Source organism: Rousettus aegyptiacus, unplaced genomic scaffold, assembly GCF_014176215.1.
Source record: "Rousettus aegyptiacus isolate mRouAeg1 unplaced genomic scaffold, mRouAeg1.p scaffold_m13_p_1, whole genome shotgun sequence".
NCBI lineage: Eukaryota > Metazoa > Chordata > Mammalia > Chiroptera > Pteropodidae > Rousettus > Rousettus aegyptiacus.
The window spans coordinates 173,819,794-173,956,444 of NW_023416284.1; the positions used below are offsets into that span (position 1 = coordinate 173,819,794).

General features: G+C 46.2%; 6 protein-coding genes across 6 annotated transcripts; 5 read left to right on the top strand and 1 right to left on the bottom strand.

Moving 5' to 3' along the window:
• Positions 1-1,809: 1,809 nt before the first annotated feature.
• LRP11 (LDL receptor related protein 11) lies at positions 1,810-31,188 on the bottom strand. The gene is made up of 8 exons (XM_036239532.1): positions 31,108-31,188; positions 30,076-31,015; positions 25,704-25,861; positions 20,961-21,102; positions 17,865-17,990; positions 16,998-17,204; positions 8,053-8,148; positions 1,810-3,739 (listed from the first exon to the last, which is right to left on the bottom strand). Exons 1-8 carry the CDS (start codon positions 31,186-31,188, stop codon positions 3,585-3,587), a joined length of 1,905 nt encoding a protein of 634 aa, XP_036095425.1. The 3' UTR covers positions 1,810-3,584.
• Positions 31,189-33,770: 2,582 nt separating this feature from the next.
• LOC107508806 (UL16-binding protein 3-like) lies at positions 33,771-39,931 on the top strand. Its single transcript, XM_016140806.2, has 6 exons — positions 33,771-34,005; positions 35,547-35,783; positions 36,044-36,319; positions 36,927-37,176; positions 37,672-37,771; positions 38,359-39,931. The coding sequence occupies exons 1-6, from the start codon at positions 33,939-33,941 to the stop codon at positions 38,416-38,418; spliced, it is 990 nt and encodes a 329-aa protein (XP_015996292.2). The 5' UTR covers positions 33,771-33,938; the 3' UTR covers positions 38,419-39,931.
• Positions 39,932-46,672: 6,741 nt separating this feature from the next.
• On the top strand, positions 46,673-53,304 carry LOC107513011 (UL16-binding protein 1-like). Its single transcript, XM_016149124.2, has 5 exons — positions 46,673-46,882; positions 50,109-50,342; positions 50,599-50,874; positions 51,524-51,689; positions 52,800-53,304. The coding sequence occupies exons 1-4, from the start codon at positions 46,816-46,818 to the stop codon at positions 51,679-51,681; spliced, it is 735 nt and encodes a 244-aa protein (XP_016004610.2). The 5' UTR covers positions 46,673-46,815; the 3' UTR covers positions 51,682-51,689; positions 52,800-53,304.
• A 3,163-nt stretch (positions 53,305-56,467) lies between these two features.
• Positions 56,468-60,809, top strand: LOC107513009 (UL16-binding protein 1-like). The gene is made up of 5 exons (XM_036222609.1): positions 56,468-56,872; positions 57,501-57,737; positions 57,997-58,272; positions 58,916-59,147; positions 60,330-60,809. Exons 1-4 carry the CDS (start codon positions 56,482-56,484, stop codon positions 59,137-59,139), a joined length of 1,128 nt encoding a protein of 375 aa, XP_036078502.1. The 5' UTR covers positions 56,468-56,481; the 3' UTR covers positions 59,140-59,147; positions 60,330-60,809.
• A 7,844-nt stretch (positions 60,810-68,653) lies between these two features.
• On the top strand, positions 68,654-75,445 carry LOC107513014 (UL16-binding protein 3). Its single transcript, XM_016149126.2, has 5 exons — positions 68,654-68,912; positions 72,267-72,521; positions 72,726-73,019; positions 73,562-73,694; positions 74,885-75,445. The coding sequence occupies exons 1-4, from the start codon at positions 68,846-68,848 to the stop codon at positions 73,675-73,677; spliced, it is 732 nt and encodes a 243-aa protein (XP_016004612.2). The 5' UTR covers positions 68,654-68,845; the 3' UTR covers positions 73,678-73,694; positions 74,885-75,445.
• A 2,002-nt stretch (positions 75,446-77,447) lies between these two features.
• Positions 77,448-84,692, top strand: LOC107513015 (UL16-binding protein 1-like). Its single transcript, XM_016149127.2, has 6 exons — positions 77,448-77,623; positions 81,458-81,691; positions 81,948-82,223; positions 82,874-83,036; positions 83,531-83,718; positions 84,219-84,692. The coding sequence occupies exons 1-6, from the start codon at positions 77,539-77,541 to the stop codon at positions 84,275-84,277; spliced, it is 1,005 nt and encodes a 334-aa protein (XP_016004613.2). The 5' UTR covers positions 77,448-77,538; the 3' UTR covers positions 84,278-84,692.
• Positions 84,693-136,651: the final 51,959 nt, after the last annotated feature.

Consider the following 136,651-nt stretch of genomic DNA (forward strand, 5'->3'; position numbering starts at 1 on the left):
TTGAAGAATTTCCATGTTAACACTATTATATCAGTTTTAAATTAAATGTACAAAGTGTGTTTTCTGGCTAAAAAGACCTGTCCTTTGGGATCTTGGCTTCATGGAGTGATTAGGTTGTGGGTGACAGAGTTGGATGAAGCAGGCCAGAAAGTTACAGGCGGGGGTGTCGAGGACTTGCACAAGTATGGAATGCATGGTCACATAGTTCATGGTTCTGATTTCTTTATTCTCCACACAGATCTTTGGATAATACATTTAGAAGTTTATCTAAATCTGTGCCTCGTTTAAATATTAACATTGCCTTTTGATTTATTTGAACTCTTGAGTCTTCAGTCATATGAAATGATAGAACATTTTTTTAAAAGTCCATATACTCAACACAATTTTTTCTTAAGCATTTTGGTAAAAGTTAAAATAATTTTTGTATTCAAATTTGTTTCGAGAAGTTTCCTAACTTTAATGATATTGTAAGTTGATCTCTTTCCAGTGTGGTATACAAGATGAAAAAACCAATGTGATCTAAGGATTTAAGGAGGAAGGAAGACGTAGATCTAAAAAGCAATGTAGGAGAAGGCTCAGTTACAACCTTATTCAGTTGATTCCTGAATACATTCAGCTTTGGGGCGTCTAGTATTTTATATTTGATGGTTTCATATTTAGCCAAAGAATCTGTGTCTGCCATTAAAGCAGCTATGTACTTTAGAATACTAGAATCAAGTGGGGCAAAAGTGGGGAAAATAGGGCCAGAAAAAAGTCAGCAACACAGTTGCTGAAAAAGCCAGGGCGAGGAGAACATTCGTGAGCAGTAAACTGCAAACTAAGCTGCTGCCTCTTTGTATTCAGGTTGAGCAGGGGTTTTTTGTTAGAAATTCTTATTCAATTTTAATGTCAACAGTTGTAGAAAACCTGGGGTCCAGAAAACAACAGTAGTTAAGTCCTGTTGATACTTAAACGTGACATTTTTACAAAGGGAGCAAAAAACAAAATGTGAAATTGTTCTGGGATGATATATATTTTAATAGTGACCCTAAATCACAGAATCTCAGGCTCAGGTGCTTCTGTGACATGGCATCATCAACGTGATGTCGATGGAACACGTGTCGGTAAGGACAGGGCCTGTGGTCTGAGGCACATCACACTGTAGTACGTAGGTTTATATAGATGAAATGCAGTTAATTCAGTCGTGAACAGAAAAACTGAGGCACAAGTAGAAATGTATAATCTCTGTGTTCGGGTCATGGGGAAATGCAGTGATGCGGAACATGACGGCCATCAGTGCCTGACAGGTGTTGGTAAGTGTGACAAGAAATGGTGCAGCCAGACCACAGGTTTTGAAAAGTCAGCGGGAGATGAAAACACGCTGTTATTTCCTATGGAGGAGAACAGATTTGATACTCAGGTGACCTGAAGCATTAAAAGTGTGGCAGGATGGAGGAGTAGCTATAGTCCACTTACTGAGGATGAAAGGAAAAATTTTTCAGAAGGATGGTTTAGGTGGGCCTTTTCTCAGGAAATGAAATGTGAAACCCAAGAACATGTTTGAGAGGTAAACTGCACCACTTTCTCTTTAGAATTATTTTTAAATTGTCTTAGATGAACTCCTTCAATCAGATAATCAACACGCAAGGTGACTAAAAAGTCCAATTCGGTCCATCTGACAACATAAATTTTTTGTAGACCTTGATTCTCCTTCCCTAATCCTTAATTTCCGTCTTTGTAAAATAGGGCTGGGATGATTAAATACAGGTAAGACAGCAACAGCTCAGTACATACTAACAACTTAGGATTATATCAAAATTTTAGAAAGGCTTAAGAATAAAATACAATTTATTAAAGGAATATACACACGGATATGGGACATCTTTTCTCAAGTATTTCAACACCATAGCAATGCTAAGTGGGGTATAATTTCTTCATGTGCTAAAAGACAGGCCTTGACAGGTTTTATTTTATTGCGTATGGCTATGGGTGGCATCCTTCGATGGAAAAACAGTGTACAGCATCACATGTAGAGTACAACGCACCTTAAGTTCACTCAATCATTTCTCTAAACTGCCCTCGAGAAATTTAAATCTTTGCTTAATTCCAAACATTTAACAAAATACTTGAATCTTTCAGGAAATTAACCAATTTCTTCATTTTTCTAGAACTAACTTTTCATTCGTCAATGTATTCTGTTATATCTCCATCCCAAATTAAGCTCTTTGCTAAAGGAACAACCTGTTTCAGGTTCATCTGAAAGTAATGCTCTAGAGTTTTTCAAGAATTTTAAAAGATTTGCCACTTACACTGTAAAACAAAACCAAACATGTAAATAGGAACATAATGTGCGTGTAGACAGGAACCACACTATACATTCCAGAATAATTCTGGAAAATGTATAATCCTGGCATTAAGTGATGATGGGAATAACCTTTGAAACCCTACAAATTAAAAGAGATGCTAAACTGGACACCAGTTTTAATGCAAATGATTCTGCAAAATTGCTTTATGCTCTGGGAATACATAAGCCTGGCATTAGCTGACCGACTGCACATTATGCCATTTTATAGCATTCAATAAATAATAGGAGAAACTGCTCATTTCATTGGATGAAAGAACCTGCTGATACTTAAATGTGACACTTTTACAAAAGCAGCACCCAGAAATCCACCAGTATTGTGCATTTCAATTTAAGTGCATTTTTCTCTTCCACCAACAGAGACCAATGTTGAAAACTGGTAACTCTAAAAAGGAACTGTGTTCTGGACCATCAAGCTGTGTTGAGCAAATATAAGAAAGTACTAATTGTCGTCCTTGCTCATTTTGTCCTCAGCTAAAAATGTTGACCTGCCAGGTTCTCTGCTTCCACCTTGATCCCCCTTATCTCTTCATGACCATGTTAGAGCTATTTGTAATCCAGTTCAAGTCTTTTTCTCCCAAAGGTCAGCCTAATGAGGCAGCCACGACATGACAAGATGTCAGAGGCGCTGGAAAGAACACACGTTCCCCTTCCCTGAGACATCACTGACTGGTTCATGCGGTTTATCATCATTTAGATATTCCTGCCATAGGTAGCAGCTCGTTGAAGGTATAAACTCACTTGAGAGCTATTCTTGGAAATAGGTTTATGAGGGAGACAAAAAAAAAAAAAAAAGCACTAGAAGCTTCAAGTGAAGAATGGGGCCCAGAACAAGGGAAAGCTGTGTATAAAGTGGTACGGGGTTGCCGGGGCCAATGGTTGGCTTCTAAAAAGTGAAAGGTTATTAACATTGCTATTCTAAGGCCACCTCTAGAGATACTAAATTTTCTGCCTTGGGCAACTGCAAATTTCTATTTTCAGGGACAGCTTAACGTAAATCAAATTTATGAAAGTCTTTAACCATATGCGTTCTTCTCTAAAATTTCAAATATTTCACATACCTCCTAAGGAAAGTCTTTCTACAATAAATAAGAACAAAAGATTTAAGGACTGTAGAATCTTCTAGGTTTTTAGTAGTTTTCTTAGCCCAGTTAAAAACAAAAGTTATAAGTAGCCAGAACCCAAAATATGTCTAAATTATAAATGACACGCATCCTTGCCCCAGCTCTTTAAGTTACACTTGTTATAGATACATCCCATTGATGAGGTAGTCAGATTCCTCAGATGTGATGGGACGAGCTTTTTTCAGTTTCTGTTTCACCAGGCGTAGTCGGCAAGCAACCATGAGAAGCAGCGACGCAGTGATGGCCACGCCCAGGGCCAGGGGCAGCACTGCACCTGCGAACAGGGGAGACGTGAAGAGGGTGGGCCGGTGGTTAATAGCAGCAGCAGCTTCGATTGGTCGTGAGCACCTTGCATCCACTATTTCATTTAATCTGAAGGACTCAATTAAGTAGAGACCTGTAATACCACCATTTTACAGATCAACCGAGGTGCAGAGAGATTTAAGTAATTGGCCTAAACGCACAAAGCTTGTAAATGGCAGGTCGAGGTCTCAAACCCAGAATTCTTTAAAGCCAAATCCTCTACCGGGTTCCTACAAAATTTACATAGCATCAGTGAGTACAAAGGTTGCAGTCAGACCACCCTTAGAACCACAATAACACACACTAGACAACGGAAAGATGCTGTAGCCACAGGAAATGTTTTCATTGTCATAGATTATGTTTATGGATTCATGCATGAGCATTCTCCGTTAAAATAAGCATGGACTAATTTTGGATTTCTTGTTCTAGTTAGGGCTTTAAGAAATTTATTTCCTTTTCTAAATCCAGGAAACCTGTTTCCAGCCAGAAGACTCACTGTTGAAAGCTAACTACAAAATATGCCGGTGTAATTTTGGCTAAAAGCAGTTGAGAGAAAAAAAATCTCTTAATTCCCCTTCAGAGGGTTTCACCCGTGGGGTTAGCCTCAGCCAGCCATGCCAGAAGTGGCCTTGAGAGGCTGCAGGGGCCTGGAAGGGACAGGGCTGGCCCCAGGTTGTTTTTTTTCCTCCCTTTATTTGATAAATTTCATATGTTACATTTCATAAATTTAAAGAGTACAGCATGTTACTTTGATACATGTATATATTATGATTGCCATTGAAGCAATGTTTATTACATCATTATAGTACAATATTATTGTCTATATTCATTATGTTGTGCATTAGATCTCTATGGGGCTTGCTGAGATAAGTCAGACAGAGAAAGACAATTATTGTACGACATTTATTTGTGGAATCTAAAAACATCAAACCTGTAAAAAAAAATAGATCACTCTCTTAACAAGCTCAACAGTCTCTTAGCAAGCTCGGTTTTTTGTCCAACCCACTCTGTAGTCAGCCAGTCTTGCAGGTGACATGATGGAAATATTTTTAGTTGCAAGAGTCTTGCCAATCGGTGGAACTAGAGGAGCAAAAATCTCCATTGCATAAGTCGATTTTATAACATTTTCTTTCATTCATTTATTCCCTCCTTCTGCACTGATTAACAGCCAGCTCTGGACTCAGGGCTCTATAGCTTCAATTATTTAATTATCATGACCACCTGGTAGAATTAGTATCCCCATTTCATTAATGAGGGAACGAAGGCATCGGGAATTGAGCGACATGTCTAAATTTGCACAGTAAGCGGTGGCCTAGGACACGGCCCCGGACAACGCACTCAGAACGCTGTGGTACTGCACTTTTGTCTGCTCTCTTAAATGTAAAGGGAGAAAAGGTAAAGGGAGTAGGTTTTTAGTGATGTCAAGTCTGGGTCGATAGACATTTAAATTAAAAACAAACCAAACAATAAAGCATTATAGTTACTGTGATAGAATTTCATGTGAAGTGCAGGTATAAGCAGAGTGGTCCATGCAGCTGGTTCGCTGGATTTTTTTTGCTTGAATGATTTGGATGAATGATGGAGCTTGTCTGGGTGGGTGTAGGAGATAAGTTTTTTTTTTTTTTTTTTTTTGATATTTTTGGATTGAGATTCCTAGAGGTGATCCGGATGGAATTTTCTGTTAGGCTCATGGATTATTTGAGCCTACCTATGTGGGAGCCCACTTTAGCATCAAGGTGGTTGCTGTCGCCATGGAAGTGGGCGAGACTGCCAGAGAGAAAGAGAGAAGAAAGGGAGGCCAGGAACGAGGCCCCAAGAAACACCAACATTTAAGAGAGCAGACAAAAGACGAGAACCAGAAGAACAAAAAGACATGTCAGGAAAATGGTAGGGCAACCAAGAGAGAAGGGCGTCTTGGAAGTAGAAGGAAGAGACTATTTCAAGAGAAAAGTGCTCTGCTGAATCAGATGCTAAGGAGACTCAGTCCAGTAAGGTGAAGCTGGGGGAGGCCCCTGGACTCAGCGATCGGGAATCTATTTACAGAGAGACGGAAGACTGAGGGACACCGCTGTGTTTCTTATGCCTTGGGAGAGATCTGAATGTGTCTGCAGCTGTGGTGGGAATGAGCCCGTACAGAAACAGACCAGAAACACAGGAGAGGTAGTAAATGGTGGAGAAATGTACCTCAGGAGATAAGGGGCTGTGTCAAGCTCAGGGGGAGAGACTGACCTTGGAAAGGGGACACCTTTCCTTTTGTACTGGAGGAAAGGAAAAGAGGGTGGGTGCAAACAGACGAGGGTTTACGTTTGGGGGGCAGGTAGCTTTGATGTTCTGGGCTTGACGCTGGTTCCAGGCATGGCTGGCTGCGTCCTCAAGACAAGAGGACCTGGAGCCGAGTCTATACTAATAGCATTTCAACTACAGGTGTATTAGTTGAATCCCACGCAAAACTGCGGAAGAAGATTCTCAAGAACAGCCTGGAAGTGTCTCGGCGCAGGAGGAGGGGATGCGGAAGCTGAATTAGTGACTGTTGGGTACCAAACCAAGTTTTGGGTGAAGCTGGTATTCCCATAGAGAATTGTGAAAGATCAAAATCTGTGATAAACGGGAAGTCAAGAATTTGATTCTAGAGCTGGCCCATACATTCCTCACACACCAGCCCCTCTGGAGGGGGCAAGAATCACAGCCGAATTCCTGACAGTTTGGGCCTGAGCTACTACAGCTTCCTTGTGGCCACCCGGGGAAGGTGGTTTTGAAAGCTCTAAGGGCCACAAAGGTGTCAGTCCGTTCCCCTTCCGTCCCCCACCTTCCTGTACTAGCCATGCCGGTTGGATATGTTACAAAGGAATAAGACATAGAGAGACTTCGGTCGACCTTTGCTCGTTCAGGGCAGGAAGATGAACAGGAGCTGGCCCTTCTAAATGTGGGTGACTGGCTTAAAGATGGGCACCAGTGCTTAGGCTACAGGGTCACGATGAAACAGACAAACTCTAGGGGAATTTCCTATTTGCCAGAGTCAGATGTGAGGCTGGGGCGCTGTCAAACCTGGTTGCTGTTTAACGCTTTGATGACAAGGAAAATGAAACCTCCCATAGAGTACTCTCTAGAATACTGAAAATTGTTCTCGACTTCCTAGTCCTTAGCAGCCGCGGTTTCCTCAATGTTTTTCAGTAGGAGTGTTTTGAGATTTAAATTTTTCTAACCCCTTCTATGACACAGCACGGTCGTTTTCTCAGAAATCAGTGAAGGGGTGAACCGGGCATTCTGTTCGTACGACTGGGATCGGCCCTTTTTGTTTCAATGTCATGGAACGGGGTAAGCTTGGCAGGCCAGCTGCCTGGGCAGCATCCAGGCATTTGATATCTGGAATATTTTAGCCATCTGCTGTTTCAAAAGTACACTTTAATATTGTCCAGCTATTATAAAGAATACTCTAAAGTAAAAAAAAAGAAAAAGGTTTTGTCAATGTTTAGATCTATAACTTAAGAATCATACTTTGCTCTCCTAAATTTTCTTTTCCACTCATTTAGGACTAAAATCCGCCTTTTTACAGGACTATGTTGAAAGTGTTTTCTTTCTAGGTAGAAAGAACCAAAGTTATGGAATCGTGGTATTCTTCCACTTGCTAAATATTCCCTCTACCCCCTACACCCTTCCCCTGTTCCTATTTATTTTATTTTCTGTCTTTGTCGCTAGAACACTCGGAGAGAGAACTGGGTACTCTAAGACCCTTAGTTTTGTATCATAAATAACTCAGTCAAAATAGCCACCATTTCTGTGGCTCATGTGTGAGCCAAGCAGTGTGCTAAATGCTTTCTATTAACTGGCCTGTTTATTCTCCCTAACAACTCTGTGAGGCAGGTATAGTTATTATCTCCATCTTACTAAAAAAAAATTGAGACCTGGAGAGATTAGATAACCTGCTCGAGGTCATAGATCTCAGTGGTAAAGCAAGGATTTGACCCTTGGGACGTGACAGTGTTCTCGACCACTGTGCCATGAGGATGACTCTTTTCACAGAATGCTACACTTGGAGGGGACTATAATCATCACCTCGCCCAATCAACTTATAAAAGAGGAGGCTGAGGTCCAAAGAAGTGAGGTGACTGGCTCGAGAGCTCAGAAGTGAAGCATGATATAAGACAAGAAAATACAGCTCTTCCGACCCACAGCTCGCTGCTCTTGTCATGAACTGCTGAAGCTCCGTCTAATATCCTCAGCTGGAGAGTACGTGGCTCCGTAAATGTTTATATTCTGCAATGGATGTCCAAGGTATGCAGTTACCTGTTTCTGGGGCTAGGTGTTCCCCTTCTCCTCTATCGCTCTTCGACTCAAAAACATAATTTTCCTCTTTTCTGTTCTTCCCCAAGGAAGCACTATCTGTGGAAAATAAGTGTAGCATATATTGAGGGTACAGCGGACACTTTAGGAAACAGGCGTGAAAATACGACCTTATTTATTTATTTTTTATAATGGATATAAAGGACTTACAGGATCTATTTCTCTAACAAACACAGGCCTCTGTTTGATATTAACACACTGGGTAATGAACACGACCAACTGAGAGCGCGTGGCGAGCACAAAACCACTGGGCACCACACCCCTGATGGGGAAGGAAACTCAGCTGGAAAAGTCAAGGGTCGTCTCTGGACTCCATACAATGGAAAAGCAGAAACGGTCCAGAAAGGGTTTTCTTCAACTAAAAAATGAACAAAGAGCTTCCCTAAGGCAGACCGACTGGTGACTTCGCCTTCTCACCTTGACCCTGGCCCCCTTTTCTGGTCAGACTCAGAGGTTCAGCACCTGCCCAGGTTCTTTCAGGCATGAGTGTGCCTCAAGGCTGGAATTAAACTCAGGCGTCTAACTGCACGTTGGCGGAAACCAGCGCTTCTAATTTAATGACACGCCGTTAATGGTTTAACCGGTCTATTCCGTCTTAACATACGATCGAGAGCAAACGTTAACAAAGATCGAATCTTTGGCTCTGAGGAGCTGTGGCTGTGCCACTCTGTCACTTCCTGTCTAGTGGTCTGTGGCATTTGTGTGCTTAATACATTGGCAATGAAATGAGATAGAGGAGTTACCCTCATGCCATGTGATTTCAAGTGAGATTTTAGGAAAATATAATGCTTAATGGCCGTGAATCAGAAATGACATGAGGAATTTTATGAAGAAACAAACAAACAAACAAAAAATTTAAAGCTTCTTTGTTCACAGGGCATCAACAGAAATGTTCATAACACCTGCAATGGAAATAAGATTATTTGAAGACCACATATAAAATTCTTTGGTAATTTCTGCTAAGAAATATCCATGAATTTACTAAAGACCACAAATCAACTGGATGATGGAAAATTGTAAACTTATTCCAGATACCGACTCGAGCCAGAAAGCAATGATTTAAAAAGATCATTGCAGCCACACGTCAATGGTGTTCAGCGGAAGGGCCTGCAAACGCGTTTATTTCCTGAAGGCATCCTTAACCGTCCCATCTGCCATCCTACCACGCAGACACCCTCCTCCGTCCTCACTGTCACGGCCCTAGGCCTCCATCGCCCCTGGCTCGGGCACTGCGAGAGCCTCCTCCCCGGCCTCTCTGCCTGTTGGAGTGTGTCTGCAGAGGTTACCCCACTCATTCAGCGAATCAGTGCAGTGAGCCGAGCCCACGTTTGCTTCTCTCGGCCAAGGCCACGGCGGGCTCACCGCATTCTATTGTGCCTTGTCGCGTTACTTTAAAAGGACCTGAGCATGCCAGCCTATACAAGCCAATAATCTGGGCTTTTCCTCCATGAACTCTGACACCAGGGAGAATGAGAGAGATGGGCAAGGCCTCTCCAGGTCTTACAGGCTGCAGAATCAGATTTACCTTTCGAATTCATTTCTATTATTGTCCTCCACCCTGGAGTGGCGGAAGGCCCACTCCCTTCCAGAACAGGGAGGGCAGGGAAAGGAAGAAGAGTGGCCAGGGTGAGACTGTATGAGAAGACAGAGACCGTCACGGAACCGAAAGGGGTAAGAGACAGCCAGGTAATGGCTATTCCTGAGACCGGGCTGCCGGGTGTCGGGGCCGCTTAGCCACGGAGGAGCGGGATCGCTGCCTGGAGTCTGGAGACCTGTGTCCTAGCAGATGCAGACAGGGAGTGCTGGACCTAACGACGGGGCTATGGTGGCACCGGGGCCCTTGAGAACTTGGGCTCTGGGCCGCGTGGCAAGGGGATTTCAACACCTTTGAATCTGTGTGAACCAGTAAAAATTCAAAATAATTTTGGGGGCTAATTCAGGGTTGTTGGGTTTTATTTTTCTTCTAATTTTGCCAAGTAAAGACATGAAAAGAAACAGCCATGTTCTAAGGCCATCACTTTCACTTCATTATAAAGTAAGAATATGTCATGAAGGATTTATTACATAAAAAGGACAGTTCTTCAAACAGAATGAATTTAGCCTTCTAAAAAACTCACCATATTGCCCTTAGTTATCTCATTTTGCCAGTGGATGAAAGCCTTATGATGGGTGGGTACTGACCCTTCTCCACCCGGCGTTGAGCACTGAAGTCTCTAACTCTGTCGTCCTCCTTTTCGGCTCGGCCTGCCCAGCTGCAGCCCTCTACTCCCAAGAAGCACCCTTCGCTTTGGGCAGCGGGGGGGCCCGCAGAAGTATTTTCATTCCCAATCCCATTTCTTCATGCAAGTATTTAACGTTCTTGTTTTCTACTTATACAAATTCTTCCCACTTGTTCTTCAAAGCACAGCTGATGTCCATACCTATCACAAAACCCAAGGTGACATGTCCACTAGCTATAACAAGCACAGAGCTTAGGGTCTACAATACCTTTAGGGGCCAGCAAAAATATTTTTTGTTTAATTTCTTTTAAAATCACAAGAAAACAGTGACTATGATAACAACAAATATGTAATAGTGATTCTAGCCTTGTATTATATGCATCTATATACCAAGTCATAAAATATAATACTGAATTTTTTTTTTTAATGGAGGAAGAGGCCCATGAAGTAGCTAGAGCCCGTGAAAGTCATAGTGCTGCAGCCAGGCAAGTAGCTAACACTGATGACTCCAATGCTCACGGATGTCTTCCTTTTGAACTTCCAATGCCCTACCGGGAAGCGCCATATAAGCAGGTCTCAGGGGGAGCTGTAGCTGCTTCCTGTTTCTATAGCTAAGAAAGAAGTTCCTTGAGTGCACAGTAAGACTTGTTGCATCATCCGGCTGGGGCTGGTCTCAGACTGCTAAATTAAATCCTGGTTTCTTCACCTACTAGTCGTGTGACCCTATGCAAGTCTCAACTTCTCTGTGCCTCAGTGTCTTCACTGATAAAATGTCATAACAAAACAAGACATTATATAAATCACTTTTACAAATAATTCATTTCGATAATATTCCTTTTAAAAGAGATAGTGTCCTAGGAAATAACTTTTTCCTCTTCTGAATGACCTATTGTGTTATATTTACAATGCATAGCTACCCATTCACAGAAGAAGTCGGAAGCTAGACAGAAGTTATTTTCATTTCATTTTCAGTTGCCAGAGAACATGCAGGCATGTTCTAGAAGGAAATTGGTTGGAAAACCAGCTGGGAGTGGCTACCAAATGGGCCTGCCTTCCAAAATGCTCTAGAGCTTGCTGTGACCACTTACCAACAGAAAACAGAATGGTACTTTCTCACTATTCATTGCAAGTCTGCTAAGTAAGTTAAGAGGGAGCTCTCTTCAGGTCACGTTCTGGGTTGTATTAGGACAAGACCACAATGAGCCAGGGACACTTGGCCTTCATTTCTCCTTATACTAGACATGGTTTAGGCCTCATTATAGCCATAAAACTCCTTGTTGACGTTTTCTTTGCTCATTTGTCTGTACAATCCAGGTTTGAGAAAGCCTCTGTGACCGGTCTAAGATTAGTGAAAAGAAGTTCTAAGTTTATTGGTAAAGGCAGACTAAAGAAATACCACTGTTTATGAATAACTTGTATTTGGTGTAGGGTAATGTTTTAATCTTGTCAGAATGCTGGAGGTATTCAACTAACTTCTAGATAAAATGAATCATGTCATTTTCTTTAAAACCAAGTAATAAATCATCAGATTTGTATGGAAACACAGAAGACCCTGAATTGCCAAAGCCATTCTGAGAAAAAGAACGAAGCTGGAGGCATCACTCTGCCCAACTTCAAATTATACTACAAAGCAACAGTAATCAAAACAGCATGGCATTGGCAGAAAAACAGACACACAGACCAGTGGAACAGAATCGAGAGTCCAGAATTAAACTCATGTTTATATGGGCAAATAATTTTTGACGACATACAGTGGAGAAAGGAAAGCCTCTTCAATAAATGGTTCTAGGAAAACTGGAAGGCCACCTGCAAAAGAATGAAACTAGACTGTTGTCTATCACCACACACCAAAATTAACTCCAAATGGATTGAGGACCTGAATATAAGATCTGAAATAATAAAATGCATAGAAGAAAACATAGGAACTAAACTCAAGGACCTTGGACTTAAAGAAGATTTATGAATTTGACCTCAAAGGCGAGGGACGTAAAAGTAAAAAATAAATAAATGGGACTACTTCAAACTAAAGAGCTTCTGCATAGCAAAAGAAACCATCAACAAGGTAAAGAGACAACCATCTGAATGGGAAAATATATTTGCAAGCAATGCCTCTGATAAGGGCCTAATGTCCAAAATATATAAAGAACTCATATGACTCAATAACAACAACAACAAAAAAGATCCAATCAAAAAATGGGCAGAGGGCCTGAATAGACACTTCTCCCTAGAGAACATACAAATGGCTGACAAATATATGAAAAGATGCTCTTCGTTGCTAGCTATTAGGGAAATGCAAATCAAAACCACAATACGATACCATCTCATACCTGTTAGAATAGCTATAATCAACAGGACAAGTAATAACAAATGTTGGAGAGGATGTGAAGAAAAAGGAACCCTCATATACTGCTGGTGGGACTGCAAATTGGTGCAGCCACTATGGAAAACAGTATGGAGGTTCCTCAAAAAACTAAGAATTGATCTACTATATGATCCAGCAATCTCTCTACTGGGTATTTACCCCCAAAGACTTGAAAACTCATATCTGAAAAGATATTTGCACACTGATGTTCATAGCAGCATTACTCACAGTGGCCACAGAAGCAAACAAAGTGTCCTACGATAGATGATTGGCTGAGAAGCTGTGATGCATATATATAATGAAATATCACTCAGCCATAAGAAGAGATGAAATACTGCTATTTGTGACAACCTTAATGGACCTCGAGATAATCATGCTAAGCGAAATAAGCCAGACGAAAAAGTCGTAAATCACATGATATCACTTATATGTATGATATAAACCTAAAAGCAACAAATGAACAGAACAAGCATAGGCTCATGGACATGGACAATGGACTAGTGGTTACCAGAAGGGAGGGGGAGGGGGAGGGGAGATAGATGGGGTACAAGGGGTCAAATATGTGGTGACAGAAAGAAATCTAACTATGCGAGGTGAACACACAGTGTAAATATATATATGCTTTATTGTTAAAGTATACAGCTGAAACTTATTGGATTTTGTTAACCAATGTCACCATAAAAAATAATTAATTAAAAAATAAACTAAAAAATAAATAAAGCCAAGTGGTTCCCTTGAGCCCAACCCAAGTGGGTCAGATGTCATAAAATAAAATTGACTGTATAAGGCATCTGTAGATTTCAAATAATACAAATTCCGTAATCCCTAATACAGTGACCAAAACTTTAGACTGAAATCTTGTGGGAGGTAGAAGGTGCCCTGTCTAAAATCAGCGTTTCTTTAAGTGGCCCAGGATAGCAAGTGTGTTTAAAGGCATCTGCCGATTATGGCTGATTTAGAGACATTTTCCAAACAAGTCAGTGGGTCAGTGAAAGAGGACCTACTCCCCTCAAAATAAGCTCGTGGAAATAGCTGTCTGATTATCTCCATTTGTGCTGAGTGCATTTCCTTTAACTGGATCCCCCACTGTTTGAGAAGCCAGGTGATCCCTGTCACCACATCGGAGCCCCATGAGGCCTTCGGCTGTGCTGCTTATTAGGCATCAACGGAGTCACAGTAATTTCCAGAAACACTGTTTTATAGTTTCAGTGGTTTCTCGGTAAGAAGTGCAACATAATGAAAAAGTAATATACCCATGAAAAATACAGGGCATGTGTATTTTTAAATGTCCTTTATAAGGATGTCCTTTCTGAATAAAATACTTTCCACAATAATATGAAGGTCAGGCTTCCTCACTCTAGTCACCTCCAAAGAAAAGCTAAACCGTGAGTCTTGGCCTGTGAGACAGAACCCCACGCCTCCTCACAGAAATCACCATTCTCCTAAGTCCATGTTTCAGTCTGGATCCTTAAAGAATTTGGCTGACCTGCCAGACTGGACATGAATTTGGAAGATTTCAAAAACTGGATTCAATGTGAATGTGGGTAGAATGACATTTTTCTACACTCTGTAGTGCTGGAAACCAGATTTGTTTCATCCGGCTGGGTCAGATATAAGAGGACAGCTCTGCTGATGGATAACCTGGACCACAGAGAGAACAGGTCCTACAGATGCAACCACGTCCAACAACACCTCGGCCACTGTGCCACCGTGTGCTGCACAAACAAGGCCACATGGTGGCTTTGTGCAGTCCCCACCGATGGCTCTAGGTGGACGGAGCATGCATTCACTTCACTAACCCAGTATGTATTACCCTCAGTGACATGCCTGTAGTCAATCTGCAAAGCAGGACACCTGGGGAAAGGCACACACAGTTTTAAGGCTTCAGAAACTGCCCTCTGGAAGGCTGTACTAATTTTAATTCCACCAGAAGTATGTGAGACTTGCTTCTTTACTCTTATAAGCATGAATTACTATATTTTTCACCCTTGCCAATGTTATAGATGAAAAACTGCCTCTCCTTACTTTCTGTACTACATCATTAATATTAATCTTAATATCTCTTCAGCATGTCTTCAATGGGTTAGGTTTTTTTTTTTTTTTTCATCCTTACAACATGTCTGTGGGGGAAGGAGGGAGGAGAAATTTTAACTTGTCCTTATTTATTATACTAGCTAATGATCCTTGTTAAAACTCAGGCATAGGTCACAAACAATAATGTATTTTTAAATGTATGTTATGCCGAGTATAAAGTCATTTCAACTCACAAAAAACTAGAAGCTGGGATGGCAGTGTGGTGGCCTTAGGGATGTCGAAATAGAAACCACACACCGCGAGGGCCCTTCATAACATTTTCCAAGTTCTATTTTTCTCATCCCACTTCTTTCACCCCAGATTTTTGAAAATTGTGTTTTTGATGGACCTTTAATAACACATAAAAATGCTCATGAGAAAAATAAGTTTTGTAAAAATAGTATTACCTTAATTTTGTTAAGGTACGTGTATGTATACAAATACAAGTAACCAGCAGAAAATGCAACAAAATGTTAATGGCGTGTTTTGCTAAATGATCCAAATTTTCTTCTTTATATTTTTCTGTATTTTCCAAATTTTCTACAGTAAATACATATTGCTTTAATAATTAGGAAAAAACAATACTCATTATACATAATAATTGGATATCTAATCTCTCTGCATCTCGGAAACCCCAGTCGCTACGTCTTCAAAGGCTTATTATAAAAAGAACAAAAAAGAGATTATGAATACGTTTCAGATTGGGTGCCAGCTCCCATCAACTGGTGGTGGCAGCCCAGAGCATTATTTTCTGGATCTGGATGCTGTGTCCGCACTCGCCAGGAGACAAAGCCGGGATCACTGGGCAAAGTCTAGCAGGGACAAGGGCCGTGGGAGGGCTGCACATACGTCAGGTTAGTGACCACTCCCGAAACAGACTCTCCATGCTAGATGGGGCCATGGCGGTCCTCTGGTAGCAATCTCGTATTCACTTATGGTGAAACTGAAGTCCAGAGATTTGCAGCAATTTACTCAAGGTCTGAAAGGCAGAGCCAAGCCTAGAAGCTGTTAAGGAGACCTGGACTTTGGTCTCCACTCTGCCTTCAGTGGATCTGTTCATGCCCACGTGTGCCTCTCCCCCAGGGACGTGGCAGTTCACCCATCCTGGCCTCCGGGAACTCAGTTCTGTCCGTCAGCTCTTCATCTCACCTGCCCAAAACACCTGGTCTCCCTGCCTCTGTTTCTTAGATGGTAGCTGTCTCCTCAGTACAAGCCTTCCATACAGAGAAAATGGACTAAAACAAATCCTAAGGCAGGGCTGGAGCGACTGATTTGCCCATTAGGTAGCAGTATCAACAAGGAGTTGACTATCTGAAGTGTCAACCTAAATCCACAAAAGAAAAGCCCTTTATGGCATATTTTGAAAACACAGTTGCACGGAAGCAATTAAAAGCTACAAAGTAGATAAATGAAAGATGAAAAGGAACCATACCAAAACATTAAAAGCCATTTACAATAAAGAGTGGTATATTTAGTCACTTCTTTTTTTTATTATTGTCTTCTGTATCTTCTGCAGTGAACATAAAATTTTCATAAATAAGTTATTAAACTAGTGATAGATTATTTCAGTTTAATGTATGTAGAGTTTGAGTACTGAAAAGACAGCCACAAAAGCACATAGAAATGTGATCATCTGTATTTCTGTCTCGTATGCCATATAATCATGCAAATATAAATGTATAAAAAAAAATTTTTAAATGACACGATCCTATAACGCTTCAGCGGTGTGAATGTATTTAAAAATCTTATTAGCCTTATTAAAAAATTAAAAATTACAGATTTAGTTAAATTGGAGATGCACACTGAATTACTAGCACATGCAACCATTTCAACATATATATTTTCATTATATTCACTTCCTTGTGAGAAGAGAATTTACATGGATACATAGGGTTTATGCTGCTCCCTCTAAAAATAATTTAAAATTGAACACTTATGGCATTAGTTTCCTTAACATACATGTTAAAACTTTCTAGCTCTAATTTATTTACAAACAAATGTATTGATACTCTAGAGTGTATTTATGTATGAATGTACGAAACACCTTTAGTAGGTGTTTCTTACTGTGAATAATCAATTGCAAATGTCAGGTTTTTTTTTTTTTTGGTCAAATTCTTCATTTTAACTCTCTTCTTTAAGATATCTCCTTAACATTCTGTAAATATAATCTTAATTTTGAGCCAAGTGTCATAGAAAATGAGGCTCTCTGCGGAGAACCTGTCTAAAGTCCTTACCTGGCATCACAGGATCGACTTGACTCTTTGGTCCCCAAAAGGCAGAGTGATTCCTCTTCTCCGTGTTTGATAATGCAGGTGGCCAGTTTTGGGCAGTGGCTTCCTGAGACTTGTCCAACAAAGAGCCCTCCCCTGCGCCTTTGCTCAATCTTGTGGTTCCAGGCTGGGCGGTTGCTGTGTGAGTCACCATCTCCCGGCTAAGGCTCACTGAAGTATGAAAAGCCACTGTTGGTTGTTAGTTTCTTTTTTGGAACTTTAACTAAAGCCAATATTATTGCAGTAGAATTGAAATCATGAATGTTTGGGAATGATAACCTAAGACATGTCAGAGCACTATGAAAACACTTCTCTCTGTTTTCAAATGGTTCATCTCTCTTCTCCCAATAACCAACTTTCTAAATGTCACATATAAATTGACAAAGGTAAAACTTATACCCAAGGTTGTGAAACTCTTCATCCTTCCTCAAACCAATACGTCATTAAACTTTCTGCAGCTTTGCTTCTTTCCTGTGGTACATGTTAATGTTTATGACATTATAAGACTGCTTTCTGGATCTGACTTAGCTACAGCCTAGCATGTCATAATTTTTTTAAAAAATTTTGGTTTTTTAAAAAGCATGCTCTAGAGTATTTTTTCGGATGGGAAAGAATCTTTTGGAAAATTGAGAATGATTTCCTAAAAATGTAAACAATATAGAATATTTGACCTTTGTAGCTAGCATTGTAGACTCATAATAAATGCTCTTTAAGCTCGTTCACATAAAGTGATACCTGAAACCAGGCAGAAAAAAAGCAATATGGAGTTTGCATTTTATTATGAGAATATAGACCTCCCTCCTACCCCAAAGGGCCAGGCAGCCAACTCACGATTTTGACAGAAAGCTTCGTCAGACCCATCGGGACACTGCTCCACTCCATTGCAAGCCAGCGTGATGTCAATGCAACAGCCGTCGTCGCAAAAGAAGTGGTAGCGTGAGCACACTTTCGAGCATCCTGTTCGTGAACGAGACCCAAGTCACAGGAGTGCAGGAAATGTAAGACTTGCACCGTGCCGAGACTGAGACTGAATAAATGTATGATGAAATGCACGTGGGTAAAGAGACGCCGATAAGGAGGAAACACCTAACAGTCTGAGCTGGAGCAACAGATCCTGGAAAAGTTAGGGGGTCTCCTTGACCTCCCCTGACTTAATTCTCAGGACTCACCGTGAGCCGTTCTCCGAGCTTCATCGCCTAAGAGGTGGAAGGGAGAAGCAGCAGGTCTGGTCTGCTCCATCCACGCCTGAGTTTCCTCCCCCAGGTCTCACTCTGCGTTGATGTCTTCATCCCATCAACGCCTTGGTGGGCCACCTAACGCCATTATACCTCCTGCATAGCACTTGGGTGGCCGATCGTGTTACATCGGAGACACCATTCTATACATGCCGTGTCTTGCATTCTTGTTTCCTAAGTAACATTTTTTACCGATATTAACTGTCTACTATCGAACCCTATTTGTTGTGATTAGAGAAAAACTCTGAGATGGGCTAACCAAAATCACAGCGGGTCTGAGAATGGGGGAGAGAGACAGGGGAGGTTAAGACTGCTTACATCCTGAAGAATGCTGAAACTTTGAATCAAATTTCAGGTGGCTATTTCAGCTTTTTTCTAGATAAAACAGCCGAACGCCACACGCCACCATACCTTGCTTCCGCATAAACTTTCCAGGTCGTTGCCCACTGCCAATCCCCAGAGCTATCTCTGCTTCACTATCTCATGCCTTCTTTATCCATAGCCTATGTAAAGTCTTTCAAAATAATTTAGATTCCCCCCCCCCAAAACTCATTGTATTAAAATCCCATTAGCTCCAGGATGGTGAACGTGTCTGTCTTCTCCATCTAGCCCTGCGGCTGGTGGGTCAGACATCAGACCCAGGACCTGGTCCTTTCTGGCTAGCACATAGCTCAATAAACCCCTTGTTTCAGAAAGTGCCACCCTTGGTAACCATTACAGTTGGGTCATTAATTACAAGATCGATATTTATAACAGAGGGGAGAGAAACACCTCTTGATCCCCGCCTGTGGTTTTCAGTGTCTCTAGGTGGTGATTTATTAACTTCGGCTCATAGTATGTTATTCCGATCTAACCAATGCGTGACTCCAGACAGCAGAGAGTACTAACTATAGCCACTCTTTTTTATTTTTCCATAAAGTTACATTAGACCTATACCCAAGTGGCCTTTCGGTACAAAAATTCACTTAACTGTCTGCCACTTCAAATACATTTTATTGCCATCTTAAAGAAAGGCCAGAAATATACAACTGGAAATTTTGGAGCCTTGGGAAATTGGCCTGAGTACATAAACCAGGACAAACAAGGGGCCGGTAAGCTGCTCGTTATCTGCTTATGTCAGCACAGGCCCTTCCTCCCACCCAGGCCGTAAATAGCGATCCTTTTCTAATTTCTGTAGGGGATGACAGGGTATCTCTGTCTTCTCATGAGCACTTTCCTCCCAGAATCAGCACTTGACTCAGGCCCTGCCCAGGCCAGCACTTGATCCCAGGAGAAGAGCCTCTGGGCCTGGCAGTCCTATGCTGGGGAATGACTGGCTGGAGCCAATGCCATGTGTCCAATGGCCCTGGTGCACAGCCAGCACACGAAGGCTCTCTAAAGTAACAGTCTGGCTCTCATGCACCTGGCTCTCATGCACCTGCAATAAATCAACAGGGTCTGCTCAAATCAGGCTGGGCTGTATGGGTCCATTGACACCATCACTGACTCTCAGTGCTGACGTGGGCAGGAGTTTGGTGACTGCCTTACCACAGGAAGTCAGTCACCCCTTTCCTCACAGCGGGCCTAATCTCTGCTAGACAGTGGGTCAACCCATCAACCTTCAAATGCTGCTTATGCTGATTCCCTGTGGAAGGCAAATTTTCAAGGCTGCCAAGTCCTTAATATTCTAAAAACTCCTTCCTTCATTTCTAATATGCGTACCGACCTACATCTTTGACACGAGACAAGATCAGCAATAGTACAAGTGAACCTGTCACATTCCAGTTTTTACGTCCTTATTCTCCCGACTGCTGGCTTAAAAACCATCCAAGCACTGAGTAATCGAGGATGTCAGAGGCATGCTGCAAGTTCACTAGAGCCATGGCTAGTGGCAGTGAATGGCCCACTCTGGGGCCAGGGGCCAGGTCTGTGGAGTGCACCACTCAGCGCCCAGTGCCGAGCACGGCTTCTGCGTGCTGCAGACACTAAGGGCATGTCCGCTGACCGAACGACGGGACCCTCCAATACACAGTAGGTCAGTACCTCACCACACGTTTACCGTGGGAGACTTCACTCTGCAGAACCCCTATACGTTAGTGCCGCTGAGTTCCATGTTTTTTTTTTTTTTTTTTTTTTTAAATTTGATGGGCTAATCTTAGAAATGCGGATGCTTGGGAAAGAAAGACACACAGATAAATGAGATAAATGAATTAAAAATGTGCAACAGGATGTGAGCGCGGGAATAGATCCATAAAGCTACATCATAACTGGATCCGTGCATCTGTGTAAAATACCCATGAAAACTTTTAAATACTCCTTTTAAATGGACACATGCACTTTGCATACATTTGGCTTAAATGTACTCCTTGCTGCACTCTTCGACCATACATATCAAATAGGCCACACACCTTTAAACGATATCCTCTCCTGGCAAAGTTATCTTTTATGAAATCGAGTCTAGGAGAGACGGAGCATCTACAGGTTCCCATAGCCCTCGGCCTACTCTCATGCCCATCTCAGCTCAGCAGTGTCACTCAGCCCCAAGTACAATAAAGCCTATTTTTGTCATCATTTGACAACAACCAAAAATAAAACGGGAAGAGCCCGTGGAATGCGCAGTCAGAACACCACAGGACAGTCCAGTCCCACCCTTCTGCTAACGGTCTGGATTCTGTCGGCCGCCGTGAATGCCGGGGAAGGACTTTCTTCTCACCTCCCGCGGAGAAGGCCATGGGCAGCACCGTCACCGAAACGTTGTCGGAGCTTCTCTGCCCGGCGGTGTCCATCACGGTGAGCTGAACGGTGTATGTCCCTTCCCGTAAGTGGGACAGCTTCAGGGTTCCTGACTGGGGCACCTGACACCCAAATGGAAACACCGCAGTCAGTGAGGAGACACGAGGCACAGAATCCCACAGCATCCCGAACCTGGCACCGGTGCCGTCCGCGCGGCAGCCCCGGTACGCGCCTCTCCGCTCCTGGGCCGAGGCTGCAGAATGCTCCTTCGTACACTACTGTGACAGGTGGGCCCTGCTTTGGATTCGCTATTTCTAATTTTATCTGGGATGACAATGGCCTCGACTGACAATCCTTCCCTTGTCCTCAGCAGCCGCTATTCCAAACTTGTTCCTCCTCCCAGCTTCATACACAATATCTAGTCCTTCCTTCTCAACAGGTGCCATCTACTTCAAGAAAAAAAAAACTGGGACCATCATTAGGGTCCTAATTACGGCTCCACCATTCGCCTCATCCTGGGAATGCACCTGTATCTATGCCATTGTCACTTCCTCTCCTGCAGTCACTACATCAGCTGTCCCTCTTGCACTCCAGGCCAACCTCTCCATCTAGTCCTCGACCCCTCTCCCTCTGTGACCTCCAGAACACTGATCCACCGACTAATTTCTCTTTCAAATGGCTCTGCTATTAGTAGGCTCAAGTGTCTCCTGCCGTAAAAAGCAAACAAAACAACAAGTAAGAAACGCCCTAAACCTTCTCTAGTCTCAGTCTTATTTCCCTTCTATTTCAATTCAGCTTTTATTTTTTTGAGGTTATATGTTTATTAAACAAAATGATTATGTGCCAGGCGTTGTGATACACAATGGGGGAACAGAGGTGACCCAGTCACACTCAACTTCTTGAGAGGACTTTCATTTGCTCATTTCCATTTGCTCACTTTCCATTTATTGTTTATCCCACCCATCTGACTTCTTTCCCCATCTTCCCCCAGAAACTGTGCTGGTAAACCTCACTGACTGACTTAGCGAAGGTGGCCTAGTCATCAAGGTCAACAATACTTATCAGCCGTGGGCTTTTGTTGTTTTTTGTAAGCAGGCCCTCCTGCCATATTTGACAATGTTGGCCACGCCGGTCTCTGAACTCCCTGCTTCCCTAGTCTCTGTTTCTGTGCCCCAGTCTCCCCAACTATTCCTTGCCGATCACCTCTTGGGCTCATTCCCTAAACCCAGGACTCCACCTTGATCCTCTTTCCCCTTCATGGCACTTTGCTGGACAGATTCCTGATCACGGAGAGAGCAAGAGCTTCTGAGGCCCAGTTCTGCGGTGCAATTTTGGGAGTCATTTTCAGATGCTTTCAGACAGTTTTTTCCACCCTCTCAATGATAATATTAACTGTTTAATATCTTACCTTTTTTTTTTTTTTTTTTTTTTTAAAAAAAGACCTCTTTCTGCTTAAAGGAACCAGTCTGGATATTATTCTCTACAAACAAAGTCTGACCATTATACATTTTATGACACTTATACATTAATGAACTTGAAAATACAGAGAGTCTGCCCTGTTATAATTCACCTGCTGGTTTTTATTGATGGAATTCTAGAATTTGGACTCCTGCACATCGCCTTGGCTTAGAGAACTTGTCAGTACTACATACACACACAATCGGAATGCTTTACAACCATTTAGCAGCAACAGGATGAGATACAGTGGCTGAGAAACCTTAGGCTGCTCCGTAATCACTCAGAGCTCCCGTGAGGGCACAGATTTCCAGGCCCCAGCCTCAGACTTGAGTCAGTGGGTCTGGAGAGAGGAATCTGGGAATCTACAATAACAAGCCCACCCAGGTGATCCACTGATCACACTGGAAGAAATGCAGCAAAGTAGTAATTTAACTTATCAGTCGAAGAGAGAGCCAATAAGGTATTCCCCTGATCAAAGGAGAATGTGAAGACCAGACAGATACAAGCAGTCATGAATGCTAAAATGCAGTTGCTAGTAGATGCGAAACTGAAACAAGCTGGATATTAGTACCTATTAGCTACTGAAGTGCGTGTATTAATAGATTAACATCTATGAGTGCTAAAATACCATGTTTGAAATCCACTTTTCTATAGGAAATTAATTGCACCTCTATATGAAAAAAATTATTTGCATTTCTATGGACAAGAACTATTTGCATCACTATTCATTTTCTATAATTTATAAATGCTAACCTTAAACGATCTGCTCCACAACCCCCAGCATTCCACTGAAAGGTACTCAGTAATCTCTCGCCATTTCAGTCTTCACAGCTTTTTATGGCAATCTTAATCCACAAAATGGGGCTGCACCTACTTATAAAGTTGCTCTAAAGATTACAGATACGTCTAAATTACCTGGTACCAAGAACCAATCAATGACCTTTTTTATAATGATCAAGTCGTAGTAGGATGAGTTTCCTTTGGGGGCATTCGTGAATGTACAGCATTTATAAGACAGTCACAGTTTGGTAGCCAATGTCTCTCCTATCACAAGCTCTGTCATTTAAATGATGGTTTTATAACTTTATGTCTATCTGCCATCACCGTTACACTCTTGGCTGGGGAACTGGTCCAGATTCTCCTCTTGATGGCACAGCAATCAGCCCTAAAAAGCCTATAAGAAATGTGTAATTTTGTTGCTCCTTTATAAATAGCTTCAGTAAATTAAATATTGAATCATCGGCATTATTTTTACTTAACTCTCATATATGCAATTCATTATTCACAGAATACAGCTTTTAGTAGCATGTCTGGAAAGCCAGAGCAGGTTTGTAGCTACTCCCAGAAGTGCCAGTTAATAGTCAGTGTCCCCTTTGGGGAGCTCTCCGAGCAGATGATCACGGACTTGTCCATGCACCTTTCCTGATCAATCTTAGTTTCGCAGCTGACACAACGCATAGAAGAATAATAAATACGATGGACGACACTCAAAGTTCAAAATTATTTGTTGTAATTGTAGATGATGACCGAAAGCTGAGATGTAAAAAGAATAAATATCAGGTCCTGCACTCAGGTTCAATAGAGCAAATACACAACCAGAATGGGGAGGCTCTCGGGACAGCAGTTGAGGTAGAAAGGTGAAGCAGGTTTTAGGTAATCCTGCTAACGGAAAACTCAGCATGAATCTATCGTGTGATGAGGCTACTAAAATGGTTTATGTTAATTAACCTTATAACTTCAGGTCTATCTTCCATCACCGCTATTGATAGAAGTAGAGGCAATGAATCGATTACAGGAGGTGACACCTGTGACAGGAAGATACATACACAACCTTCAGTTGACACATGGGGTTCAATTAGGGGTTTCGGATTTTAAGGGCATGGATGAATCTGAGAAAATCCAGAAGAGGCTGCATGGCGGATGGTCCGAAAATCAGTTCCTGCGAAGAGCATCTGCAAGGAGTGGGAGTGCTGAGTTCTCAGAAGAGCATTCCAAGTGGTGACGTTCATGTGTTTCAAAGATTCAAGGGACATGGAATAAAAAAAGGTATATTCGGTGCTTTGCCAGAGAACACCCAGCACCCACGCACAGAAGGAACGGAGAGGCCTATCTCGTCTGCCTACTAATTACAGCTGATTACAGATGTCCTGGGGCGTGATGGGCAACGGAGAGCTCTCGTCTCTGGAAATATCTTAGCAGAGTGGAAGACCCTTGGAAGGGAGGTAACACAGGGGGCTCTTGTATGGATGGGAGGCTGGGTAAGATGCTGAACAAGGGTCCAGACCACTTCTAAGACTACGAAATCATTGAGTAAATCGGTGTGTTTCAATCATCAGCCTCGAGGGACTAGGTGATGATCGCTTTTGTTTTGTTCCAACAGAATATAAATTGGCGCCTCCCCACAGAGGGAAGACCACAAGAAGACACAGGAAGGAAAACACAGCCAACGACAGGCCAAGGAGAGAGGCCTCAGAAGAAACCGACACTGCTGGAACCTTGCCCTTGAACTTCTACCCTCCAGAACTGTGAGAAAATAAAATCCTGTCGTTTAAGCCACCCGGTCTGTGGTTCTTTGAAGTGGTTTGGCTGAAGTTTACCTAGCCGGCAAATACTAACTAGAAAGGGTTCTGGCAGGCGTAATAAAAAGCCGCTTGCGTCACGATTCAAGACTCCCTGTGTGCCGGCAGCTGCTGCTAAATTGCTCCTTCTCATCCGCACACATGCCGTGGGCCCGGAGATGCCTGATGAAAACCGGTGTGGAGCCGGGGACTGGGAGCCCCTCGGGCTGCCCCTCCCACACTTGTTCAGTGATCTCAAGCAGGCCTGACTGCTCGGTAAGATGGTTGCTTTCTGGGTCATGCGATGAATAAGTTCATTCTGTTGTTGTTTTCCTTGTTATACTCTTGTAATTTTCAAACTTTCTACCTGGATCTTGGACTCAGAAAAGAAATAAAAATGTTTAAAAATACTCTGAGCCTTTTTCCTTGAAGCATTTTTGTATTTTGGAGAAGTCAACAAAAAAGCAAGAACGAGAGTAAGCTTTAACGTAAATATCAGGACCACTGTTTACTCAGTAGAAAACCAAATTTATAGAATAAACCATTTTTGGTTTTGTTTTTTTTTTTTTGACAATCACTTTTATACTTCCTCCGTTTCATTCCTCTTCTGCTGTCTTACAGACATTTTGGGAACATAAGTGGAAGGACAACACCAAAGACCACGTTAGTGAAACCTTAGTTTCTGTTAAAACGGCAAAATGAATTACCTTCATGTCCACCGATGGGTCCCCCCGCAGCAGCACCCACTCATACTGGACGATGCCATGGTCGTCTGTGCTTTCACGGCCATCCAAAGTCACCGTGTCGGTGGGCAGGCGCAAAACCACATCCTGCCCGGCCTTGCTGACTGGAGGCTCGTCCTTTTCTGTGAGAAAAGATAATTCACAGGAGAGATGATTCCCTATTTTTTTCCCAGTTAATTAAGAGAGCTATCTTGTTTGCCAGCATATAGTCCAGCAAAGAACTGCTAAGGATAGATACTGAAAGTTATCTTCTTATTTTCATTGTATTCTCTTTACATAAAAAATAAAATTGTAATAAATTATGAATGTAGACTTTCGCTGTAATGCGTGCTGAGGCGGAGTGTGGCGTGTCAGCTGGGAACAGTGCTGCGGATAAAGTCGTGGGTCTGTGAGGGCGAACTAGGTCCTCCGACGTATAAATCTGGAGTAGTTTTACTCTCTAGAGTGAATTTTGCACTTAATTTATAAATGGCTTATTAAATTATCAATAAGTCTTGAAATAAACCTTAAAAAATTCACCTCTGTTATAGATTTTTTTTCTTATTCTCAAGTTTTTAAAATAGTGACAGAAAGTGTTCCATGAATGGGAAATAAATTAAATTTGGAAAGTTAAGGCAAGTTCTTGGACTCATACAAAATAAAGCCCACATAGAAATTCCCTGTAACCCAATTTTTCATCTAGGAAAATGGAAGAGTCACAGCTTCTAATAATTTTTGTAATAGACACTAGCACACTGAGTTTCTGAGATGTCCTAGGATAACAAAACAAATGTGTCTACCTTGGGTCTAGAATGGTCCATTATTTGAGGCTAATTTTGTTCATTTAAATATTAATACTTAACTAACAGCTACTTTGGTGTCTGAGGGGAAATGCTGCATTTCTCAGAGCAGAGTCGTGAATATCTTAATTACCTTAAGCTTCTTACTAAACTTACTCAAATACACATCTATTTATTAATGTAACTGGAAAACCAAACTACAGGATGTCATGCATCCTTTTTGGCATCCATTCTGGTCCAAATGTGCTGTCCTGAACTTGTCCCTCCTTAACTCCCTCCGAATGATGCCTCTTCCTCCACAGCTGAAGCTGTCTCTTACGCTGACTTCTGAGGGCACCAGGCGTCCCAGTGCCTGAGGTTTGGGGCTAGCTGCGGTCCTATTAGCTTCTCATGAGGCAGCAAAGGGTCGTCACTCTTGATACACTGCAGCTAGAATGACTCTTCTGGAATGCTAATCTGAGTGGGTCATGGCCCTCATTGCTTAAGAAAAACGCTTCAACAAGCTACCATTATCTTTGGGGTGTTCAGACACCTACCTGTTGAGCCCTATCTTCTCACCTAGTGATCCTCTCTAGACCCAGAAACAGCAGATTTATGAGGGGCTTGTGGCTCTTCAGAGTTGTGACTTTTCTGAATGAGAATGGCACTGCCGGCCTCAATTAGAGGTAACTTTTTTAATTGCCAAAGGGCACATACATCTACTGAGAACATGATGAGTCCCACTTTTACAGTCATTTAAAACAATGAGGACTCATAACTCAGATATAAATGAGCCACTTAAGCAACCCTTGGCTGACACTTATTCAGCCTTTTCTGCCTCTGAACAAATATCCAGTGCCCGATGTTTCTATTCTCTTCCCCAAATAAAGAGATGTGACAACTGCATGACTAATAGGCTCTTTTCAAGAGATTTACGGAGAATTTTCCTTTAGTTCTAGAAGGTTCACTGTTTTCCACACAACCATTTAGCACTTTATAATTTTATAAAGCACCATATAATTCAGTAGTAACACATTATAGTTAGCAGCTATTTGCATTATTATACTTTCCATCCAAGTGCTAACCAGGCCCAATCGTGCTTAGCTTTAGGTGAGAGTGGGCACATTCTGGGGGGCATGAACATAGACTGGGGATCATAGTCTCTAGCTCCAGCTTCCACTTCTCCACTCCCTCCCTCCTGCTGCTCTTCACTTTTTTTTTGGGGGGGGGGGGTTTGGTCACCCAGTCCCCAAACCCTCCCTCCTATCAGCTGCATGACACAACCAGGGTCCTATAACATGTTACATGTGTGCCACCTTTTAATTCACAGCATGTCCACTTTTGACCTGCATGATCACCAGGGCTGGAAGGCAAGGCAAGCACTCAAGTCCCAAGACATTGGCAGGAACCCCCATGTGGCTCTCACACCCAGGTGTCAGGTCTGTAAGCCTCCTCTTCTGCTCCTGACACACTACTGTGGGCTGACTCAGTCATTTCAACACATCTCTCTCTAGCATCCTCCCAACCACTCGCGACAGCCACCTAATCAGTCTGCTTCTCTGCTTCCAGACTGCCTGGTGCTGCTGGAGAATGGATTTGACTTGCTCTGTGCACAGCTCCACAGCTCCTAGGCTGTGAGACACTCAGGCAAGGGACACTCTCGCTAAGCCTTCCAGCACACTGGTTTATAAAAGAACCTAGATCTTTGGGTGTTGGGAAGACAAAGAAAATTCATGTGTCTAAAGAGCTTATAACAGTAAACTTAATAAACATTGGCAGCAAACAGGGTGATGGGTTCCCCTGTAAATCTGTGCTATCCCATCCCACCTGGCCCCTCACCAATTATAATCTTTCTACTCACTCTAACGAATTCTCTGTAAGAGCTTTTCTAGATCATTTTGTGGTCCTTTAGCTTCCAACTCCACATGCTCCCAAGAGTTAGGAAAAAAAAAAAAATTCAAGAAGGAAAAACTAAGTAGTCTCAGAATGAGAAAGAACTTCAACAGGTTAAGCATCTGAGCAGGGAACACCGGGTGTTTAGATAGAGTAACCTTTGCTCTACCTCCTGGCTGCAGAGGGGAGTGAGGGCATCTCCCAGCCTGAGCTCTACCCTTCCACGTTTCAGTGTTGCTAGGGACCCGAACAAGTGTGAGTATGGCAGTGTTTTTCCAGAATGAGTGCCAACCCCACGAGTCACCTATTTTCACCTCTGAACATCTACAAAACTGAATTCCTAGGCAAATTCTCCCTAGGGAAGGACAAAGAAATAGAGGAAAAAATGACAAAATATAAAATAAAAAAAACTTGTTTGTTAGTAAACTAAACTTAAAAAAAAAATTCCCTGGGCATGCTCTTTATTTTCCTTTTGGTTTCCCCTGACTTTCAGGAAAGTTCCCTTTGGCAATGTCAGTTTCTTCCAGATGTGCACTGAGAACAAGGGAGAGACATTTTATTTTTATTTTATCTTTTGCTGTTGGGACTCTTGGATCTGTCAGTGTTGGGACAGAGATGAAGAATGCATGCGTAACAGCCATGGAGCAGGATGCTGGGGTGGGGGCTCCAAGTAAAAGTGCCTCCTGCTCCCCCTTAAGGAAGGAAACTTTGGAGTCCTTCCTAGTGTCTGCCTCCAGGCTGAGGCAGTCACTGGGTGACCTTCGATGTCTGCTCCCCTGTCAAGGGTTCTGAGCCTCCTCTTGGATGGAGCTGGGTCAGGAGACGGGGCGCCTTGCACACAGATTTCCAGACCCTTCTCATTGGAGGTCATGGAGGCTCCAGATTCCCACACTGGCTGAGGCTAACTCTCCCCCACCCCCTACTTTTGCTCTGACGTCATTCTTGTGTTCTTGTAAGTCAAACAATAGGGTGAGCTCAAACACGCTGAGCTGACCACAAGTGGGCCCAATCAAGGTTTTCTCCCCTCAGAGACCTTAATGTCCAATTGCTACATTTTTTTTGTGCCACCTCTTATGCGTCTTGATTTCCATTCTGAAGTTCCTTCCTTTCGCACCATGAGAGCCAACAAGCATTTCACGAAAATGGGTTAGACCCACTTCAAAAATGCCTGACACACGTTCTTTCCCCATTTTTGTCTGACGAAATCATCCGCAGTTGCAAGGGAAAGCCAAGCTAAAAAAACGGATGTTATGAGTAACCTGGGATCTAATTAGGTTTCGCTCTTGCAATTACTCAGCACAAACCATGCCTTACAAAAACATGAGAGTAAGACGAACCTTTTTATTTTGGTTTGAGTTTTTCTCCTTTAAATAGAATTTCCGTGGATTTCCTCAGATTAGCCTCTATCCCCAAGCCTGGAAAACCTGCAGAAGCAGCTCACCATGCCCGTTTCCGCCCCACGCACGGGGATTTTTCAGAAACCATCCCTAAGACGGAGAAATCCGAACCCTCTTCTGAAGGCACGCAACTGAGATAACTTGGAACAAAGGTGTTTCGTTTCTGACTTGGCTGGGGAGGGCCCAGCCGTCCTGCCCGGGCAAGGTGTTGCAGACGAAGCCACCCAACAGCGGCAGGGACCGCGGGACCCGGCGGCGTGTCCCAGCCCCCGTCGGTGGCACGCTTACCCAGCCGCGGCGAGGCCCAGGCGGTGGACGGTGAGCCGGCTTCCGGGCCCGGCCGCCCGCCCTCCCGGGCGCGGCTGAGGCTGTAGCTCTGGTAGCCGCGGCGCACCGCGAACTTGCACACGCCGCGGCCGCGTGCGGTGCAGTTGAAGAGGTAGCAGCCGAGCGCGGCGTCGGCGGCCGCGGGCCGCCGGGGCAGCTCCACCACAGCCACGGAGCAGCGCGGCTCGGCGCAGCAGGCCGCCACGCACTCGCGCGAGTCCCGCACGGCCGGCGGCGCCCTCAGGAAGCTGGCGCCCGCCGCCGCGGAGTCCTTGATGCGGATGACGGCGTCCGGCATGGCGCTGTAGTCGCCGCCGCCGGGGCCGGGACAGCTCTGCGGGGCGCCGCCGCCGGCGCGCAGCTGCAGCAGCTGCTCCACGCCCGACCGCGGCGCGGCGGCGCCGGCGCCCGGCAGGCACAGGCAGAGCAGCAGCAGCTCCCACCGCGCGCCGTCCCGGGCGGCGAAGGCCATGGCGGCCGAGGAAGCAGGCCGAGGCGGGGCCGCGGGGCGCGGGGACGGCGGCAGAGCCGCGGCAGCGGGCCGCGGCCGGCGGGGGCCCCGGAGCCTCAGAACGCGGCCTCGCCGGGGCCTGGCCGTGACCCCGAGGCCGCGGGCGCGCGGGCGCCGGCGGGAACCGCAGCGGCGGGCGGCATCGCCGGCTGCGCGTGGCACCGCTGCTCGTCCTCTGCGGAGACGCGCCCCCCGCGCCCGCGCCCGCGCCGCTCTGCCGCGGAAGCGCGCGGCGCCCGAAGGCGGGTCCCGAAGGATCAGCACCAGGACGGAGAACAGCGACCGAAACGCCGCGGAGCCTTCTAAGTCCCGCCCCCGCGGCCCGCCCTCCGCGCCTGCGCGGCCTGGCGGCTCCTTCCACTTGCGCCCTCCGCCCCGCAGTTGCGTGAGCTTTCAGTCATCCTAAACGCAGCGGGGTTCTTCGCGTGCGACTCTTCGAGGCAGGACAGGGTTTCCATCAAAGCCAACCTTTCTTTACTAACCAGCCAGACCTGCTCAGGGTGTCGGTGCAGAGGGGAACGAGCTGTGGGGGAGAAGAACGAGGCTCTCACGAACACTTGCATCTTCAGGGACTGCTCCAGACAGGCTGGCTAGCTCAACCGGGGAACCAGCAGACGCCACCTTCGGTCCTTCGGTCCTTCGCCGCCAAGGTCCTGATTGTTTCCACCTTACGTTCCGGGGATGTCGTATTTGGGTAGTACAGGGCAGGCAGTGGGTTTGAAAAATATAAAAATCAATAGTCACATTCACTCAGATTTTCACAAACAAAACTAGAAACCTGCACGCAGCCAATTATGGGGCCCTCATGAGTTATGTCTACAGTGTGACGAGGGGCCTTCTGCTTACATCATATAAGAAAGGAGTTGTTTTTGTTTTTTTTATTTTTAACAGCTACAGCACCTGGTATTCCTAGGTGGAATCCCACTCAAGTACTAAGCAGGCCCGACCCTGCTTAGTTTCAGAGAACAGATGAGATCACGCCCAATCGGGCACGTTCAGGGTGGCATGACTGTAGTGAGGAGTTGTGTTTAAATGACATAAGAAGTCTATGCAAATGTCCAAACCTTTGGCAACTTCTGCCTCTTCTTTACTTTTGAATCGGTTTCTGTTGCCTAGCTTTTCTCCTGATTAGAGATCACATTTTCTTGCTTTTTATCATGTCCAGAAATTTTTTGATAGGATGCTTGAACATTGTGAATTGTACATTCTTAAATGTCTATTTTTTTTAGGCAGGCAAAAATAAATAACTAGATAGGTAAATAGCAGTCTCTAAATCTTCATTTTCAGAGGTGACATAGTTTTCAGATCCAGAGCAGGGGGTGGAACTAGAAGGTGAAAATTGAAAAAAGGAAGGAAAAAAATTAGCCCAATATTTCTTCCTATTCCACGAAAAGAAGTTGTGAATTTTTTGAGGTGTGTGTATGAGAGACTTTGAGGCTGTGTCTGCAGTGTACCACTGGGGCTGCAGATCCTTCCACCTAGGAGACAGTTACCCCGCACAACTGTAGTCACTTTAATATGACCCTTGAAGCAATGTAAGGATTCCTTTTGCCTCAGACCCCTGACAGCTTGAGTAGGCTTGTTATTAGGAGAAACTTGCACTTGTGATAAGAATGGCCCATGGAGGTATCATCAAACCTTTTCAATACTAGTTATTATAACTATTAATATTAAAAATAAGCATGTTTGATAATAAAATGTTAACTAACAATGGTATATGATTTCGAAGTGGTCTGAACACTTTCCTATTGGCTATTTTGGTGTGTCAGGGCTCAGCATCATTTCTATGTAGACATGGTTCAGGGGACAGAAGCTTGGGGGAGACATGGCTCACCTCTCCCAAGTTGTGGGGTTGCCTCCTGCTTGAGAGCCAGAGGCCAGCCGGCTTCTCATTTTACATGGAGCTGAACCCGCTAAAGACTACAATGAGGATGCCAATTAGGGTTGAGGAGATAAAGATGAAGGACATAATCCATACAATTAACTGAACAGGTGAGAGTGGATAGGTATCTGAAGACTTCAGTGGTGGTACTAAAACAAAGAAACAAGCAAAAGCTCAGTCAAATCTGAGAATACCCATCCTCAATATGTGCTGAACCCCAGGAGGCACACGTTGCCCACATATCCGTTGACTCATTAGGTGACAGCCACTCTATCGGGTTCTGGGTATAAAGATGAACAGGGCTTGTGCCCTGTCCTCAAGGAGTGTATTTCTCTTGTGCGAGACAGCAAATGTCCGTCTGATTAGCATGCAGTTGGACATGTTTACTGTGGGTAGACCTCTTGAGGTGTGAGTGTGGCCGGACCTGCCAGCAGGGTCCTATGACTCTGCAGAATCTATGATGCTAGAGGTACCCGTGGTAGGAGAAGGTGCAATGGGGGCTCAAGGCATCCTAGTGGATCAGTGAGTGATGAGGGTAAGTAGGGGTCATGTGAGCACCTAGGGTGGGTGTGACACCCAGCACCCAGCTTGTAGGCAGGCTTAGAGGCAGAATGAGTCAGAGGTGAGGCTTGGCGGTCTGGGCAGAGGTGTGGTGGTGGGCGCAGGGTACGGTAATGTAGGGAGAAGGCAAAGAATCTAAAATCTTAAGTCAAGCTACATTTAGAGACTGCAACATGCTGGTCAGCCCTAAAGCCACACCAGAAAACCTGCACAATAAGAAAAGATTTCTGCTGGGATTGCTAACAACCCACTTCCCTACACTGTGAAGGGAAAACAGAAAGAACCTTCTTGAAGCAGCTCCTTTCCCTAAATAAAATCATTCATTTCCTATGGTTAAAACCATGGGGAACCTATGGATCAGAGGCTGGAAATTGCCTGCAGGCCATTCAGGCTACATACTCTTGTCCTTCCTCATTGGGTGTCTGTATCAAAGGAAAATGGGTAAACAAAGTCTTTAAACTGTAACTCACAGGAGGGAAAGAATGATGTACAACCCGAAGTCCCAAAACAACCTCGGCTGGTGAGTGCGATCCTTGGGCTACGACGTCCTCACTTCCCCCGCCCCGTCCCGCCCCGCCCCTGCGCGTCCCGGCCCCGCCCCAGCCCTCTCCCTTCCCCCCTGCCCCTCCCCCCGCCCCGCCCCGCCCGCCGTCAGCTCCGCCCTCCTCAGGATTTGCGGGCAAATCAAACGCTGCGCCTCCAGCTCTGAGCTCGGTCCTGAATTCCAGCGCCGGCTGGATCTCCGCGCGCTCGCGCTCCGCTCGCTCTCAACTCTCCTAGCGCCAGCGTTGGGCCCCGGTCTCAGCTCTGCGTTCAGATTAAACTCCGTGCTGCAGGGTCACTCCGTCACTCTCCGGGCTGCTCGTCGCGATGGCCCCAAAGTTGATTCTTATCCTCCTCCTGCCTCTGCTGCGGGACTGTTCCTCGGCGCGCCACGGTGAGTTGGGATGTAACAGGCAGCGGGGCCGGGCTTGGGGGGACGGGAATGTGGACGCAGGCGGGGGGGGGCATTAAGATGGGGACGGGGAAGGAGTGCCCCGGGGTTCGCGAACCTTCCCGCGGAGTGGCACCGTCTCCTCCGCCTCAATGCTCTCTTCCCGTTTTCTGCCTCGGAGGCCTCGGCGACAGGTTTCGCCTTCCAGGCTTGAAGAGGGCCGAGAAGAAAAGGCTTGGGTTAAAAAGTTATGCCGGGCGGTGGGGCAGGCGAGTGGCGGGGGACATTTTCGTCGAGAAATTCTTCTGATGCAAACTCCCCGCCCGCCCCCCAACCCGGCCCTGCCGCACAGACGTCTTCTCGGGAAGTGCGAGCCTCGGGTATCCGGGACGTCGTCAATACAGGGGTGTCCCCGCGGAGTCGCGACCCACAGCCCTCGGGCCCAGTCTCTGCTCGCACTGAACTCGCCGCTAAAACCGCCCCTCCCCCACCCTGTTCTGCACCCTTGAACTTCGCGGCCTTCTTCCTGCGGATCTGGGAACCTGCTTTTGTAGAACCGAGAATGCCGCTGCCTCCACGCCTTTCATTCTGTGAGAGACCACTAGGTGGCAGGCACTCGTTTCTATCCAAAAACTGTTGCCTGTGACCCACAGGCCTTAGAGCAGAGAAGGCCCAGGGCACTCTTCCCCAGCGCTCTCCTCTACCCTTGTGCCCAAACCCACGTTTTCCACCTCCTGAGGCGGCAGCAGCACACAGTGGTCATTCTGGACACCGCGGCAAAGGGCATGTAGTGGATATTGTGATCTTCGTAGGCCACTTTTATCTGTCTCTGATGCAGCACGCACCTCCAGCTTCTAGTGCCAAAGTGGCCAAGGACAACATGCACCTGAATGGGGGAACAGATGTGGCTACTGTCCTGGTTTCCTGGCCCCACATTTAGAGTGGATAGGGTGTCCCAGATACGGGTTTCCCTGGCCTGGGGAATCATCTCCCAGGGGGCCTGCTGGGTGTCTTCAAGAGCCAGAAATAGGCCCTTTCTACCTGTGGTTTCTGGGTGAAGAGCACCATCTCCCAAGTCTATGCTAAATCCTGAGACACGTACTGTTTACTGTCTTTTCTCAAGTGTTGGGCTGTGTCTCACCCCACCCCACCGTCGCCCATTTCTCGGGAGCAGCGGTGCACTCTCTACCAGCTCCCTGCAGTGCTCCAGACGTCGTTTGACACTCCCCCGGCACCTAGACCGTCTCTTCCCTCAGCCAGCCTGGTGCATCCCTGCCTTGGTTATGGACCGACCGATGCTGCATAGTGGCCTGGTGGACAGAGGGGACATATGTGTGGTTTCTTGCCAGGCAGAGGCCTCCTGGTCCTCCTCAAGCAAGGGAGGGGCGCTAGCCTTCCGCAGGGGTATGGAGGGGCCGGGCAGGGTCAGTCCTCGCTCTGCCAGCTCAGCCATCAGAGGGAATCTCTCGCCATCATGGAGATGGGGACAGGTGCCTGTGTGTCATGTCTTCCAACCCCAATTGTCACCCGCATTTCCTTCACAGATGCTCCCTCTATTGGCTGTAACTTCACCATTACTCCCAATCGGTCCCCATGGTGTGTATTTCAAGGCCAGGTCAATGGAAAAACATTTCTCTGGTATAACTGTACTCATAAACGCATATGCGAATGTAACATTCTGTCGATGCCGAGCCGAGCCAGGGAGACCTGTAACAGAGAGGAGGAAAAAACTCCGAAAGAGTTGACGGAAGAATTTAAAAAGATGCTGTTTGACACGACAGGTAAGTGTTCTACAACCAGCAGTAAGTGTGAGCGGCCCAGGGCAGATGCAGAAAGGGTGTTGCACGGATGGGGAGCGATGAGCTTATGAAAATATTGGAAGTTGGTCCCAGTGAGAGTCCCGCAGCCAGGCCGAACACAGAGGATGGGGAAAGGTTAGGTAAAAAGGAGGGTACAGAGGGCTGGCCACCAGTTGGGGACAAAGCATCTGTAAAGATCTAAGGCTCATCTGTTTCCTGTATGTGTCGTGGGGGGGGGGCAGGTCTTCACACCCTGCGGATTAAGATGACCTGTCAGCGGGAAGACAATCGACGCTTCTATGGATCCTGGTACTTCTACGTCAATGAAACTAAAGCTCTCCGCTTTGACTCAAAGAACGGAAAAAGGACACCGTTAAATTCTAACGCCAGACTCATAAACGACACATTGAACCGACACGAAGATGTGATTGGTTTACTTCTTAGGAAGCCAACTGAAATATGTACGAGTTGGAATGTGAAAGAGCCGAATCACCAAGACAATGCACTGAACACATCAGGTAACTGAGCAGTAGGTCTCTTGAAATGACGGTGACCTACCCCACTCTGTGGTGTGTGCGTGTGCGTGTGTGTGTGCTTATGGATCCTCCGCAGTGAGTTCTTCTGGGGAGAATCACGGCCACAGGCATGTTCTACCATCCTGCCTCTCCCCTCCTCACCTCCTACATCTCGTCCCCACTGCACAGGCCTTTGGAGCACTCCTCGTGGATTTCTTGCTGAGGGCAGCATTCTCCTTTGCAGACCTTTCCCTCTTCTTAACATCACTTTTCTTTTTCGTCTCACCTCGCCTCGTCTATTTCTAGAATCCTCCATAGCACGTGAAAGGACAACTACCGAGAGGACTTTTCTACCCCCTCCTCTTCTGTCACTGCAGGAGTGACTGGATGTATTGTAACCCTTCTTTTCTTCATGAGCTGTATGAGCCCCAAGGGGACAGGGGCCACCTCCTTTCTCGGTTCCATCCCCAGCATGTGTCCCAGCAGCTGCCACAATAGAGGGACAGAAACCGTCCGTGTTTTAGGATTTGCGGGGGCAGCAGGAGCTGAGGAGGCACCTCCTGGGATATGGGGTCTGGACGAGGCCGTCACTCTCGTGTTTCCATTGCAGCCCCCGTAACCTCAGAACCAACCAGAGAGCCACCAACCAGGGCTTCAGGACCAACCACAGAGCCACCAACCAGTGCTTCAGGACCAACCACAGAGCGACCAACCAGTGCTTCTGCTACGGACCAATCCAAGAGCGTGAACATCAACTGGATCATCGGGATCGGGATCATCGGGATCATCGGGATCATCGGGATCATCGGGATCATCAGCTCGTTAATTATCTACAGAGACCGTGTTGTTTACATATGCAGGTACTGAGGGCAGAATGGAGTGGGAAGGGAGGGGCAGATGGCCTGGAGTGAGGACAGGGAACAGTGAGTTCCCATCCCAACACCTGCCCCTGGCTGAACCTTCTCATTGTGCAAATGAGACCAGACCAGACCTCAATCCCCGCGGAGAGCATCAGTTGGAGAAGCCCAGCCCTGAGTTCTGATCTCCTCACTGTGGGAAGGGGGAGGGGCCCCACCAAGGCTCAAGGCGTTTAACCATTTCATCCCGACTCAGACTCTGTGTCTGGAGAGTCAGTTTGGGACCCGAGTGTGTGGTGTGGGGACAGCGGGCACACACGGCATGGGCGGTGTTCAAATTCGGCTGAGAGCAGCATGTGGCTCCGTGTGGTGTGTCCAGGGGAAGGGGCCTCATCCAGGGAGCTGAGAGGACAGAGGCCTGGGTCTGATCCCAGGAAGTGGGCGGAAGGCCTTGCAGACCCAACTCAAAAGCCCGGCGTCTCGGTTGTGCTCTCACAGAAGGTGGTGTTGCCAACAACCAGCGAGGCAGGAGGCACCCAGTGGGAGCCGTGGAGGACAAGATGAAGAGGCCAGTTTTCTCAAGATGCCTGAGATTCCGGTGAGCTCTCATGCAGCCAATCATGTGACAGCCAGCCTCCAGCAGACTGGAGAGAGAGAGATCCACTGAGGGGCTCTGCCTTGAGCAGAGTTGAGTAGGGAGACAGGTGTGGCTGAGCTGCTGCTGATGCTCACAGCTGAGCTGGACCAGGAATGGGTGGGGCAGGGTGGGAACGGCATACTGAGAGCTACGTGTGCCGCCAGCTAAGAGGCCGGGTGAGAAGAAACACCCCAGGCTAGAGGTGTCAGGATGCAGGGCCCCTTCCCCATCAGAGCTCCCACCTCGTCCCTTAGGCCCTCCCCTCACAGGGAGAATCAACACCCCAGTGAATGGAGCAGATCGGCTTACTACTGGCTTTAGTCCTGAGCCAAAAAGGTCTGTAGCAGGGCCTGGGGCTGACTCTTTAGGTGCCTAAGCAGGGAGGAGGAGTATTGGCTGCTGGTCCCAGGGCAGAGGTAGGAGATGCAGGGAAATTCGTCACCTTTGTGAAGGCAGAGCCCAAGGTGGGAGTGACCGGGTGCGGTATCCCCAGGGAACTGACCCAGGATTTCCTCAGCCACTGGACCAACGCTCGTTCTTTCCTGCAGGCGAGCGAGGCAGACAGGAAGATGATCTCATGTGTCTCTCTCAGCGACTGTGATATTTGATAGGCGGCCTTCGCGGACCCGCCGTTCTTTATAGGCCACCGTCAGATCGTGATGACACAGTAGGTGCAACATCTCATGTCCTGTGTTGCATTTGCTGATTGTCTTATGTAGTGTTTTTTCTTTTTCTTTTATTTATTTATTTATTTATTTCTTTTTTTTTTTAACATATGTATTCGGTTCCTCTTTGCACTTAAGTATCAAATTATTGTGAGAAATTTTAATTGGTTGAATAAGTCATCGTAGAGAACTTTTTCTAATCTTTGATTCTGGAAATTGATACATTTCTGTATCATGGTTTGTATGTACAAATCACATTGCCAAAAAAATATAAAACCTCAATAATTCTTGTATCCTCAAAAACAAACTCATTATATTTATACAGAACAAAATTATAATTTTAAAGCTTTTTAAATAACTTAATACCCTACAATGTTTCAATAAACACCTGCATAGACTAAAAACTTAATGACTGGAGCTTTGTTTTATAACAGTAGGAATTTATGGCCTTTCACTATTTCTCCATGTTGTAGAGTCAATAGTACCAGTGATTCTACAATGTTTCCTGTGGAGAATGAGAATTTGCAGATCACTCTTAAGTTAACAAGCATCCTGTGTTGGTCTCAAACATGATCCTGATGATACTCGGATGCAAACCTGTCTTCTGGCCCTTAGGCAATGAGAATGTTTGTGGACTTGCCCTGTTCCCCAACCCCCAGCAGCAGCTTGCTGGGATCCCCCGTCAGGCCCACCTGCTGCATTTAGAATGTGGTCTTCACAGCAGACACATCACTACTTCTAAAAGCTGTTTTAATGCCCAGTGGGCCAAGCATCACTATCAAAATATATAATGAACTCCCACGAACAAGTAAGAATAAGTCTAATTCTCCTGCATCTGGGCAAATGCTTTGAGCTATCCAAACATGGTGAGTAAGCCTGAGAAAAGATTGGAAGTGTCCCAAATCATCAAGATAAAGCAACAGAGCAAGGGGACCTGCGGACACACCTGTGAGCTTGAGAGACTGTCAGTATCTCTGTCAGAAGCAGGCGAGAAGTTCAGCATCAGGAGGTCTCTTCATTGTCAGCAGGAGGACGAATGGAGTCAATGCTCTCACATCTGGTTCACCTCGTCCCGACAGTGGGCGAGGGTTGGTCCTACCACGTGGAAGTGCCAGTGTTCGTCCCAGGCTGACAAACATGGACTGGAGAGCATGTAGGCATTTGGATGTTTATTCCAGTGTTGTGGTGGTTTATTCCAAAATGTGAACAATAAGATATTCTACTAAAACAGAATGTACATTTCACAGTCGTTAGCAGCTTTGCATTTCTCCTACTTCAGGCAAAATACTAAACTATCAAAAATGAAACCTCCAAAATTCCAGATGAAAATGTTTAAACCTTACCTACATACATATGATTGATTTATCATGTAATCAGATATTGTTTTGCCGGTTTTATTTTTTTATTGAGGCAAAATATACATAGAGGAAAGGTGCATAAAGAACAATAATCTTAAGTCTCCAGCTTGATAAATGTTTTCTTATGTCTTAGCCGTACATTTTCCAATTCAAAGCTTTAAATATTCTTGCAAATGTTACAGCAAAAATCGAATACAGTACTGCTTTCCAAAGCGTGACGTGGGGTACGTGCGAGGTCTCTGAATGACTAAGATTCCCTATGCAGCCTAAATGTTGTCAAAACATGCTTTATATTCCTTCCCTTTGAATTCTATGTTACTGCTATTTGAATTGTACATCAAGAAATATGTTTTTGATAAGTCCTAGAGCCAGCATCTCGCCAGAGTAAGCCGTCTCCCGAAACACCCCAGGATTCTCGGCATGAGTCCATAGGCTTCCTGCATGAGAACGGCCCACGAATAGGTCAAACATGTTAATTTTGTCACCCCCAGAGTGTCTTTGGTAGGTTTGGAGCTGGACTCAGAACTGATCCCTGAGGAGAGTCTCCCAGGAGAGGCTCTCAGAAACGCTCTCAACCCCAGCCTGTGGGAGGGAGCGGAGGAGGCGAAGTGGGGACTAACCTCATCTGGTCTGGGCCCGGGCTCGGTGTTGAGGGAACTGTAATTGCTTCGGATTTCTGAGCAAAGTCTCCGAGTCGAGTCGCAAGACCAGCGCAGCCCCGTTGGGCGTGGATGGACCCAGTGGCACCACTGGCAGCGGCCACGCCTCTGTGATCAAGGCCTGGACGAGTCCCCACCCACACCTCCCTGTCCACATTCCCCACCTGCAGCTCCTCCATGGTGTCCCCACTTCTCATGATGGAACCTCCGCAGTCACAGACGCACAGTCCTCCCCAGCACACCTGTAGCCCTCACCTCACACTGTCACCCACACTGACTCTCCGTCTGCACACACTCTGCCCCAGCCGTAAGGAAGCTTCCCGTTTGCCCACATCCTCCCTGACTTGGGAACTTTGTCTTTTAGCTGCTCTGTATCCTAGCGTTGTGAGATGGTATCTCTTTGTGGTTTGAGCTACACCTCTCTGATGGCCAATGATATGAGCACCCTTTCTTGGGCACAATGGCCATTTGTATTGTTCTTTGAAAAAAGGTCGATTTTTAAATTGGGTAATTTTTCACGAAGTTATTGAGTGTCAGACTTGTGTATATATTCCGGATATCAGCCCCTTATCAGAGATATGACTGGAAAATATTTTCTCTCATTCTGTAGGGTGTCTTATCCCTTTCTTAACGATTTCTTTTGAAGTAGAAACATTTTACACTTTAAAGAAGGCAAATTAATTTCTTATTAACTGTGTCGTTTGTGCTCTTGGTGTATTTAAGCACGTTCTGCCAAAGAGGTCCGACAAGATTTAGTCCTATGTTGTTTTTCATTCTTTCACCATTTTATTTCATAGACATTGTGTGTGTATGATCCATTCTGAGTTCATTTGTGTGTGTGGTGTGAAGTGTACTGGAATGTGCCACCCCCCAAACATTCGGCTTTGACATTCCGGTTCTTCTGAGCTGTAAGATCGAGAAAATCAACCAAAGCGGGAGAGACGCCCTCTGAACTCCCCGTGTCTGGCTGAAGACAGACCCTCCCAAAGGAAGGCGGTCGGCCTCAGTCCCCTCCATGGGAGTTCCTTCAACGCTAGAAGAAACAACCAAACACCTACGCGCTGTCTGGTTCGTGTTTGTCATCCTGGAACTAACACTGGTACCTGCGTGTAGCAGGACGAACCCTCAGCCACTGTCAACCAGGGGGGCCCGATCATGTCCCGGGAGAGATGAGAAGCGGACACCAGGCCCAGACAGACCCTGTCTCAAACTGTCACTCCTCTCATCTATTATCCTAAGGACACATTTATCGTTCCTAAAAATCATTTATCTCCTCTAAGAGAACTGCACCACCCGTACACCCCCACACCCCACACCTGGCCTCACCTTTCCCTGTTAAAATCGTATTTAAATCTGGGTTCTAAGCTACCTCACAAGTTACTCATTTTTCCCTTGGTGCACTGGGTATTCATGTCAGTAAACTTCTGTTTCTTTTTTGGTTCGTTATTCTGTCTTATATCCGAAGAGCTTCAGCCAAAAACTCTAAAAGAGAGAAAAATTATTTTCCCTCCCTTATAGGTGTGAAGAGGTCTAATTTCCTTCTTTTGCATGTGCTCTGGTTTGCTTGAGTCAGTATCTATTTGATTCCTTTTCCTCCTGATTATTGATCACATTTTCTTGCTTTTTAGGGGATCCAGAAATTGTTTGACTGGATGCTTGAACATTAGGCTCTTGCACATTGTTAAATGTCTGTGGCCCTTCAGCAGTAGGCTCAGGTAGCCAGGAGGAAGCTGGCCGTCTCCCCACCCACAGCTGTCTGGAGGCCCAGCCTCCTCTAATCTTTGCCCTTGGCGCTGAGCTTCTGAACCCTGCCTTTCGCCTTTCTGGTGCTCCTCAATCCCAGTTGCCACCAGGAGTGCAATACCGCCTCACCTCAGCCTGCTCGGTGGGGGCACTTAAGTTCTTCCCAGTCACCTTCCACCAGGGGTCAATGTCAGAGCCCTGTGCCTGCAGCTCTGTGGATGGGAGCCCCTCCATGTGACGATCTTCTGCACCCAACACGCCGCTGCACTCCCTGGACGTCCAGGTCTACACATTCCCTGTGTTATTGCTGCCACCACACCAGCTACAGCACAGGTCCTTTCTAGACCATGGACCAGGCCTGTGTCAGTCACCTTTAGCAAACAATCTGGGACACCATTGTTTGGTGTTTGAGTTTTCACCAAAGTAGAAACAGACACGGGAGAACTTTTTAAGCAACTGAAAGGTTGCAAACGCTTCTTAATCAGTACATTGCTGCTCATTGAATCATAGATGGAGTAATTATTCTCCTTATCAAAAGCAATCTTAATTTTGGGTTCACTGAGAGCCCCAGTTTCATCAGCTTTTTGGTAAATCCACTTCTGAGATGAACATAACGTATTAGATTGGCAACGAGACTGTCATCGAGGGTCAGTTTTTGCCACCGGGGTTGGTTTGACGTAGTCGCCTTCTCATGGTCCAGAGAAGAAACATCAGATGATAGAGCGGATTTATGAGAATAGGAAACTTGTAGAGCAAATCGTTTTATCCTCAGAAACAAAAGTGTTTTGCTCAACGTTCTCGGTCAACCCTGGGTCGGATCACCAGGAGACGCTCCTCACCCAGGCCTTGTAGATCTTCGCGGGACCCCTCCCCTCACGACACCACAGTGCCGCCTGTGCCAGCCTCCTCCCCCCAACCTCAGGCGACCGCCACTAAGAAAGTGCATCAATCCCATGTAGACGTGGATTAGGGGACAAGGGCTTGGGTGAGCCATGGCTCACATCCCCCACGTCCTTGCCAGACAGTGTCATGCTCACTGGCCAGAGCCAGCCTGCTTCTCACCTTCCACGGTGCCTGATCCTCCCAAGCATTCTGACCTGATGGGACCGAGCAGATGAAGATTGCTGAGAAGATCCGTGCAGTCGACTAGACCGACTAGACCGATGCAGTCTGGTCAGCGTCTGGCTCTTTAACAATCCAGCGTGACGGGATCAGTGGTTCATGGGGGAAGGGCACTCCCGCGCTGAGGGAGGTGCTGTGGGAACAGAGCATGGTGGGAGATCCTGTGGCCATCATGGACATTTCAGACAGGAACCCGTCAATAAGTCAACTACTCTATCCATCTATCAAACTTTAAATTTCACACACAGACTCGCGTCACACAGAGAAGGCACAAGAGCTCTAAAGAGAGCCCCACGTCCTCCACACCCGGCCTCTTCCCAGCCGGCCCCAGCACTTTCTCCCAGCGCCCTGAGAAGCCCCTAAGCCAGTGCCCGCATCTCCCGTTGAAGTCTTCCTGACGTGCTCTGCCAGTTCCTTGTTGTTCTCTTAGGCTTCCTTGATCCTTCTGGCTCCAGGAGCAATGACCGTCCAGTTCATGTTCAGCGTGTCAAAGCGCAGATGGGTCTGTTTCTTAATGCTGAACTTCCTGGACCCCCCGGTGCCATGTTCCTCCACACGCTGACAGGACAACTTGGCCTGCAGCACGGGAGGACCAGCCACCGCACACACTGACAGTGTCGTGACTCTTGAGAGCTCCACCACCTACCAGTCGGGAGACTGTGTCTCCACACATTCAGGGCCTGTGACCTCTGCATGACTTTCCCTTTCTTGCCGCTAGATCCACTGTGTCTCTGAGGAGGGGCCAGGGTCAGTTCTTGCCACAGAGACCCCCGCCCCCCGTCTGTGCCTGCTCCATCCTCTCTCCCGCTGGCCGTCCCCACTGCCCACCCCCGTCCCTCACTTCTTTCTGGTCCTGTTCTCCCCCAGGGTGATGACAAGCACGATCAAGGTCCTGATTGTTTCCACCTTACGTTCCGGGGATGTTGTATTTGGGTAGTACAGGGCAGGCAGTGGGTTTGAAAAATATAAAAATCAATAGTCACATTCACTCAGATTTTCACAAAGAAAACTAGAAACCTGCACACAGCCAATTATGGGGCCCTCATGAGTTATGTCTACAGTGTGACGAGGGGCCTTCTGCTTACATCATATAAGAAAGGAGTTGCTTTTGTCTTTTTTATTTTTAACAGCTACAGCACCTGGTATTCCTAGGTGGAATCCCACTCAAGTACTAAGCAGGCCCGACCCTGCTTAGTTTCAGAGAACAGACGAGATCGCGCCCAATCGGGCACGTTCAGGGTGCCATGACTGTAGTGAGGAGTTGCGTTTTAAATGACATAAGAAGTCTGTGCAAATGTCCAAACCTTTGGCAACTTCTGCCTCTTCTTTACTTTTGAATCGGTTTCTGTTGCCTAGCTTTTCTCCTGATTAGAGATCACATTTTCTTGCTTTTTAGCATCTCCAAAATTTTTTGATAGGATGCTTGAACATTGTGAATTGTACATTCTTAAATGTCTATTTTTTTTAGGCAGGCAAAAATAAATAACTAGATGGGTAAATAGCAGTCTCTAAATCTTCATTTTCAGAGGTGACATAGTTTTCAGATCCAGAGCAGGGGATGGAACTAGAAGGTGAAAATTGAAAAAAGGAAGGAAAAAAATTAGCCCAATATTTCGTGCTATTCCACGAAAAGAAGTTGTGAATTTTTTGAGGGTGTGTGTATGAGAGACTTTGAGGCTGTGTCTGCAGTGTACCACTGGGGCTGCAGATCCTTCCACCTAGGACACAGTTACCCCGCACAACCGTACTCACTTTAATATGACCCTTGAAGCAATGTAAGGATTCCTTTTGCCTCAGTCCCCTGACAGCTTGAGTAGGCTTGTTATTAGGAGAAACTTGCACTTGTGATAAGAATGGCCCATGGAGGTATCATCAAACCTTTTCAATACTAGTTATTATAACTATTAATATTAAAAATAAGCATGTTTGATAATAAAATGTCAAGTAACAATGGTATATGATTTCGAAGTGGTCTGAACACTTTCCTATTGGCTATTTCGGTGTGTCAGGGCTCAGCACCTGGGAAGGGCATCATTTCTATGTAGACATGGTTCAGGGGACAGAAGCTTGGGGGAGACATGGCTCACCTCTCCCAAGTCGTGGGGTTGCCTCCTGCTTGAGAGCCAGAGGCCAGCCGGCTTCTCATTTTACATGGAGCTGAACCCGCTAAAGACTGCAATGAGGATGCCAATTAGGGTTGAGGAGATAAAGATCAAGGACATAATCCATACAATTAACTGAACAGGTGAGGGTGGATAGGTATCTGAAGACTTCAGTGGTGGTACTAAAACAAAGAAACAAGCAAAAGCTCAGTCACATCTGAGAATACCCATCCTCAATATTTGCTGAACCCCAGGAGGTACCCGTTGCCCGCATATTCGTTGACTCATTAGGTGACAGCCACTCTATCGGGTTCTGGGTATAAAGATGAACAGGGCTTGTGCCCTGTCCTCAAGGAGTGTATTTCTCTTGTGCGAGACAGCAAATGTCCGTCTGATTAGCATGCAGTTGGACATGTTTACTGTGGGTAGACCTCTTGAGGTGTGAGTGTGGCCGGACCTGCCAGCAGGGTCCTATGACTCTGCAGAATCTATGATGCTAGAGGTACCCGTGGTAGGAGAAGGTGCAATGGGGCCCAAGGCATCCTAGTGGATCAGCGAGTGATGAGGGTAAGTAGGGGTCATGTGAGCACCTAGGGTGGGTGTGACACCCAGCACCCAGCTTGTAGGCAGGCTTAGAGGTAGAATGAGTCAGAGGTGAGGCTTGGCGGTCTGGGCAGAGGTGTGGTGGTGGGCGCGGGGTATGGTAATGTAGGGAGAAGGCAAAGAATCTAAAATCTTAAGTCAAGCTACATTTAGAGACTGCAACATGCTGGTCAGCCCTAAAGCCACACCAGAAAACCTGCACAATAAGAAAAGATTTCTGCTGGGATTGCTAACAACCCACTTCCCTACACTGTGAAGGGAAAACAGAAAGAACCTTCTTGAAGCAGCTCCTTTCCCTAAATAAAATCATTCCTTTCCTATGGTTAAAACCATGGGGAACCTATGGATCAGAGGCTGGAAATTGCCAGCAGGCCATTCAGGCTACATACTCTTGTCCTTCCTCATTGGGTGTCTGTATCAAAGGAAAATGAGTAAACAAAGTCTTTAAACTGTAACTCACAGGAAGGAATGAATGATATGTAAACTGAAGTCCCAAAACAGCCTCGGTGGGTGAGGGCCATGCCCCATGCCTGGGCTGTGCCGCCTCGGCCGCGCGCTGTCCCTCCAAGCCCCGCCCTGTCCGGAGTTCTCAGCTCCATGATTAGTCACACCGCGGATTGTAAATTTCCAGCGCCCAGCGCTCAGCTCCCTCTTCACACTCCGAGCGCCAGGATTCGGCCCCAGTCTCAACTCGGCACAGATAAAACTCCGTGCTGCAGGGTCACTCCGTCACTCTCCGGGCTGCTTGTCGCGATGGCCCCAAAGTTGATTCTTATCCTCCTCCTGCCTCTGCTGCGGGACTGTTCCTCGGCGCAACAAGGTGAGTTGGGATGTAACAGGCAGCGGGGTGGGGGGTGGGGGTGGGGGGGACGGAGGGAATGTGGACGCAGGCGGGTGGGGGGCATTAAGATGGGGACGGGGAAGGAGTGCCCCGGGGTTCGCGAACCTTCCCGCGGAGTGGCACCGTCTCCTCCGCCTCGATGCGCTCTTCCCTTTTTCTGCCTCGGAGGCCTCGGCGACAGGTACCGCCTTCCAGGCTTGAAGAGGGACGAGAAGAAAAGGCTTGGGTTAAAAAGTTATGCCGGGCGCTGGGGCAGGCGAGTGGCGGGGGACATTTTCGTCGAGAAATTCTTCTGATGCAAACTCCCCGCCCGACCCCCACTCGGCCCTGCCGCACAGACGTCTTCTCGGGAAGTGCGAGCCTCGGGTATCCGGGACGTCGTCAATACGGGGGTGTCCCCGCGGAGTCGCGACCCGCAGCCCTCGGGCCCAGTCTCTGCTCGCACTGAACTCGCCGCTAAAACCTCCCCCAACCCCGTCTGCACTCTTGAACTTTGCGGGGCATCTTCCTGCGGATCTGGGAACCTGCTCCTATAGCCGCTACCTCCCGCACCTTTCATTCTGTGAGAGACCGCTAGGTGGCACCTGCTTCTGTATGTGTTTTGCTCCTTGTGTCCCTGCTCATTTCAGTGCCCGAAGAATCCCTTCTCTCTCATGACCACTGGGCCTGTCTGACCTAATGACACTGATGATGGGCCCTGGGATAGCCCATGACCAGAGGCCGCAATCCACAGGCTCCAATGCTTTACCAGGAGCCTCTTTAAGTGGCGTGGATGTCCCTGGTACAAGTGGCAGGGCCCTGCCTCTAGCACTAGGGGTCTGTGATGTGATTCTCCAGTGGAAATGCCACGAAGTCCCCACAGCACCTTGTCCCACTACAGGTACCTCTCGTACCCCAGGGCTGCTGGGTCTTGTGGCCCAAGAACAAGGTCCAGCGTCCTTTGTGCATACACGTATGGTCTCTACGGCTTTGGTGCCACAGCAGCAGGGCTGAGTCATCGCAACAGAGACCCATGGCCCACCAAGCCTGAAATATTTAAGATATACCCGTTTATAGCAAGTATTTGGACATGGCTGGCAATTCAATCGAGGTAGGACAGTGATCGCACATCTTAAAACGTCTTCAGAGACATTTTAAGTTTGAGACTCATCTGGGCCATTTCGTCCAGGATAAAGTCCCATTTTAATGATCAATTTAGAGAAAAGAAATGACAGTTTGAGAAGATCGTAATTAAATTTCTCTACTCTGGCAGGACTCAGACTGCAAGTAATTCAATAATTACAAAGATTGTGTGTTTCTGTTACAAATCCGGGGAATGTGAAGTGTCCACAGTGTGGGGTCCAGATCCAAATGACACTGCTGTGAGCAGGACCTGGGGCAGGTGTCTGCTTATTAGGCATCACTTCAGTAACAGGGGCCCTCGATGATGCTTCCAGTCTCTGGGTATGATGCCTTCTCACACGCCAGGTTCCGAGTGAACGTCTGGGTGGTTTCTGCGCCCTGTGCGCACTTACTGCATTGGTGACACGTGGCTCTCTGGGGAAGGCCGGAAGGAATCATTGAATCCGCGTCAACTTAAACGGTGCCTCCTCATTGGAACCTGGCCTCTCTTTCTCGTAATGGGTTCCAGGTCTGAGAAGTGGCTCAGTTCTGGAAAAGGAGCAAAGGGTCCGGTCTAGTTGGGAGGCTGCTTTTAGCCTTTTAGTCATCCATCTTTGTGTTTTATCTTCGTTTTTAATATTTCTATCTAGCATCGGTTGTCCATCTACTTTGCTTTAGGATCACTGTGTTCTATGAGCCAAAGGGACAGCTCTCTGTGGGCCAGTGCCTAGGCTGCCATTGCCATTTCTAATCTTTTCAATAATTTCAGCGTTCTTATTGATGACACTTGAGCGCCTGTATCTCAAATGTATTATTTCAGGATTTTTCATCCCCTTCAGTACTGGGAGCCCCTTTCTGGAACACCACCTCCTCCTGCCAAGCCGGGCTGTCAGAGACAGCCACCACCGAGCTTCCTGACAATGATCTTGGGAAGGAACATTATTTCCTTACCCCTTGTAGATTCTTTTTGACGGGTCTAAGAATGAACATGAGACGGATTAACAGGAGAAAGGACATTTCAACTTGATACACTCATAGCAATATGAGCCTCTCTGAAGACAGAAAAGGAAGCAGATCTTTACCTTTTAGACAAACAATAAATTTGTGAAGAGTTGACAAGAATAAGGTTTTGGGCTCAAGGTGCTAAATTAGTAAGGAGTGGCCAGGCTTGTTCCTACAGCCTTCTGGGCCCGGATTCCCAGCTCTGGTGTGAGGATGCCTCTGTACCTCCTGGTGCAGGGAGGGCACCCTTCACATGGGAGACTTATTTCCTGCTTTCGGGGGGACAGAGGTATATCGGAGAGCACTTCTTCCACTGCTGTTTGTACAGTGACTTCAATTGGAAATAATATACCAAAGGAGCATGCTCTGGGGTGGGCTGACTTGAAGCCCGTCAGCACTGCGCGTTCTTCATAAGTGTGATGAGCACAGAGTCCTGCGGGCCTTCCCACGCGGCTCAGTTGGTGGACGTTTCCTGTTTGCTCTGACGTTTGTATTTTGCGGAGCCTTTTAACCTCTCCCTGTGTGTCTGCCTTGGAAGTGACTGATTTTTCTCTCGCAGGCGATGCAGCCATTGCTTTTCCCAGCTTCCCAAAACCCATTCTAGTAGTGGGTGAGCACCATCTCCCAGGGCTGTGCTAAATCCCGAGGCTCGTACTGTTTACTGTCTTTTCTCAAGTGTTGGGCTGTGTCTCACCCCACCCCACCGTCGCCCATTTCTCGGGAGCAGCCGGTGCACTCTCTACCAGCTCCCTGCAGTGCTCCAGACGTCGTTTGACACTCCCCCGGCACCTAGACCGTCTCTCCCTCAGCCAGCCTGGTGCATCCCTGCCTTGGTTATGGACTGACCGATGCTGCATAGTGGCCTGGTGGACAGAGGGGACATATGTGTGGTTTCTTGCCAGGCAGAGGCCTCCTGGTCCTCCTCAAGCAAGGGAGGGGCGCTAGCCTTCCGCGGGGGTATGGAGGGGCCGGGCAGGGTCAGTCCTCGCTCTGCCAGCTCAGCCATCAGAGGGAATCTCTCGCCATCACAGAGACGGGGACAGGTGCCTGTGTGTCATGTCATGTCTTCCAACCCCAATTGTCGCCGGCATTTCCTTCACAGATCCTCCCTCTATTGGCTGTAACTTCACCATTACTCCTAATAGGTCCCCATGGTGTGAATTTGAAGGCCAGGTCAACGGAAACACATTTCTTTGGTATAACTGTACTCAGAAAGGCATATGCGAATGTAACATTCTGTCCATGCTGAGTGGAGCCTCAGAGACCTGTAATAGAGAGGAAGAAACTCCGAAAGATGTGACGGATACATTAAAAATTATACCGCTTAACACAACAGGTAAGTATTCTACAAACAGCAGCAAGTGTGCTCGGCCCAGGGCAGATGTAGAAAGGGTGTTGCAGGGATGGGGAGCGATGAGCTTATGAAAATATTGGCAGTTGGTCCCAGCGAGAGTCCCGCAGCCAGGCCGAGCACAGAGGACGGGGAAAGGTTAGGTAAAAAGGAGGGTACAGAGGGCTGGCCACCAGCTGGGCACAAAGCATCTGTGAAAACCCCAGGCTGACCTGTTTCCTGTGTGTGTGGGGGGGGACAGGTCTTCACACCCTGCGGGGTGAGATGATGTGTCAGTGGGAAGACACTCGACGCTTCTATGGATCCTGGTACTTCTATGTCAATAAAACTAAAGCTCTCTGCTTTGACTCAAAGAACGGAAAAAGGACACCGTTAAATTCTAACGCCGGACTCATCAACGACACATTGAACCGACACGAAGATTTGATTGGTTTACTTCTTAAGAAGCCAACTGAAAGATGTACGCGTTGGTATGAGAAAGTGTGGACTCACCAAGACAATGCACTGAACGCAGCAGGTAACTGAGCAGTAGGTCTTCTTGAAATGACGGTGACCTGCCCCACTCTGTGGTGTGTGTGTATGTGTGTGTGTGTGTGTGCGTGTGTGTGTGGCACGCGCATGTGTGTGCTTATGGATCCTCCGCAGTGAGTTCTTCTGGGGAGAATCTCGGCCACAGGCGTGTTCTACCATCCTGCCTCTCCCCTCCTCGCCTCCTACATCTCGTCCCCACTGCACAGGCCTTTGGACCACTCCTCGTGGATTTCTTGCTGAGGGCAGCACTCTCCTTCCAGAGCTTTCCTTTCCAGACCTTTTCCTCACTTAACATTGCTTTTCTTTTTCTTCTCACCTCGTCCATTTCTAGAATCCTCCATAGCACGTGAAAGGAAAACTACTGAGAGGACTTTTCTACCACCTCCTCTTCTGTCACTGCAGGAGTGACTGGTTGTATTGTAACCCTTCTTTTCTTCATGAGCTGTATGAGCCCCAAGGGGACAGGGGCCACCTCCTTTCTCTGTTCCATCCCCAGCTTGTGTCCCAGCAGCTGCCACAATAGAGGGACAGAAACCGTCCGTGTTTTAGGATTTGCGGAGGCAGCAGGAGCTGAGGAGGCACCTCCTGGGATATGGGGTCTGGACGAGGCCGTCACTCTCGTGTTTCCATTGCAGCCCCAGTAACCTCAGGACCAACCACAAAGCGACCAACCAGTGCTTCAGGACCAACCACAGGGCCATCAACCAGTGCTTCTGCTACCGACCAATCCAAGAACGTGAATATCACCTTGATCCTCGGGATCACCTTTATTGTAATTGTCTTCATATGCTGACGAGACAGGTACTGAGGGCAGAATTGAGTGGGAAGGGAGGGGCAGATGGCCTGGAGTGAGGACAGGGAGCAGTGAGTTCCCAGCCTAACACCTGTGCAAGGGGCCTTCCCTGTGCAAATAAGACCAGGCCTAAAGACTTCATATCACCTGAGGGCATCACTTAGACAAGCTCAGCCCTGAGTTCTGATATTTCCTCACCACGGGGAGGGACAGGGGCCCCATCATGGCTCCAGGCCGTTAGCCATTTCATCCCGACTCAGACTCTGTGTCTGGAGAGTCTGTTTGGGCCCCGAGTGTGTGGTGTGGGGACAGCGGGCACACACGGCATGGGCGGTGTTCACATTCGGCGGAGAGCAGCATGTGGCTCCGTGTGGTGTGTCCAGGGGAAGGGGCCTCATCCAGGGAGCTGAGAGGAGAGAGGCCTGGGTCTGATCCCAGGGAGTGGGCGGAAGGCCTTGCAGACCCAACTCAAAAAGCTGGACTTTATGGCCGTGTTCCCACAGAAAGCGGCGTCATGGACACGGTATAAGATAGAAGGCAAGCAGTAGGGACCGTGCACGACGAGTTAGAGAGAGGCCAGTTCTCAGTGAACACTTGATATTCCTGGCTGAGCCCAGGTTCAAATCAGCTGACAGCCAGCTCCCAGCCGACTCGAGATCGAGCCACTGAGAGGCTCTGCCTTGAGCAGAGATGAGTAGGGAGACAGGTGTGGCTGAGCTGCTGTTGATGCTCACAGCTGAGCTGGACCAGGAATGGGTGGGGCAGGGCGGGACCAGCATACTGAGAGCTACAGGTGCTGCCAGCTAAGAGGCCGGGTGAGAAGAAACACCCCAGGCTAGAGGTGTCAGGATGCAGGCCCCCTTCCCCATCAGAGCTCCCACCTCGTCCCTTAGGCCCTCCCCTCACAGGAGAATCAACACCCCAGGGAAGGGAGCAGATTGATTCACTACTAGCTTTAGTCCTGAGCTAAACAGTTTTGTGGCAGGGCCTGGGAAAATACGTGACCTTCGTGAGGGCAGAGCACAAGGTGGACTGGGAGTGACGAGGTCCAGTAGCTTCAGGGAAACTGACCCAGGATTTCCTCAGCCACCGTGACCAACGCTTGTTCTTTCCTACAGGCCAGCGACGCAGACAGGAAGCGCAGTCTCCTGTGTCTGCCTCAGGTATTCTGGCTTTTGATCGGCGGCCTTGGATGACCTGCTGTTCATTTATAGGCCACCGTCAGATCAGCATGATACAGTAGATGCAACATCTCATGTCTTTTGTTGCATTTGCTGATTGTTTTATGTGGTGCTTTTTTGTTTGTTTGTTTGTTTGTTGTTTTTCGTTAGCATATTAAGGCGCTTTCTCTCGGTGCTGAGGAATGATATTCCTACAGTGAAATTCTAATTGTTTGAATAAGAAAACTTATGAAGAAAACATTTTCCATCTTCTCTTTTTTATTCTGGAAAATCAGATACATTTCTGATCATGATTGGTTTTATAAATTATATTGCCAAAAATTACGAAAACTCAGGTATTCTTCTTGTGTCCTCAGAAAGAAACTCATTACATTTTACAAAACAAAATTATATTTTTCAATGTTTTCTTTTAGTAACTTTTACCCTATCATATTTAAATAAATATCTGTATAGTCTAAAAACGTAATGATTTTGGAGTTTTGTTTTATAATCTAGTAGAGAATTTATGGCGTTTCACTATTTCTCCATGTCGTAGAGTAAATAGTACCAGTGATTCTACAATGGTTCCTGTGGAGAAAGAGAATTTGTGGATCACCTTCATCCCCAGAGAACCAAAGAGTTTGACCTTGGTGCTACCAAAGTGATCATGATGAAATGTGTTTCCATTGACTTAGCCTTGAATGTCACACCATGGTTGCCTAGCACTGAGCTTAGGAGTGATGGTGAAGTTATAGCAGGGAGAAGGAGCCTTTGTAAAACATAAGTGCATATGGGGATTCGGGTTGGCAGGAGAGGACCCAAAGCGCCCTATTTCCCCTATCTTGACAGCAGACAATCCTCCTGATGGCTGGGCTGACAGAGCAAGGACCGACCCGACCTGGTCCCTATTTTCACCAGGGAAGGTTAGAGCCCCTCCTTTGTTGGAGGAAAACTAGGAGGCCTTTGCCTGGTAAGAGCCCACATATCCCTGGGTAGATCCCCTCTGCCCACCAGGCCAATACCTGACATCAGTCAGCCCATCACCCGTGTAGGACATGCCAAATGTCTATGGAGGAAGAGATCTAGAAGGCAGAGGATGTCAGAAATAAGCCTGGTGTCCTGTGGGGAGATGGTAGACTGTGTAGGGGGCAGCTCCTGAGGAAGCTGAGTCACAGTGCTGTGTGTGTGTGTGGGGGGGGGGGATGTGACTAGATCCCAAAGCTGGAGAAGGCCTAGATGACAATTAAGGGTGACAGATTTCACATGGCCCTGGGAGATGCTGCTAACCTGCCACTAGGATAGAACTTACAAGCTTGCGAAAAAGGCAAGGCTGCACCGCATAAAACAGAAAAGGCAGGACTTCTGAGGCACATAGGGGAGGGAGGGATCAGATGGCTCAGAGAAGGGAATACCCCAGGGTAGGTACACTGAAAATGCAGAAAAGCATCCAGTCCACCGTGCTCCGTGGGAAAGCATGAAGATCAACTTCTGTTTTCAAGCCTATGAGGAGAGCATGTATGAGCAGAGCACCAGAATTCTCAGAAAGCCCAGTGATGACTTGCTGCAGGTCAGGAAGAGTGGGAGGGGTTCGTGATTCCTAAATGGGCTTCCTGTACTAACGGGGCTGGACAATGTCAAAATCCTGGAGGCCAGGAGCAGAGCAGGCACGATGGTCAACATGATGAGGAAGGTCAGAGATCCAGCAGGACCTCCCCAGAGAGCTGTGACTCCCACTCACAAGCCCACAGTGATCCTACAGGCAAATGGGATGGGCAGCCAACCTGGATGCTTACTGTTGAACTTGAGTCATAAAAAGAAGCAAGGACAAAACACAAAAATGGATGATCAACAGGCTGAGAGCGGCCTCCCAACAACAGACTGGATTCTTTGTCCAGTTTCCAGAACTGAGAACTGAGACACTTTTCAGACTCGGAACAAGTGCTAGGAGAGGCCAGGTTTTGATGAGGAGGGATCTTCTAACAAAAGGGCAGGTGCAAAAGTCCTTCTGGCCTTCTCCATAGAGCCATGTGGCCTTTCCTTCCAGTGAGTGCGCATGGGCAAGCAGAAACGACCCAGACATTCAGATGGACCTAGTGAGTGAGTTTACATCTATGCAGTGATCGGAAGCGGAAGCATCGTCGCGGGCCCCTGTTCTCGAAGTGGTGCCTGGGGGTGGGGCCAGGCAATAAACAGACACCTGTCCCAGGTCCCGCCCAAAGGTGGTGTGGGTCCACAGATCCACTCTGCAGTCATTCCACATTCCCTGGATCTGTAACAGGAGTAAAAAGTCTTTGTAGTTATCGAATGACTTGCGGGCCGAGGCCTACCATAGTCGGGAAATTCTCCTCAAACTGTCTCCCCATTTCTCTCAATAGAATGTTAAAACGGTGTTTAATCCCGGAGAAAGGGAAGGAGACGAGTGCCGACCTTAAGACCAATAAGGAGGCCAGGCGTGATCCCTGTCCTATAGTCATTGAATAACAGTCTGGTCTGAAGACTTTCTGTAAATGACTAGCTACTCCGTATTTTAGGCTATGCAGACCATACGTTGTTTTGCAACTACTCGATTCTGCTGTTGTAGCTGGAAAGAAATTACAGGTGCTACATGAGTGAATGAATCTTGCTGGACCTGCCTGCCACCAGGGTCCTATGACCCCTCAGAATCTAGGATCTTAGAGGTACCTGTGGTAGGACGAGGTGCAATGGAGACTCAAGGCATCTCAGGGGAGCAGTGAGCCCGGAGGGGAGGTGGGGGTTCAGTGAGAGCCTAGGGTGAACATTGAGCCCAGCATGGTGGCAGGCTCGGAGCAGGCCTGAGTGAGGGGCGGGGTCTGGGGGATCCGAGGTGCCACAGGTTGTCCAGGCAGTGGTGTGGGGCGGTGTGGGGGTAATGTAGGAACAAGGCAAGAACACTAAAATGTTGGTTCAGCCAAGGTATGTTCGGAGACTGCAGTAAGCTGATCAGGCCCTACAGCCAGACCAGGAGAGAATCTGCTAAACAAGGAAAGATTTCTGCTGTCATTGCTAACGACGCATTTCCCCACCCAGAGAAGGGAAAACAGGAAAAGGGAGTCTTTAAGTGGCTCCCTACGCAAAATAAAATCATTCTCTGTGCCTAAAACCATGCGGACCTCTGGGTCAGAGGCTGGAAATTGCCAGCCGGTCTTTCAGGCTATACACACTCATCCTTCTTCACACTTTGTCCAAAGCAAAGGAAAACGGGCAAACGAAGTCTTCGAACTCTAACTCACAGGAATGACCTATAAACTGAACACCCTGGCGCTCCTCTCAGTGCCTTACTCTGTCTCTGCCACTGTCCCCATCTGTCTCCATTGTCTCTTCCCTCCGAGTCTCTCTGACTGCTCTCTCTTTGCCTCTGAGTGGAGAACACCCTCTGTCTATGGAGTGTTACCCTCTTCAATGAAACTTTCCTTTCCACTCTAACTTTGTCGTGTATTCGAATTCCTTGCGGCCAAGGACCCTCTCCTCTCTCAACACAGGGCCCCACGTCTGCTGGTCCCACCTGCGCCTCAGAAGCACAACTGCCCCCTCTTCCAATCACAGGCCCAGCTCCTCCCGGCCCCGCCCTTATGACTCGCATAAAGGGTGCCTCTCTTCGCCTGGCCTAATATCTGGTCTAATGCTGCTGGAATCCCCAGGAGGCGCGGGCGTGATCACCAGCAGGGGCAGCGCTAGGACCCCGCCTACTACCTTGCATCGGCTTCGCCCCTGTTGCCCCTGCTTCGGCACCGACGGTCTGGACTTGTCAGGCGCTGACATTCAGCCTCTGCCACGCACTCTTCCCTCTGGCCGGCGGCCACGAGCCCAAGAACACTTTTCACCGAAGTCGCTTTTGCCAGAAGAGGGAGGAAGTTGGAAACACCCCGGCCGCTTTCCCGGCGCTCCGCGCCGATCAAACTCCCTGCCGAAGCGGTCACCCTCCCGGCTGCTCGTCGCCATGGCGCAGAAGTTGAGTCTTCTCCTGCTCCTGCTCCTGTTTCGGCTGCGGGACTGTTCCTGGGCGCGCCCCGGTGAGTCGGGATGCAACAGGGAGTGGGGCGGTAGGAGGCGGGGGCAGGAAGGAAGCAGGGGAGGGGTCGGGGCATTAAGGCAGGGGGCCGGGATTGATTGCCCACGGGGTTCGCGACCCTTTCCATCGGGTGGCGCGGCCGCCCCCTCCTCAATCTTCTCTGGGGGCTCTTTTCCGCTTTGGCGACCTTCGGGACTGGTTGTCGCCCTTCGGGCAAAAAGTCTGATTGATAAGGAGAAAAAGTGCATTTGGGCAAATCGGGAAGTGGGGAGGGGAAAAGGGAAGGAGAGAAGGGGCGGCACGTAATTCTCCCGAGGCACCCCCACCCTGCACGTGAGCTTCCGGGGCGGCGGGAGCCCCGGCCCAGCGCGGCGACCCCTGGCGTCAGGACACGAGAGCTTTTGCCGGATCGCGACCCAAGAACAGCCATATGCCCCTGCCCTCATCACAGCGCTTTCCGCGCTCGAACCCTCCACCCTTGACCTTCTGAGCGAGCTCTGCCCGCAGACCACCCATCAGGGCTCTGCCAGCTCAGCCGTCAGAGGGAATCTCTCGCCATCACGGAGATGGGGACAGGTGCCTGTGTGTCATGTCTTCCAACCCCAATTGCCACCTGCATTTCTTCACAGATGCTCCCTCTATTGGCTGTAACTTCACCATTACTCCTAATCAGTCCTCATGGTGTGAATTTGAAGGCCAGGTCAACGGAAACACATTTCTTTGGTATAACTGTACTCAGAAAGGCAAATGTGAATGTAACATTCTGTCGATGCCGAGACGAGCCAGGGAGACCTGTAACAGAGAGGAGGAAGAAACTCCGAAACTGTTGACGGAAGAATTTAAAAAGATGCTGTTTGACACGACAGGTAAGTATTCTACAACCAGCAGCAAGTGTGCTCGGCCCAGGGCAGATGTAGAAAGGGTTTTGCAGCGATGGGGAGCGATGAGCTTATGTAAATATTGGCAGTTGGTCCCAGCGAGAGTCCCGCAGCCAGGCCGAGCACAGAGGACGGGGAAAGGTTAGGTAAAAAGGAGGGTACGGAGGGCTGGCCACCAGCTGGGGACAAAGCATCTGTAAAGATCCAAGGCTGACCTGTTTCCTGTGTGTGTCGTGGGGGGGGACAGGTCTTCACACCCTGCGGATTGAGATGACGTGTCAGCGGGAAGACAATGGACGCTTCTATGGATCCTGGTACTTCTACGACAATGAAACTAGAGCTCTCCGCTTTGACTCAAAGAACGGAAAAAGGACACGGTTAAATTCTAACGCCGGACTCATCAACAACACATTGAACCGACACGAAGATGTGATTGGTTACCTTCTTAGGAAGCCAAGTGAAATATGTAAGAGTTGGTATGAGAAAGTGTGGACTCACCAAGACAATGCACTAAACACAGCAGGTAACTGAGCAGTAGGTCTCTTGAAATGACAGTGACCTACCCCACTCTGTGGTGTGTGTGTGTGTGCGTGTGTGTGTGTGTGTGTGCGCACGCGCATGTGTGTGCTTATTGATCCTCCGCAGTGAGTTCTTCTGGGGAGAATCACGGCCACAGGCGTGTTCTACCTTCCTGCCTCTCCCCTCCTCGCCTCCTACATCTCGTCCCCACTGCACAGGCCTTTGGACCACTCCTCGTGGATTTCTTGCTGAGGGCAGCATTCTCCTTCCAGAGCTTTCCTTTCCAGACCTTTTCCTCACTTAGCATTGCTTTTCTTTTTCTTCTCACCTCGTCCATTTCTAGAATCCTCCATAGCACGTGAAAGGACAACTACCGAGAGGACTTTTCTACCACCTCCTCTTCTGTCACTGCAGGAGTGACTGGATGTATTGTAACCCTTCTTTTCTTCATGAGCTGTATGAGCCCCAAGGGGACAGGGGCCACCTCCTTTCTCGGTTCCATCCCCAGCATGTGTCCCAGCAGCTGCCACAATAGAGGGACAGAAACCGTCCGTGTTTTAGGATTTGCGGGGGCAGCAGGAGCTGAGGAGGCACCTCCTGTGATTTGGGGTCTGGACGAGGCCGTCACTCTCGTGTTTCCATTGCAGCCCCAGTAACCTCAGGACCAACCACAGAGCCACCAACCAGGGCTTCAGGACCAACGACAGAGCCACCAACCAGTGCTTCAGGACCAACCACAGAGCCACCAACCATTGCTTCAGGACCAACCACAGAGCCACCAACCAGTGCTTCTGCTACGGACCAATCCAAGAACGTGAATATCACCTTGATCCTCGGGATCACCTTTATTGTAATTGTCTTCATGTGCTGAAGAGACAGGTACTGAGGGCAGAATTGAGTAGGAAGGGAGGGGCAGATGGCCTGGAGTGAGGACAGGGAGCAGTGAGTTCCCAGCCTAACACCTGTGCAAGGGGCCTTCCCTGTGCAAATAAGACCAGGCCTAAAGACTTCATATCACCTGAGGGCATCACTTGGACAAGCTCAGCCCTGAGTTCTGATATCTCCTCACCACGGGGAGGGACAGGGGCCCCATCATGGCTCCAGGCCGTTAGCCATTTCATCCCGACTCAGACTCTGTGTCTGGAGAGTCTGTTTGGGCCCCGAGTGTGTGGTGTGGGGACAGCGGGCACACACGGCATGGGCGGTGTTCACATTCGGCGGAGAGCAGCATGTGGCTCCGTGTGGTGTGTCCAGGGGAAGGGGCCTCATCCAGGGAGCTGAGAGGAGAGAGGCCTGGGTCTGATCCCAGGAAGTGGGCGGAGGCCTTACAGACCCAACTCAAAAAGCTGGACTTTATGGCCGTGTTCCCACAGAAAGCGGCGTCATGGACACGGTGTAAGATAGAAGGCAAGCAGTAGGGACCGTGCACGACGAGTTAGAGAGAGGCCAGTTCTCAGTGAACGCAGTATTCCTGGCTGAGCCCAGGGACAAATCACCTGACAGCCAGCTCCCAGCACACTGGAGAGAGAGATCCCTGAGGGGCTCTGCCTTGAGCAGAGGTGAGTAGGGAGACAGGTGTGGCTGAGCTGCTGCTGATGCTCACAGCTGAGCTGTGACCAGGAATGGGTGGGGCAGGGTGAGACCGGCATACTGAGAGCTATGGGTGTTGCCAGCTAAGAGGCCGGGTGAGAAGAAACACCCCAGGCTAGAGGTGTCAGGATGCAGGGCCCCTTCCCCATCAGAGCTCCCACCTCGTCCCTTAGGCCCTCCCCTCACAGGGAGAATCCAGGCCTTAGTGAAGGGAGCAGATTGATTCACTACTGGCTTTTGCCCTGAGCCCAAAAAGTCTGTAGCAGGGCCTGGGGCTGACTCTTTAGGTGCCTAAGCGGGGAGGAGGTGGGTATTGGCTGCTGGTCCCAGGGCAGAGGTGGTAGGTGCAGGGAAATTCATGACCTCTGTGAGGGCAGAGCCCAAGGGGGCAAGTGACTGGGTGCGGCATCCCCAGGGAACTGACCCAGGATTTCCTCAGCCACTGGGACCAACGCTCGTTCTTTCCTGCAGGCGAGCGACGCAGACAGGAAGCCCAGTCGTGTATCCCTCTCGGCGACTCTGACTTTGATTGGCGGCCTTGGATGACCAGCTGTCTGTTTATAAGGCACTTTACATCATGATGAGCAGTAGATGCAACAACTCATGTGCTTTGTTGCATTTGCTGATTTTCTTATGTAGTGGTTTTTTTTGAAACCTATTAAACCTGTTTCTCTTAGCGCTCAGGGATGAAATTCTTGAATGAATTTTTAATTGCCTGAGTAGGAAAATCAGCGCAGAGGACATTTTCTATCCTTTCATTCTGGAAAATCAGATATTTTCTGTATCATGATTTGTTTGTGTAAACAAACAAATTCTTTTTGTCTTCTCAAAATCAAACCCACTATATTCATACGGAACAAAATTGCATTTTTAAATGTTTTTTTTAAAGTAACTTATTACTCTATAGTGTTTAAATAAACACTTGTATCATCTAAAAACTTAGTGACTCTGGAGTTTTGTTTTATAACGCAGTAGAGAATTTATGGCCTTTCACTATTTCTCCATGTTGTAGAGTCAATAGTACCAGTGATTCTACAATGTTTCCTGTGGAGAATGAGAATTTGCAGATCACTCTTAAGTTAACAAGCATCCTGTGTTGGTCTCAAACATGATCCTGATGATACTCGGATGCAAACCTGTCTTCTGGCCCTTAGGCAATGAGAATGTTTGTGGACTTGCCCTGTTCCCCAACCCCCAGCAGCAGCTTGCTGGGATCCCCCGCCAGACCCACCTGCTGCATTTACAATGTGGTCTTCACAGCAGACACATCACTACTTCTAAAAGCTGTTTTAATGCCCAGTGGGCCAAGCATCACTATCAAAATATATAATGAACTCCCACAAACAAGTAAGAATAAGTCTAATTCTCCTGCATCTGAGCAAATGCTTTGAGCTATCCAAACATGGTGAGTAAGCCTGAGAAAAGATTGGAAGTGTCCCATCATCAAGATAAAGCAACAGAGCAAGGGGACCTGCGGACACACCTGTGAGCCTGAGAGACTGTCAGTATGTCTGTAAGAAGCAGGCGAGAAGTTCAGCGTCAGGAGGTCTCTTCATTGTCAACAGGAGGACGAATGGAGTCACTGCTCTCACCTCTGGTTCACCTCGTCCCGACAGTGGGCGAGGGTTGGTCCTACCGCATGGAAGTGCCAGTGTTCGTCCCAGGCTGACAAACAAGGACCGGAGAGCATGTAGGCATTTGGGTGTTTATTCCAGTGTTGTGGGTGGTTGTTCCAAAATGCGAACAATAAGATATTCTACTAAAACAGAATGTACATTTCACAGTCGTTAGTAGCTTTACATTTCTCCTACTTCAGGCAAAATACTAAACTATCAAAAATGAAACCTCCAAAATTCCAGATGAAAAATGTTTAAACCTTACCTGCATACATATGATTGATTTATCAACAACATAATTTACATGTAATCAGATATTGTTTTGCCGGTTTTATGTTTTTATCGAGGCAAAATATACATAGAGGAAAGGTGCATAAAGAACAATAGTCTTAAGTCTCCAGCTTGATAAATGTTTTCTTATGTCTTAGCCGTACATTTTCCAATTCAAAGCTTTAAATATTCTTGCAAATGTTACAGCAAAAATCGAATACAGTACTGCTTTCCAAAGCGTGACGTGGGGTACGTGTGAGGTCTCTGAATGACTAAGATTCCCTGTGCAGCCTAAATGACGTCAAAACATGCTTTATATTCCTTCCCTTTGAATTCTATGTTACTGCTATTTGAATTGTACATCAAGAAATATGTTTTTGATAAGTCCTAGAGCCAGCATCTCGCCAGAGTAAGCCGTCTCCCGAAACACCCCAGGATTCTCGGCATGAGTCCATAGACTTCCTGCATGAGAACGGCCCACGAATAGGTCAAACATGTTCATTTTGTCACCCCCAGAGTGTCTTTGGTAGGTTTGGAGCTGGACTCAGAACTGATCCCTGAGGAGAGTCTCCCAGGAGAGGCTCTCAGGAAACGCTCTCAACCCCAGCCTGTGGGAGGGAGCGGAGGAGGCGAAGTGGGGACTAACCTCGTCTGGTCTGGGCCCGGGCTCGGTGTTGAGGGAACTGTAATTGCTTCGGATTTCTGAGCAAAGTCTCCGAGTCGAGTCGCAAGACCAGCGCAGCCCCGTTGGGCGTGGATGGACCCAGTGGCACCACTGGCAGCGGCCACGCCTCTGTGATCAAGGCCTGGACGAGTCCCCACCCACACCTCCCTGTCCACATTCCCCGCCTGCAGCTCCTCCATGGTGTCCCCACTTCTCATGATGGAACCTCCGCAGTCACAGACGCACAGTCCTCCCCAGCACACCTGTAGCCCTCACCTCACACTGTCACCCACACTGACTCTCCGTCTGCACACTCTCTGCCTCAGCCATTAGGAGGCTTCCCGTTTGCCCACATCCTCCCTGACTTGGGAACTTTGTCTTTTAGGTGCTCTGTATCCTAGCGTTGTGAGATGGTATCTCTTCGTGGTTTGAGCTACACCTCTCTGATGGCCAATGATATGAGCACCCTTTCATGGGCACAATGGCCATTTGTATTGTTCTTTGAAAAAAGGTCGATTTTTAAATTGGGTAATTTTTCACGAAGTTATTGAGTGTCAGACTTGTGTATATATTCCGGATATCAGCCCCTTATCAGAGATATGACTGGAAAATATTTTCTCTCATTCTGTAGGGTGTCTTATCCCTTTCTTAACGATTTCTTTTGAAGTAGAAACATTTTACACTTTAAAGAAGGCAAATTAATTTCTTATTAACTGTGTCGTTTGTGCTCTTGGTGTATTTAAGCACGTTCTGCCAAAGAGGTCCGACAAGATTTAGTCCTATGTTGTTTTTCATTCTTTCACCATTTTATTTCATAGACATTGTGTGTGTATGATCCATTCTGAGTTCATTTGTGTGTGTGGTGTGAAGTGTACCGGAATGTGCCACCCCCCAAACATTCGGCTTTGACATACCGGTTCTTCTGAGCTGTAAGATCGAGAAAATCAACCAAAGCGGGAGAGACGCCCTCTGAACTCCCCGTGTCTGGCTGAAGACAGACCCTCCCAAAGGAAGGCGGTCGGCCTCAGTCCCCTCCGTGGGAGTTCCTTCAACGCTAGAAGAAACAACCAAACACCTACGCGCTGTCTGGTTCGTGTTTGTCATCCTGGAACTAACACTGGTACCTGCGTGTAGCAGGACGAACCCTCAGCCACTGTCAACCAGGGGGGCCCGATCATGTCCCGGGAGAGATGAGAAGCGGACACCAGGCCCAGACAGACACTGTCTCAAACTGTCACTCCTCTCATCTATTATCCTAAGGACACATTTATCGTTCCTAAAAATCATTTATCTCCTCTAAGAGAACTGCACCCCCCCACACCCCACACCTGGCCTCACCTTTCCCTGTTAAATCATATTTAAATCTGGGTTCTAAGCTACCTCACAAGTTACTCATTTTTCCCTTGGTGCACGGGGTATTCATGTCAGTAAACTTCTGTTTCTTTTTTGGTTCGTTATTCTGTCTTGTATCAGAAGAGCTTCAGCCAAAAACTCTAAAAGAGAGAAAAATTATTTTCCCTCCCTTATAGGTGTGAAGAGGTCTAATTTCCTTCTTTTGCATGTGCTCTGGTTTGCTTGAGTCAGTCTCTATTGATTCCTTTTCCTCCTGATTATCGATCACATTTTCTTGCTTTTTAGGGGGTCCAGAAATTGTTTGACTGGACGCTTGAACATTAGGCTATTGCACATTGTTAAATGTCTGTGGCCCTTCAGCAGTAGGCTCAGGTAGCCAGGAGGAAGCTGGCCGTCTCCCCACGCACAGGTGTCTGGAGGCCCAGCCTCCTCGAATCTTTGCCCTTGACGCTGAGCTTCTGAACCCTGCCTTTCGCCTTTCTGGTGCTCCTCAATCCCAGTTGCCACCAGGAGTGCAATACCGCCTCACCTCAGCCTGCTCGGTGGGGGCACTTAAGTTCTTCCCAGTCACCTTCCACCAGGGGTCAATGTCAGAGCCCTGTGCCTGCAGCTCTGTGGATGGGAGCCCCTCCATGTGACGATCTTCTGCACCCAACACGCTGCTGCACTCCCTGGACGTCCAGGTCTACACATTCCCTGTGTTATTGCTGCCACCACATCGGCTACAGCACAGGTCCTTTCTAGACCATGGACCAGGCCTGTGTCAGTCACCTTTAGCAAACAATCTGGGACACCATTGTTTGGTGTTTGAGTTTTCACCAAAATAGAAACAGACACGGGGGAACTTTTTAAGCAACTGAAAGGTTGCAAACGCTTCTTAATCAGTACATTGCTGCTCATTGAATCATAGATGGAGTAATTATTCTCCTTATCAAAAGCAATCTTAACTTTGGGTTCACTGAGAGCCCCAGTTTCATCAGCTTTTTGGTAAATCCACTTCTGAGATGAACATAACGTATTAGATTGGCAACGAGACTGTCATCGAGGGTCAGTTTTTGCCACCGGGGTTGGTTTGACGTAGTCGCCTTCTCATGGTCCAGAGAAGAAACATCAGATGATAGAGCCGATGTTATGAGAATAGGAAACTTGTAGAGCAAATCGTTTTATCTCAGAAACAAAAGTGTTTTCCTTAACGTTCTCGGGCAACCCTGGGTCGGATCACCAGGAGACGCTCCTCACCCAGGCCTTGTAGATCTTCGCGGGACCCCTCACGGGAGCAGGAGCCTGGTCTGCCCCTCCCCTCACGACACCACAGTGCCGCCTGTGCCAGCCTCCTCCCCCCAACCTCAGGCGACCGCCACTAAGAAAGTGCATCAATCCCATGTAGACGTGGATTAGGGGACAAGGGCTTGGGTGAGCCATGGCTCACATCCCCCACGTCCTTGCCAGACAGTGTCCTGCTCACTGGCCAGAGCCAGCCTGCTTCTCACCTTCCACGGTGCCTGATCCTCCCAAGCATTCTGACCTGATGGGACCGAGCAGATGAAGATTGCTGAGAAGATCCGTGCAGTCGACTAGACCGACTAGACCGATGCAGTCTGGTAAGCGTCTGGGTCTTTAACAATCCAGCGTGACGGGATCAGTGGTTCATGGGGGAAGGGCACTCCCGCGCTGAGGGAGGTGCTGTGGGAACAGAGCATGGTGGGAGATCCTGTGGCCATCATGGACATTTCAGACAGGAATCCGTCAATAAGTCAACTACTCTATCCATCTATCAAACTTTAAATTTCACACACAGACTCGCGTCACACAGAGAAGGCACAAGAGCCCTAAAGAGAGCCCCACGTCCTCCACACCCGGCCTCTTCCCAGCCGGCTCCAGCACTTTCTCCCAGCGTCCTGAGAAGCCCCTAAGCCAGTGCCCGCATCTCCCGTTGAAGTCTTCCTGACGTGCTCTGCCAGTTCCTTGTTGTTCTCTTAGGCTTCCTTGATCCTTCTGGCTCCAGGAGCAATGACCGTCCAGTTCATGTTCAGCGTGTCAAAGAGCCGGTGGGTCTGTTTCTTAATGCTGAACTTCCTGGACCCCCGGTGCCATGTTCCTCCACACGCTGACAGGACAACTTGGCCTGCAGCGCGGGAGGACCAGCCACCGCACACACTGACAGTGTCCTGACGCTTGAGAGCTCCACCACCTACCAGTAGGGAGACACTGTCTCCACACATTCAGGGGCCTGTGACCTCTGCATGACTTTCCCTTTCTTGCCGCTAGATCCACTGTGTCTCTGAGGAGGGGCCAAGGTCAGTTCTTGCCACAGAGACCCCCGCCCCCCGTCTGTGCCTGCTCCATCCTCTCTCCCGCTGGCCGTCCCCACTGCCCACCCCCGTCCCTCACTTCTTTCTGGTCCTGTTCTCCCCCAGGGTGATGACAAGCACGATCAAGGTCCTGATTGTTTCCACCTTACGTTCCGGGGATGTCGTATTTGGGTAGTACAGGGCAGGCAGTGGGTTTGAAAAATATAAAAATCAATAGTCACATTCACTCAGATTTTCACAAACAAAACTAGAAACCTGCACACAGCCAATTATGGGGCCCTCATGAGTTATGTCTACAGTGTGACGAGGGGCCTTCTGCTTACATCATGTAAGAAAGGAGTTGTTTTTGTTTTTTTATTTTTAACAGCTACAGCACCTGGTATTCCTAGGTGGAATCCCACTCAAGTACTAAGCAGGCCCGACCCTGCTTAGTTTCAGAGATCTTACGAGATCGCGCCCAATCGGGCATGTTCAGGGTGGCAAGACTGTAGTGAGGAGTTGCGTTTTAAATGACATAAGAAGTCTATGCAAATGTCCAAACCTTTGGCAACTTCTGCCTCTTCTTTACTTTTGAATCGGTTTCTATTTCTAGGTTTTCTCCTGATTATGGATCACATTTTCTTACTTTTTATCATGTCCAGAAATTTTTTGATAGGATGCTTGAACATTGTGAATTGTACATTCTTAAATGTCTATTTTTTTTTTTTTTTTAGGCAGGCAAAAATAAATAACTAGATAGGTCAATAGCAGTCTCTAAATCTTCATTTTCAGCGGTGGCATAGTTTTCGGATCCAGAGCAGGGGGTGGAACTAGAAGGTGAAAATTGAAAAAAGGAAGGAAAAAAATTAGCCCAATATTTCGTGCTATTCCACAAAAAGAAGTTGTGAATTTTTTGAGGTGTGTGTATGAGAGACTTTGAGGCTGTGTCTGCAGTGTACCACTGGGGCTGCAGATCCTTCCACCTAGGAGACAGTTACCCCGCACAACCGTAGTCACTTTAATATGACCCTAGAAGCAATGTAAGGATTCCTTTTGCCTCAGACCCCTGACAGCTTGAGTAGGCTTGTTATTAGGAGAAACTTGCACTTGTGATAAGAATGGCCCATGGAGGTATCATCAAATCTTTTCAATACTAGTATTATAACTATTAATATTAGAAATAAGCATGTTTGATAATAGAATGTTAACTAACAATGGTATGTGATTTCAAAGTAGTCTGAACACTTTGCTATTGGCTATTGTGGAGTGTGAGGGTTCAGCACCTGGGAAGGGCATCATTTCTATGTAGGCATGGTTCAGGGGACAGAAGCTCGGGGGAGACATGGCTCGCCTCTCCCAAGTTGTGGGGTTGCCTCCTGCTTGAGAGCCAGAGGCCAGCCGGCTTCTCATTTTACATGGCGCTGGACCCGCTAATGGCTACAATGAGGATGCCAATTAAGTTCGAGGACATAAAGATCAATAAGATAATCCATGCCATTAACTGAACAGGTGAGGGTAGACAGGTATCTGAAGACTTCAATGGTGGTACTAAAACAAAGAAACAAGCAAAAGCTCAGTCACATCTGAGAATACACTTCTTCCATGTCTGCTTACCCCAGGAGGCGCATGTTGCCCGCATATTTGTTGACTCATTAGGTGACAGCCACTCTATCGGGTTCTGGGTATAAAGATGAACAGGGCTTGTGCCCTGTCCTCAAGGAGTATACTTCTCTTGTGGGAGACAGCAAATGTCCATCTGATTAGCATGCAGTTGGACATGTTTACTGTGGGTAGACCTCTTGAGGTGTGAGTGTGGCCGGACCTGCTAGTAGGGTCCTATGACTCTGCAGAATCTATGATCCTAGAGGTACCCGTGGTAGGAGAAGGTGCAATGGGGGCTCAAGGCATCCTAGTGGATCAGTGAGTCATGAGGGTAAGTAGGGGTCATGTGAGCACCTAGGGTGGGTGTGGCACCTAGCACCCAGCTCATAGGCAGTCTTAGAGGCAGAATGAGTCAGAGGTGAGGGTTGGCAGTATGTACAGAGGTGTGGTGGTGGGCGCGGGGTACGGTAATGTAGGGAGGAGGCAAAGAATCTAAAATCTTAAGTCAAGCTACATTTAGAGACTGCAACATGCTGGTCAGCCCTACAGCCACACCAGAAAACCTGCACAATAAGATTTCTGCTGGAAATGCTAACAACCCACTTCCCTACACTGTGAAGAGAGAACAGAAAAACCAGTCTTTAGGCAGCTTCTTACCCTAAATAAAGCCATTCATTTCCTATGGCTAAAACCATGAGGAACCTATGGATCAGAGGCTGGAAATTGCCAGCAGGCCATTCAGGCTACATACTCTTATCCTTCCTCATTGGGTGTCTGTATCAAAGGAAAATGGGTAAACAAAGTCTTTAAACTGTAATTCACAGGAAGAAAAGAATGATGTACAATCCAAAGTCCCAAAACAACCTCAGCTGGTGAGTGCGATCCTTGGGCTGTGACTTCCCCACTTCCCCCGCCCCGCCCCGCCCCGCCGCGTCCTGGCCCCGCCCCGCCCCAGCCTTCCCCCTTCCCGCCTCCCCCCTCCCGCGTGGGTCAGCTCCGCCGGTGAGTCCAGCCTGCGGAGGGGCTCTGCGCTCGGTCCTGATTTGCAGCGCCGGCTGGCTCTCCGCGCGCTCGCGCTTCGCTCGCTCTCAACTCTCCTAGCGCCAGCGTTGGGCCCCGGTCTCAGCTCTGCGTTCAGATTAAACTCCGTGCTGCAGGGTCACTCCGTCACTCTCCGGGCTGCTCGTCGCGATGGCCCCTAAGTTGAGTCTTATCCTCCTCCTGCCTCTGCTGCGGGACTGTTCCTCGGCGCGCCATGGTGAGTTGGGATGTAACAGGCTGCGGAGCGCGGGGTGGGGGTGGGGTTGTGGGGGAGGGGGTCGTGGGGGAGGGGATGTGCACCCAGGCAGGGGTGGGGGCATTAAGATGGGGAACGGAAATTGATTGCCCACGCGGTTCGCGACCCTTTCCATCGGGTGGCGCGGCCGCCCCCTCCTCAGTCCTCTCTGGGGGCTCCTTTCCACTTTGGCCACCTCCGGGAGTCGTTGTCGCCCTTCAGGGAAGAAGTCGGGCGGGGAGAGCGACTGCTATGGAGAAAAAGTGCATTTGGGGAAGTTGGGGAGCAGGGAGGCATGTAATTTTCCTGAAGTAATTAAACCTTTCGGTTCACGTGCGCTTCCGGCGAGGCGGAAGCCCCAGCCCAGCGACCCGGGCATCAGGACACGGTCGTAGCCACAGGGTGGAGGTGGTCTTGGGGCCAGCCAGTGAGCTGTAGAGGGCGCTAAGGCCCCTCTTAGCGTGCGGGGAGCGGCGCAGAGTGGCGAGCCAGTGAGCAGTGGAGGACGGCGGTGGCCAGCCAGCCGGCCACCGGGGCGAGCGGCCTGGGGTCGGGGGCGTGGTGCCAGCCAGCCCGGGGCCGAGGGCGGGGGTGGGGCATCCAGCCGGCCGGACGAGCGGCGGGCGAGCGTGTGCCCGAGCCAGCGCGCCGGGAGGACTGGGGTGTCCGCCCGAGAGCGGCAGAGTACGGGGGCGGGCGCGAGCCTGCGAGCGGTAAGGGCGGGGGACGGGGAGGCGGAGAGGCGAGGCAGTGTGCGGGACGGGCGGCGGGGGCGGCGTCGTCCTTCAGGCCAGAAGTCGGGCGGAGAGACTGACTGAAACGGAGAAAAGGTGCATTTGGGCAAATGGGGACGCGGGGAGGAGAACAGGGGAGGACAGGAGGAGCGGCATTTAATTGTCCTGAAGTAATCCACCCTTTCCGTTCACGTGCGCTTCAGGGGAGGCGGGAGCCCCAGCGTCAGGACATGGTCCTATCCGCAGGATCGCGACCCAAGAATAACCATATGCCCCTACTCTCATCACAGGTCTTTCCCCACACTAACTCTCCACCACCCCCATTCTCCTCCGCCCTTGAACTTCTCAGCCGGCAGACCACAAGTCACAGACATCCATGCGCTCACTTCCTTAACAAGGCAGGTCCGGTCTAACTTTCCCCAACTCCACCCCCCACCCGGCCATATCTCTTGCCTGTCCTATTGCACAGTTCTTTGTGGAACCAGAAGTCCAGTGATGTCAATTACTTACTCATCTAGCGGCACCTTGTTGTTCCCCTTGGCTGAGGATGCACCTGGCCCACAGAACCTAGAGTCTGAGGACAGGAAGCAGTTTCCCATTAGGACCTAGGAACCATGGGGAGGGAGGGCACCCTCCTCTACCGTTTGGTCCAAACCCAGTTTTCCACCTGCTGAGGAGGCAGCAGCACACAGTGGTCATTCAGGCCACAGCAGCAAAGGGCATGTAGTGGATGTTTTGATCTTCGAAGGCACTTATATCTGTGATGCACCACGCACCTCCAGCTTCTAGTGCAAAAGCAGCCAAGGACAACGTGCAAATGAATGGGGGACCAGATCTGGTCACTGTCCCGGTTTCCTGGCCCCACATTGGGTCCTGTAGGGTGTCCCAGATATGAGTGTCCCTTGCCCTAGGGAATCATTGCCCAGGGAGCCTGCTACGTGTGTTCAGGAAGCAGAACTGTGCCCCATTCTTCCTGTGGCTTCTGGGCGAAATGATTGTGAAAGGATCTGGGTCCCACAGGTATGAGCCACTGCCCCCATCTTTCTGTAGGCTGGATTTCTTAGTCCAAGGGGGCCCTGAGAGACACCCCATGAAGCCATAGTAGGAGCTGATTTTTGTGGCAATGTGACATTTTCATTGAAGTTCTTCCTAAATCTGCTTCTTATTTGTTCCCTGTGCCACTGCTCATTTCAGTGACAGAAAGTAACTTCCCTTTTGGAACCGCTGGGCCTGTCTGACCTAATGACCCTGATGATGGGCACTGGGGTAGCCCATAACCAGAGGCCGCAATCTACAGGCCCCAGTGCTTTACCAGGAGTACTTTCAACGGTGTGGATGTCCCTGTTGCAAGTGTCACGGCCTTGACTGTGACCTGAGTTGTTGGTGATGTGATTCTCCAATAGGGTTGCCACGAAGTCCCCATAGCACTTTATCATACCACAGGTACCTCTAGTATCCTCGATTCTGCAGGGTCATAGGGCCCTAGGGGCAGGTCCAGCCTCATTCATTCTCTCATGTATCACCTATAGCTTCTTCCCGGCTACAACAGCAGAGTTGAGCAGTTGCCAAAAGACATGACCTGTGTAGTCAAAAATATTGAGTGGCTAGCCATTTACAGGAAGTCTTTTGAGTAATCACTCTGAGTCTGGGAGTCCCCTCTTGCTTTTCTGACCGTCCTACTATTTTGATCACCAAACCTACTTTGCTCCTGACAGAGAAAACTTCCACCTGGCCTCTATTTTATCAACATTTTCCAGCCATACTGTTACTGGGAGCCCATTCGGGGGTCGCTGACTCCCGCTCCTGACCTTTAGCAAAAGTCACCAGTGAGCTTTTTGAGAATTCTGGTGGTCTTCTCTCATGCTTTCCTCATAGCCTTGAGAAACAAGAGTTAATCTTCAGGCTTTCCCAGGGACCATGGTCGACTAGAGACTTTTCTGCCTTTTCTTATTACATCTACACTAGGATGTTCACTTCTCCGAGCCATTTGATCCCTCCTTCTATTTCCTGCCTCAGCAATTCTGCCTTTTGCTTTATGTTATGCAGTGGAGCCAATGCCTGGTTCCAAGCTTGCAAGATCCATCTGATAGCAGGTTAACACGAGTTCCCAGGCCCGTGCTAAATCCTGTGAACTGTAATTGTCGACTGTGCCTTCTCCAACTTTGGGATCTATCCATCCCCCCACTGCCATCCCAACCTGCATTATCCAGATTCCTCAGCAGGAGCTCCTACCTGCTCTTTAACTCCTTGCAGGATATGGCTCATTCCTGACATCCTCTTGTATCTAGGCCTGTCCTTAATAGCTACCTGGCACAACCTTTTATTAGTTATCAGCTGACTGATGATGTGTATGGGCCTGGTGGACAGAAGGGACCTATCTGGGAATGTCTGGTTTCTTCACGGGCAGAGGACTCTTTGTTCTCCTCAACCAAGAGAGGAGCACTACTAGCATTCCGCTGATGAAAGGAGGGGCCGGACACGGTCAGCTCTTGCTCTGCCAGCTCAGCCATCAGGAAGATTCTCTTGCTGTCATGAAGGGATAGAGGGTACCTCGGGCCCTTTTCACCTACTCCTAACCATCACCCGTGTTTTTCCTTCACAGATGCTCACACTCTTCACTATGATTTCAGTATCAGCTGTAACAGACAAGCATGGTGTAAGGTTCAGGGGCAGCTGGATGAAAATGATTTTCTTTACTTCGACTGTGGCAGCAATAAGGTTACATCTGTGCATCACCTGAAGGCGGAGGTCACTGCCACAGAATTCTGGAGAGAACAGATTGCCACGCTGAAGGACGTGGGGGACTTGCTCAAAAAGCAACTGCCCGACATTAAACCGGAGCAAAACACAGACAGCGGTAAGCGAGAAAGGCCAAGCGCAGGGGGGAGCGGACTGTGGGCGTTTGTTGTATTCATGCGAAAGAGGAAAGTAATGTTCGTGCTTCCCAGTTAGCCCCGCAGAGGAGTCAGGAGAACAAGGCCAGATTAGCGGAGTGCAGGGGGGGGGGCACCAAGCGGGGCGGAGGGTTTGTCAAGATCACAAATAGACCTCTTTCCAACAGGGTGCAGGGTAGTTCCTCCCACCCCGCAGGCCCTGGAGGTCCGGATGACGTGTCAGCGGGACGCCGGTGGACACACCAATGGGTCCTGGGAATTCGGATTCACTGGACAGAGATTGCTTGTCTTTGACTCTGAGAACATGGAGTACACAGTGGTTCATTGCGGAGGTGAACGGATTAAAAAAAAGTGGGAGCCCAACCAGGACTTGAGCAAGGCCTTCCAATTGACCTCCATGGGAGACTGCAGCAAGTGGCTTAAGGACTTGCCATCCTGGATGAAACTGGTAGAGACAAGAGGTACCTGCTACGATAGCGACAAAGTGGGAGTCCTTTCGAGGCGACGTTAACGTACGCTTGTGGGAGTGCGCGCGCGCATGTGTGTGTGTTTTGAGAACGTGCTCCATCCGCGGTGAGCTCCTGAGACCATGATGGCCACAAGTGTGCTCTCTCGCCCTTCCCCTCTCTCCTCACTCTCCGCCTCCGGGTCGCGGTCCCGGCCTTGGCGCCTCTCCCCGTGCATGTCATGATCCCAAACGTGATGGCAGCATTCTGTTTCCAGAAGTGTTTCTCGTGATGTTCCTTCTTCCGAGCATCGCTTTTCTTTTCCGCCTCACCTGGTCTGCTTCTGGAAGTTCCTCAGTGCCACTCCAAATGTCAGCTCCTGAGAGGACTTCTCCGCCTCCTTTGTCACGTGTCACCTGCTCTTCGGTCACAGCAGCTGCCATTGGCAGACGAGGCACTGTCTGAATTGCAGGCTTAGCTGGGTGGCAGGCGCGCGAAGGCTTCTCCTTAGCTTGGGGGGAAGGATAATGGGGGTCACTCTTGTGTTCCCATTGCAGCCCCAGCAACCACGGCCCCAGCCACAGCCCAGTCCAAGGCTGCGACCATCACATTCATCATGTGGACTCTCCCTGTGGTCCTCACCTGCTGGATTATAATTGGAGTCACAGGCTGAGTCCTTTGCAGTAACAGGTACTGAGACAAAATTTAGGGGCAAGTGAAGGGATAATGGCCTGGAGTGAGAATAGGGAAAGACGGATTTTCTGCCCAACTCCTAAACCCTTACTGAACCTTCTCATCATGGAAATGAGACCACGCCAAAGATACGTCACATGCTGTAACAGCATCGCTTGGACAAGCTCAGCCCTGAGTTCTGATACCTCCTCACCGCAGGGAGGGGGAGGGGCCCCATCATGGATCCAGGCCCTTAGCCATTTCATCCCGACTCAGACTCTGTGTCCGGAGAGTCTGTTTGGGCCCCGAGTGTGTGGTGTGGGGACAGCGGGCACACACGGCATGGGCGGTGTTCACATTTGGCTGAGAGCAGCATGTGGCTCCGTGTGGTGTGTCCAGGGGAAGGGGCCTCATCCAGGGAGCTGAGAGGAGAGAGGCCTGGGTCTGATCCCAGGAAATGGGGTGGAAGGCCTTGCCGACCCATCTCAAAAGCCTGGAGTTCAGGGCCGTGTTCTCACAGAAAGCGGCGTCATGGACGCCATGTAAGGTAGAAGGCAAGCAGTAGGGACCGTGCACGACGAGTTAGAGAGAGGCCAGTTCTCAGTGAACGCAGTATTCCTGGCTGAGCCCAGGGACAAATCACCTGACAGCCAGCTCCCAGCACACTGGAGAGAGAGATCCCTGAGGGGCTCTGCCTTGAGCAGAGGCGAGTAGGGAAACAGGTGTGGCTGAGCTGCTGCTGATGCTCACAGCTGAGCTGTGACCAGGAATGGGTGGGGCAGGGTGGGACCGGCATACTGAGAGCTACGGGTGCTGCCAGCTAAGAGGCCGGGTGAGAAGAAACACCCTAGGCTAGAGGTGTCAGGATGCAGGGCCCCTTCCCCATCAGAGCTCCCACCTCATCCCTTAGGCCCTCCCCTCACAGGGAGAATCCAGGCCTTAGTGAAGGGAGCAGATTGATTCACTACTAGCTTTAGTCCTGAGCTGAACAGGTCTGTAGCAGGGCCTGGGGCTGACTCTTTAGGTGCCTAAGTGGGAGGAGTTAGGTACAGGCTACTGATCCCAGGACAGAGGAGGCAGGTGCAAGGAAATTCGTGACCTTCATGACAGCAGGGAACAAAGTGGGGAGTGACCGGGTACACTAGCCCCAGGGGAACTGACCCAGGATTTCCTCAGCCCCTGGGACCAACACTTGCTCTTTCCCGCAGGCTGGCAACGGACCCAGGAAGCCCACTACGGGGTGTCTGTCTCAGCGACAGTGACTTTTGAAGGGCGGCCTTGGATGACCTGCTGTTCATTTTTAGACTCTGCCAGATCATGATGATACAGTAGATGTAACATCGCGTGTTTTCCATTGCATCGGTCCCTAACCTTTGTGTCACCAGGGATGGGTGCACCTATGAGAATCTAATGCCTGATGATCTAAGATAGAGTGAGGCAGTGATGCTAGCGCTGGGGAGCGGCTGCAGATACAGAGGAGACTTTGTTCCCCAGCCCGCCACTCACCTCCTGCTGTGTGGTCTGGTTTCTCTCAGGCCACGGAGTGGTACCAGTACCCAGCCCTGGGGTGGATTGGGGGGATTAGGGCCCCCCTGACCTAGAGGATATGAGCCGAGGGAGGGTTCTCCTCAGATATGAGGACCCACTTTGCAGCACAACAGATCATGAGAAACCATCCCCGAATCCACGGCTGCAACCCTGTCTCCACTCAGTTTAATACCACGTTGGCTCGGGTGATCGAAAATAAAAAAAAACAAAACTTTAATACATATTTGTCTTGGCTTGCATGAGGGCAGTGGGTATTGAGGGCAGAAATGAGAGGTGGGTTGGGGACCGGTGGCCCCTGGCTGCTGGGAGGTCTTAACCTGGTGTGAGCATTGGGGAGCCCCTGAGTTCCACTGTGCCCCCATCCATTGCACTTTCTCCCCATTAAATGAGCAACACAGACTAAGACGTCCTACTCCACATGTTCTCCTCGGGAAGATGATGAATTCAAGTGACAATAAGACCCCACTGTCCTCAGGCTGTGGGGAAGCAGAGGAGGCCTGTACCGGGGCAGAGCGCCTGTCTCTACCGGAGCCCAGGGATGTGGGATGGCAGCGAACTCTGAATCAACAGATGCAGAGGAGATCGAAGGTTCTGGACTGATTCACTGGAGTCTGTATACAGGAGAGGCCTGTGCTGGGTGGTTTGAAAGAGAAGAGACACACAGAGGGTGGGTACACAGGCTGGGGTGCAGCCACATGTGGTGCGTCCAGGTGACCTGTGTGTAGGAAGAGACTCCTATGCACAGGGTAGAGTGTCAGGAGCCCAGGTCTAATCACTGGGAGGAGGCCACTAGGGAGGGCCTGGTAGGTTCAACCCTCCAGCTGGGTTAAACCTCCAGGCAAATGACTGGGAGAACAGGAGGAAGCCAGGAAGCCGGCATTAGAGACCTGCGAGCCGGCCAGGTGGGAGGAGGATGAGCCTCTGTGGCCCCCCCGGGCATCTCTGGCTCACCTCAGTGCATGCTCCTTGTCTTTGGACTCACAGAAGACCCAAGGAGCTGATATAATTGGCTCCTGACGCAATTTCTTTTCTACTAGTTTCAAATGTACAGTACATTGGTTAGACATTCATGTAGTTTATGATACAATTCCCCCGATTCCTCTACTTTCCCTCTGGCTCTACACGTAGCCATTACCTCACTGTTGTCTGAAGTCCCTCTGCTCTGCTCCTCAACCCCGAGACCCCCTAACTACTAATTTGTTCTTCTTTAACCCTTCACCCTTTCTCCCAGCCCCCCAACGCCCTCCCCTCTGGCCATCCCCGGGTTGCTCTTCACCTGATTTTAATGAATGTAAACCCCAGATGAGGCTTCCAGAGACAGGAGCAGATGCCTGGAAGAAATTCTATGGACGCACCTCTGCTGGTTTCCTCAGCTTTCCACGCGTCCATTGCCACATTTGTAGCACAGGAAACGCTGCCTCTGAGAATGAAAAGAGATTAGAAGAGGTTCAGCAGGCAGCCCTGAGCTTGCACCAGCTGAGGACTCACCCCAAGTCTCCTAACTGTGCTGTCTTCCCAGAAATCAGGGGCCAGGATCTCCCCTGATGAGAGACATGGGCCATGCACTGACGTCCATGGTACTTTCCCTGTCGCCTGAGCTGTCTTTGAAAGTGCAGAAACAAGAGCAAAGACAGGACCCACTGGCCAAGAATCAAGAGCGTTTCTCATACTCCAGAGGCCTCGATTTCACTCTTGACCACCAGAGGAGCGCCACATTAGTCAAATGCCGATGGGAAGCTGCATGAATCATTGAATGAATGAGACACGTGTGGGCACGAAAAGGCCAAAGAGAGTAAAACCACCATTTGTTGAACTGGAAGTCTTAAGTGAGGGGTGACCCTTGTAAGAGGCCTCCAGGGGGTGCTGGCGGTGCTTTGCAATAGAAATGCCGACCTCAAAACTCCCAATTTATTCCAAAGAGCATTCCTTTGCTTAGCAAAAGACGTTGAGCTCCGCTGGGATGGAAACTACTAGAAAACACGTTGTGGATGACAAGCTGTCTTTGGCCCCTTTCTTTAAAACAGAAGTGCTCTCGGGAAGGAAGGAAAATCCTGAGTCTTTTAAGAAAAGAAAGAATAAATGTGAAATGGGAATGGAGACGGATCAAGACCGGCGCCAGGAAGATGGGGAAGAGGAGGAGGAGGACTGAGTGGTTATCCGCAGAAGGCCGGGCACCTCTCCACAAGTAGCGGGCAGGCCCGTGGGCGGGGCCACGTGACGAGTCGCCAGCTGGTCGTCACTTTCATTCATTTCCTCCTCGGAGCTTAAAAAGCTGCTGTCCATCGCAATCCGTTTCCTCCGGGCTCAGGTCGCGATGGCGCGGGCTGCAGGCAGCAAGTTTGTTTCGGTCCTCTGCGTCCTGCTTCTGCTCCTGGAGTGCGCCGGGGCCGCGCGCGGCGGTGAGTACGGGGCGCGCACTGCCGGGGCCGGCGCGGGGACGGGAGGCCGGGGCGGGGGTGACGGAGGAGCAGGGGAGCAAAGGCGCGGTACGCTGCAGAATGCCCACGGGGTTCGCGAACCTTCCCGCGGAGTGGCACGGTCTCCCGCGCCTCAATGCTCTCTTCCGGTTTTCTGCCTTGGAGGCCTCGGCGACAGGTACCGCCTTCCAGGCTTGAAGAGGGACGAAAAGAAAAGGCTTGGGTTAAAAAGTTATGCCGGGCGGTGCAGAAGGCGAGTGGCGGGGGACATTTTCGTCGAGAAATTCTTCTGATGCAAATTCCCCCGCCCGCCCCCCAACCCGGCCCTGCCGCACAGCCATCTCGGGAAGTGCGAGCCTCGGGTATCAGGGACGTCGTCAATACAGGGGTGTCCCCGCGGAGTCGCGACCCGCAGCCCTCGGGCCCAGTCTCTGCTCGCACTGAACTCGCCGCTAAAACCGCCCCTCCCCCACCCTGTTCTGCACCCTTGAACTTCGCGGCCTTCTTCCTGCAATGTTACAACCTGCTTCTGTAGAACCGAGGATGCCGCTGCCTCCACGCCTTTCATTCTGTGAGAGACCACTAGGTGGCAGGCACTCGTTTCTATCCAAAAACTGTTGACCCACAGGCCTTAGAGCAGAGAAGGCCCAGGGCTCTCTTTTCCCCAGCGCTCTCCTCTACCCTTGTGCCCAAACCCACGTTTTCCACCTCCTGAGGCGGCAGCAGCACACAGTGGTCATTCTGGACACCGCGGCAAAGGGCATGTAGTGGATATTGTGATCTTCGTAGGCCACTTTTATCTGTCTCTGATGCAGCACGCACCTCCAGCTTCTAGTGCCAAAGTGGCCAAGGACAACATGCACCTGAATGGGGGAACAGATGTGGCTACTGTCCTGGTTTCCTGGCCCCACATTTAGAGTGGATAGGGTGTCCCAGATACGGGTTTCCCTGGCCTGGGGAATCATCTCCCAGGGGGCCTGCTGGGTGTCTTCAAGAGCCAGAAATAGGCCCTTTCTACCTGTGGTTTCTGGGTGGAGAGCGTGTGAGAGGATATGTGTCCCACAGGTCTGGGAAACTGCCCCTCTTTTCTCTAGACTGGATTCTTGATCCAAGGGGACTGTGCGAGTCACTGCATGAGGGCATAGGTGTGAGCTGAGACTTGTGCCGGTGCAACATTTCTCATGTCAAAATCAAGGCCACCTGCTTCTGTATGTGTTTTGCTCCTTGTGCCCCTGCTCATTTCAGTGCCCGAAGAATCCCTTCTCTCTCATGACCACTGGGCCTGTCTGACCTAATGACTCTCTGGCGGCCCATGACCAGAGGTCTCAATCTACAGGCCCCAGTGCTTTACCAGGAGCCTCTTTAAGTGGCGTGGATGTCCCTGGTACAAGTGGCAGGGCCCTGCCTCTAGCACTAGGGGTCTGTGATGTGATTCTCCAGTGGAAATGCCACGAAGTCCCCACAGCACCTTGTCCGACTACAGGTACCTCTCGTACCCCAGGGTTGCTGGGTCTTGTGGCCCAAAAACAAGGTCCAGCCTCCTTTGTGCATACACATATGGTCTCTACAGCTTTGGTGCCACAGCAGCAGGGCTGAGTCATCGCAACAGAGACCTGTGGCCCACCAAGCCTGAAATATTTAAGATATACCCGTTTATAGCAAGTATTTGGACATGGCTGGCAATTCAATCGAGGTAGGACAGGGATCGCACACCTTAAAACGTCTTAAGAGACATTTTAAGTTTGAGACTCATCTGGGTCCTTTCGTCCAGGATAAAGTCCCATTTTAATGATCAATTTAGAGAAAAGAAACGACAGTTTGAGAAGATCGTAATTAAATTTCCCTACTCTGGCAGGACTCAGACTGCAAGTAATTCAATAATTACAAAGATTATGTGTTTCTGTTACAAATCCGGGGAATGCGAAGTGTCCACAGTGTGGGGTCCAGATCCAAATACACTGCTGTGAGCAGGACCTGGGGCAGGTGTCTGCTTATTAGGCATCACTTCAGTAACAGGGGCCCTCGATGATGCTTCCGGTCTCTGGGGATGAGGCCTTCTCACATGCCAGGTCCCATGTGAACGTCTGGGTGGTTTCTGCGCCCTGTGCACACTTTCTGCATCGGTGGCACGTGGCTCTCTGGGGAAGGCCGGAAGGAATCATTGAACCTGCCGTCAACTTAAACGGTGCCTCCTCATTGGAACCTGGCCTCTCTTTCTCGTAATGGGTTCCAGGTCTGAGAAGTGGCTCAGTTCTGGAAACGGAGCAAAGGATCCAGTCTTCTTGTTGGGAGGCCGCTTTTAGCCTTTTAGTCATCCATCTTTGTATTTTATCTCTGTTTTAATTATTTCTATCCAGCATTGGTTGTCCATCTACTTTGCCTCTAGGATCATTGTGTTCTATGTGCAAAAGGAACAGCTTTTTGTGGACCAGACCTTAGGCTGCCATTGCCATTTCTGATGTTTTCAAAAATTTCAGAGTTCTTATTTATGACACTTGAGTGCCTGTACGTCAGTTGTATTATTTCAAGATTTTTAATCTCCATTAATACCGGGAGCCATTTCTGGAACACCATCTCCTCCTGCCAAGCCTGGCTGTCCGAGACAGCCACCACCAAGCTTCCTGACAATGCTTTTGGGGAGGAACATTATTTCCTCACCTCTTGTAGATTCTTTTTGACTGTTTAAGAATTAACATGAGACAGAGTAACAGCGGAAAGAAAATTTTAATTTGGTACATTAGGGAGCTCACAGAAATATGAGCCTGTCTGAAGAAACAAAAGGAGGCATTTTTATACCTTTTAGGCAAACAATAAATTTGAAGAACTGACAAGTTTAAGGAATCGGGCTGAAGATGGTAAATTAGTAAGGCGTGGCCAGGCTTGTTCCTACAGCCTTCTGGCCCCAGATTCCCAGCTCTGGTGTGAGGATGCCTCTGTACCTCCTGGTGCAGGGAGGGCACCCTTCACATGGGAGACTTATTTCCTGCTTTCGGGGGGACAGAGGTATATCGGAGAGCACTTCTTCCACTGCTGTTTGTACAGTGACTTCAATTGGAAATAATATACCAAAGGAGCATGCTCTGGGGTGGGCTGACTTGAAGCCCGTCAGCACTGCGCGACTCCATAAGTGTGATGAGCACAGAGTCCTGCGGGCCTTCCCACGCGGCTCAGTTGGTGGACGTTTCCTGTTTGCTCTGACGTTTGTATTTTGCGGAGCCTTTTAACCCCTCCCTGTGTGTCTGCCTTGGAAGTGACTGATTTTTTTTCTCCCAGGTGATGTAGCCATTTCCTTTCCCAGATTCCCAAAACCCATTCTAGTAGTGGGTGAGCACCATCTCCCAGGGCTGTGCTAAATCCCGAGGCACGTACTGTTTACTGTCTTTTCTCTAGTGTTGGGCTGTCTCTCACCCCGCCGCCGCCATCCCCCAGCTTTCTCGGGAGCAGCCGGTGCACTCTCTACCAGCGCCCTGCAGTGCTCCAGACGTCGTTTGACACTCCCCCGGCACCTAGACCGTCTCTTCCCTCAGCCAGCCTGGTGCATCCCTGCCTTGGTTATGGACCGACCGATGCTGCATAGTGGCCTGGTGGACAGAGGGGACATATGTGTGATTTCTTGCCAGGCAGAGGCCTCCTGGTCCTCCTCAAGCAAGGGAGGGGCGCTATCCTTCCGCTGGGGTATGGAGGGGCCAGGCAGGGTCAGTCCTCGCTCTGCCAGCTCAGCCATCAGAGGGAATCTCTCGCCATCACGGAGATGGGGAGAGGTGCCTGTGTGTCACGTCTTCCAACTCCAATTTTCTCTTTGATTTTCCTTCACAGATGCTCCCACTGTTTGCTATAACTTCACCATTACTCCTAAAGGGTCCCCATGGTGTGAATTTGAAGGCCAGGTCAATGGAAAAACATTTCTTTGGTATAACTGTAGTCAGAAAGCCAAATGCGATTGTCACTTTCTGTCTTTGACGAGGCAACACAATGAGACCTGTAACGGAGAAGAAAAAACTCTAAAAGATCTGACAGAAGAATTCCAAAAGATACTGCCTGACAAGAAAGGTAAGTATTCTACAACCAGCAGCAAGTGTGCTCGGCCCAGGGCAGATGCAGAAAGGGTGTTGCAGGGATGGGGAGCGATGAGCTTATGAAAATATTGGCAGTTGGTCCCAGCGAGAGGCCCGCAGCCAGGCCGAGCACAGAGGACGGGGAAAGGTTAGGTAAAAAGGAGGGTACGGAGGGCTGGCCACCAGCTGGGGACAAAGCATCTGTGAAAACCCCAGGCTGACCTGTTTCCTGTGTGTGTGGGGGGGGGCAGCTAATCACACCCTGAAGGTCGAGATGACATGTCTGTTGGAAGACAATGGACGCGCCTATGGATCCTTGTATTTGTACGTCAATGGAATTAAAGCTCTCCACTTTGACGCAAAGAATGGAAATGGGACACCGTTAAATTCTGAAGGCAGACCATTAAATGACGAATTGAAAAATGACCAACATATGAAACGCTTCCTTCGTGATAACACACCTGAAATGTGTAAGCAGTGGTACAAGAAAGTGTGGAATCACCGAGACAATGCGCCGAACGCAGCAGGTAACTGAGCAGTAGGTCTCTTGAAATGACGGTGACCTGCCCCACTCTGTGGTGTGTGTGTATGTGTGCGTGTGTGTGTGCGTGTGTGTGTGGCACGCGCATGTGTGTGCTTATTGATCCTCCGCAGTGAGTTCTTCTGGGGAGAATCTCGGCCACAGGCGTGTTCTACCATCCTGCCTCTCCCCTCCTCGCCTCCTACATCTCGTCCCCACTGCACAGGCCTTTGGACCACTCCCTGTGGATTTCTTGCTGAGGGCAGCATTCTCCTTTGCAGACCTTTCCTTTGCAGACCTTTTCCTCTTCTTAACATCGCTTTTCTTTTTCGTCTCACCTCGTCTATTTCTAGAATCCTCCATAGCATGTGAAAGGACAACTACCGAGAGGACTTTTCTACCCCCTCCTCTTCTGTCACTGCAGGAGTGACTGGATGTATTGTAACCCTTCTTTTCTTCATGAGCTGTATGAGCCCCAAGGGCACAGGGGCCACCTCCTTTCTCTGTTCCATCCCCAGCATGTGTCCCAGCAGCTGCCACAATAGAGGGACAGAAACCGTCCGTGTTTTAGGATTTGCGGGGGCAGCAGGAGCTGAGGAGGCACCTCCTGGGATATGGGGTCTGGACGAGGCCGTCACTCTCGTGTTTCCATTGCAGCCCCAGTAACCTCAGGACCAACCAGAGAGCCACCAACCAGGGCTTCTGATACCGACCAATCCAAGAACGTGAAGATCAACTGGATCATCGGGATCGGGATCATCGGGATCATCGGGATCATCGGGATCATCATCTCGTTAAACCGTGTTGTTTACATATGCAGGTACTGAGGGCAGAATGGAGTGGGAAGGGAGGGGCAGATGGCCTGGAGTGAGGACAGGGAACAGTGAGTTCCCATCCCAACACCTGCCCCTGGCTGAACCTTCTCATTGTGCAAATGAGACCAGACCAGACCTCAAACCCCCGAGAGCATCAGTTGGAGAAGCCCAGCCCTGAGTTCTGATCTCCTCACTGTGGAAAGTGGGAGGGGCCCCACCAAGGCTCAAGGCGTTTAACCATTTCATCCCGACTCGGATTCTGTGTTTCAGAGAGTCTGTTTGGGCCCCGAGTGTGTGGTGTGGGGACAGCGGGCACACACGGCATGGGCAGTGTTCACATTCGGCGGAGAGCAGCATGTGGCTCCGTGTGGTGTGTCCAGGGGAAGGGGCCTCATCCAGGGAGCTGAGAGGAGAGAGTCCTGGGTCTGATCCCAGGGAGTAGGCGGAAGGCCTTGCAGACCCAACTCAAAAGCCTGGCGTCTCGGTTGTGCTCCCACAGAAGGTGGTGTTGCCGACAACCAGCGAGGCAGGAGGCACCCAGTGGGGGCCGTGGAGGACAAGATGAAGAGGCCAGTTTTCTTGAGATACCTGAGATTCCGGCGAGCCCTCATGCAGCCAATCACGTGACAGCCAGCCTCCAGCAGACTGGAGAGAGAGATCCACTGAGGGGCTCTGCCTTGTGCAGTGGTGAGTACGGAGACGGGTGTGGCTGAGCTGCTGCTGATGCTCACAGCTGAGCTGGAGCAGGAATAGGTGGGGCAGGGTGGGACCGGCATACTGAGAGCTACAGGTGCTGCCAGCTAAGAGGCCGGGTGAGAAGAAACACCCCAGGCTAGAGGTGTCAGGATGCAGGGCCCCTTCCCCATCAGAGCTCCCACCTTGTCCCTTAGGCCCTCCCCTCACAGGAGAATCAACACCCCAGTGAAGGGAGCAGATTGATTCACTACTGGCTTTTGCCCTGAGCCCAAAAAGTCTGTAGCAGGGCCTGGGGCTGACTCTTTAGGTGCCTAAGCGGAGAGGAGGTGTGTATTGGCTGCTGGTCCCAGGGCAGAGGTGGTAGGTGCAGGGAAATTCATGACCTCTGTGAGGGCAGAGCCCAAGGGGGCGAGTGACTGGGTGCGGTATCCCCAGGGAACTGACCCAGGATTTCCTCAGCCACTGGGACCAACGCTCGTTCTTTCCTGCAGGCGAGCGACGCAGACAGGAAGCCCAGTCGTATATCCCTCTCGGCGACTCTGACTTTTGATTGGCGGCCTTGGATGACCAGCTGCCTGTTTATGAGGCACTTTACGTCTTGATGATCAGTAGATGCAACAACTCACGTACTTTGTTGCATTTGCTGATTGTCTTATGTAGTGGTTTTTTTTGAAACCTATTAAACCTGTTTCTCTTAGCGCTCAGGGATGAAATTCTTGAATGAATTTTTAATTGCCTGCGTATGAAAAATCAGCGCAGAGAACATTTTCTATCCTTTTATTCTGGAAAATCAGATATTTTCTGTATTATGATTTGTTTGTGTAAGCAAACAAATTCTTTTTGTCTTTTCAAAATCAAATCCACTACATTTATACATAACACAATTATATTTTTTAATGTTATTTTTTTTAAAAAGTAACTTATTACTCTATAGTGTTTAAATAAACACTTATATTGTCTAAAAACTTAATGACTCTGGAGTTTTGTTTTATAACGCAGTAGAGAATTTATGGCATTTCACTATTTCTCCATGTTGTAGAGTCAATAGTAGCAGTGATTTTACAATGTTTCCCGTGGAGAAAGAGAATTTGCGGATCACTCTTAAGTTAACAGGCATCCTGTGTTGGTCTCAAACATGATCCTGATGATACTCGGATGCAAACCTGTCTTCTGGCCCTTAGGCAATGAGAATGTTTGTGGACTTGCCCTGTTCCCCAACCCCCAGCAGCAGCTTGCTGGGAGCCCCCGCCAGACCCACCTGCTGCATTTAGAATGTGGTCTTCACAGCAGACACATCACTACTTCTGAAAGCTGTTTTATTGCCCAATGTGCCAAGCATCACTATCAAAATATATAATGAACTCCTATGAAAAAGTAAGGATAAGTCTAATTCTCCTAAATTAGGGCAAATGCTTTGAGCTGTCCACAGGTGGTGACTAAGCCTGTGAAAAGATCGGAAGTGTGTCAAATCATCAAGATAAAGCAACAGAGCAAGGGGATTCGTGGACATACCTGTGACCTGAGAAAATGTCAATATCTCTGTAAGAAGCAGCGGAGAGAAGTGGAGCGCCAGGAGTTCTCTTCATCATTAGCAGGAGGATGAATGGGGTCACTTCAGATGGCCCAGAGTGAGGACAAGAAACGGTGAATTCCTAGACCAACACCTGCCCCTCGCTGAACCTTCTTATTGTGCAAATGAAACTAGGCCTAAAAGACTTCATATCTCCTGATGCCATAACTTGGACAAGCTCAGCCCTGAGTTCTGATATCTCCTCACTGTCAATGCCAGTAGGAAAGGGGAAGTGCCCCACCAAGGCTCAAGGCCTTAGTCATTTCAGTCCTGACTCAGATTCTGTTTGGGGCCTGTATGCGTGGTTTGGGTACTGTGGGCACACACGGCATGGGCGGTTTTCACATTCGGGTGAGAGCAGCATGGTGGCTCCGTGTGATGTGTCCGGGGGAAGGGGCCTCATCCAGAGAGCTGAGAGGAGAGAGGCCTGGGTCTGATCTCAGGAAGTGGGGTGGAAGGCCTTGCAGACCCAACTCAAAAGGCTGGCGTTTTAGCTGCATTTCCATTGAATTTGGTTTAGAGGTGGCAGGCAAGGCAGAAGGAAAGCAGTGGGGACTATGCAGGTTGAGGTGAGAAGGAGATCAGTTCCCTGTGGACCCCTGGGATTCCTGGTTGAGTCTGGTGCAGTCCTCTGGCAGCCGGCCTCCCGCCGACTCTAGAGATTGAACCATTGAGTGGCCCCTGCCTTGAGCAGAGGTGACATGGGAGATAGGTGGGGCAGAACTGCTGTGGAGTTGGGTGCTGACATCTGAGCTCGACCAGGAATGGAGGGGGCAGGATGGAGAGTGTCACACTCAGAGCTTGTGTGCTGTTACAGGGTGAGGAGAGCATGAGAGAGGAGTGGAAGAAGGATCGTAGCCTGCAACCCTCCCTAGTGCAGAGGAACCAGGGTGGAGGTCCCTCTCTTTGGACAGACCTCCTCAGGGGTGCTTTACGATCAGGACTTCAGAGGAGGAAGCTGACCAGTTCATTCGTGCATTGCGTTCTGTGCCCTACCAGTCTTTAGCAAGACCCGTGGCTATCTCTGTCATGTGGTAAAGAAGGAAAGATATTGGTATGAGCCGTAGGACCCAGGGCATGGTGAGGATTCAGGGGAAATATAGGACTTCCACTGAGAGTAGGGCTCTGAGCTGGGAATGAGGGCTGGTAATCTTAGGCTTACTGACCTGGGATTTCCTCAGCCACTGTGACAAACACACGTTTCTTTTCTGATGGTGGAAGATGCTGCTCGAAAGCTCCTGAGAGTGTGGTTTCATTCGACTCTTGTCCTTCTTGTTGGCTGCCAGGCAGTGCTATCCATCAAATGCAGAGAACTCTAGGAGATCGTGATGATACAGTACATGCGGTATCATGTCCTTTATTCCATTTGGTGATAAGTCAACTCTGCACATGTTTTCAACATTTGTTTCCATTTTTTCTTGGTGCCACTTGTTGGAATTCCTGAATTTAACCTTCTAACTACTTGAACAAGAAGTCTCAACAAAGAATGTTTCCCATCTTCTTCGGTTGTGGAAAATGAGATACATCTTTGCATCAGACTTTGTTCTTGCAAACGATATTGACAGTAAAATGCTGCGTGAGACCTCAGAACTTCAGGGATTCTTTCTATGTCCTGGTCAAATCTCACTGTCTTTTAAAAGGACAAAATGATATTTATGATTGTTACTTTTAAGAATTTTTCAATCTGTGATTCTATTTAAATTTAATCTCTATGGTATAAAGAGCAATTACGTAGGTATTTCGTTCTGTAACCCACAGAATTTTTGACTATCATTATTCCTCCCTATAGTAGAGTGAACCAGAGATTCTGCTAGATTGCTATGGAAACAGAATTTAAGAATCACTCCTAAATTAACCAGCAAGATGTCCATCTCATTCTCAAACTTTATCCTGATAACTGGATTCAAAAAATCATATGGATCTTAAAGAATGAGGATTTTCCTGATTTTACCATGTGTACTCCATTTCAGCAGTAACTTTCTTATATCCCTCCCCCGACTCACCTCCTTCAGCGATAAGCAAGTCTTTCCAGCAGAAGCATAAACGTCTATACTTGTCAAAGTTGTTTAGTCCTCTATGACAGAGGATCAATATCCAGAATACATAAAGGGCTCCTAAAAATAAATTAGAACCTGTCATGTTCTCCAAAGATGCAGGATGAAGGATGTGAGTTCATGGATGGATAATACACTATTGAAAAGAATGACAGTCTCACAAATAATCAAGATAATACAAATGAAAGATACAAGAGATATCCTTACGCACTCATGAAATTGTCAAATATTTTTAATTATATCAACCTAATCACTGAACAGGAAATGAAATAGCAGAAATTCTTTTGCATGGTTGGTATGAGTATGAATTGAATCAATCCTGTGAAATATAATTTGACAATATCTGGTACAATAGATAATATGCTCATCCTACAACATGGCAATCTGAGTGTTAGTTCCAGTCTCAAAAACATGGACAAAATAGCTTGTAATGTGTTTCAAAGAGGATCTTTTTGCATTGAAATAACATAGTGATCTATTAGCTGCTTGTATTTTAATGTCCAGTTCTGTTCCTAGGTTTGAGAAGTTCTGAGCCATTATATCTTTAAAGAAATCTTCTGCTCCCTTCTCTCTTCTTCTGGAATCCTGATTATTTAATATTCGTCCTTTTGATGGAATCCCATAGATAGCGCTGGCACTCTTTGCTTTTTTTAAAAAAGAATCTTTGTTCTCAGATGAAAAAAAAATGACGTAGATGACAGAGGCTCTGTTCATCCCTCTGGCAACCAAATCAAAATTGTTATGGAAACAAAGAGCAGTAGCAAGGAAAAATTGCCTGGGATATTGATGAACAAGCCATACAAATAGGGAGAAATCCAAGAAAGAACACGGCAACGGCAGAAGGTAGGACAAGGCGAGGACGCGGGGCTGCGGGGTCTGCAGTGGCTGAGTGAGACGGAGGCTGCGGCAGACATCTCTTAAAGGGGCCGCATCCACGAGCGGATTTTCGCAGTGACACACCTGTTTGATCTGAGCACCAGTGCCAATTTGGCTGCATGCAGGGCGCACCAGGGACTTACAAGGAGACATTGTTGGAGTAAGGGCCAACGGGAGACTCACTCTGTACAGAAGTGCCGGCAGTATTCATTGTCTTCTGTTGAGCCCTCCCCACTCCCAGTGCATGGACACAGCGCCACCATAGCCATGATGTCATCAAACTGGATAATAGAGGTTGCTCAGTCCAGAGGATTCCCCAACTCGCTGCCCCACCCAAGCCACATCCAGGTGTATCTTCAGTGAGTCAGGTGCTCCTTGTTGAGCAGCGCCTAGACTCACACTGGTGGCAGCTGGCCTTGGTTCCTGGTGTGGCCTTTTGAGGCAACTCAAAGCACAGCATGTGTGGATTGCTTGCTGAATCTTAAACAGATGGCCCCGGAGGGGTAGAGGCTTGAGCTAAGGTTGGCCTGCAGCAGAACCCTTCTCAGGACTGTGCCACTGGACAAATCTACTTCACAAATCTACACTAATAAGACTGGGAGACTTAGGAGCTTTGGTTAGTACATAGAAACAGACACAGAAAGGCAGTGAGAATAGGAAGACAAAGAAGCAGAAACCATATGAGAGCACAGAACAGAGATCCAGAAATAATGGAGTCAAACAATCTAACAGGTGCAGAGTTCAAAACACTGGTTATAAAGATGCTCAATGAACTTTTGGGCAGTATAGAGAACTTCCACAAAGAGAAAAAAACATAAAAATGGCCATGGAAATTATAAAAGGGAACCAGTCTGAAATGAACACATTATCTGAGATGAGAAGTATATTAAATGCAACAAACAAAGGAATAAACAAAGTGAATAAGAAGCGAATCAAATGCCCTATCTAAAGGACAGGAAAGCCAATGAGGACACAATCAGATTGGCAAGAAAAAAGATACCGAGACTATAAAAATAATTTAAGGGAGATACAGGACACTGTTAAGGCTCCAAATATTCATCTGATTGGTGTAACTGAAGAAAATCACCTGTTTGAAGAAATAATGATGGAAAACTTCCCTAACCTGGTGACGGAAATAGACGTGAAAACCCAGGAAGCTCAGAGAATTCCAAAAATCAAGGATCCAAAGAGGCCCACACCAAGACACAGCATAATTAAAATGCCAAAGGTAAATACAAAGAAAGAATATTAAAAGCAGCAAAAGAAAAAGAAATAATTACTTTTAAGGGAACTTGCATACGACTGGCAGCTGATTTCTCAAAAGAAACTATGCAGGACAGAAGGGTTTGGCAAAAAATATTCAACAAGATGAAGACCCAGGATATACAACCAAGAATACTTTATCTAGCAAAGCTCTCATTTAGAGTTGAAGGACAGATAAAGAGCTTCCCAGACAAAAATAAGCTAAAGGAATTTATCATCACCAAGCCAGTATTACAGGAAATGTTGGAGGGATTTCTTTAAGAAGAAAAAACAAGTATCAAAAACAGGAATAAAGAATGGTAACAACTACATTTCTATCAATAAGTCCCTGAAATGGAAAAGAATTAAGTGCTCCAACCAAAAGATAGAGCGGCTGAAAGGATAAGAAAACAAGACCTCTACATAGGAAAAGGAAGAGGGTGGAAAAAGATATTGCTTTGATGCACCTAGAAGGTATTTAAGTCAGACAGAGAAAGATATGATTTCATTCATATGTGGAATCTAAGGAATAAAAAGAACAAACTAGTCAAAAACAGACTCACAAATACAGTAGACAATTTGGTGATGGACAGAGGGGTGGGGAGTTTGGAGGGCTGGGAGAATGGGGTGAAGGGTTGAAGAAGTACAAATTAGTAGCTGGTAGATGGTCACAGGGATGGGGAGCACAGCATAGGGAGTGCAGTCGGCATTAATACATTGGCTAGGTGGAGGGTCAGGGGAGGGAGGGAGCAATTGGGGGGTAGTTTTACAAACTATACAGATGTCTAACCGATGTACTTGAAACTACTTAAATAAATTTTAAAAATTCTTTGTTCTCCTTTAACTATGTTATTGCAAAATCCTATCCTCTAACTCACCTATTTTGTCTTCCATTTGCTCTACTCTACCATGGATGTGCTCTATTGAATTTTTTAATTCCATTTATGAAGTTCATTAGCTCCAGAATCGGTTCTTTTTATGATCTGGTTCTTTGGTTCTTTTTATGATGTCTATCTCTTTGATAAAAACCTCATTTTGATCTTTTATTTTTTTTCAAGGTTTTATTGAATTGTCCTTCTGAGATTAATTATAGTTCATTGAGTTTCTTCAAAACAGCAATTTTGAATTCTTTATTAGCTGGATTGTAAAATTCTGTGCCTTTGTTTGGCACAGAATTATTATCTTTTATGACATGTTGCCTTGATTTCTCATGTTTCCTGTGGTTTTGAGTTGCTGCTTTTGCATTTGAAGTAACAGACACTTCCTTAAATCTTTGCTAGTTACATGCAGATGGTGTATTCTGTTAGATAGTGGTGCTATAATGTCAGGTTTTTTTCCCTCTCTGTATAAGTTTGCCGCTCTTCTCATTTTGCTCTTTCTTATGACAGAATTCTGAAGCTTTTATATTTTTTTTTTCTGATTTTTACAACTTGCTAAGGTGGTTAATGGAAACTTCTCTTTTGTTTTTCAGAAAGTGATGCTATAGCTCAAGTTTGTGATTTCTCCCTGGCCCAGATAGCATGACTTATTTTTCCAGTGCATGCCCTGTGTCCTGGAGCTTTCTCACGCCACATGCGGAAGCCCACACACGGAGGCAGAGTGAGGGGAAGTGTAGCTTTAGCATTTCCGGTGTCGGGAAGTGCTCAAGGAAGTGAAAGGAAGATCCTCAGCTGTGGATGGACTTCCTGCTGAGCAAAGTCGGCAGGAACTGCGTCCCTTGTCTGCTTACTTCCCAATCTCCTTCCGACCCACCCCCCCCCCCCCCACTCTGCCGCAGTCATGGAGATACTTCCTCAGTACTCAGGAGAGAAAAGGATTTTCTCCAGCCACACTCCACACAACTAATACAGCCAGAGCACTAACTCACCACTCCCCTTCCCTTCACTCCTCCCCAGAAGCACCTACCCCCAAATAGATCAGCCTTGGGCAGTGTTTCCTTTGGTGGGAGGGGGCAGCTCTGGAAAAGTTTCTCTTATGGCTGCTATGGCTGTGACCAAAGTCATATTTTTTATCCTCTGATGGTATGCTGGAATCTGCCCTAGGGAAAGCTGGAGTTCTGCAAGTTCTCTGGCCCATGGGTATGTGCACAAGTTAATACTCTCCAGGTTTTCCCCTCTCAGCTTCAGAGAGAAGGGTCTTGGCAGGTTTCTCCCCCCGAACAAGGGTCTGTGTCCCTATTATCAGATGCCCAGGTGGGTGAGACTTCTCCAGGGTCCCTTACCACATGATGCTAGATCCTGCAACACCCACAGAGGTGAGTTTGTTCACAGATAGTATCCCATTAGCTGTTAACAGGGGAGGATGAAAAGGGAGAATGGCTTACGCCGCCATGGTGTCACGCTCTTCTCGAATGATTCAGGATTTGCCTCCCCAAGTACATTCCTTGTACTTGATCAAATATGTTTTGCTGAGCCTCTGTACATCATGAGAAGTGGGGACGATGGTCGTTAGTGGGAGTTGGATGTGCCAATCTCATGGAATAGATTGCTACAGGTTTTCAGGCACAGGGCCCTCAGCGCTGTCCTTGGTTATCTGAGTGGGTCCAATGTCATCAATCACATGAGCCCTAAACGCAGAGAACTTTATCAAACTAGAGGCAACAAAGAAGGGGTAGGAGATGTCAGAGAGATTTACTGCGTTGTTCTGTGAGATGGAGAGAGGACCGTATGCGCGTAGAGGAGAGAGGTGCCTGTGAGTCAGGGAGAGCCTTCGGCTGGTAGCCAGCGAGAAAGCAGGGACTTCAGTGCCCCAAACCCAAGGAGCTAGATTCTACCAGCAATCTGCATGAGCTTGTTAGCAGTTTACTTCCTCTTAGCGCCTCTGGCTAGGAGCCAAGGTGGTTGATGCCTTTATTTGGGCCTTGTTAGGCCCAGAGCTGAGAAACTAACTGAGCCAACTCAGACTTCTGACCTCTAGAACTGTGAGGTAATAAATATGTGTTGATTTAAGCAGGAAAGTTTGCGATGATATATTATGGCTGCAATAAAAACTAATGCATATACTCTCTTATTAATGTGTTTATTTATTTGCTTCTCCTATTTAAATGAGGATTTGACTTGGTATCAAATTCTAGGCCCAAATCTCTTTTCCTTTGTTACTTTGGAGATAATATTCTTTGGTCCTCTTGCAACCAGGATTACTGTTGAGAAATTTGCCATCTGCTTCCTTCTTATGACTGTAGTTTCAGGGTCTGTTTTGGGGGAGGGGCTGAAAGGCTATGTTCATTTGTCATCTCTGTTCAGTTGACTTTGTACTATACTGGGTTGCCAGTGGTGGTCTCAGGGAGGTAAAGGAAGGTTTTAAATTTTTTTTCAATCAATGGATCAACAAATGCACTTAGAGGTGTGACAAGTTCATTGTTTTTTCTTTTGTCCAGCACTATTGGTCTTCTGTCCCTCTGCCTTTTATAAAAATCAAGTTTATTGAGATGTCATTTACTGACAATATTCTCCTTCTTTTTGAATCCAAGTGACCTACAGTCACTTATCTTTGGGGGTGTATGAGAACACTTGTCATTGGGTCAAGGTCTAAGGCCTGTTCCAAGCTATGGAAGTAGAAGCAGATAAATGATATTATCATAGCTATGAATCATCTCACCAACCTGTAAATTCTATAAAGAATCATATTTCCAAGTAGTACTCTCTTTAGGTTTGCAGAGGGAAAAAAACAACATTTTCAGTAAACACGCTTTAGCTTTTAGACAAAATAAATACTGGAACTAGAGTAAGTCACTTTCACTTGCTGTCATTTTTATATTTTATAAATTTCATAAAACCAGGCCAAATAACCCTAGATTTATTGTGAATATGATAGATATTTTAATAAAATATCCAACCCCTTTTAGTCATTGGAAATGCTTACATTAACTCCAGGCTTTAAATAGCCACATTGCAGGACGATACCACCCTTTAAAACCTGGACTCAGCTGAGTTAATCAGATATTACAAGATACTTTTAGGATTCTAATAGATGCTTAGTAAATAATTTTAAATAGTTGGAATACATGTTTAGAACATATCTAAACTGTGTGAATTATAGTAACACCCCGCCTTTGGGGAGAAATTATTCAATTCATTTTGGCTTTAACATACAGAGTGGCACCATAGGAAAATATGTAAAGTCAGGGGAATTGTACCTTTAAGAGTACAAATGAGCAATGAAAATACATATTACTAGAGTTACCTCATGGGATGCTTAGACATTTCCTTGCAACACGAGCTTTTTTTCTGCCTAGAAACTGCATAATTGACTGTTCGGCTCTAGCTGGCAGACACCATGTGACCTAGCAACAGCGAAGCAAGAAAACCAGGAAATTTTCCTGCTAGAATTTAAGTGATTTCAACTCTTCTTTTGAAAAGCATTTGGCTAAGGTCCTCCCTCCTCCCAACAAACTAACAAGGAACAACAGCAGTGACGAGGAACAACAGTTCAGCCCCCGATTTCCGCAATAATAGGTGAAAATTGTCCGTGGAGGGGATTGATATTTATCTGGGAAAGAAGGTATATTGACATAAAATGAAAAGCCAGTAATACACATTTTCCAAAAAATTTTACTTTATTAACAAGTATATGCTAAACACCTGTATTGAACTAATCAGACAATAATTTTATTTTCTAATTTTTCCGATTATTTTTGTGTATTATGAGACCTTTCTTTTACTTTTGCTTCCATGATAGTGAATGCTTAAAAAAAAATAATGCTCCTGTCAGAGAATGCTATCCACTTTAGTTACTGTCAGAATAGTTCTTATGTCTTCATAAAAGTAATTCTTGTCTCAAAGGTGTATGCTTTTCTGTCTGATTTTTGCTTACAGAACATTCTTCCCTAATGTTATTTGATTTCTCCTTTACCTCTCTCTTTTTTGTAAGGACCTTTTCTGGTCTCCATTCGGAGCCAAAAATGTTCATCTTTGCAATTATTACATTTAATCTCTCTGCTTCCCTTTCCAGAAAACCTTAAACCAGTCGCTGGTATTCCATGGCTGAATACTTTGGTTAACTGCAAGCAATGCTCATTTTCTTTAATCATTTGTTCAGTAGCTATTGGTGGGAAAGAGAATAGATTAGGCCATAGTGTGAGCTGTTGAGGACATGCCCAGAACAGAAGGAAATGGAGAAGAAGAAGGAGAGGAATGAGAAGAAGAAGAAACATGAGACAGAATCCTATTGATCATAAACAGAGGGATTAGGTGGTGTTTAGAGAACTTCAGTTATTCATGAGACAAACACTTGCCCTGGAATTCTTCAACTGATTAATCACTGTCTCCTTGGGCTCTCTCTAGTGTGAGGGAAATCTTTTGATATATTTTGTAGACATCGTCTAGGCCTTTCTCTCACACCTTAGGATTTTAGAAAAAAAGAAAGGAATCATTTCTGTTTTCATTTCTGCTGTGAATCCCACCTGAGGGAAAGAACCCAGAAAGCTACTCTTGCTTAGATGGAGAGAAAGGAAAGTGGAAATACATAGAGAAAAATCTAAAACTGTTGCTACGATAAAGTTCATTCAGCTGATATGGGTCAGATTAGATTTTATTTTCTAAAAGTTAACCTGGATAAGAACACCCGAGAAATCTTTCATTGCTGCTCTTCCTATGGGTTCTAACCGAAGATTCAAAATGAATTTATCTAGCTATCTTGGACTGAGAAATATGACTTTTTCAGTTTTGGCTGTTTCCAAAGTAGAGGGATCTGTAACTCCCTTTTCCAAAGGTCAGTGGAGTTTACATGAGAGGGAAATTTATAAGGGCCAAACCTGAAAAGAGAGCGGAAAAACTGAGTGGTAAACCAAGGGTAGACATGTGGTTTCCAGAGGTTGGCTGAAGGGCGGGGAAAGGAAGTGGGGGTTCTAGGGCTCAGTATGCAAGGGGTTTAGATTTTACCCCTATTCAGGGACCAGAGAGTAGGCTATGCGCTCTGTGAGGGCGAGGAGGGGGACTGACACAATATAAGCTGAGATATAGTGAAAAAGTGTATATCCGAACAAAATCTGCCCCAGGGCACAGGGAGACAACAGCAGAGAGACAGAAGGCGTGCTTCTTCGCCTTGGTCTGCGTTCTGTGTGTAAAAATGAAATGAATAAGCTGATTTTAAAAAGCGCTCTTCCGTAAGAATTAGTAGCTACAGGCTTTAGGTTTAGAATGTACTCTGCCTGACTGATCCAGGAATCGGCAAGCCACAGAATCAACATAGAAATGATTCCTGGTGAGTAGAAATCCGTGGGTGTCTAGCAGAATCAAACATAATACCCCTCCAGAAGGACACAACCTCAGGTAGGCTGCAGAGACTTCCTACCGAGAGACCCCTGCCCAAGAAAAGCTCAGGATTTAAACTTACAGAGCACATCAAGACTCAAAACCACAATAAGTGAAATAAGCCAATCCTACACAGCAGGTTAGGCCCTCAAGAACTACAGATATTAGAGCTATCAAATATCTGCAAAACATGTATATTAAAATCGTTAAAGGAATGCAGGAAAAAATAAAAGCATTGCAAATAATGAGGCACTATCAAAAAAGACCAGTTGTATTTGAGATAGAACTAAACAGAACGACAAAGAAAAACATGTTTCTTAAAATTCGAAACTCAATACTCTGGTGAACCAGCATAGTAGACTTAAAAGGATAGAGAGTCAGTGAAATAGACAATCGATGTGAAGAAATCCTTTAAAATTCAATGCAGAGATTCATTCTGAAACTATGAGGGAAAGGTATAAAGATGTGGATATACGACAAGATGGTCCGACTTACATCTAATGGGCCTTCCAAAAGCAGAGAAGAAAAGAAAATCTCACAGCTGTTACAATAGCTGTAATCAGCAAGACAAGTAATAATAAACATTGGAGAGGATATGGAGAAAAAGGAACCCTCATACACTGCAAATTGGTGCAGCCACTATGGAAACAGTTTCCTCAAAAAACTAAGAATTGATCTACCATATGATCCAGTAATCCCCCTACTAAATATTTACCCCAAAGACTTAAAAACTCATATCAGAAAAGATATTTGCACGCTGATGTTCATAGCAGCACAATTCACACTGGCCAGGACATGGAAGCAACCGAAGTGTCCTATGATAGATGATTGGCTAAAGAAGCTGGGGTACATATGTACAATGGAATATCACTCAGCCATAAGAAGAGATGAAATACTGCCATTTGCGACAACATGGATGGACCCTGAGATAATCATGCCAAGCAAAATAAGCCAGACAGAAAAGTTGAAAATCACATGCTATCACTTCTATGTGGGATATAAACCTAAAAGCAACAAACGAACAGGACAAACAAATGGAGACTCATGGACATGGACTATAGACTAGAGGTTACCAGTGGGTATGGGGTAGGGGGAGGAGGGAGGTAGATGGGGTAAAGGGGATCAAATATGTGGTAACTGAAAGAAATCTAACTATGGGAGGTAAACACACAGTGTAAAAATATATATGCCTTACTGTTAAAGTGTACAGCTGAAACTTATTGGATTTAGTTAACCAATGCCACCATAATAAATATGCAAATAAATAAATAAATAAGTGAGTAAGTAAATTTGAACAGATAAATAAATAAAGAGAAAGAAAATGAGGAAGAAGAAACTTTCAGAGAGCTAATGGCTGAGTATTTTCCAGATGATAAAAGACATTAACCCTCAATTTCTAGAAACACAGTAAATCCTAAGCAAGATATATCAAAATAGATCCATCCCTAGCACACAGTGGTGAAACTGCAGAGTATCTTCAAGATCTTCAAAGAGAAAAACCTAAAATTTTAAAGCAATGATTGATAAGATTGCCTTCGATGAAAAGAATTAATTCGACAACATTTTTTATCAATTTTGAAACTTCTTAACCATTATGTCTTCAAATAGGACTTCTTTCCTACTTTCTTTCGCCTCTCCCTTTAGGGTTCTAATTAAATGTGGTGTGAACCACACGTGTCTGCTATGTCTCTTATGTTTTCCTGTGTGTTTTTCCACCCTTTGGTCTTTATGTATCTTTCTCCAAATAATTTCTTCTGATACACCTTCCAGGTGACCATGTCTTCCCTCAAGCATGTATAATCTGCTGTTAAAGGCATCGATTACTTTCTTAATTTCAGTTATTTAATTTTACTGTAATGGATTATTCCATATTTCAAATATCTTGTCATTTTTATATAATTTCTTATCCTACATTAAATTTTTCCATTTTTTTAGCTCCTTAAATATAGCAAGCATAGGTATTTTTAAATTTCTCCCTGATAATTCTAAAATCTAAAGCTGCAAGCTCTAATACGATAGTCACTAATCACATTGGACCATCAAGCACTCGAATGTGGCTCATCTGAATCGAGATGTACTGTGAGAGCAAATATCTCATTATTAATCTTTATATCGATGACATGTTAGAATCATAATTTAGGTTAGGTAAAAATTTGAGTTAAAATATACTGAGTTAAGTGAAAACATTTTTTAAATTAGTTTTACTTCTTTTTACTTTTTAAACGTGGGTACTGTAGAACTTCGAGTTAATTATGTATGTGGCTCACAGCGTGACTTGCATTATGGTTGTGTTAGAGCGCCGGACTAGAGCTTCTGTGTTTTGTTTCCGTTGTGTGTTGCTGCTGGTTCTCCTTGTTGTCTTGTCTTCTCGTGTGCTTGGTTATCTTTGCGTGCCGGGCGTTGCATTTTTAAAATTACCGTTGAAAGAATTAGAAGTCTAAGCTGGTAACTTCTTCCACTAGAAATGATTTTCATTTGCTCAAATCAGATACTTGGGAACTATAAATCCAGAATCCCTTTCATCACATTTCAAACACTGAGATGTTTTCTGGCCATGCAGAAGGGCTGGAGCTGGACTGCAGTCTGTTTGAAGGTATGTTTACCTGTAGTTCACCTTTACCACTAGGGTCCAAACCCTCAGGGTCCCTACCCAAAGAGCAAGGAGTTTCTCAGGGGCCCCTCCCTTGGCAGGCCTTGGACTCCAACATTTGTTAGCTTTGCCCCATGAAACTGTCTAAAAACTTTATAAACCCCCAAAAGAGCTACTCTGCCTGTGATCAAAAAGCTGCTGATTCTGTTACAAGATCACAACCACCACAATTAGGAAATTGTTATATAAGGATAAAAAGTTACCGTAATCAGGAAGCCACAACAATCAGAAGCCACAGCTGCTACTACTGTTCCCAAAACCAAACTATACCTGATATGATCTGCGCAAATGGATGGGATACCATGCGCCATGTACCCTGCTCTCAGTACCTCAAAGCCGTGACCAAGAGCCTGGAATCTCGGTACATGCTGCTGCAGAAAAACCAGATGTCTCCACAACTGGGTGTGTCGACAGGAGAAACAAAAGCCCAGGCTCTACTCCAAGTCTAACCACATTCGTTTGGCAGAATCTGAATCTCACCCAGGACTCTGGTTGTGACGGCGTCTGGGACATGTAGTTTTTAGTTTCTATCTCTCCATAATCTAGGAAGGTGTGCTAAAGAGAAGATGGAATGCATGTTTGGCACCTCTTTTCTCCACCTGCCCCAGGTACATACAGTTATGATGCTCTTTATTATTTTTTAGTATTACTTAGTGAGTTTAGGAAGTCATTGCAAGGCAAATACCCATGTGTCCACCATCCGACTTAAGAAACAGGATTTTGTTAGCCTTCCCAGTGGCTCCCCTAGTACCTCGCTTTCCCCCAAAGAAATCACTTCCTTAGGTCTGCACCCAAGTGCAGATATTCTTAGACACTATAAAGTTGCCCATTAAAAAAATTAAAAAAAAAGACATGTTTTTTCTCTCTCTTTTTTCCATTATAAAATCTGATGTTATTTATTTAAAGTTTTAAGATATGCAAAATAACACTGTATCTTGCTTATTGATATATTATTATATATGTACACACACATCCACACATCTATATCTATATATATACAGGTCTACCTCTATGTGTCCAATTGTTATAAAGGCAGAAGATCAGCAGTGGTTTCGAACATGTGTTCTGGACTCAGGCTGCCTGGTTCAAAACCTGTATTTGTGTGACCTGGAGGACATGTTCCCTTAACCTCTCTCAAAGCTCATCTTTATCTGTGAAATAGCTATAGTGATAGTACTTAGTTTAAAACATCTCTGTGAGGCTCACATAAGATAATGGGTATAGTGGACTCAGCATATCACAATGCCCAGCTTGTGGTAAGTACTTAGGAAAATTTTAGGTCTTTTTGTTATATGGTGGCAGAAGATCTAGGTGCTAACCGCAACTGATTGCCATGTGCCATGTGCCCTGGAGACAAACTGGCAGGTCGCTTAACTTCTCTGGGTCTTGATTTTTCTACCTTTCAGACGAGGAAGTTGTCTTCCATGCTCCGTAAGCTGAGTTTCTGAGTGAAGAGTCTCCAATTCTCTTACTGGAGAAAGTGAGGCTCTGGTAGGTGTTATTAACCTAGCATTTTACTAAGTAAAAAGGTTGCAGAGTGTAACTTCTTAACATTTTCATTTTTATTTTATATATTTACAAAAGTCTTCTAATTCTATTTTATCTCTAGGTGCTTTATAAGAGAAACAGAGGATAAAACCACTAAGGGGAAACACTTTGAAATGGGATGCAAAGGCCTGTGACTTTCACAGCTTAAACCAAGAATAACACTAGAGGGCTCTTCATTTAAGGAACGAGGCAGAAGAAAGTAAAGGCTGAATGTAGCCAGTCTTTTGAGAAGGTGAGAAAAAAGTGCCAACAGAGAGAGGCTTGGCCGTGAAAGTAGTAACATATTAATCTTCCATAAAAGCCAAGTGAAAAAATGTTATTTAATTGAGTCTTCAGCTACCTGGGTATGCCTGCCTTGGGAGAGTGGTTGTGTATATAGCTTTGTTACTCTCATTTGGATTGTTTTATGAAACTTAAGGGGTCATATTCATAAAATGAAATCAAATAACAAGAAAGAAACCTTTTTTTCTTTTGCTGTAGATTTTTATGTAGTGGCAAGCGCTTTCAGGATCCTAGTATTTGGCGAATGAGAAATGTTCTCGTTTACAATGTCTGTCAACATCACTTAGGGGAGAAGACCCCCAGAAGTAAATTAACCTTGTGGAAGTATACACAGAGGGACTTTATTCTCAAGGAAAATTTAAGTTCAAAGAAATGCACATTAGGAGATAATAAATATTGGAGATGGATAAAGATGGATGGGCAATAGTTGAAATATAATTTATTGAAATTATATTATTTAATTAAACCATTTTAAACTTTCACATAGGTGATACATTTTAAATATTGCAAATACGAACAACTACATGGAGACTAGTTAGATTCTACACAGGGCTCTTAAATAATCTTCCAATAAGGCCTTATAATTGGTCCTATACCTTTTTTGTCCAGTTAAGATAACTTCAAGAGAACAAATAGAGATCTTTATGCAAATAACCTTTTATAATACAATAAACTCTCCTAAGGTCAGAAATGATGAAAATCTAGGCAAATGAAGCTTTTCATAGGCAACAAAAGGCTTCCATTAACTGCCGCTCTCCTTCTTAATCTCAGCACTGCAAGTTCAGAAAACTGGAAGTCTGTAATCATAGAGGAGAATGGGCATTCCCACTCCGACATATGAATATTCCAAGAACTGAACAGATATCTATACAGTGGCTTAGCTACTTCCATGAAAACAAGGGCTTCAATAAAAATTTTAAAATCCTTTTGGTTGCCAAGAGCTATCAAAAGAAGCATGGATGCTTTCCATAGAAGTCGACAACAGACTTGCGTGGGGATTAGTAAATGGTGGAGCGATAGTTAACATTCAGTCCAGTTCCTAGTTTGCTGCATGTTACTCTGAAGATCTGTGCTGTACTCATTTGTTCAGCATGAAATGGATGTTACCTGTCGGTAGGCTACTCTTTACCTGGAACCTGGCTCTTTCAGGGGACACTGGGTCCTGGGCCAGGCTGGCGTGGGTGCAGGTGGAGGGTCCGCCCTATTTTGGAGCTTATATAAATATAAAAATCATTATTTTTAATTGCCTGCTTTTCAGGACTCATTATCAAACCTGAGTGTGTCTTCATTTATTTTATTTTATTTTTATTTTTTTGCATATTTGACTTCTTTTACCCCATCTGCTTGACTTCATATATTTTAATTTGAAGCCCAAGTATAAGACTCTGTGGCGGTGAACATTTAAGATTTATAAATCTCTGCAGCTCACACTGCGGTGCGTGGCCCTGTTTGTACACTGCTGAGTGACCGGGAGTAAGAGGAAGCACAGGATAAGCCTGCGCATCGCCCTAGAGAATCCATTTTAGTCAAAAATTTTTATAGGATAAGCTTCCTAATTTATGTTTGTACTAACACAAATCTAAGTATACCAGGGAGTAAAATGCAGAACTACACATGAATTTTTCAGTGGGAAAAAAGGAAGTACCAACTTTGCAGAGCACTGCTTTGGGCGGGGTTTCTTGGTCCTAGGGAGGAAAACAAATGCTCTCATCTTTCACTGCAGTTAGCAGTACCTTGGGAGAAATATTTGTAATTTTCATTTAACAACCTCAGCTGACATTCAAGGAAATAAAGCCCAAAGAGAAAACTTCTAATTTATGAATGCGATTTAGGCTTCATACACCTTCCTTCCTCTTCCATTTAACCGTAGACATTTTTCTCCCATGCTGGGCCCCAGCTCTCGCCAATTAGAAAATTCTGAGAAAGGAAGATCTGGTGGGAACGAAGAGCACAGGGCAGTCCATGGTGTTATTTCCTGCTCTGCCACCAACAACTGGGTGTCTAAAACAAGGAATTTAAGTATCAGTTCCTCTGCAATAGAGAGATGCATTTAAAATAAAGAAGTCAAAATAGCCTTCATACTTGCCTTATGCGGTTGTTAGAAAGGTCAAACCAGGTAATAGATGTGAAGTGAATTTTGAAGTGCTGTAAAAAGAAATAGTGTCCACTTTTGAATAAATAGGGCTGGGAAAACTGGCTATCCACATGCAAAAGAATGAAGCTGGACCCTTATCTAACACCACATACAAAATTTAACTTGAAGTGGGCCAAAGACCTAAATGTAAAACAATAAAACTATTAGAAGAAAACAGGACAATAGCTTCATGACATTGGATTTGCAAAGATGTTTTGGATATGACACCAAAGACACAGATAACAAAAGAAAAAAAAATAGACAAAGCAAACTTCAAGGAAGTTAAAAATTTTGTGCATCAAAAGATGCTATCTACAGAGAAAAAAGACAACCCATATGACATGGTAATAACGGTAATCAGAGGAAAGTTCATATCATTACAGGCCTATCTCCAAAACCAAGAATAAGCCCAAATAAACAACCTAATGCTTCATCTTTAAAAACTAGGAAAGGAAGAACAAATGAGGCCTAAAGTCAGCAAAAGGAAAGAAAGAAGCAAAATTAGACCAGAAATAAATGAAATTGAAAACAAACAAACAAAAAAGCAATAGAAAAAATAAATGCAACAAAGAGCTGGTTCTTAGGGAAGGTTAATAAAATTGACAAACCCTTGGCTAGACTCACTAAAGAAAAAAGAGAAAGGACACAAATAAAAAAAACAAGGGGAAATTATGACAGACACTGCAGAAATACAAAGGATCATACAAGAATACTATGAAAAAGTATATAACACCAAAGTATATAACACCAAATTTAATAACCTAGAAGAAATGGACCAGTACTTAGAAAAATACAACCTTCTTAGACTGAATCAAGAAGAACTTGAAAATCTAAATAGATTGATCAGCAGTATAAAAATAGGAACAATCATCAAAAACTTACCAAAAAGTAAAATTCCAGGACCAGATGGCTTCACTGGTGAATTCTACCAAACATTCAAAGAAGATTAAATACCTACTCTCCTTGAACTCTTCCAAAAAATTGACAGAAGGGAGAGGGAAAATAAAAAATAAATGTTAAAAAAAAAAAATCGAAGAGGAGGCAATACTTCCTAAATCATTTTATCAGGCCAATATTACCCTGATACCAAAATCTGGTTAAGATAACACACACAAAAAACTACAGACCAATATCTCCCATGAACACAGATGCAAAAATCCTAAATACGATACTAGCAAACCGAATATAGCAATATATTAAAAAGATTACATGCCACGATCAAGTGGGTTTTATCCCAGAGTCACAAGGATGGTTCAACATATGCGAATCGATTAATGTGATACACCACATAGACAAATTAAAAAATAAGAATCATGTGATTATATCAATAGATGTAGAAAAACCTTCGACAAGATACAGCATCCATTTTTGATTAAAACACTTAACAAAATTTGTATAGAAGGAAAATACCTTGATATAATAAAGGCCATGTATGACAAGCCATTGGCCAACATTATACTTAATGGTGAAAAACTAAAAACCTTCCTTCTAAGATCAGGAACAAGGCAAGGCTGTCCACTATCGCCACTGTTATTCAGTATAACATGGGAGGTCCTAGCAAGTGCAATTAGGCAAGAGAAAGATATAAAGGCATCCAAATAGAAAATGAAAAAGTCAAACTGTCACTCTTTGCGGATGACATGATTCTCTATATAGAAAACCCTAACGACGTCACAAGAATGCTAGTAGAAACAATAAGCAAATACAGTAAAGTTTCTGGATGCAAAATCAACATTCAAAAATCCATAGCATTCCTATACTCTGATAACAAAGGGTCAGAAAAAGAAGTGAAAAAAATAATTCCTTTTGCAATTGCAACAAAAAGAATAAAATACCTAGGAATAAATCTAATGAAACATATAAAGGACCTATATAATAAAAACTATAAGGCCTTATTAAAAGAAATCAAAGAAGACACAAAGAAATGGAAAGATATTCCATGTTTTTTAGATTGGAAGAATCAACAAAGTTAAAATGACCTTATTACCTAAAACATTATACAGATTTAATACAATTCCCGTCAAAATCCTATTGGCATTTTTCAAAGAAATAGAATAAAAAATCATCAGATTTGATTCCCATCAAAATCTTATTGGCATTTTTTAAAGAAATAGAATAAAAAATCATCAAAAAAACCCAAACTGCCAAAGCCATCCTAAGAAAAAAGAATGAGGCTGGAGGCATCACTCTGCCCGATTTCGAATTGTACTACAAAATGACAGTAATCAAAACAGCATGGTATTGGCAGAAAAACAGACACATGAACCAGTGGAACAGAATCGAGAGTCCAGAAGTAAACCCATATTTATATGGGTAAATAATTTTTGACAAAAAAGCCAAAAACATACAGTGGAGAAAGGAAAGCCTCTTTAATAAATGGTGCTGGGAGAACTAGAAATCTACCTGCAAAAGAATGAAACTAGGCTGTTGTCTATCACCACACATCAAAATTAACTCTAAATGGATTAAGGACTTGCATTTAAGAAACAATAGAACAAAACATAGGAACGAAACTCAAGGACCTTGAACTTAAAGAGAACTTTATGAATTTGACCTCAAAGGCAAAGGAAATAAAAGCAAAAATAAATGAATGAGACTACATCAAACTAAAAGGCTTCTGCTCAGCCAAAGAAACTGTCAACAGGTAAAGAAACAGTCATCCGAATAGGAAAATATATTTGCAGGCAGTGGCTCCGATAAGGGCCTAATATCCAAACTATACAAAGAACTCAATAACAACAAAAACCAAACGATCCAATCAAAGAACAGGCAGAGGACGTGAATAGACACTTCTCCCTATAGGACATACAAATGGACAACAAATTTATGAAAAGATGCTCAACATCACTAGCTATTAGGGACATGCAAATCAAAATCACAATGAGATACCATCTCACACCTCTTAGAATGACTATAATCAACAGGACAAGTAATAACAAATGTTGGAGAGGATATGGAGAAATAGGAACCCTCATACACTGCTGGTGGGACTGCAAATTGGTACAGCCACTATGGAAAACAGTATGGAGGGTCCTCAAAAACCTAAGAATTGATCTACCATATGATCCAGCATTCCTTCCACTGAGTATTTACCCCAAAGACTTGAAAACTCATATCAGAAAAGATATTTTTGCACACCGATGTTCACAGCAGCGTTATTCACGGTGGCTAGCACATGGAAGCAACCGAAGTGTCCTATGATAGATGACTGGCTAAAGAAGCGGTGGTACATATGTACAATGGAATATTACTCAGCCATAAGAAGAGATGAAATACCGCCATTTGCGACAACATGGATGGACCTTAAGATAGTCATGCTAAGCCAGACAGAAAAGGTTGAAAATCATATGATATCACTTATATGTGGGCTATAAACCCAAAAGCAACAAATGAACAGGACAAACAAACAGAGCCTCATGGACATGGACAATGGACTAGTGGTTACCAAAGGGGAGGGGGAAGAATATATAAAATATTAAATAATAAATAAATAAATAAATAAATTGTTAAAAAAAAAAAGATAACCCAGTTGCAAATTATATAGCTAATAAGGGATTAATGTCCAAAATTTAAAGAGAACTCTTAAAATTCAACAACAGAAACCCACGCAATATGATACAAAGAGGGGCAAAGAACTTGAACATTTATTTCTCCAAAGAAGATATACAAATGGCCAAGAAGCACATAAAAAGATGCTCGACATCACTAATCATTAAAGGAAATGCAAATCAAAACTATAATGCGATATCGCCTCACACTCGTTAGAATGGCTACTATCAAAAAAAGTAAAAAAGAAAGCAATGAAACAGGAAACAGCAAGTTTTAGAAAGGATATGAAGAAACTGGGACACCTGTGCATTGTGGGAGGGACCAAAAATGATGGAGTTGCTTTGGAAAGTAGTATGGAAGTTCCTCAGAAAATAAATAGACTTGAAGTGAGAACTGGAGGACAGCTAAATATGAGGGGGCAGGGACTCCTTCCAGAGCAAAGAAATGGTACGGGGCATCAATCATGGTGTGTTTGGGGAGGAGCTTGTGATAACTATTTGTAGCGAAGTGACGGCAGGTGAAGTTGGAAAGGCAGATTGGCTCCATGCCATGAGACGCGCACTGACGATCAGATCTAACACTTTCCAAATGGTAAATATTTTACATAGTTGACACACTGGAAAGTGGTAGGGCAGGGCTTTGAACTCATGTTTGGTCTGACTCCGAAGCCTGCAAATGCCCGTTGGCAGTGAGGCATGCGTAAACCGCTTAACGAAGTATCTTGCAGTTAGGAAGAAGGCGGTGGAATCTTCAGGAACCTTCATTGTCAGCTACATTTGCAATACGGAATTTTCCTAAATTTCTAACGCACAAGGTCCATAGCCCACTGGTCTGAGCGGAAGGAGAATCCCAGGGGGGCAGGGGTGGAGGGGGAAGTTCTCACGGGGAGCAGCAGGAGAAATCCAAGGAACAACAATGGAGCGTGGCCATTGCAGCGTTGGCTCTTGGATTGATCAGGGCGTTAAAATTTCAGATTTGGTTTCCTTTTTTTTTTTTTTTTTAGTTAGAATAGGGAGAGGGAAAGGTGCTACACGGGAATGAGGGAGTAGGAAAGAGGGGGCTCCTAGTGCAGGGCACTGCGTGCCCAGTGTGCTGGTTGAGCTACTTTTACGGACATAATGGATAGACCCCTGGGAAAAACTAGCTGGGAATCTAATTCCCATATGTAGAATCATTTCTGAGAGGAGGCAAGTTCCAGGTTCTAAAAATGACGCGCCAATGAACTTTTGAATGCAACCTGTTTGTAAGGTGAGGTTATAATAATGATTTTAGGTTCAAAACAATTTTTAAAATCTTAATTGTTGAAATACTTATAGCACAAATTAGGGTTGGCAAAAAGGTTTAACGAATGAATATGTTTGACTATGAAAAGCTACTGGTCTGATCGGGTTGAGAGAAAGGATAAATCCATGCATTTTTGTTGCTCTAATGCAAACTTGATTAAAGCCCATCTCCACCTGAAATGGCTCTTTCTGCCAAATGTTTTCTGACTTGTCTTTTTTTGTTAGATAGGCTTTATTTGTCCTTGTGTGATGCCTTCGATGTATTTTGGCTTCCGTGTAGCAAGTTGGATGGTGATACATTAATTCTTGCTGTTTACAGGTGGGGCAGGGGACGGACACCAAGGTCATAACAAGTGGATGGATTTCTTTTCTTTATTGGTCACTATTGCTAGAGGAACTTGGACAAGTCGCTTGACCTCTACAAGTCCAGTTTGGTAATCTGGATTTGAAATGAGGAGTAGAGCGAGGCTTCATCCAGCTCTGAAAGTCTCTGATCCTGTGTACGAGAGAGGTTTTCTAGTAGAGCTTCTCTGAAGATGTTTTAAATTATTGTTCAGTGAGTGATTCCCCCCACCCCATCTCTCTATAGTATCATTATTACAGATATCATTGTTTATCTTTAAACTCTGGGTTTTGAAAAAATTCGTGTTATTAAAAATCATGTTGTTAGAAAGTCACTCGAATGGCAACGGGTACTCCGTAACAACTGTGGATCCTTCGCTTCTTTCTATTTCCTTTTTGATGTGCAGCTGACAAGGTTTGTGGTTTCTAGTAGGAACACGCAGGAGAAAATGCAACATGGAATCTTAATATTGGGATTAAGAATGTGAATGGGTATATAAATTATTATTATTTTAAATTTAAAAGTTAGGACTTCTTTGAATAAAGGTGGCCTGTCACCATAGGGCATGTCTAGGGCTAACTAAGCTGTTTGTCCATTTTGACTCGCCATTCATTGTTGTCAAACTGCCTTCCAGGTTCAGAAAGAAACAAATCTCGGTGCTGTGAGTTTTTCGAAAAGTTTGTTTCGGTGCTTTTTTCTTCTGTAAACATGGTTATGTCGTATCAGGCTGGGGAGGCCATACATTCACTCTTTCTATAAAGACGATCCCTCTGTTTCTGTGGGAATGGATGAGAACGTGGCATGGTCAACTGGGCTGAAATGTGATTTTTCTTATAGTGTGTTAGCTACATTAACTCTTTCCCAGTGAGGCCCTGTATGATATACCCAGAGCACAAGGAAAAGAAGTACCCAAAGGAATTTTAAACGAGTGTTTGAAGGCTACATGGAGAGAGTGAATATGGTTTTAAGGAGGTAGGGTTCTACACAGGCACTACCGGTTGGTTATAGGGAGGGAGAGGCCTTATAACTACACAGCTGGGGCTTGTGGCTGCGGAAACTGCTAACAAAGGAGCTGCCTCTAGGCCGAGAAGGGTGGGTGAAGTCTTCGATGCCTTTGCCTTTCTGTTCATCCCTTACACAACCCTCGGTTTCACTCTCAAAGCCAAACTCCTGTTTGGGCAGCGCTTTCAGGGTACCCACGGGAATCTTGTGCTGCAGGCTGGTAGGGAAATAGTATTTCCTCTATTTCTTAGGTAAGGAAACAGACGTTGAAAGGTGAACTGACATACCCAAGGACACACTAGTTAGTATGGTTGAATTTGAACCCAAATCACTTTATGTCAAATGTAATACTTTCTCCGTGTTCACTGTTACTTCTGAAAGAAATTCTCAGAATACTTCCCGCACCGATTTCCCACCTTTCCATTCTTAAACTTCTAGCAGAGTTAATGACATATTTTGTCCCCCAGCGGTTTAGAAGTTCAGAGACTCTCTGAAATGCTTCCGTCTTGTGGCCGTGAGAAAGCAAACTGCCACTCTAGAAAAGAGGGGTGAAGTGTGAAGACGGGGTGGCTCTGTGTCAGCTGGCTTGTGCTTCTCAGATGCTGGCCGGTGGTGGCCGAGCTGTTTGCGGGAGTCTGGCAGTCCTAGCTTCATTCGCCAGTTGTGGGGAAGCTGGAAGGGATTAGGGAGGAGGGAGCGTACATATACGGGGCACTTGCGGCATCCAAGTACGGTGCTCCCTGACGCTCCGAAGCAGGAGGAGTGAACTCAGGAGGTCAGGTAGTTTGTCTTCCAGCTCCTGGCAGCCGGGCAGGGGCCTGCAGCCTGAGTGTGCTGGCTGGATGGTTCCATCTGGGTTTTAGAGGTGGAAAGGGAGGTCCACAGTGCAGGGAGTCAGGATGACTCACAGCAGCAGCTGGGAGCCAGTGTGTGGTGGGGCGAGCATGGTGTCCTAAGCAGCATGTTCCGTGGTGATCCTGGTTGAGCTCTGCTTGGCCTGGTTTCTGTGGTTTGCCAGGCTGGACCTCCAGCCCTCCCATGGATCCTAAGAGACACCCTTTCAATAAACTCTCTGTGAAAGATGGTTTCTGTTTTCTTGCAACTGAAAACGCAACTGTGCAGCCAGTAAAAGGTAGAATGAGGATCCAAATTGGATTTCTCAGATACTATAAACACATTATTTATTCTTCTATATCCCAAAAAGTGATCAGAATCTCCGTGACTGCCATATCCTGTCCACTTTAAGCCTTCATGGGAAATAGATATACAAGTAGATCAGTGATTAAATAGCTCAGTAGTGCTCACACACACACACACACATATACGCACATATATTGAGACACACACGTGTTTAAATTGATTGGCAAGTTTCATGAAATAAATTAGTTAAGCTTTATGTTGCTTACCCTTGTGATCGCAGACAAATTCTTTTCATCTTCTTTGGACCTCAATGTCCTTATCTATGAAATGGGGATACTAATACCCACTTCATAGAGATTCACAGCAGCCCACAGTGCTTGGCACACGGTAAGCACTCGGTGAGTGGGGGTTATTATTTTTATTTCACTATGCTGCCCACTTCAATTCTCATAGCGATGTTGGTAGGTGGATATTTGTCTTTCCTTGAATAAGTGCAGGGATCTTACTCGTTGGTTCACTCTTTCACTCCTTTCTAGAAGGCAAAGGTGGGAGGGGGTAAGGAGCTGATGAGATGAAAAGGAAGCCAAACAGACCTTTCCGTAAGTTCTGTTTGAGCCTAAAGTGTCATCGGATTCGTTATTGAACTGTTAGTCAACAGTTAGCTTGACCTGTTTGTTTTATTTGCCATAATAACCCAAGGGAAATTTAGATTTAAAAGACCCTTATAAATGAAGGGCCCTCAGCATCTTACGATAAACCATGATACAGTTCCCCTGAATTGGGTTAGCCACGTTACCCCTGTTTTCCCAACACTCAGGGGCATGATACACTCAGGCAAGGACTGGGGTTCTGAGCACCCCATTGTAGAGTTTCGTTTACCCAGTGTTGCAGGAAACACAGGCCGATTCTCAGCAGCACCAGTCCCGAAGTAGCCCATTTCACCAGAGAAGTGAGGATGCTTTGGAGGAAACAAACAAATTCACTTAGAAAATCAATCAATCAACATATATTCATTAATGAATACCTAATAGTAATCCACATTGTATTGTATTACACAAAGTAACATATAAAAAATCTCTGCCAGTATGCTTAGCAAGCAACAGGCGTGGAGGGAATGTCAAATTCCCTTCTTCATTTCTTATACAAACTCTTTTTGTACCTTGTAAAAATTTTTCATCTGAATTAGTTTGTATAATTCTCACGATGATTTTAAGAGATGTGTGTTGTCTTTAATTTCTGCTGTACAGAGGTGGAAACCTAGAATTCGGAAACAGGATTTTTATGAGACCGTGCTGTCTAGAAATGGTAGAGCAGGGGCTCAAGCCCAAATCTTTTGACACCAATCCTGCATTCATTCCTTCCTCATTTGTGGTTCATCACTGTGTGTGCCTGGGACTCAGGTCTTGGCCATGGTCCCTGCCTGCAAGGAACTCACACTGGTTGGGAAGAGTCTTTCTTTTTTGCCATCCTGTGTGAGACAGCACCATTTTCTTTTTTTTTTCTGGACTTAATTAATGATCCATTCATATCCCAAGGCCAGTGGATGAATAGCTATATTCAGGTTTCCAATTTATGGCAATTTTCTTTGGAAACCAACCAGCTTCAGGTCTCCATTTCAATCTGCCCACACAATTCATAGTTAAACTGTCAAACATCATGTGGAACATGGAAATAGTTTTCATAAGGCTCTGGAGAGGGACATTTCAGGGGTCCATGATGTCCAAACTCTCTTCAGTTTGGGAAACAGGAAGATGCCTCAGAGTCAATGCATGCCTGATAGTTGTGTTTTTGTTTTTTTGTTTTTAATTTGTTTTATTTTTTATAATACAAAGCTGGGTTTTGTCACATACCCTGGTAAGGAGACAGCTACTTCAGCTGAGGCTTGCTAGCATCTCAGAGCGTAAAAGTTGGATTATTCAGTGAGCCTCAGAAGTCTAGTTTAATGCAAGTCTTTCAATGTGGCACTCGATTACGGTTGTGTTATTGTTTTAAAGCTTGAGAATTAGTTCCTTGAGAGGAAAAGGCTTAAAAATTCTTCTAAGGTTTGGGGTTATTTTTCAGGTGTTCCATTAGGCCCCACTGTAATATAATTAGTCCAAGAAGTCCAGCTGTGTGATGTATGGACCAAGACACTGGTGACCTGTATATGAGCATGTGCGGCCACTTTGATTTTTCTTTGTTCACTGGTGCTTTCCAATTTAGTCAAAGGACAAATTTCCCTTTCCTATCCACCCCACGAAAAGTGAGACTTCTTGAAAGCACATGATGCAATAATAATCATAACAGTCATAATAATGCTAATCGTCAACACTTATTTGAGCATCATCTATATAACTGACTAATAATCACACCAACCGCAGTAATACTAATACTCACATTTACTTGTCATCTACATGACTGTGTGCAGGGAACTGGGCTAAGCTCTTCACATGGATTCTTCTCATTAAGCTCCGTAACAGTGAGGTGGGTACCATTTTCTTATTTATAAATTGGAATAATAAAACTTAGTGGTGTTAAATAATTGGGACAAGGTGTTAAGTAGTGTGGGAGCCAGAGTTTAAGCCAAGGCTATCTGAGCCCATTCGTTTTTAACTGTTATGCTATAGAAGCCCTCTCTCCATTTAAAATTTATTGTTTCTACAACTAATTTCTCTAAAGCAACAAGGAAGAATTTTTGACTCTTTCCCTACACATCTCCTCTTTTTCTTTTTTTCAAGGAAGTTTGGCCTTTCATTCACCTTTAAGTGGCTGGGTAGATCCTCCCTAGGTAGATCAGGGGTGGGGGCCGCCCCATTTTTGTGCTGTTCCACCTGGTTTCCTGATTTCCCTGGGAATTAACTGAGAGTTCACTCACTGGCCCCTCTGCCAGAGTGAATCCATCACTTTGTGACTCTTGGTTTCTTAAAGGTGTTTCTGTTGGGAGATACCCAACTGCTTTGACGCATGTTATGACAAATTAGTGATGAAGAAGACACTTTCTTGGGCTCGAAGGAAGGAATATTAGAATAAATAAGAGAACACTGTCAACATAAAAGGTGGCTGCTGTAGAGTGGGAGGACTTTGAGCAACTGGTTCATTTATTTCCCTGGCCTTAGGCAGACATATCTAATTATTCCAGACAGACGAAATTCTACCGGTTGAAAAAGCTCCATACAGAAAAAGATTCTACTGTTCTCTAACCCGTGTGTAATAGCTGGGTAATTATTTCTAATAGCTAATCAAATTTTCCCACCCAGCAATTTTGAATTCATTTCTAATTGTTTTTCCTAGGAAGAAATGGGCAAAGAAAGGATTGCCCACTGGAGAGAAAGGGTGACATTTATTCTGCTTTTTTTGTCTCAGGAACGAGGCCTTCAGTGGAGGGAAGGACTTGCTGGCCTTCATGGAAGGGTGGAGGGTGAGGGGAGAAGAAAGGCCTGAGTTCAAGCTCAGAAGTGAAGGATCAAGTCCTATAGATTAAGAACCATGACCCTGGGATTTCTAGAATCTCCATAAATGTTCTGTTTGTTAGGCTACGGCCTGTTTTCCCATTGTGAACACACTTATAAAGTAGGCCTCTGTCTCTTTGTTTCTTGGCAGCAAGAAATGATGATGATGAGGCAGCAGGGTGGTGGCTGGATTGACTAAGGGAACCAGGGGAGAGAGGACCCCGAGGGGTAATGTGAGAGGGGGCTGATCTGGAAGGAGAGGATGTGAGCTGAGTATCAGCCGCCTGGACCAACAAAGAGGTAAAAAGCGTGGGGACTGACCTGGGGTTTCAGAAAGGATCCTGATGTTGAGCAGTAGAAAGACCCCTTCAGAGCTGAATCCCACCACGGTCTTTATCACATGTGTAAACCGAGTAAAGTTCACGGCATCCTGACCCAGCCCTGCTAAAACCACACCCCCTCCTGCCTTGTTTCGTCTTCATTCCTGTGTTTTCGTCTGTTCTAGTCGAGGAGTGTTATTTTATATGGAGAGGAGAAAATGGGAGGAAATGAGAAAACAGACTTCTTGGAACAGGTGAACTTTAATGGTGGAGCTTTGGGAAATTTCAATTTAGATGACAGACAACAACAAATATACAAACAAAACAAACTAAGAAAGGAGGGGGAAAGTATTGAAGAACACATATTTTATTCCACTGTCATGTGCATATGCAATGACTTTACAGCCTTCCATTTGTTTAATAAGTGTTTATTAAGTACTACCTTCCATAGGAACTGCACTGTTTGCTCTGGACGAAGCACACATGAATTAGACTTGGAGAACCCAGGGTCTCTTAGGGAAGCTGACTTAAGTAACAGGGATAGATGATGGCAAGTGATCGATGGAGGTCCAGAGCCAGTGCCCTGGGGCTCCGAGGGGGCGAGATCCATCTCAACTGGGACAGCCCCGGAAAAGCTGAGGAGAAGGAAGCGCCGGAACTTGAAGAATAGCAGGTGGGAAGCGGTTACGTTGACCTGGCGGGAGGGTGTCCTCGGTGGAGGGAACGGCAGGGCAGGGACGCCGGCACAGAGTGAGACCGTGCAGGGCTCCTGCACCAAAGGAGGCCTGATGTGGGCCAGAAGAAAATCGTGTTGGAACAGCGTTCAGAGCAGGGAGGTGGAAGTTCTTGAATTCCTTCATTTGCTGGTCAACGGGGCGGCATTGGAAGCCCTTGGCTCGTCAATAGGCTGCTGGAAGGAGTGGAGTGCGGACTGCGGTCAGTGCTCTGGCGCTAGGATGACCGCAAAAGCGCATCTCACCCTGCTCACTGAAAATGGTGAAGTTCTCTGTGTCGTTCTCAGCGAGACCAGGCACCGAAAGCCTGCCCCGGTCTCCAGTGGCACCCGCTGCTGGGAGAAGAACTACGAGCCGAGCCGAGAAAGGAGTTAGGAAAGTCAAGGACGTTGCTAGGCGACTCTGGTGGTAACGATGAATTCTTCTGACCCCTCAGTGCCTCTTAGTTGTGATTTGCTCTGAATTTTGGGAGGTCCATCTTGTGCTTCACCCTCTCATTGTTTGGAAGCCGAACAACTCGCATTTATGAACAGTTTATACATTAAACATTAGGAAATTGCCTGGTAGCACATATACTGTAAACACACTCGAATAGTCATTGTTTTGGGGATGGCAGCTTTGCCTCCCTGTCCACTCTGTGGAATTCTGAAGAACTAAGTTATGTGATTTTGAGCAAATTTGTGGGAAAATCCCAGATTATCATGACCAAATTATCTGTGTTCTAAGTGTTGTTTTTTGCCCTCTAGGGGAGTAATCCTGTAGCCACAATAAAGTACTATCTAGAGGTTGACTATTTGTGTCCCTTAATGGTGTGCCATCATCTCATACTCATTCTGTGGCCAGGTGGGCAACACATGTGTTTAAAACTGTAGTTAACTGGCCTGGGTCCTTGGCGGATGGCACCAGCTGGGCCCCAGTTGGCAGCCAGCTCCAACTAGCCATGTGATAAACTATGACTTTAAAAAGTGTTGCCACACACCCGTGATGAACTTTCGGAAAGAAAAATTAAGAAAACAATCTCATTTATAATTGCATTGAAAGCTATAAAATACCTGAAAATCAAATTAATCGAGAAGGTAGAAAATCTGTTTTCAGAAAATTATGTTATTGATGAAAGAAATTGAAGAAGATACAAATAAATGGAAGCATATACCGTGCCCATGGGTAGGAAGAATCAACATTATTAAAATGGCCGTACTACCCAAAGCAATTTATAGATTCAATGCAATCCCTATCAAAATACTAATGGCATTTTTCAGAGAGCTAGAACAAATAATCCTAAAATTTGTATGGAGCCATAAAAGACCCCGAATAGCCATGGGAATCTTGAGAAAGAAGAACAAAGTTGGAGGTATCACACTACCTGATGTCAAACTATACTGCAAAGCTACAGAAATCAAAACAGCATGGTACTGGCATAAAAACTGATTCTTTGCTCAATGGAACAGAATAGAGAGCCCAGAAATAAATCCACGCCTATACTCTGACTTTATATATGACAAAGGAGGTGAGAATATATAATGAAGTAAAGACAGTCTCTTCAATAGATGATGTTGGGAAAATTGGACAGATACATGCAAAAAGAAAAAAAAACTGGACCACCTTCTCTCACTGTATACAAGAATAAACTCAAAATGGAGTAAAGACTCTAATGTAAGACCCCCATATCATAACGATTCTAGAAGAAAACATAGGCGGTAAACTCTCTGATATTACTAACAGGAATTTCTTTTCAAAAATATCTCCTCAGGCAAGGGAAACAAAAGAAAAATTAAACAAATGGGACGACATCAAACTAAAAAGTTTTTGTACAGCAAAGGAAACCATCAAAAAACAAAAAGGCAACTTACTGAATGGGAGGAGTTATTCACTTATAATACACCTGATAAGGGGTTAATAGCCAAAATATATAAAAGAACTCATACAATTCAAGAACAAAAAAAAACACACAATCTAGTTAAAAAATTATCAGAAGTCCTGAACGGAATATTCTCTAAAGAGGAAATACAGATGAGTAATAGACATATGAATAGATGCTCACATCAGAGAAATGCAAATTGAAACCACAATAACCTATCACCTGTCAAAATGGCTCTATCAATAAATCAAAAAACGAGTGTTGGCGAGGATGTGGAGAAAAGGGAACCCTTGCACATTGTTGGTGGGATTGCAATTGGTACAGCCGCTGTGTAAAACAGTCTGGAGGTCTCTCAAAAAATTAAAAATGGATATACCTTTTTACCTAGCAATTGCACTTCTGGGTATATATCCAAGGAAAACCAAAACAATAATTCGTAAAGATCTATGCACCCCAATAGTCATAGCAGCACAATTTACAATAGCCAAGATAAGGAAGCAATCTAAATGCCCATCAGCAGATGATTGGATAAAGAAATTATGGTTCGTATATACGATGGAGTATTAGCCATTAAAAGAAATGAAATCCTACCATTTGCAATGACATGGATTGACCTAGAGGTTATTATGCTGCGTGAAATAAGTCAGACAGAGAAAGGTAAATACCATATGATTTCACTTATATGTGGTATCTAAGGAACAAAAAGAACAAACTAATCAAAAAGAGACTCACAAATATGGTGGACAATTTGGTGATGGACAAGGTTGGGAGGCTGGGAGAATGGGGTGAAGGGTTAAAGAAGCACAAATTAGTAGTTGATAGATGGTCACGGGGATGGGGAGCACAGCATAGGGAGTGCAGTCAGCATGAATATGATGGCTAGGTGGAAGGCCCAGGGAGAGAGGGAGCAATTGGGGGGATCGTTTTATGAACTATATAGCTAGCTAACAATGCACTATATACTTGAAACTAATTTTTTTAAATCAATATGTTAATATTAGTTTATGCAATATAATTTCTCTCATATCTAATACAAAGCTAAATAATATTAATAAAAAAAAAGTGTTGCCAATCCTTCGTAGAAATTCCCAGAGGTCTGGTGGCATCTGGCCAGCACCTATGATGCGTCAGAGGGAGGCATTTGGCTCATCGTTTTTTGATAACTCTTCAGCTATTCAGGACTGAACATTTATGAGCCTCCCCACCCATGGAAGGGAGCCCCTCTCTCATTCTCCCCTAACCTCACACCCCTTTTATTATCAGACATGATCCTGTTTATTCGTTTGCTCCTTGATTATCTGTCTCCCTGGCAGGCCCCCGGTGAGCAGGGACTTGTGCATCTGGCTCATTGCTGTCTTTATGCCTGAAACATACATACATTTTCCTTCCTTGTGGTTCCGGGTCAGACTCTGCATGGCCCTCTCTGGGGTCTGACCTTCAGATGTGAACACTGTTCATCAGCCTCCTGCCCCTTCAATGTACGTCGAATATTCAATAATGTAGAAGCTCGAAGGAGGGCCCGCTTAAACAGGTGCTCATTGCAGTTCGTGGTCACAGGTGAAAACACTTGTCTCTTCACTGTCACTCTTTGATACTGGTTTATAATACAGTTACATAGAAGTCTAGATCTTTAAAGAAGATTTATATTGAAATGTATTTCACTTTGTTTTCTAAATTTGTATTACTTCTCAACGATACGGGAATGGAAAGGCAGGTAGCCAACGACATCACTCTAGTCAGAGACCACCGGGAACTCCCCTGTAGCTGAGCAAATTGAGCTTGTTACTCATTGTAGCAGGGGAGGACACACACCATGGGGGATCTTGAGGCATGTCAGTAAGAGGGTGTGAGACAGGAATGATAGGATTTGGGCGTGTGTTCCGAGCTTTTGGGGAGGGTCAAGGAAGGGTAGCTTTGATCTGCATTGGATGCCTTCGGCAAGTAGGAAAAATTTCACGATTGGATATCCTAATTATCCTTATCTAGAAGGTGAAAAGAGCAGAGGAGGATAGAGCTGTGATTGGTAAAGAAGCAGCGGTCACTCATATTCGCCTCAACAGGGAGATGTTACTCATTTTTGGTTTCAGCATTTCTGTCTGCATTAGGAGTGATTATGAGGTGATCTTGTTTTTGTCTTGATCCATCCTTGTCACAGAATGGCTCTGTCTGGCGTCGATGGTCTGTGAATGTGTTTTGTTCAACAAAAGAACACCGGGCCTAGCTGTGAGTGCCAGGTCAGCTCCTGGTGGTCAAAAGCTTGTCTCTTTCTCAACCACATATGAAAGGGAGCTGTGGGAGGCCTCAACCTTGATTTGGATGTAAGTACCACAGGAAGCAGGCAAATGATATTTGAGCTGCAAACAGAGAAAAAGCTACCTTGAGACTCTAAATATGTTCCACGCATAACACATAAATATTATTGTATGAAAGTGAAATTTGCATTCATCATTTTAGTTGGTACTGCCTGTTTGGGAGCAGAAAAAGTTTTTTCTCTAGTTTTGCATAAATAGGTGGTCTGAGTTTATTTAAATGTTGATAAGAGCCTTGCCTTTTTAAATTCTCTGTTTCTCCCAACCCTGTCAGCATCTTCATGGTGCATCCTGGGGAATTTCTTTTCTTAAGATCCAAACACCATAGGTATACGAAGTGACACTTATGGCCACAGGCCGAGGAACAAGCTAATTTGAAATAGGATGCGGTTCAATGCATTTAAGAAAGATTGCTTTCTGTTGAAGCTTGGTGGAGGAAGTAGGAGTGTCCTAACGGAAGCAGGAGCGTTATTTCTTATACTCGTAGACCTAGAAATCAGGCAGACCTGGGTTTTGATCATCCCACGCTTCCGATTTACCTGCCGTGTGAACTTGGCTACGTAACTGAACCTCTCTGAGTCTCAGGTCCTTCTTTTGTAAAGCGGAGATAAATATACGTACCGTAAGTTTGTTGTCAAGAGCAAACCAACTGTGACCCTGGGAAATAGATCATTTGCATGTAGTATGTGCGTCATCTGTGGTAGCTTTATTTACAGTTACCAGATAATTGCCCCCACCAGTCATTTTCCTAAATAGGTCCAGGTGGAAGTGAAGGGAAGCGACAGTGAGGGCCTTCCTACAGCCTTTCTTTCATTCTTGGGTGCAGGAGAGATGGCTAATCATTGTGGAATGACTATGTGATTTGGATTCAGGTGACCTGACTTCTCGTTCTGGTTCAGTCATAAGTCAGTTGTGTCACTTTGAACATGTCTCTCGATCTTTTTGAACCTCAATTTGTTTTATTTATAAAAATGGAATAATAATGTCTGATCCTTCAGACCCGAGTTATCGCAAAAATGAAATGAGAACCAGTAAGAATCAACAAGTATTTATGTGATGGTACCACATGCAAAAGCATATCGCAAAGGTGTGTAGCATTATAAAATGTAAGATGCTATCAAAGAAACTTAAGTATTGATTATAAATTCGCTCCTAAAAAGTTGACTTTAAAGTGGATATCTAGAGAGCATATTCTTTTTCTCTTCTCTTTTTCCTTTGAGATATGACATACAAAAGTACAAATTTTGACATGTTTACCTCCATGTAGCTGCTACCCAGATTAAAGTCAATGTGTTCAACACACTTCCAGAGGCTTCCTAGCCCAAATCCCCCTCCCCCAGAGGTCAACACCTCTGTCACCCAGACAGTGGCCAACTGATGGAACAGAGTACATGGAATTCAGCGGTTTCCTGGATTCAGACACCGGATTCCTGTAGCAATCAGGACAGGGCTACGGGGACTTTCTCATCCCCAGACAACACTGACAAGAGACGAGACTAGATGAGGAGCTCGCCAGGAGAGCAGCAGCCATGCAGCAAATGAGGCAACCAGGGTGCAGGCCAGGACATCACCTGTGGGCTGAGTTGCACCTCAGATAGAGCTGACAAGTGTGGCTGACAGGTAGAGGGCAGAGTCTGAGGGCAGGGAGAAGTTGGAGTCTGCAGTCATCCATTTGCATAATCACTGTAGGGTCTTGTGTCTTCTTGGAGGTCCTGGTCATGGCTACCAGTATCTGTGGCCTCATTAGATGGTAAGATCCACGGAGATAGGAAGTTCCCTGTCTTGCTCTATGCTGCGTCCTTTAGCACAGGTGTCCCTAACCCCCGTGGCTGAGGTCTGGTACTGGTCTGGTCTGAGGCCCGTTAGGAACTGGGCCACACAGCAGTAGGTGAGTGGTGGGCCAAGGAGCGAAGCTTCATCTGTATTTGCAGCCGCTCCCCAGCGCTAGCATTACCGCCTCAGCTCCACCTCAGACCATCAGGCATTAGATGCTCATAGGAGCACTGGTCCCTGGTGCCAAAAACATTTGGGAACCACTGGCCTAGCGCATGGTGAGTATGCAATAAACGGTTGAATGAAGGAATGTGACTTTTCTGTCACTAAGGGGTCCTGATATATCTCTCTATCTGACCAGAAGTCCATTTTATGCTTCCTCACACAGATCAGGGCCCAGCCTAGGGCTTGTTGGTGATTAATCTCCTTGGCTTCTGGGTTTCTATATTTTCTGCTTCTTTCCCAATGGGCTAGGGGCTGGAGCCTGACAGGTGAACTTTGACTGGGCCCCCCAAATATGTAGTTACCTGGTTCCTATTTCCAGGGACTTAGCTGCTGGCTCTTAGTATGACCAGTCAGAGGAAGAAGAAGGAGGGAATTAACAGAGAAAGAAAAAGAAAGTATAGGTGATTGTTGTAAACAGGACAGAAGATGAAGGAAAAAGGAAATGTATTTACTGTACCTATGAACAGTGAATGAAACATGAGTTGAGCAAATTCCTAAAACCAATAATATCTCAAAATTTGATAAAGGGGCTCATTAGGTCATAGGTAGTCAACTGGTTACCTGATAGTCTACACTTTGAAGTTACAAATTTTAGAATATAAAATCTAGACTACGTCATGTTGTGTATCTCGTCATTTGTTGACTTTGCTGGAAGTAATTTGTTCTGGGTTATAAAAGCAACTTTCAGAATGGGCTAGTACTACATATTCCGGGAAGTATGTCTTCTCCTCAACTTTCCCCACATATTTGAGTCTTTGAAAGAAGGTCGTTTTATTTCTATACTTGCTCATGTCCATTGTGTCTTAGCCTGGCTTCTGCAGAAAGGCTTCTGCAAGAGGATTTTACTGGGAGATGATCCAGGGAGAGAAGTCATTGGCCAGCAAGTCCTTTCTGGCCCTTAGCCCGGCTTTGATTTCCTGTCTTACTTGCTGATCAAGGGGGAAAAAATGTTATTTTGGTCAAACTCCCTAAAATGAGGAGAGAAAATTTAATTGAATGACTTGGAAAGCATTGTTGAAATCAGTAGAATCAGTGGGAAAGCCCCGGATTTCCCATGGGCCCGCTCCGTTCAGTCTCGTGAGAGGCATTGTGAAAGACCTAAAACGTGCCTCAAAATGCAGGAAGAAACTTATAAGCATTCATTAATATAAGGTCGGAGCCAAGTGCTAAACTGTGCAGGCAGAGATGGAGGCCGTTAGGGGAGATTTTACAGTGTCCTGAAGAGCAGATCAAAGAAAAAATCTAAGGAGGAACCACCCCGGGCTGATACTGTATTTCACAACATAGCCAATGTTTTTGTTTGTCTGGATTTCATAAAGTAGTGTAGTGAGAAAATATTTTACCTGATTGAAGTTTCACAGAAAGTTCGTAAGGCACCTTTTCTTGAAATTCTAGTTACCGGCTGTTTTTTTTTTCTGTGATGCCGAAACATGTGAACAGAGAGAGAAAAATTCAATCATCTCTCTGTTTTTGTTTTTTGTTTTTTGTTTTTGTTTTTGCCTACTTTGCATGATTAAATTTTAAACTGTTCTTCCAAACGTTGGTAGCATGTGGGCTGAGAGAGGGCAAATGACAGGGATTCCAATCATGGGTTAATGAGCGCCGTAAGGGAATCATGAACATGTCGCCTTCCCTCAGTGTTTGCTGTATGATGCTGAGACTCATTCTGTTTTAATTAGGATAATCGCCGTGGTCTCCGCTTCTTTAATAAATGCCGGGTTATACCCATTACGTAGTTCACAGGTGTGAATGAGCTCCATTCTTTAACATTTGCATATGTCAGAGGTCAAGTTTTTCTTTATAGAAGAGAAAAATTTCCTCCCGTTTTGTGTTCAAGGTATTTAACTTGTTGGTTCTGTCAAAAAACTGAACAGAAATAACATGATCACCGCTCCTTAGGTTGAATGGACTCATTTGACTCAGGGTAAAACTTGCCAAAATCTGACAAAAATGATTTCCTCTTAGGACAAACCTTAGATGAGGCTTTCAGTTAGGGCGAATTCAACACATCCGTTGTGGATGGGATTGTATCCCCTCTCTCCCACTCCCGGGTTCATATGTCAAAGCCCTAATCCCCAGCACCTAAGAGTATTTGGAGATGGGGCCTCTAAAGAGATGATTAAGTTAAAACGAGGCTATGAGGGTGGGCTCTAATCCAACCTGACTGTTGTCCTTGTAAGAAGAGGACACCTAGGATGGCCACAACATGGCCATCTGTAAACCAAGGAAAGAGACTTTGGAAAGAAACAAACATCCCAATACCTTGATCTTCAACTCCTAGCCTTCATAATTGTGAGAAAATAAACTTATGTTGTTTAAGCTAATCAATCTATGACATTTTCTTATGGCAACCTTAGCAAACTAATACACCATCCAAAACCAAATTTATTTCCCTGTTCGAGGTCATTCATTCATTCTGTGACAGAGGCATTTAGTGCTCACCAAATATCTGTATAATTTCCTTGAAAACCGTGCGCACCTGTAGTTAGGTGGGGCCACGCACTAGCTCTGGTCTCTGGGCAACTACAATCTCATCCCCCAACACAGTGACAAAGTAGCTACTGTCCCAGAGGTGTAGCTCCAAGGTGGTGGGGTTTCCATCAGGTCCCTGGGAGACCAAGTGAAGCAAAGCCCCACACCAACGCGGATACAGCATGTCTCAACTCGGGTATGGTATGTCCCCCAGGTGAGAAGTAATTCATTACTCTATTAAACCCAGGCTTTGGGAGTTTCATTCGTTTCTTCAGCTTAACTGTCCTTCTTTGTTTCCTTCTCTCTCTTTTTTAAAAATTTTTAATGTATTAGTATTTATGCCTGCAGCACTTGGTCTTCCTAGGTGGTCTCCCATCCAAGTATTAACCAGGCCCAGACACTGCTTAGCTTCTGAGATCAGACATAGGGCTTGTTCAGTGTGGCATGGCCGTAGACCATGGACCGTGGCTCCACCAGGGTGCAAACTCAGGACCTTCTGCGTGTAAAACAGATGTGCTAACTGCTACACCATGGAACCATGTTCTTGCTCTCCTCTCCCCTCCTCCTTCTCTCTCCCCTCCCTCTCTCCCTCTCCTGCCCTCTCTCTCTTTCATCATGACCACTATAATCTCCACCCTCCTAGTTCTCCTTCGTAATTTCTCATCTGACTGGTGATTAGTCTTTTCCATTTCGCTTTCACAACATTCCCCAGATCTGTCCCCACTTTCCGTTTACAGAGCTGCCATAGTTATCTCTCTGAACAGATGATGATGGTGATGGTGATGATGATGGAATGCTGTACCAGGAACCGCTCTTCATTCTTATACAAAGTCATTTACTCTCACGACCTCTGAAGTAGGTACAATTACTATCTCCTTTTTCAGATGAAGAAATCGAAGGGCAGAGAGTTTAAGTAGCTTGTTCAAGTTCACATAGCTGGTAAGTGGCAGAGCTGGGATTTGAACCTTGTCAATATGGTTTCCACTATTTTTGGATAAATTCATGGCACTAATGACCCTTCAAGCTCTAGTCTCAATGTACCCTCTCAGTCTCTTTTCCCATCGAGGACAGCTCTCTACCTCTGACCACTTCCAAGTTTTCAATCAAGTTAGAGTCTAGATTGTTTCTATTCTCCAAACAGATCCTGCATTTACCAACCTCTGTTTTGTCGTTCAAGCTCTTCCATCATAATCGATCTATTTTCTGTTCCCTCTCCCCCTGGCCCGGCCTAACAGCATCCTCGTGCATCCTTCAGTGCCCCCTCTTCTGGGGAGCCTTCCTCGGGTCATCACCTTCACTCAGCACTCCTATGATCCCCTGCCTGTACTTCCCTGTGGGCGCTCACGGTTCATTTATTCGTGTATGTGTCTATGTCTTTCCTTACAGTATAAGCTCCCGGAGCACCAGGACTATGTTTTCTTTGTCTTCAGATCTCCTCTCTAAGTCATGAGCACAGTGGATTGGACACCACGTTGGGTTATACATGTTAATTACGATAAATCGGAAGGAAAGTTTCCTCGAATACCTTGCTATTTGACAGAAGCCAATAATGACATCCCTTCTCACTTTGGCCGCTACGGCTTAGAACATCCAATCACGCTGTGTGAACGTGACTTCGTTAACTTCGGAACATCTTTTCTTCGTTCCTCCGTCAGCCGTCATTGCTCTGAGTTCGATGCCGTCACATCCCATCCGTGTCCTGTTAGCAAATTACTCCTTTGGTCCTTATAGTAGAAGTGAATTTCACTGGATTTCAATGATTTCTTAGGTTTGATTTATTGATGAAGAGCGTTCTTTTATCCTGGTGGTACTTTTTAAGTGTGCGGTAGTATATGTTCCAGTGAGTTGAAAGAAAAGAGAAGGATGGTGTTCCTGCCTCTCTTTTTCCCTGTAAATCTCACCTTTGAGCATTTTGTGAAACCTTCATCCTTTTCTCTCAGGGGCGGGCAGAACGCTGGAAGAGAAGTAGAGCTCGGTCACTTGCTATCAAGTGTTTCCGGTTCACATGCAGGACAGGTTTGAAACTTGAGCACAGTTGGATTTTCCGAGGATTTCGGTTAATCATTTTCTCCAAGAAAGGATTGGCGTTAAACATATTCTCACGTAGGCATGCATTTTCCATGACATGGCAGCCATCCTCCGAGGCGGCCTCCAGAGACCCTTGCCTCCTGGTATTCGTGTTTTTCCGTTGCCCCTTTCCACACTAAACAGGGGGGTGATCCTGTGCGAACAGTAGGATGTTGCAGAAGTGATGGGGCGTGACTTCCGAGGCTGGATTATAGAAAACATGCGGCTTCCGCCTTGCGCTATTGGATCGTCTGCTCTGGGGGAAGCCGTTCTCTGGGATGTGAGGACCTGCAGCAATCCCTATGAAGAGGTCTGTGTGGCAGTGAATTGAGGCCTCTTGCCAACAGCCAGCACCCACTTGACAGCCATGTGAGTTCGCCATCTTGGAAGAAGATCCTTCAGCCCCAGCCAAGCCCTCAGTGAGAGGCAGGAGCTGGATCAGTCCAGCCAAGCTGCTCCCAGAATCCTAATCTACAGAATTCGCATGAGGTAATAATGTTTATATTTGTTTTAAGCAGCTAAGTTTTAAGGTAATTTGCCATGCAGCAATACATTACTAATATACATGGCACGTGAAGTTTAGTTTTACTGGTCGGTTCTTTGTGAATCCACAGACTTGCATTTTCAGTTCTAATAATATCTTTGGCGGTATGTGGAGCATGACTCTGTATGGCAGAAGTACAAATCAGTGGTACACGTGGAAATCCACCATGATTTGAGCAGATGCGCAGCAGAGATTGCCTCAGTTTCCTGCTTCAGTGGTGCCTGGATTCCAGGAACTGCCCCAGAACATGCTCCTCTTACCCGATCCGTCCACCTCAAGACTCCTTTTCCTCCCTCCTCCCAGCCACCCTCACCCCTCTCACCAGTGCACTGTTACCGCCATCAGGCCTCGGAAGTACCCACAAACCCCAGGACTACCTGGACTCCATGCTCCTTACATCTACCATCACACCCGACCACTCTGCTGTGACTTTGAAAAACTCATGAAATCTTTTCTTCATCAGTCCCAGAAGGAGAGACAACACGCTGAGATACTGATACAGGTGCAAAATCGTCCAAGAGGTCAAAGCTTTTGGCCACTAATAGAAAGGGCTGAAGGCAGTGGAGTCTGCATTTTACTGGGCGGGGACAGAACGTGAGTCATTCATTACTGCAGCAGGACAAACCAGCTCCGGACACACGTGACCGCTCGTGCGGGACCTCCTTGGCACCCACTACCTGGGTCAACAGGTGAAACCACCAAAGCTGACCTGCACTACATGGAGCCTGAGACTCTGCCATGGCAGAATGCCTCTTTGACAAGTACGCCTGCAGACACCCACAACTAGTCTGTCCACGGACTGCTTCCCTCTGGCCTTGAGAAAAGTGACCTTGCCCACTTCCGGGTGCTTCCGAAGGGCAAGTCTGAGTCACCTCTCCCCTCTCCTCCCCCTCTTTCCTTCCCCTCCTCCGCTCGTCCTCTGCATGCCTATGCACTGGCACAATTGCAAAAGCATCCTTTACAGTTCTAAACAGTACATTTAAGAAACTTAGTTAATTAGTGGGAATTCTGCATTGCTTTATGGGCAAGGACTGTGGAAAACAGTGTGTAAGATTTTGTAAGGAAGATAAGAACTAAAACAAATATATTGTATATACACGTTTCCTGTACAAAATTAAAGAACTCAAGTCATCTTTAACTCAAATATTTGCCATGGATCTACACAATTTAGAGAGAAGTGAAACTTAAAACCTACATAGTTCATTTACTCAGTGTTCAAAACCATACTGACTAATTTCGGCAAGAAGATCTATTTCATCTACTTTGATTAAATCTGCAAGATACTGCAGCTGCCAAATTTTCACTTGGCTCCATATTGCATGTATAGATTTGAAAGATTTGAAAGATATTATCAAAAATTGCTGATATCAGGACACATACACCTGTGACTGCCCACCTCAGATCACTTTGGACTTTAATTTACTCATCAGAGAGCATCTCACATCCTATGAACAAGTCAAACTTGGCTAGGTGTCCATTGACAGTGGCCTTCCATGATCCGAAGCCATTCTGGTAATGTATGAGCACCAGGGTCTAAGGGAGGGCAGAGGGTTGTGGTCCTGTTAGGCCTCCTGGAAGCTCAGTTCTCCCCTCAGAATCACAATCAAGTCCAATCCTGCCTGTGAGGCAGGGTCCGCTGTTTACCCTCAGCTCCTACCTTTTCCTCCCTGGTCCCCCGGGGCTGGCTCTGGGACTGACCTTTTCTTATTCAAAGTGTCAATCAGTGCTTCACAAAGTTGTCCTTCACCTCACCCCCAACCCAACGAGAGCTATTGTGTCATTGAAACTGCCCTGGGCACTTCCTGGGAACAGTAAATTCATCAAACAGAGACACACAATGAGAAGTATGAACAAATTCTATAAGTATTTGCTCCTCCCGGGCTGCCAGTGGGGGTGAGTACTTCTTGACCTTGAAGAGACATTGGGTGTGCCCAGCTAGCAGACGGCTAAATCACAATCGGCTAAATCACAATCGGGAGTCATATTGCTCTGTAGGGAATGTCCGGAAGGAAACATAGTTCTCCAGGAATGCAATCCAGCAGCCAGAGCCATAAGGCCATTATTGTGACCAGTGTCCTGATGAGACCTGGATACGAGGGACAGGCTTGGGCACAACTCTGCAGGGGGTGGGTTTGTCTTTTCGGTCTCTCTCCTTGGAGCCCTCTCTCCTCTGGCGCATCCTTTCCAGGTTCCCTCATCCTCTCCCCTCGCCCCTCCTAGTCCATGGACCACTTCCTTGTCACCACTGGCCCCCAGCTACCCAGGCCCCTGGCTTCAACCAAAACCAGTTTTCCCTCTGGTTAAGACACCCAAGGCTTCACCTTCTCACCTCCTCCTCCTGCCTTGTAATCTGAGAAGGTCATCCCCACTCATGGGACAGTCAGAGGCACCCCAGCACCTCCACAGCCTTCCCTGCTTTGAAGGGAGCACAGGTGCTTACTAAGAGGTTCTGCCCCCATGCGTCACATTCACACCTTTCTGTAACCCAGCAGTATTTACTGGGGGAGAAAGTGCAGGCTTACGGAGGGGACATCATTGTGGGCAGGGTCAGGGTGGGTTCTGCAGAGGAAACCCTCAAATGAGACAATATTGGCAATTAGATAGCGCTCACAGACATCTTTTGTTTTGCGTGCCCTGTTTTCTTAAATTTTTATTTACTTGTCGACAGTTTGAAATTAGGGGATTTCACATTAAAAAATCTGTATATCTAGATTCTCCTGAAGACCTGAAGACTCTGCCCTGTGGGGACTGAATAGGTCTGGGTAGATGGGAAGAATGTGCCTATTCAATATGCAAATGGGTCTGCTGAAGGCCACAGGCCAGGGAAGGCCTTGCTGGGGGATGTGAGGTGCCACCGGGGCCCTGGGTGACTGCTGCCAAGTTCTGTTGTGGAGGAAGTCAGAGTCGAGATTCTTTTCCTAGAACCCCCATGCCTGGTTGCAAAAGAAAGTAACCAAAGTGATAAACTTGCACCTGAATAAACATGGTTTCACAGTGAAGCTGATGTCAGCACTGTGACCAACTCTGAAGCTGAATTACTCAGGGATTTTCATAGAGGTCAAAGACAATCCTTTCTGGGGAGCTGGGGGTGGAGCTGAGAGCCAGCCTCAGGGGCCGATGACCCATGCAGTCGCACAGGGCCGTACTTAGAAGGGCCGCATGCTTGGTTTAACGCTCTGCTGATGTTGTCTTGAAATTACTGATAACCTTTGAACGAGCATCCCAGTTTCAGTTTGCATTACGCCCTCTATCCAAACTGTGTGGCCCGTCCTGGTGAGAGCTTAACCAAAGCAGGACCCTCAACCTCACCAAGGGGGTCCTTTTAAGACTGGATGCTTTAAAAAGAGGTACAATGTTGGTGGATGCCCTATAGTCCTGGGGTTCCGAGCAGAGAGTAATTTCATATAACTCAGTGCTAATCAGTGAAATTAGAAAATCCGGTCACTTGATGATAAGAGTTTCTAGGAGAATGTGGGAATGACTTCACATGTTAAGTGAAGCGAAAGTTATTGTGCTCTCAAGGAGGATGAAGTTAACATCTCTGCTTTGAGAAATTTTGCAGACAGTTGGATGTGTGGACCAGAGTGAGCTAGGACCACACATGGGGTGGCTGTGGTGTGAACCCGCAAGGCCTCACGGCCTTTGTGTCTGAGTAAATGCTTTGGTTACTTCTGGAGAGTAACCTACTCAGGGCTGCTACTTTCTTTCCTAAAGAACACAGTGCAAATATGAGGATAACACAGCAGTAATTCGACCGAATCAGTTCGGGGGAGCTGGGGTGGATCTCCAGGCCCCCCTCAGGGGCCTTCAACCTGGGCAGGTCCACAGGGCTGATGCTGGTTTAATGCAGCCACCTTTTCCTGCTGTGCTGGCCCAGCAGCCAGCCCGCCAGGCTGTTAAGTTCCCCAGGCTTGAGTCAGGCCCTAGCTTACCACATTCTCAAGCGCCATTGTTGAAGCTTTAAACTCAGGGGCCAACCCACCTTCTTCAACCTGTTCTCTCAAGGGCGGGCAAAGAAGAACCTCGGCAACGATGCCCTCCCCCTAACTTCTCTCTACTGATACCCTTAATGGGAGAGAGGGGTGTAAGTGTTGCACGAGCCCTGTCCCCCACTTCCTTTTTGCATTCCTACATGCCGCATGTTGGTCTCACACTTCACTTGGAGGCTCAGTAAAATGTGATTTGGTTCCTGTTACAAGGGCTTACTCTGTGCCGGGCTCCATGTGAACTACTCTGCCATATAAAGTCTAAGCACATCTCATTTTATCCTCATGACACCTCTATGAGGTAGGTACTATTTTGCACCCATTTTACTGAGGCTAAGAAAAATCAATATCTTGCCAATATCCACCAGCTAATATGTGACAGAGCTCAGATTCAAATCTAGGTCTATCTGACTCCAGAGCCTATTATAATTGCAATAGTTAACATTTGTTTGTCATTTTTTAGTTGTCCAGCAAAGCCCTAAAAACAGAACTCTAAAATATTAACGAACGGTCTTCCTACAGCTTATTGTTCAGAATGGCACATCTTTATCGAAAGTGCAGTTTATTCATAATCTCACAACTCATTATGTGGCTGAGACTGCTATGGGCTCCTCTAAACCTTCATGTCCTTCCTTCCTGGGCACATAGCTGAACTTTATTTCCCAGGTCTCCTTGTAAAGAGGAGTGTCCCGCGTGACCCAGTCCTGCCCAACAGAATGTGATGTGTGCCATTCGCTGGCCTGGCCTGTGAAAACCGACTCCATGCTGTCTTCTTGGCTTTCCCCTTGCTGAAGTCTTGATGTCATCATGTAAGAGGACTGCCTTGAAAGTCACAAATTGAAGATGGCAGAGTTTTCACGAGTCTGAGTCTTTTCTTAAGTGATGGCGTGGAGAAGGGCTGTTCATCTACCCAGAATGAACATGTGGGCACATTCTATAGTGGTGGAGACATTACCTATTTCAGGGCACTGCCATAGCAGTTAGCTGTTCTAATGAACATGAACACACACTGCATTAATGATACATAAGCAGAGTGTGTGCCTTGTGGGCCAGATGGAGATAAGTGACCCATAAAATCCAGACATGGTATTACTTCCCAGAAAAAATAAACGTATTGACTGCTGTTTTTCTGACTGGTTTTAAGATATCATTTTATGCCAATAAAGGGTCCACTAATTAGCTACAGCCTGGAAGGTATCCTGAGGGCAGTTTTAGGAGTTCATAAATAAACACGATCCACATATTATCTTGACTATATCGGGCAAACGATCTCCCATTAGCAAAACTCCTTCCATTCCATTCTAATTTCTCATGTACACTCAGAAAATTTATAGAACGTGCAGGAAGCTTGCCAAAAGGAAGTCATCAGTCTTGATCCTGTGAATAGAACTATCACTGGCTCTCCTCCTGTTTGTTTAAAATTTACTTTCAATTCTGGGCATTCTAACAATGTCCAGGGGGAGCGTGGCAACTAGAAGGATTTCCATTTAAGCAAACAAACAGTTCAGCTTTTTAAATACGCGAAATTAACCTATTTGCAAACACTAACTTTCCCCCTTCAGCAGAGAAGCCACAATTCTAGGCCCTTCCTGTTTTTTTCGCCGAGATAGATTTGTACCTTGTGCATGGGCGTTAGTTACATTTTAAAGTGCCCCTTGTACTCGCCTGACTCCGGGGAGAGAGAATTGAGTAAGGGAGCGGAGTCTGAACATCGCCTTTCTGGAGGAGGCCGTGGAGTGTCAGAATGTCAGGGCTGGAGGAGCGTGATGGGGCCGTGACCGGGATGCGCTTGCCCTGCGGAGACTCAGGGTACGGTACTCGTGTGCAGTGGGCCCTTTGTAATGTTTGTCGGAGGAAGGACTCCTAAGGAGAGGCTGCATAGGGAAGGGGGCCACCCTGGCTGGCTCTGGCCCTTAGCAGCTGTGTGATTCGGGCAAGTTACTTAACCTCTCCATGTTTCTGTCGCCTCATCTGCTAAATGATGCATTATGAGGATTAAAAAGTTAGTAGATGTAAGAGAAGCAATTATGGCAGCAGCTGGCATGTAGTAGGGTTATCTGAGCACTGCTTTTGTTATTACAGTATCATTAATATTCTCCCTGAATATTGACTTTCCGTAGGTTGACTTGATTCTCAGTGTTTCTCCCTTAATAAGCTGAGTAGAAGAGTTACAGCTTATCAAGATGATATTTTTATGTCCAAGTAGCATTTGATATTTAAATGTCTTCACGTTTAAAAAATTAGCATATTTAGTTATGTATTTATTCATTAAATCTACTGCTTGCCAAACCATGCTAGGTAGTAGGGATACCAAGCTACTGCTGTAAGCCAAATCATTTCTTTGTTTTTCTTCTGAGATTTTATAATTTATATCCCGTTGGTTAAAAACCATTGTCTTTTCCAACCTCACACATTTTCTGAAAACTTTTGCCTTTATATCTTAAACATTGAAACTTTTTGAGCAGGTCCTTTTTTTTTTTTTCTTCTTTTTGCAGGATCCTTTTCTAACATTTTGGCCTACTAAGTAGGCACTGGGTCCAATTTCTAGTAACTGAGAAATCAACTGCCCTTCAGCGCATGTATAAGAATGAATAATTCCACATTTTTAAAAAAGATTAGATTTATTTGAAAAAGATATTTGAAAAAGATTACTTCTAAGTCTGTTATTTTGTGTTTTCTTTTTCCCCCCTATAAAGTGAAAACCAGAAAACATTTCAACACGGTCAGAGAGTGGGTGAGGGTGGGAGCCACTGACTGAAACAGGGGTGCGGAGGCTGTGAGCCCTGGGAGGTGCCCCTGGGAGGGCTGGCAGTAGGTGGAGTGAACTGTCGCTCTTTCTTCCGAATTCATGGCAGGCGACACTAGTGGCCGATGACATCCTTCCTTGCAGAGCCTGGGCACTGCCTCGCAGCCCAACCCCAAGCGCTCTGAGGCCCCCGTAAAGCAACATAAGCCTCCATTCGAGAGGAAACTTATTTTCCACCCCAAATCTCCAAGGGACTATAGTTAGCAGCCGGGTGCGCACCTACCTTTAAAGGCTCTGTGTTAGCTCCTCGGGCTGGAGTAACAAAGTACTACTAACTGGGTGGCTTCACACGGTAGAAATTTATTCTCTCCCAGTTCTAGAGCTTCAGAGTTGACAGTCCGGGTGCTGGCAGGGCTGTGCTCTCTCTGAAGGCTAGGCGAGGACCCGTCCTTGCCTCTTCCAGCTTCTGGTGGTTCCTGGCGATCCTTGGCACTCCTCGGCTTGTAGACGCATCACTCTAATCTCTGCCTCTGTCGTCACCCAACCTTCTCTGGTGCCTCTTTCCCTCTTCTAAGGACTCCAGTCATTTTGGATTAAAGGCCCACCCTACGTCAGTATGACCTTATTTATCTTAACTAATTACATCTGCAATGATCCTATTTCCAAAAAAAGTCACATTCTGAGATTCTGAGAAGGACATGAATTCGGGGGCATAGGGACACTATTTAACCCAGTACAGGCCTTTGCTTTTTGTGATTCTCACACAGCTGGTTTATCCCAGTCAATAGTTGGCACCTTGGTCATGGAGGGTGAGAAGGAGGGCTGAAGGTGGCGAGAAAGAGGAGATATAGGGGGCACATTCTTGAGAGAAGCTTTTATCAGCAAAAGGTAGCGATGGAGGGACGGGGCACTTGGGACGTGCACCAGGGGGAGGCGGGGAACCTGGAAATCAGGAAGAGCGGCACGCATCACCTGCTCACAGCTCGGCTCCAGCCTGGAACCGACCAGCAGCTGCATTCCGGGATTCGCAATGGCAGACGGCCCAGCTCGCCCGCCCGCGCGTGGAGTCTGGCTTGCTCCTCGCCCAGCCTGAACGATTTCACAGGACAAAAGCGGGGATCCAGCACGATAGGTACATTAGGTTCTTACTCTGCTTCCCAGGAAGACTCCACACTTCTTGGTTCGCTAGAAGCATGAATTGACCGGCATGTTTATTTTCTGAAACGATGGTTAGGATGACAATTGCAGGTCTGTGATATATACAGTGACAGTTTTGGAACTACCATGAGGCTTATCTTCATTCATTGTGCTCTACAGCACCACTGGGCTTTTCAGTCTATAACCTCTTTCTAAAGGTTCCGGCAGCCAAAGGGCATCTGTGGAATTTTTAATAGCTTTCTCTCTCTGTGGGTTGGGCAGTCAGGGCAGAGGAGGTAAATGTCATTTATTGCTTATTCTATAGCTATTGCTTTGCTGTCTACTGAGGACATTACTGCTGGGCTCCTTCCCTGGGCTGTGGCATTATCGCTCTACAATGGCACATAATGTTATGATTTGGTCTGTTTTTTTCAAACATTATGTGTGCAACATAGTACAATAGATTTTTCTGTTATCTTAAATATGAAAGCTGGAAAAAATGTCATTCTTTACTTTTTTTTTTTTTTTTTTAACATATTATGATTCCGAGGATAAAAACACAAAGTTCTGACAGACCATATTCTTAAGGCCTCTTTTTTTCTTTCTGTAGTTAGGTAATTGGATTTCTTGGTGGTATGAAAGCTTTACTTATTTATACAGTTACATAATTATATCTGATTCCTTTACTATTCTATAAAAGAGGTGTTTTTGTCCGTACAACTCCTTTGATATTTCAAAGCAGTTGTCGGATTGCTTCACCAGTTTCAAATTGTATGCTGAAATTCGCACTGTGACGGAACAGTGCATTCTTATAGAAATTGACATACTTGATCAAGCATTTATGGAGGAGTCGATGGTGATAATTCCAAGGTTTTGTGGAGAAAACCACAGAGGAGAGAGGAGTATAAAAACGGAAGAAGGCTGAGAAGAGAGGTCGGGGTTTGGGGAGTCCAGTTGTCACAGGTAAGACTATCCCAGGTGGTCTAGGGCAGTGGTTCCCAACCTTGGCTACACAGTGGAATCGCCCAGGAAGTTTAAACAGCACCAGTGCTCAGGCCCGGCTCCCAGAGACTTTGACTTAATTGGTGTGGGGTGGGCCCAGCATGGAATTTGCGTCCCAGATGGCAGGGACCAGGGAACCGAATAGGTAGCAGATGCCATTTATAATTGCTGATCGATTTCAGAGCTCTCAGTTCTCAAAGCAGAATAAAGGGAAAGGCAAAAACTGCCTTTATCAATAAAACACAACTTTGCCTCTTCACGTTTGGAACTGGACTAGCGATCTTTGTGAAGGGTGGGCTTGTGTTTCTCTGAGGACGACTGTCCCTGAGGCTGTCTCGCAAAGACCACAAAGGCAGGCTAGAATGGAAGGAAAGGTGACTCTGTGGGCCCATAACCCCGTGACCCTGCCCTAAACACATGGCATTGCCCTACAGATCCTGCACCAAACAGAGAGAAGGCTGGAACATTCAAGTGAGATTTTACTAAGGACTAGGCCAGCAGATAAAAAATAAGATCCCATCTCTCTCCATAAAACCTCTGAGTGGAGACAGAGGTCACTTAGCTGCTCGGCGCTTGGTTCCTTTATCTTTCAAATGAACATAATCATCATCCTTGCACGTAGATTATTGCCCAGGGTTGCGGAAGATTTAATGAGATAGCATTTATGAAAAAGCGCCTGACACATAACAGGTGTCAGTGGTGGGTAGCTTTCATAATATTATTAGACCCAAACTATTAAAAACGTGGGCCATCTGCTCTAGATAAGACTAGCTCAGGATCTGCTGACCCTGGTCGTAAGTCCACTTGGCCATGGAGGACACCTACAAGCTGTGATGTCTAGACATCTACTCAGAGTTCAATCACAGGCCAAAGATAAACTGCTGCTTCCATCTCCCTCAGTGGTGCCTAAGAAGTTTGGCTTCTTGAAAGACCTTCCAGTTCTCCAGATAATTGACACTGGGATATAATTTCTTCTTTGATACCTGGTCTCCTGCCCACTGAGATGGAGCCCATCCTAATGCAATGCAACACAATGCAACACATTGTAACTATCAGAACAGTCATGAGAGATGCATACAGAAACAGAGATGTTGATTTCTAAAGGAAGAATTCCCACGCCATCCTCCCCAGGACATAGTGGGTAAACAGTGCGATGGCCACACAGCCCTGTCAGAAAGGAAACATCTTTCGGAGTCACCAGGATCAGTTCTATTTTTATCAAAGATTTCCAGAGGAAGAAATTAAAAACCGGCGTCTCATTCTCTCAAGCTAGAGGGCAATGCCTAATTGTCGTTGCTATTATTAAAGCTATTAAAGTTTATAAGCCATTCGTAATTACAAAACGGGACCTTTCGCGGTGGTTTTCGGAGTGTGGCTTCTGAGCTGGTGCCAGTTGTTGTTGGTCCATGGCGACGTAAGTACAGAACTCGAGAGCAGAGGCTTAGAAAGTTCGAGAGGCATTAAAGCAATTCAGTTACAGCCGACATTCAATATTATATTAGTTTCAGGTGTACGGCACGATGATTAGACATTTATGTTACTTACCAAATTATCACCCCAACGAGTCTGGTACCCACCTGACACCATACACAGTTATTACGATCTTACTGATGATATTCCCTACGCTACGCTTCGCGTCCCCGTGACTGTTTTTATAACAGGCAACTGGTACTTCTTAATCCCTCTACTTTTTGCCAGATGGGAGGGGGATGGGCAAAAAAAAAGTTTTAAAGACATTCGACATTGTCAGGGGCCCCGCGGTATAGACTGGCATCAGGGTTTAGACAGTCTGTGTGTCGTCGCGCACCCTTGATTAGCCGAAGGTGACACAAGCTGCCGATTAGTTGTTCGCTGCAGCAACACTTCTCGGTCCACATTGACCTCACCACAGACGACAGCCTTAGGTGGTACCTGCTGCCTTCGGAATTATTCCTACTTTTGCAGATAGGAAAACAACCTCTCTGCGGATGGCGGAATAAGGTAAGAGTAATTACAGTTTGATTTCACACCTAATTCCTCAGCCACTGTCTCATAACAGCCCTGAACCAATAAGGTGTTGAAAAGCTGAAGCTGAATCCTGGAGGAAAAGGTGACCCTGTAGGACCTTGGAGAACCGGATGACGGTGGCTTCCTTTGTTTACTATGGAAACAGTAAAAACCCAGGGGTCCATAGAGGGGAGAATTGTGACTTCCCAGGAAGTCACCATTTAAAGGAACATATACCACCAGATTGGGCCTATACTGAGGAGAGACGAGAGAGACCTGCAGTTCTGTATATTTGCAGGAGTGGAGATAGTTTTACTCATTCACGGTTTGGGGCACCTACCACGTAGTGAACACTGTCTCAGAGCAGAGACCACAGACTCGTCCTCGTCATCAGGAGTTCACAGGCTGCTGGG

Coding starts and splice junctions, on each gene's coding strand:
- LRP11 (XM_036239532.1), bottom strand. CDS start 31,188: ATGCAAGTGTTCGTGAGAGCCTCGTTCTTCTCCCCCACAGCTCGTTCC. Junction 21,103..25,703: donor ACCCATCGGTGGACATGAAG/GTAATTCATTTT, acceptor TTTGGGTGTCAG/GTGCCCCAGTCAGGAACCCT. Junction 3,740..8,052: donor ACACCTAGCCCCAGAAACAG/GTAACTGCATAC, acceptor CCCTGTTCGCAG/GTGCAGTGCTGCCCCTGGCC.
- LOC107508806 (XM_016140806.2), top strand. CDS start 33,939: ATGGCCCCAAAGTTGATTCTTATCCTCCTCCTGCCTCTGCTGCGGGAC. Junction 34,006..35,546: donor CTGTTCCTCGGCGCGCCACG/GTGAGTTGGGAT, acceptor TTTCCTTCACAG/ATGCTCCCTCTATTGGCTGT. Junction 37,772..38,358: donor TCAAGATGCCTGAGATTCCG/GTGAGCTCTCAT, acceptor TCTTTCCTGCAG/GCGAGCGAGGCAGACAGGAA.
- LOC107513009 (XM_036222609.1), top strand. CDS start 56,482: ATGCTGCTGGAATCCCCAGGAGGCGCGGGCGTGATCACCAGCAGGGGC. Junction 56,873..57,500: donor CTGTTCCTGGGCGCGCCCCG/GTGAGTCGGGAT, acceptor ATTTCTTCACAG/ATGCTCCCTCTATTGGCTGT. Junction 58,273..58,915: donor CAATGCACTAAACACAGCAG/GTAACTGAGCAG, acceptor TTTCCATTGCAG/CCCCAGTAACCTCAGGACCA.
- LOC107513011 (XM_016149124.2), top strand. CDS start 46,816: ATGGCCCCAAAGTTGATTCTTATCCTCCTCCTGCCTCTGCTGCGGGAC. Junction 46,883..50,108: donor CTGTTCCTCGGCGCAACAAG/GTGAGTTGGGAT, acceptor TTTCCTTCACAG/ATCCTCCCTCTATTGGCTGT. Junction 50,343..50,598: donor TATACCGCTTAACACAACAG/GTAAGTATTCTA, acceptor GGGGGGGGACAG/GTCTTCACACCCTGCGGGGT.
- LOC107513015 (XM_016149127.2), top strand. CDS start 77,539: ATGGCGCGGGCTGCAGGCAGCAAGTTTGTTTCGGTCCTCTGCGTCCTG. Junction 83,037..83,530: donor CGTGTTGTTTACATATGCAG/GTACTGAGGGCA, acceptor GTGCTCCCACAG/AAGGTGGTGTTGCCGACAAC. Junction 83,719..84,218: donor GGGCTCTGCCTTGTGCAGTG/GTGAGTACGGAG, acceptor TCTTTCCTGCAG/GCGAGCGACGCAGACAGGAA.
- LOC107513014 (XM_016149126.2), top strand. CDS start 68,846: ATGGCCCCTAAGTTGAGTCTTATCCTCCTCCTGCCTCTGCTGCGGGAC. Junction 68,913..72,266: donor CTGTTCCTCGGCGCGCCATG/GTGAGTTGGGAT, acceptor TTTCCTTCACAG/ATGCTCACACTCTTCACTAT. Junction 73,020..73,561: donor GAAACTGGTAGAGACAAGAG/GTACCTGCTACG, acceptor TTCCCATTGCAG/CCCCAGCAACCACGGCCCCA.